The 128460-nt window shown below is 48.9% G+C and overlaps 6 protein-coding genes and 2 long non-coding RNA genes across 32 annotated transcripts; 6 read left to right on the forward strand and 2 right to left on the reverse strand.

Moving 5' to 3' along the window:
• Window positions 1–3479: 3479 nt before the first annotated feature.
• On the forward strand, window positions 3480–24817 carry Ddr1 (discoidin domain receptor tyrosine kinase 1). Of its 10 annotated transcripts, none has more exons than XM_034523769.2 (18): window positions 3480–3628; window positions 12396–12525; window positions 12619–12721; window positions 13161–13389; window positions 14723–14870; window positions 15081–15180; window positions 16269–16455; window positions 16533–16779; window positions 17997–18080; window positions 18171–18322; window positions 19449–19614; window positions 20204–20314; window positions 21208–21452; window positions 21618–21745; window positions 22318–22536; window positions 22958–23192; window positions 23602–23751; window positions 23863–24817. In XM_034523769.2, exons 2-18 carry the CDS (start codon window positions 12438–12440, stop codon window positions 24001–24003), a joined length of 2733 nt encoding a protein of 910 aa, XP_034379660.1. In that variant the 5' UTR covers window positions 3480–3628; window positions 12396–12437; the 3' UTR covers window positions 24004–24817. The 10 variants fall into 10 exon arrangements, with proteins under 10 accessions (XP_034379660.1, XP_034379665.1, XP_034379664.1 ...); XM_034523773.2 differs by lacking the exon at window positions 3480–3628 and adding an exon at window positions 5086–5303; XM_034523770.2 differs by lacking the exon at window positions 3480–3628 and adding an exon at window positions 5310–5401.
• A 5200-nt stretch (window positions 24818–30017) lies between these two features.
• Window positions 30018–35955, forward strand: Gtf2h4 (general transcription factor IIH subunit 4). 2 transcript variants are annotated; one of them, XM_034524962.2, is made up of 14 exons: window positions 30018–30204; window positions 30949–31091; window positions 31714–31818; window positions 32409–32540; window positions 32773–32869; window positions 33032–33120; window positions 33301–33412; window positions 33525–33593; window positions 33753–33836; window positions 34030–34162; window positions 34343–34473; window positions 34988–35035; window positions 35162–35240; window positions 35674–35952. In XM_034524962.2, exons 2-14 carry the CDS (start codon window positions 30952–30954, stop codon window positions 35844–35846), a joined length of 1392 nt encoding a protein of 463 aa, XP_034380853.1. In that variant the 5' UTR covers window positions 30018–30204; window positions 30949–30951; the 3' UTR covers window positions 35847–35952. The 2 variants fall into 2 exon arrangements, with proteins under 2 accessions (XP_034380853.1, XP_034380855.1); XM_034524964.2 differs by having other exon boundaries at window positions 30190–30332; window positions 35674–35955.
• Window positions 35956–36062: 107 nt separating this feature from the next.
• Vars2 (valyl-tRNA synthetase 2, mitochondrial) lies at window positions 36063–46684 on the forward strand. Of its 2 annotated transcripts, none has more exons than XM_034524567.2 (29): window positions 36063–36581; window positions 36732–36813; window positions 36897–36997; window positions 37364–37485; window positions 37586–37652; window positions 37741–37838; window positions 38718–38799; window positions 38935–39054; window positions 39394–39505; window positions 40019–40107; window positions 40432–40522; window positions 40796–40923; window positions 41019–41122; window positions 41381–41462; window positions 42060–42136; window positions 42215–42290; window positions 42503–42608; window positions 42749–42819; window positions 42904–43029; window positions 43135–43239; window positions 43315–43383; window positions 43486–43564; window positions 43656–43783; window positions 43862–44014; window positions 44681–44887; window positions 45682–45793; window positions 45874–46049; window positions 46153–46275; window positions 46359–46684. In XM_034524567.2, the coding sequence occupies exons 1-29, from the start codon at window positions 36381–36383 to the stop codon at window positions 46452–46454; spliced, it is 3183 nt and encodes a 1060-aa protein (XP_034380458.1). In that variant the 5' UTR covers window positions 36063–36380; the 3' UTR covers window positions 46455–46684. The 2 variants fall into 2 exon arrangements, with proteins under 2 accessions (XP_034380458.1, XP_076772914.1); XM_076916799.1 differs by having other exon boundaries at window positions 36430–36588.
• On the reverse strand, window positions 45462–63708 carry Sfta2 (surfactant associated 2). Of its 14 annotated transcripts, XR_013105372.1 has the most exons (16): window positions 63401–63708; window positions 62801–62931; window positions 61863–61955; window positions 60973–61065; window positions 60296–60467; window positions 60093–60195; window positions 58687–58834; window positions 57821–58001; window positions 57484–57624; window positions 56837–57009; window positions 56005–56414; window positions 55713–55762; window positions 52751–52885; window positions 51501–51550; window positions 51195–51368; window positions 45462–50707 (listed from the first exon to the last, which is right to left on the reverse strand). XR_013105372.1 is itself a non-coding variant. In XM_076916801.1 (11 exons), the coding sequence occupies exons 6-11, from the start codon at window positions 60095–60097 to the stop codon at window positions 52796–52798; spliced, it is 738 nt and encodes a 245-aa protein (XP_076772916.1). In that variant the 5' UTR covers window positions 60098–60195; window positions 60296–60467; window positions 60973–61065; window positions 61863–61955; window positions 62801–62931; window positions 63401–63708; the 3' UTR covers window positions 52680–52795. The 14 variants fall into 14 exon arrangements, 7 of the variants coding, with proteins under 7 accessions (XP_076772916.1, XP_076772919.1, XP_034380819.1 ...); XR_013105375.1 differs by lacking the exons at window positions 55713–55762; window positions 56005–56414 and adding an exon at window positions 53031–53119; XR_013105374.1 differs by lacking the exon at window positions 56005–56414.
• Mucl3 (mucin like 3) lies at window positions 59710–66525 on the forward strand. The gene is made up of 3 exons (XM_034523719.2): window positions 59710–59791; window positions 63707–64998; window positions 65364–66525. The coding sequence occupies exons 1-3, from the start codon at window positions 59710–59712 to the stop codon at window positions 65508–65510; spliced, it is 1521 nt and encodes a 506-aa protein (XP_034379610.1). The 3' UTR covers window positions 65511–66525.
• An 11734-nt stretch (window positions 66526–78259) lies between these two features.
• Muc21 (mucin 21, cell surface associated) lies at window positions 78260–81516 on the forward strand. The gene is made up of 2 exons (XM_076916811.1): window positions 78260–80782; window positions 81143–81516. The coding sequence occupies exons 1-2, from the start codon at window positions 78260–78262 to the stop codon at window positions 81305–81307; spliced, it is 2688 nt and encodes an 895-aa protein (XP_076772926.1). The 3' UTR covers window positions 81308–81516.
• Window positions 81517–92468: 10952 nt separating this feature from the next.
• Window positions 92469–94348, forward strand: LOC143435162 (uncharacterized). The gene is made up of 4 exons (XR_013105213.1): window positions 92469–92716; window positions 92816–93177; window positions 93428–93726; window positions 94056–94348. It is a non-coding gene; the product is annotated as an uncharacterized LOC143435162 (long non-coding RNA).
• A 5993-nt stretch (window positions 94349–100341) lies between these two features.
• Window positions 100342–106192, reverse strand: LOC143435167 (uncharacterized). The gene is made up of 2 exons (XR_013105225.1): window positions 105560–106192; window positions 100342–100445 (listed from the first exon to the last, which is right to left on the reverse strand). It is a non-coding gene; the product is annotated as an uncharacterized LOC143435167 (long non-coding RNA).
• Window positions 106193–128460: the final 22268 nt, after the last annotated feature.

The following is a 128460-nucleotide window of genomic DNA, read 5'->3' on the forward strand; positions in this document are numbered from 1 at the left end:
TTCAAGGCTTCCGAGAAAATGAAAACATGCAGGGAATAATTTTCACGGAGATCCACAGAACTACTGTGTGGCCTCAAGGTGACCACTGGCCACTTTAAGAAATTGTTATTTTAAAATTTTTAAATTTATTTTAATTATTATTAGTGATAGTGTTTTGGGTTTTTGAGACAGGGTTTCACTATGTAGCCTTGGCTAGCTTGAAGCTCATTGCTAGACCAGGCTGGCCTAAAACTCAGACGTCCTTTGCCTCTGCCTTCCGACTGCTGGGACTGAAAGGCCTGTACCACTACAACCAGCTAAATTCATTTTTATTTCATGCTCTGAGTGCTTGATTTGTATGTATGTAAGTGCACCATGGAGTGCCTGTGAAGGCCAGAAGACACTATCAGATTCCCTGGAACTGGAGTTACAGGTGGTTGTGAGCTTGTAAATGCTGGAAACTGAACCCAGGTGCCCTACGACAGCAGCCAGTGCCCCTAACTACTGAGCCATCCATCTCTCCAGCCCCTCATTAACCATCTACAGATCTCTGTTCACAAACAAGAAAGGTAGAGACGTGTGCTACTGTTCTTCCTGAGAGATGAAGAGTTGACGGCAGCATGTTTTTCTAAAAAAAAAAAAAAAAAAAAGTATTTATTTATATCTGCGTGTCTGTGTGTCTGTGTGTGTGTGAATGCCCATGGAGGCCTGAAGGGTGTTGGATCTCCTGGAACGGAATTTCAGGTGTTTGTGAGTTGCCCAACATGGGTACTAAGACCCAAAGTGTTCTGGAAGAACAACATTTGCTCCTAAATGCTGTGCCATCTCCCCAGCCCTGCCTCCAGCCTGGGAGACAGGACCTCCTGTCTCCAGAATGGTCTCAAACACAACTGTGAGGCTGGGACGATAGCTCAGTGGTTACGCACTTGTATGAGGTATGAGGATCAGTGTTCAGATATCCAGAACCCACATAAACACCAGGTGGGGATGGCGGCCAGCCAGTAATCCCAGCCTAGGAAGGCAGACCCCTAGAACTCACCTGGTAGTTTAGGCAGGCTTTGATCTGTTGATCCTGGCTCCCAAGCAGCGAGGATCACAAGGCCTGCACCACTAGTGTCTGTCTGTCTGTCTGTCTCTGTTCTCTCTAGGTTCTCTTGAGTGATGAGATTATAGGCTTGCACTGCCAGTCACTCTGTCTGTCTTAGTTCTCTTGGTTCTCTGTCTGTTTGTCTTAGTTCTCTGGGTTCTCTCTAGGTTCTCTTTAGTGATGAGATTACAGGCCTGCACCACCAGTCTCTGTCTGTCTGTCTGTCTGTCTGTCTGAGTTCTCCTGGTTCTCTCTAGGTAATGAGAGAGAGGGCCATGCCTGGTAAAAGCGAGCATATTTTAAAATTCACCATCACAATAAGGAATGGTAGTATACAGGGGAGGCAGAGGCAGGCAGATGCCTTTGAGTTCTAGGCCAGCCTGGTCTACATTGTGAATTCCGGGACAGTCAAGCCTGGAATGTCACAGGCAGGTAGCTGACCCTAATGGGCCACTTAGCAAATGACAGCCAAAGAGAAAATGACAGGTTTTTTTGTTTTGGAGAACAAATGGAAACAGCCTGCCCGCCCCCCCCCCCACCCCCCCAGCACTGACAGTCATCCTTTCAGACCCATCCTTTGGTATTTGTGGCATGGGGCTCCTCCCCCACCCTCCTGCTCTGCCAGCTTCTCCACTCCCCCACCCCTCACCCTCCCCTGGCCTTTCACTTTTTTCTGCCTGTGTTCCATCTTGGTCACCTGCGAGGCAGCACCCCCCCAGTGGTTTTGTGGTTCATTGCTGTCACTAGGAAATCCATGGAAGCCAGATGAAATATATCTGTATCAATACAGATTACCAAGTGCCCCAGAACTCAAGAGGCTTAAGAGTGCTTACAGGAAGCCATGCTAGATCCCTACCCCCACTTTTGGAAATTTGAGATGAAGAATCCAGAAGCTCTGGGTGGGAAGTGTCAACTTGTCTTGGATTTAGGGCAAGTTCCAACATCTCTGGACCTGGATGGTTGTTTTTATGAAGAGCCCTGCCTACTCTCCTCCAAGGGTTCGAGGAGAAACACAACAGAGATGGCTGGAGAAAAGACCTACCACGAGTATGCTTTCCATCGGCTGCCACTATTTACCCAATACATTCCTGACTGGCGTGGGAGATGAGCCTTCAGGGCTGCAGAACAAAACCGGGACTAACCATTTTCTTCCCTCCACCATTGCTTTGAACTTCGCATCTCTGAGAAATGGGGGGTGGGGGGACTGGCAGGGGGAACCCAACCCTAATCTTGTCATTTTGCAGCTCAAAGCCCAAGGCCCTTCTTCTTCATCTTTAGAACAGGCCCGAGCTAGTCACAAGAGAATCCGAGCTGTCTTGCTGGCGTTCCTTCCTGGAACACCATCTACAAATGTTAACCTCACCTAGATCTACTTGAAGTTTGCTCTTCCGTGAGACTTTGCTCAGTCTCCTCCCAAGCCACCGAGGAGGGCGTTTCTAAACTCTCCGTTGACTCCCACTGCTTCCAGCTCTATTAACTGCACGCGGAGTCCGCCTTCTGTGACTACAGAATTCTCTTGTCTGTAGGGGAAGCGCTCGAAGAGAACACAGTCCTCCCACAGACCTCTCAGAGCTCTATCACAGTTCTGCCTCGTGCAAAGTCTTAATAACTCTCTGTGAAATGGATTAGGAGGCGGGACTCAAGAGATCCGCAGTGACACATTAGAAAGCCACCAGGGAAGCCGCTGCTAGCAGAGCTGCCACCCACACAAACTCCGGGGCCCCTCATCCTAGTGGGCGGGAACTGGACCGTGGAGACTCAGCCAAGGGAAGGCAGATGGGATGGGAGTCAACACTTCAATCCTTTAAGAGGGCGGAGTCTGGCTTCAGCTGCCCCCACCCCACCCCCAACCCCATCAGTCAACGTCCTTTGAAAGCTTTGGGGTTCGGAGTTTTCAAACCACAGACTGGAGAGTGTCCTTTATTAAAGGTGCTTTTTGGCTTCAGGTGCCTCGGTGAGCCATTGCTACAGCTGAGAGAGCTCACAGTTTTATACATTAGAGATAGCCAGTTTAAAAACTGAGATTCTTCTCAGGGAACAAAAAGTCCCAGGAAAGGGGGTGTATTATTTGGGACTCAGAAGAAGGTCCCCAACGGACCACCCTCAGTCAGTTCCAAAGCCCTCTGCTTCCAACTTTAGTCCACATAGCCCACCTTGTCCTCTGTTAGGCAAGATGAACTCAGTTCTGAGCTCTTGGCGGCAGCCAGCTAACAACGCTGCTTTCGACCGGACCTCCTCCTCAGCGGCTTTTGTCTGGGGTTCTCTTTGTCTGGGGTCTCTTTGTTTGGGAGACCCCTTTGGTCCCGTTCCATAGTTCTCAGCCTCGCCTCCCTTTCTCTGGGTTAGGCTGTTCCCTCCCTCTCTGCGGGGGCTGAGAGGCTCAGCGAGGGGAGCAGAGCTGGGTTGCCATGGTCACCTTGAAGCCAGCCGCAGCTGGCCAGGGCAGCTGCTCTTGGGCCCCCGAGGCTGGAGCTTGGACAAAGCCGGGAGGCTTCATCGGCCTCAGACCTGGATCCCCAAAGGCTTGTGCCTAAGGAGACTGAAACTCAGGAGAACCTGGAGGTGAGCGAAGTTAGAGCTCACCTGGAGAGCCGGAGCAGGCCTTGAGGCTGGGCTGCCTTTGTGGGGGAGGGACCAGGTAGAACTGTCTGGAAGTGTGGTGGGAGGGGAGAAGGATGGAGGCCCAGTATGGAAACAGGTTGACCAGAATGAGGGCGGGGCCTTGGTGGCCTTCAGCCTGGAGACAGGTTTAATACAATCTCTGGCCCTTCCATCTGTCTTGAGGTTGTCCTTCCTTCCTTCCTAAGTCTGCCTAACCCGCCCCCGTGTTTCCTCCCTCCCTCCCTCCCTCCCTTCCTTACTTTCTTACTTCCTCTTTCTTTCTTTCCTTCTTTCTTTCTATCCCTCCCTCCATGTCTCAGTCTGTACCTTTCTGCTTCCATATCAGTTTCTTTCCAACCTCTGTTTTTTGTTTGTTTTTCTATTCCAGTTGCCTTCTCAGCCTTTGCTTTTTGTTGTTGTTGTTGTTGAATCTGCTCTCCTCCCTCCATCCAATCCTTTCCTTCCTCCCACCAAATTTCCCTCTCCTCCAGAGTCCCTTTGTGTCCCAACCTTTACTTTGGCACCACCTCTCTGAGCTCCAGACTTGTGCCCCTCTCCCATGTTCTGTCTCTATGTGGCCATCAGCCAGGAGACTCTTGGTACCCTGGTCCTCCATCCTTCCCCAGACTATGCACAGCTAATCGGTCTCCTTTCTCTCTCTCTCTCTCTCTCTCTCTCTCTCTCTCTCTCTCTCTCTCTCTCTCTCTCTCTCTCTCTCTCTTTCTGTCCCAGATTTAAGCCATCTTCTCTTTTGCCATCATACCCCAGGCCTCATTTTCCCATTTGAACTCAGTGGTTTTAAAGTATGACCCTATGGCCAGGGTCTTTTCCAGCTCCTTTACCCTGCCCCCCACCAGAGCCTTCCCACTCTCCCCAGCTGCTGACCCAACCTGCCCCCCTAGAGGCAGCTGCATCTCAGAGCAAGGACTGTAGTTAGTGTGTGGTGGGGGTGGGCCCATCTGGTCCACTCTCCTCTCACTGGTTCTGTCCCGCTTCCCTGCAGTGGCCGGGTGGTCTGCAGGCCTTGGGCTGAGCTCTTATTTCTCCTACATGCCTCTCTTCACATCCCCCCCTCCCCCAGCTGTTTTTGCCTCTTCCTGGGCTTGCAGAAAAAGGGTCCAGAATGGTAGAGTGTGCATGAGGAAGAAGTAGAGAGAACTTTCCAGGTTCTAGGATACAATGGGGGGGGGGGAGGGGCGGACTGAGAGGAGCAGTGGTCTGGGGAGCCACAGATGACTGGGTTCATGGCGCAGCTATGTAGACCCCTGGATGGCTGGGATTTCCCTCCCTGGCCCCTGGGAATCTGGGCTCCAAGCAGCACATTCCAGCCGGCTCCAACTCCTTTTCTGCTGTCACTTGACTCCACTGGGCCCCAGCCCTGCGTCCCTCCTACTCCTCCAGCCCTGGTCTGGGGCGAGGTGGGCATCACCGACTAGGAATTTTTCTTGGGAGAATGAGAAAGGGCAAAGGCTTCAAGATTCTGGCTTCTTCCACACCTCCCATGGACCCATCACTAGGCAGTGTGAGTCTGGGGCGTGGAATGTCCCACAGGGTGTGAGGAGCTGAACCTTCACTAGTCCGGTCCTGGGCTTCCCCAGAGCGGCCCTCCTGGGAGGAGGGGCTGCCGCCAGCACAGGTGAGGTTACTGGGAAACCTTGGCTCCACCCCCAGCCAGGCTCCACACCCCGCCCAGCCTCTGCAGGACCTAGATTTCCTACCGCTGTCTGCAGAGGGGTAGGTGATTTGGGGGGGGGTGCGGGGGGTCCTCTAAGGTCTCGATGGAAAGGTCGGAGGCAATTCTCCCAGTGACCATGGGAGCTATTAGCAGCTGGAACGTCCCTGGGTTTGTAAACTGGAGACCCAGTCTGCCTTGGCTTCTTCTCCCTAGGGGCAGTTTATCTTCCTGGTAGGTTTTTGTGTAACTTGTCTTGGTTTGGACTTCGTGTTTTTCTTGGAACTCTTTGGAAAGGCTTTTGGGTGTGAGTTTTGAATCAGTTGGGGTGTGTTGCGACCGGGTGGTGAGACCGGAGACTTTACAGTGACCGGAGACTTGGCGGATATGGGGTGGTTTGGAGAGAGGTAGGACTAACAGGTGGTGCTGAATGCGGACGGACCAACTCCCTCACAAGCTCTCCTCCCTGCCTCCATCTCTCCCGTCCATGGCTCAGCAGCTCTCTTCCTTCATTGTCTCCTTGTATCCCCGGGTCTTGCGTTCCTGTGCTTTGGACAGCGTCTTATTTTTTCAGGGACCCTATCTGTCTTCCTCCTCCACCCCCACCTCGTCTTGGCTCCATTTTGCGCCTCTACTTGCCAGAAACCAGACTCTGCGGCTTCCACCAGGGACCGAGCTGGCTGGGACTGAGAGAGGCTTGTCTGAGAAAGACTCCAGAGTTAGCCTGGATGGAGCAGGGATCCCAGGGGGATCCGGAGCTTGGGGGGTTGGATCTCAGGGTTCCTGAGAAGACCGGAGGGAACTGCGGAGCTGGGGAGAGGTTCTGGAAGAAGGGAACAGAAAAAAAAGTTGAGACTAAAAGAGTGTGACTGGCTCTCAGACTCGGGGCGCGTGGGGCGGGGGGAGTAATCAAGGCTGGGATCCGGAGGAGGAGTGTGTGCCAAAGGGTGACAAATGGGGTGGGGTGTGAACCAAGAGGGTCTGGCTAGACAGGTGAGCCCGGCTCCCTTCCCCCAACCGGGCTCCAGCTCTCGCTCCGGTGCTGGGCCTGTGGGAACCCGTTTCTTCCTGCTTGCCCTGGGGCTGCTTCTCCGTGCTTCTCTCCCTCTCTCCAGGAACCGAGCCCAGAAAAAGGGGAGGAGGGAAGGCGCCAACTCCCCCCACCCCTGGGCCACCGCGCCGGGTCCCTGGTGTGTGTGTGGTGGTGGGGGCTCAGCCGGGCCCCTACTGTTGCTGCTGTACCCCAGCATCTGAGAGGCGGGGGATGGGCGTGCGGATCACCTAGGGGAGACTACGCGCTGGGGGCACATGTGGGGCGGGCACGGCACTAGGAGAGGAGTGAGGGGCGGCGCCGGGCGTGGGAGCGCGGGCGCCGGGGCGGGAGTACGGACGAGGGACTGGCGTGGGGAGGCGGCGCCTGGGCGCGATCCGGCCCGGCGCTTGCTCCTCTCCCCGGAACAGGCCCCCGACAGCTGCTCGCGGGAGCCACCTCCCGACTCCCGAGCCCCGCTGGCGCCTGCGCTCCCCTCCCGCGCCTCGCCGCCGAGGAGGCCCCAAGCCGGGGCCGGACGCCCCTGTCTGCCCAGGAGAGCCATGAAAGGTAGGGACCGAGTCGGGGGACGAGCAAGAGGCAGGGGACCCGGGTTGGGGAACCTCAGTTATGCTCCCCATCCAAAGCAGAGGACCCTGACTTTCCGAGAAAGTATTCAGAAAAGACAGGGAGGACCGCTCTTTTCTTGGGTGAGGGGAGAACCGAGCCCCAAGGGGACAGGTGTGCATATGTAGCCCACTGAGTCATCCTCTCGGTGCTTCCCCCGCCCCCCACCTCCGGTGCCATGCTTTACGGACATGCTCTGTTAAGCTGCCCAGGCCAGAGGGAGCCAGCCTGACGCCCAATCTACCAGACCAGCCACGCTCGGTGGTTGCCGGGTTGTGCCAAGAGACGGGATTACCGCCCAATGAGCAACGCTCCCAGGGTCCCTTTCTGACCGGGCATTCCTTTTCAGCAACCTCTTTCCCAATCACCGTTTGGCTGGCCTACAACTGACTGGCTGAGAAGGATGGAGGTGTGTCCAGACCCGTGTGGCACTGTAGGGACAGGTCACACATAGTAGAATGCTTGAGAAAGTGGAGAAATGGCCCTTGTTTTTCTTGCTGTTCTTCCCACCGGAGTCCTACCTGTCCCTGTCTGCTCTTGGCTTCTTCCCTCTGGCTCAGTCACCCTGGATGTTTGGGGATGCCTTGGTTCTCTAGGGATCCTGTACCTCAGGGCCTTCGTGTGTCTCACATTGTCTTCTGATTACAGGAACTTAGTATTCACTAAATGGTGAGATCTGACTTTATAGATTACCTCAGGGTGTGTGGCACATACCTGTAATCAGCCTCTGGGAGATGTGATTAGGTCAGCCTTCCTTGGCATCATAGTTGAACTTGAGACCTTGTCTCAAAAAAACAACCAGCTATCTTGCTGTAGGAGTACATGTCTTTAGTCCCAGTACTTGGGTGGCAGAGGCAGGAGGATCTCTCAGAGTTCCAGGCTAGCCAGAACTACATAGTGAGACAACAAAACCCAAGCAACTAACCAGTCGTTTCCCCCCCCCCCCCCAAGCAACACAAAGCAATCAAACACACATAGAAAATGCCAAGATCTGTACAGAGTGGTGCTTGCTTCGGCAGCATAGACACTAAGGTTAGCATGACCCTGCGCAAGGATGACGCGCAAATTCGTGAAACATTCCATATTTTTTAAATGATGGAAGATGGAATTTAATGTAGGAGTTGCCTTTAAAGTTTTTTCTTACTTGAGATCCAGGTGATACTTAATAAAATTAAAAAGGCCCTGCGGGAGAATACAGGGTCCAGGAGCGTCAACAAAATCTAATCCCAGAGACTGAAGAATCTCTTACACAGACTGCTCATCTCTCTGACTTTGCAGAAAAGGTGAGGCTCCAGGTGCTGAAGTGAGTTCACACTGCTTTTCCAGGATGTGAATGTCTTGGTGCAAAATAGAACTCTGTTCTTTGACTCCAAACAGGAGAGCGGAATACAAGAAAGAAAAAGAAAAAAAGAAAAAAAGATCTGTCTGGAGTGGATAGGAATTGTGTGTGAGCTGGTCTCGGTGGGATGCAGGCATGCTGAAGAGGCAGGAGGGTCAGAAATTAAAAAAAAAGAAAGAAAGAAAGAAAAAGGCAAGTGTATGTGAGAGAGTGTAAGACACTACAGGTGTGTGAATGTTGTACATTTAGTGTTCACAGCGGGTTTAAGTCTCACTCCGCCCCTGTGTGTATGTGTGTATCTAGAACTGGGTTTGGGAGATGGGTTTAGGAGAGGAGAATGAAAGGCCCGGGGCAGAGTGTTTGTGACTTGGTTTGTGACTGGTTGAAGAAGGGCCAGGTGGGGTGCCATTGAGGTGGATCTCCTGAGCCTATCTGATTGACTGTGGGATTCATGACTTAGGGGACAAAGAGAAAGGGGTTGCCCCAGACCTTGTCAGCATGTCTCTGCAGCTCCTGCCCTTGGCCCTGTGCCTTGCTCTGAGGCTGCTCTATTTACCTCTGGCTTTGTGTTCTGCTCTGTCTCCCTCCCTCCCCTCCCTTCCACGCCTCCTGTCCCTGCCTGGCTTTGTATCTCAGCCCCAGGCTCCTCTCAGCACTGTCTCTGATGAGTCATCTGGGATAGGCATGAAGGTTACTCAGGGGAACAAGGGCTCTGCTGTTTCTACAGCGGTGGGGGTGGAGAGTAGCACCCAGGAATTCCCTGCCAGACTTCTCAGTCCCAGCGGCTTGCTCCCCTGCACCATGGGGCGGTATCCCCCAGGGACTGGTCGTGATGCCTCTCAGTTCTAGGCTCTCCTTTGATAGCCAGGTGCCCTCTGGCAACCCAGTCAGCCCCCTCAGCTGCTGCTTCAGTGATGGGGGTCTCAGCTGCCTCTTACATTCCTGCCCTAGAGCATTGTGGGAGCAGCTGGAGGAGGACAAAGGACTGGGGGAGTCTACCCCCAACTCCTCCTACCTCCTGGGGTGACCTGGCTTCCCCCATAGTTTAAGCCTGCCCTCATCTCCAAGGCAACCAGCCTTCTCAGCCTGCAGCTCTCCTGCTATGTTCAGTAAGTTGGAACTTGGGGTAAGGGGATGTTAGAGGCAGGGCAAGGAGAGCTGGGCAGAGCTGGTGGTGGCAAGGGTGTGGGAGAGGCAGTGTCCCTTGGGATTCCAGGACCTTTAGAATTCAGTACAGGTCTCAGGCACTGCCAGGTGTCAGGAGAGTCTTTCTGTCTCCAGGACAGAGGCCAGCAGACCTCTGCATTTATATGGAGACTTCAGCTGGGGTGGTTTTGGGGAGGGTAAACTGCCTGCACCCCAGAAGAAACAGAGAAAGCATCCCAATCTTCAGGGATACAACCACCTGGGAAGTCTGACCCAGTGGATCCAGGTGGGGTTCCGACACTCAGCCAAGTTCTGGGATGTCCAACCGCTGGTCTAGCTACCACAGTGGCCATATGGAACCACAGAGAACAGAGATTGGAGACTGATGGAGTCTTGTCCTTAGGTTGCAGGTCTGAGGGGCTCAGGCTTAGCTGATGCTCAATCCTCTTGTGTTTTCCTCAGTAAACCAACTAAACTCTAGGACACCTTTATGTTTTGGAAACCAGAGTGGGTTTTTATGTTGGTTTGTATGTCACATGGCTTTACATAAATGAATGGTACTGCCCCTGAGTTTTATAGAACTAACACAGCTAACTTGTCTTTCTCTTTGTGTGTGTGTGTGTGTGCTCCCCTCTCTTGCCCTCTCTGTTCGTGTTCGTTGCACAGTCTCTCTAGACATGTGCATGAGACTGTGAGCAAATGTGGGTTTGTTTGCCCTTTGCTTTCATGGGGCGGAATAATTCCCGTACTTCTGAGTCTTGCTTTTCCTGTTCATCAGTGGTGTGACCAACACATGCCAGGTCAGATTCATACACTTTTTAAAATGTAAAGCAATTTTTTATTTATATATATATTTTTTGTTTTATGTTTATGAGTGTTTTGCTTGAGTGTATGTCTGTGTAAGGTGTGTGTGTGTGTGTGTTTGTGTGTGTGTGTGCCTGATACCCATGGAACTTAGAAGTCATTGTATTCCCTAGAACTGGAGTTGTGGATGGTTGTGAGCCACGGAGTGGATGCTAGGAACTGAATCTCTGTAAGAGCAGTAAATGCTCTTAACTGTGGAGCCAACTCTCCAGCCCTCCTTTCTTTCCTCTTTTTTTTTTTTTTTTTTTTTTTTTTTGTTGGCTTTGGGTTTCTGGGTACCATGTATGTCAGGCTGTCTTCAACTTTAGAATGGGGGCTGTGGCTGGCGTTGAACACCTGATCTGTCACATCTGATGTGTTAGAATTACTAGTGTATGCCACCATGCCCCACCTTTCTTTCAAATTTATGCATTATTATTATTTTATATGTATGAGTGTTTTGGCTTATATGTGAGTCTGTGCTACACAAGCATGCATGGTGCCCTTGGAGGCCAGAAGACAGTTAACTGCTGAGCCATCTCCCCAGTGTGTGTGTGTGTGTGTGTGTGTGTGTCAGAGGATAGCTTCCGAGAGCCAATTCTTGCTGGTAGTGGTGACACACATCTTTAATTCCAGCACTCAGCAGAAGCAGCTATATCTCTGTGAGTTCAAGGCCAGCCTGGTCTACACAGTTCCAGGACAGCCAGGGCTATATAAAGAGACATGTCCCAAAAACAAACAAACAAATAAAAAAAGTTTCTTTTCACCACCCATGAGTCCCAGGGATAGAACTCAGGTCCTCAACCTTAGAGGCAAGTGCCTTTTATTCACTGAGTCATCTCTCTGGCCCCAAATTGTTTTTATTTTTATAGCTACATAGAAGATTTCCACCCCATTCCACATGGTGGCTCCCCTTTTGTCCCTCTTCCCATGAAGATATAACCTTTAAAAATACTTTGTTGGAGCTGGAGAGATGGCTCAGTGATTAAGAGCACTGACTGCTCTTGCAGAGGACCCAGCACCCAGTTGCCTCACAACCATCGGTAACGCAAGTTTTAGGAGTTCTGGCTCCCTCTTCTGGCCTCCTCAGGAACTGCATGCATGTGATGCACAACCATAAATGCAGGAAAACATTAATGTGAATAAAAATTTAAAAACAAATCACGATGATTACATTTTATTTCTATATGCATTGGAGTTCTGCTTACATGTATGCATGTGTGGGACTGGAGTTACAGACAGTTGTGAGCTGCCATGTGGGTGCTGGGAATTGAACCAGGAATCCTCTGAAAGAGCAGCTAATGCTTTTAACCTCTGAACCACCTCTGCAGCTGCAGTTTAAAAAAAAATCTTTAAAAAAATACTTTGTCAAGGTCAGCATTTGGGATACTGAGGATATTGAGCTGCCAAGTTCAAGACCGGTCTAGGCTACATAGTAAGTTTGAGGTCAGCTTGGGCTGTCTCAAAAAAAAAAAAAAAAAAAATTCTATATCCTATATCAGTCTGTATTTTTCTGATTCTAAAGAACTTGACTATTTTTTTTTAAAAATATGTATTTTAAACAAGCTGGCTTTGTTCTTCTGTGGAGTGCGTACTCAGGGTCTTAGGCCATTTCTATATTGGATTGTTTATATCATGTGCTCTTAGTTTATTATAACTGTTAGGCCCCTTGCCTGTTCTATGTGTTGTGTACATTTTTTTTGAAGCCACTGTTTTGTTTTTATTTATTTTTGCTTTTATTTTATTGGTTGAAGGGGGATGGGGGGGCCTCTAGGCATGTCACTTAACAAGCGGATCTCTATCTGGGTTCTCCCTGTGTTAAATATGGATTGGAACATCTACCTTACAAAGTGGCCGACGATAAAGTTACGCTGTCTTGTTTGCAGACTCAGCCGGTGCCTGGTGTGTAGGAGGCAGTCTAAAATAGAACCATTCTCCAAACACTGACTTCTTATTTTTATTTTTGGCCATTTTACTGTTCTTATCCCCAAAGCAGCCCTCCCGTCTGTCTCCTGATGTTGGCTGTACCTTGACCCTTTTGTGAGTTGATTCTCCTGTTTATCTCTTGTAGAGATGCTGTCCCCTCCTCCATAGGCCAGAGGGATCAGGAGCGATGGGGACAGGGACCCTCTCGTCTTTACTGCTGCTGCTACTCTTGGTGACAATTGGAGATGCTGACATGAAGGGACATTTTGACCCTGGTGAGGAGACTGAATCTTGGGTTCCTGAGGAATAGAGCTTGGGAGTCAGAAAGTTGGGGGGACTCTGACCCATCCTGTGCCTGTGCCCTTCAGCCAAGTGCCGCTATGCCCTGGGCATGCAGGACCGCACCATTCCAGACAGCGATATCTCTGTGTCCAGCTCCTGGTCGGACTCTACCGCTGCCCGCCACAGCAGGTACTTGACACTGTGGGTCACCTTGAGGGAGCTCTTTTATGTATCCCCTCTGTGCTCTTCCAGCCCCTCTTTTTAGAAGGCCCAGGCCAGTGAAACATATGCAGCATGGTGGGAGCAGGTTTTAAATAGATCCAATGTCCAGGCTGGCAATGAGATTCAGTTAGGGTACTCACCAAATATAAAGCTCTGTATTCAATTCCCAGTATCCCATAAATGGGTGGGGTGGCTATATTCCTATCACTCAGGAGTTAGAGGCAGGAAGAATAGAAGTTCAGGTTACACAGTGAGGCCAGCCTGAGCTACAAAGTTACACAGTAAGGCCAGCCTGAGCTACAAAGTTACACAGTAAGACCAGACTAGCCTGAGCTACAAGGTTACTCAGTGAGGCCAGCCTGAGCTACAAGGGTGAATTCCTCCCTAACCTCCTTTGTTTCTCCAGGCTGGAAAGCAGTGATGGAGATGGGGCTTGGTGCCCTGCAGGGCCTGTGTTCCCCAAAGAAGAGGAGTACCTGCAGGTGGACCTTCGGAGGCTACACCTGGTGGCTCTGGTGGGCACCCAGGGCCGCCATGCTGGGGGTCTGGGCAAAGAGTTCTCCCGAAGCTACCGATTGCGTTACTCCCGAGACGGCCGTCGCTGGATGGACTGGAAGGACCGCTGGGGTCAGGAGGTGAGGCTGGAAGGGGAGGCACCTGGGAATGTAAGCCCTCTTGCCACACTCCATACAGCATCTGTCACTGCCCAAGCTCCAACATCTCCAGACTGCCTCAACCTGGCTGCCTCTTGTCTTCCTGTGGGGTTCTCAAACTTATCCTTACCTCTCCAAAGGACCTCAGTTCCCCTCCTACCCCAGATCTGTTCCTTTTTCTTGTTCTCAAGTGGGGAAACTTATTTCCCCCATTCCTATGTTTAGTAGCTCAGACCACAAACTAAGATGTGTTGGGGGCTCACTCTTCTCAGATTCTCTCTGTACCTACCTTTGTGGCGTTTCCTCCCCTTCTGCGCCCAGCTTTAAGCCATGTGCTCTTCCATCTAGCTGAGATGAAGTCTAAACCACTCAGCATGTTCTCCTATACAGCAAACCTTTCCCTCCAGGCTACAGACAGCACACATTAGCTGAAGTAATCAGACTGCCATACCCAGCTGTCAGCCGAGCACTGGCTGGCTGTATTAGAAAAACCAAAAACTCCAATGGCTGAGTGCAACACACTTCAATGAGTCTGGTTCCAACGCCAGCGGCTCTTTCATTCTCCTCTGGTCTCTGCAGGCCCTGTATTTGCATGTACAAACCTACATACAAGTACATACATGTGTGTATGCAATAAAAGCTTACTGCTTTTATTGGTGATTGTGGGACATACCAAGGTCCCTCCCCACAGACAGGGCCGCATACTTGCTGTTCTCTAGGCAAACCCTTCCCTCAGACACCCGCTGGCCTCCTCTTTCTCCATCCAGTTTTCCTTGGAGATATCACCTCCTGCAGATCTTGTTCTGGACACCCACCTCACTGCTCCGCCCCACACACGGCCTCTTGTTCCCTCACAGCTGTCCTGTGGCGGTGGGGGCTGACTTCATCACTGAGATCATGTCTGGTCCAGAGTGGGCACTCGGTCAGCTGTTGAATGAACAGAGGGAGTGGGGTGAAGCAGGTGGGGGTGCTGAGACAGGATTCTGGGTGCCGAGAGTCTGGGTTAAGGGTCTGGATACAGTGGCGTGTTCGGCTTGGGGACACATGGAACCAGGCAGGGGCCGGAGGGGGCTCGGAGCTGAGGTACAACTGAGGTCAGACCTCCAGAGCTTTGAGAGGCACCAGTGGTCACTGCTACAGAACTCTCTTTTAAAAATACCCAGCAGCACTCCACAGTACTGTGCGCTCGCTCGGTGTCACCTTTGCCAGCCTCTCAGCGGCCCTCGCAGGCTGAGCCAGGGAGCAGCCGAAACCTGGGAGGACGGCTCTGACCTAGAGCCCTACCTACCCATCCACATTTTTCCCTGGCCCGCAGGTGATTTCGGGTAACGAGGATCCTGGGGGAGTGGTGCTGAAGGACCTCGGGCCCCCCATGGTGGCCCGGCTGGTCCGCTTCTACCCCAGGGCTGACCGGGTCATGAGTGTCTGTCTTCGGGTGGAGCTCTATGGCTGTCTCTGGCGGGGTGAGTAGGTCAGCCTGTCAAGAATCCTTCCCAGTCTTGGAAGCATAGGCTATAGGGTGTGGAGAAGGGCATCAGAGAGCCTTTCCTGTCAGGAAGGTGTCAGTGAGAGAGGAGAGGGGACTAGACAGTGTAGCTTTCTCCACGCTAGTAAGAAAGGGCTGAAATCACTCAGGCCTGATGCCTCTAACTCCCTTCTTTCCACCCACCCAGATGGACTCCTGTCGTATACAGCCCCCGTGGGGCAGACCATGCAGTTATCTGAGATGGTTCATCTCAATGATTCCACTTATGACGGATATACTGCTGGAGGGTAAGAGGGATGGCCTTGCAGAACACGGAGCTTAGGATGGGAGAAGGCTAGTGTGTGTGTGCACGCATATGCATGTATGTGTATGTGCATGTATGTTATGTGTATATGTGTATTGTGCATATGCATGTGTATGTGCATACACACAGAGAAGGCTAGTGTGTGTGTGCACGCATATGCATGTATGTGTATGTTGCGTGTATGTGTGTATGTATATTGTGTATGTGCATGTGTGTGCATGTGTGTGCATACACATGTATGTCTATGAGCATCTGGTGCATATATGCATGTATGTGTATGCATGTGTGTGCTCACACATATGTATGTATGTGTATGTACATGTGCATGCACTGTGCGTGTATGTGTATGCATACTCATATGCATGTATGTGTGTGCATGTGTGCAAGTGCATATGCATGCATGTGTGTGCATGTGTGTGTATTCATGTGCATGTGTTTGTGTGTGTTTGCATGTGAGATGAGGTAGAGCAGCGAGTAGCCTGGTCAGTGAACTGGAAGGTACTGGGAAGAATGCCAGTTACGTAGGGCCTGAAAGGACAGGCCAGGACCAAAGGATAGTGAGCTAACTGCTAGCCCAAAGGACACTTTGTGTGAATTAGAAGGAGGTACCCCATGGTCAGTCAAGGACCACCTTGTAAGAAAACCTGCAGGACATCCAGAACTCCTGTAATCCTAGTACTTTGGAGGCAGAGGCAGTAGCATCAGGAACATCAGTAAATTTTTGCTACCCAGTGAGTTCTAGGCCAGCCTGGACTCCCTGAGACACTATCTAAAAACAAAACGAATCTCCACCCCAGCTAAGAATATCTGTTGGGAATGGTCACAGTAAACACTCTGCAGACTGAACCTTAGTGGTTGCATTTCAATGTGTTGTGACCCACAGAGTACCTTGTGATAGTTTGGGGTGTGATGCATAGAGAGGAGAGCATTGCATGGCACTGGTGCAGGCTGGGAAGGAATTGTTGGTGAGAATCAGACTTCCAGGCCGCTGCTGGTTATATGTGCGTGCAGAAAACATGCATGGTCCCTACCACCTTCCCTCAACATTCCTTTCCCATTGTCTCCCTTTAGGCTGCAGTATGGCGGTCTGGGCCAGCTGGCAGATGGCGTGGTGGGTCTGGATGATTTCAGGCAGAGCCAGGAGCTGCGAGTCTGGCCAGGCTATGACTATGTGGGATGGAGCAACCAGAGCTTCCCCAATGGCTACGTGGAGATGGAGTTTGAGTTTGACCGGCTGCGGACCTTCCAGACCATGCAGGTGAGTCAGCGCTGCCCTCGGAGGGAAGGGGACTGTGGGGTTTTCCTGGCCTTAACTCAGTGTCCTTTTCCCCTCAGGTCCACTGTAACAACATGCACACTCTGGGAGCCCGCCTGCCAGGCGGGGTGGAATGCCGGTTTAAAAGGGGCCCTGCCATGGCCTGGGAAGGAGAGCCTGTTCGCCACGCCCTGGGGGGCAGCCTTGGAGACCCCAGAGCCCGGGTCATCTCAGTGCCCTTGAATGGTCACGTGGGCCGCTTCTTGCAGTGCAGATTCCTCTTTGCGGGACCCTGGTTACTCTTCAGTGAGATTTCTTTCATCTCTGGTAAGCCTCTGAGTGTGTCAGCCCTAGCCCTACTGAGGTTTGCCTGTCATCTGACAGATAACCCTGTGGTGTCCTGGTTTTCTGACACCCAGGAGATTCTCAAACTAAGGCAGAATAATCAGATCCCAGTCTTTTGTATAGTCTTTGTTTTGTTTGTTTGTTTTGATGTTTTATAGACTCTTTTTTATTTTATTGTGTTTTCAAGACAAGGTCTCAACATATGGCCCTGGCTGGCCTGTAACTCATAGACACACACCTGCCTCTGCTTTCTTTCTTTCTTTCTTTCTTTTTTTTTTTGGTTTTTCGAGACAGGGTTTCTCTGTGTAGCCCTGTGCTTCTGCTTTCTGCTTTCTGAGTGCCGGAATTAAAAGCATGTGCCACCACATCCAGGCAGATTATTCTTTTTTTTTTTTGGTTTTTCGAGACAGGGTTTCTCTGTATAGCCCTGGCTGTCCTGGAACTCACTCTGTAGACCAGGTTGGCCTTGAACTCAGAAATCCGCCTGCCTCTGCCTCCCAAGTGCTGGGATTAAAGGCGTGCGCCACCACCGCCCAGCCAGATTATTCTTAAGATTTAAAATTTTTCTATTGTTTTGAGACGGGTCTTATTACATAACCTAGACCAGCCCAAAATTCAATGATTTCCTCCAGTGTCTCAGCCTCCTAAACATTAGGATTATAGGTGTGTAGGGTCCCTTCTCACCAAATCTCTCTGTGGTTCCTGTAGAAGTCCCCCTGTTTCTGATTGATCTTGAGTGAAGAAAGTCTGGTTAAGCCTGAAAGACTTCTATTCTGGGACTGCAGAGATGGCTCAGTGGTTAAGAGCACTGACTGCTCTGCCAGATGTCCCGAGTTCAATTCCCAGCAACCACATGGTGGCTCACAACCATCTGTAATGGGATCTGATGCACTTTTTTAGTGTGTGTCTGAAGACAGCGACAGTGTACTCATATAAACAAAAAAACAAACAAACTTTTTTTAAAAAAGGCTTCTATTCTGCCTAGATGGGGAACAGCCCCTTTTCTAAGCCTGCAGGTCCCCAAGGCCCCTCACTGATTTCTCCACTTCTGTTAGCCAGGACTCCCCAGGTGCGGTACCAGTGGACTGCTCTGGGTGGTTACTAACCACCTGCCTGTCTCAGTTCCCTAGGTCTACACAGCTGTGTCCCCTTGGGTCCCCACTCTCACTCTCTCTTCCACGTTTCTTCCTTCTCCCCAGATGTGGTGAACGACTCTTCTGACACCTTCCCACCAGCCCCCTGGTGGCCGCCTGGCCCGCCCCCCACCAACTTCAGCAGCTTGGGTGAGCAGTCCTTGGCCTCAGCTCCTCCTGGGCCTCCCCCTCTGGTGGGGTAGGACACCTGCTGTGGTGCTGACCATTCTCTTCTATCAGAGCTGGAGCCCCGGGGTCAACAGCCGGTGGCCAAGGCGGAGGGGAGCCCAACCGCCATCCTCATCGGCTGCCTGGTGGCCATCATCCTGCTGCTGCTCCTCGTCATCGCGCTGATGCTCTGGAGGCTGCACTGGCGCCGGCTGCTCAGCAAGGTGGGCGGGGCTGCGCATGTGTGTGTGTACACGTGCACATGTACACATGCATGCATGCAGATGACACGTGTGTGAGTGCATGTGTGTGTGCATGTGAGTGTGTGCATATGTGCGTGAGCGTGTGTGACTGTATACAAGTGTAAGTGTGCATATGTGTGTGTGTATTGTATCTATGTGTCTGTGAGTGACTGCTCAGCAAGGTGGGCAGGACAGTATATGCATAGTACGTGAGTGTGTGTGTGTGTTTGCATGCATGCACTCCAGCTACATGTGTGAGTGTGTGTACATCCGTATTTAATGTAAGTATTCATGTGTATATATTGTATGTATATGTGTGAGTGTTGTATATGTGTGTATGCATGCGTGTGAGTGTTGTATGTTTATATGCATTTGTGTGTGTGCATGCATGTGTGTGCGTGTGTGTGTGAATGTGCGTGAGTGTTCTATATATGAGTATATATGTTTGTGTGCATGAGTATGTGAGTGTGAGAGTGGGTGCATGATTCCTGCAGAATCCTACAGATCCAGTAGGATCTGTAGGGCATGGACTAATCTCAGAAACAGACCACTGTCAAGAGTGACATGTGTGTGACAGTAACACCACATGAGTTGGCTCCTGACACTATGGGTCTGGTTGGGCGAGAGGACTGGCAGTTACCAGAGGCAGAGCTAGAGAGCAAGAGCTAGAGAGTCCTTAAACTGTCCTTTGAAAGAGGCAGGGCCTTCCAGTGCCGGGTATAGCAGGTGGGCGAGCAGCCCTCCCTCAGCGAGGATCCTGGAGGACAGATCCACCCCTCACATTCTGCCCCTCAGCCAGCTGCATCTTCCTCCCCTGCGGTTCTTCTCTAACCAAGCCCAGCCAGCCTGTTGGGAGCAAAAGCCAGAGAGGAGTGGAGTGAAGGGGGCAACCATCAGGTCGCTCGCTCTCCATATGCCCTGGACTTCCATGTGTCCATTGTGGCTGATAATTAGGGTCTGGTCAGATTGGGGTTGGGTCCTATGGGGTGACCTCAGAGAAGTGGGGCCGTAGGAGCTACAGCTAGGACTGTCATAAGGAGAGAACAGAGCAACCCAGGAAGCTTTGCTGAGTTGTGGCTCAGACAATATTGTCTAATCCCGTAACTAGGCTGAGCGCCGGGTGTTGGAGGAGGAGCTGACGGTTCACCTTTCTGTCCCTGGGGACACCATCCTCATCAACAATCGCCCAGGCCCCCGAGAGCCACCCCCTTACCAGGAGCCCCGGCCTCGGGGGACTCCACCCCACTCTGCACCCTGCGTCCCCAATGGCTCTGGTAAGGCCTGCCTTGTTCCACAAGCGCCACCATGTCTGTCTTCCGCCTGTGTCCTTACCGTCGTAGCCCTCCTTCTCCCGTACTGTCTCTACCAGTTCCAATTCATTTTTCTCATTTCTGTCCATCTCTGTATAGTCTCCTCCCACTCCGTAAAGTCTTCCCTGAGGCTTTCACATCTGTTACCCAGAATGCCAATGGGTCCATCCTGTCACTGTGTGGTAGATTTCTGTTGTGCCCCTCTCCTGTCTCCTTACCCTCCATGTTTATTCTTTCCATCTGCTCATCCATTTATCCTTCTCTGTCCATCCATCCATCCATCCACTCACTTAACAACCCCCTCACCCTACCATCCATCTATATTCATAAACCCATTTGTCTATCCAGCGGTCAGACATCAGTTCCGGCGCCCATCTGTCATCTGCCCATCCATTCAGCTTTCCATTACTCCAGAGGGACCTTGCTTTATTCTACTTCTGACTCCCAGACTTCCGTTCCCATATGCCCAGTCTTGCCTTATTCCAGGTCTTCCTGTCTGTCTAGCCTTGAGTCTCATCCCTTCCCCGTGTCTCCCCCCTCCTTCTCCCGACAGCGTTGCTGCTCTCCAATCCGGCCTACCGCCTCCTTCTGGCCACTTACGCCCGTCCCCCTCGAGGCCCGGGCCCCCCCACACCCGCCTGGGCCAAACCCACCAACACCCAGGGTAAGCCCCTCTACTGCTGGGCTCTGCGGGCTCCCCCTGAACGCTACTGGGCAGGCAAAGGCCACACACCTGGCGCTCTCTGCTTCCTCACTGTGGCTCTTCTGATCTCCCGAGCTCCCGGCTGGAAGCTCTGCCACCCCTGGAGCCAAGGGGAAGGCTGCTGGTCTTAGCTCTGTCCCCGCCTCTCATGCTGCTCTCCAGAGCTAGAGAGGACCCTGCTGTGGTGCTCGCTCTTCTGTAACCCCTCCTTTATTCTCCCCTCTCTCTAGAGCTTCGAGGAGGAGGGCCTCACCCTGGGCGCTTGCCCTCTCTCCCCTGTGTCCTCTCTCCGCAGTCCCAGAGGTGAAGGCTTATGCCGCCCCTCCTGTCCATCCTCCTTCCTCTGTGTTGCTTTCTCCTTGTGGCCCCTCCCCCAGGGCCCTGAGGCGACAACCTCTGCCTCCCTCCTGTCTATAAACATCTTGTCTTGGGGGCCTGTGAAAACCCTCTCTCTTCTCTGTGTACCCTGTCTCTGCCTGTCTTTGAGCTTGGTGTGTTTGGGATTGGGAGGAACTGAGGCAGGGAGGGGCTGCTGGTCAGTGGGACAAGGGTTTGGAACATGGAGGAGACTCTTTGCTTGGACCTCCTTCAGATGCTGGACGGAGGAGTCCTTCTTTCAGCCTGGACATACCTAGTGTTCAGGGTTATACCAGGAGACTTCAGAGGGCAATATTTTCTGGTACTTTCTGCTTAACTATCTGTGTTGCCTCAAAAGCCTTTGGGTGCATAGCACTGTTCTTGAGCTTGCCTTCCCTGGTTTGAGGCTGGCAGCTGGGACACAGGGGACATAGGTGGACCTCTGGGAGACATGGTGCTCAGGGCTCATCCTGTCCTCTCTCTCCTTACCCCTCCAGCCTGCAGTGGGGACTACATGGAGCCTGAGAAGCCAGGCGCTCCGCTTCTACCCCCACCTTCCCAGAACAGCGTCCCCCATTATGCCGAGGCTGACATTGTCACCCTGCAGGGCGTCACTGGGGGCAACACCTACGCTGTGCCCGCACTGCCCCCAGGGGCGGTTGGGGATGGGCCCCCCAGAGTGGATTTCCCTCGGTCACGGCTCCGCTTCAAGGAGAAGCTTGGCGAGGGCCAATTTGGAGAGGTGAGGAGGATGCCTGCCCAGTTTTGATGGTGTCTGGCCACAGTAGAGATTTGTTGCCATGGCTGCATGCATCTTTGGCCGGCAACTTGCCATTTGTGCTGATACACCATTTGACTCTGTGACCTTGGAGGTCCTTCTGACCTAGTGATGACCTTCATTCTCCAGGTACACCTGTGTGAAGTAGAGGACCCTCAAGATCTGGTCAGCAGTGACTTCCCTATCAGTGTGCACAAGGGACACCCCTTGCTGGTAGCAGTGAAGATCCTCCGGCCAGACGCCACCAAAAATGCCAGGTGAGACTCAGGGCAGCAGTATTGATCACACAGGCCAGGTGAATGGGAGATCACTCCTAGATTGAGAGCGATTGCCAATTAACAGCTACCAAGAGAGGAAGAATTAATCTTGTCTACAGAGCAGCTCCCTGAATGGGTTATCCAATTCTAAGTGGTCTGCCTTAAAACCTTTCCATACAAGCAACACTAAATGGACCGGGCAGAGGGCAGTTATGGATTTAATTCATGCATATACAAGTAACGGTAATAACTAAAGAATGAGGCCACAAGGATTTGAAAGAGAGCGAGCCACCTCGAGGGGACATGAGAGGGGTTGGAGGGATGAAGGGAAATGATGTAATTATACTTTAATTAAATAAAAAATAATTTAAAAGAAATTCCAAGTAAGGACCAGGGATGATGATTTTTTTAGAAAAGGGGGGAGGGGAATCCTTGAAGATGGGGGAGGAGCCTTGAAGATGGGGGTGGGGCTTGAAGATGAAGGACCAGAGCCTGGTGTCTAGGGGGAGGGCCTTGGGGGAGGGCAGGAGAGTCCACTGCCACGGCACTTCCGCAGCCTTCTGCTTCTCCAGGAATGACTTCCTGAAGGAGGTAAAGATCATGTCTCGGCTGAAGGACCCAAACATCATCCGGCTCCTGGGTGTGTGTGTGCAGGATGACCCCCTCTGCATGATCACGGACTACATGGAGAACGGTGACCTGAACCAGTTCCTCAGTGCACACCAGCTGGAGAACAAGGCCACTCAGGGGCTTCCTGGGGACAGAGAGCCTGACCAGGGGCCCACAATCAGGTATCCACTCCCTGAGGCAGAGCACCCCAAGTGGGTCTGCTGACTCTCACTCAAGCTAGGAAGGAGGGAGGGGATCGTGGGGTGGGGGGCAGACAGGTCAAGGTCCCAGAGGGACCTCGTTTGAAGAACTTGTGTCAGTGGTAATTCACAAACTTGGCCAGAATGGCGGAGACCTTATGAGGAGCAGGTGCAGGGGCTCGGGCCTCCATGAGTCCTCTCCTGTCCCAGCGAAACAAAACATGAGGTTCTTGGGCTTGGGACGGTAGAGTAGAACCTGACCCATTCTGAGCCTTTTCCCTATCTAGAGCAGCAGTGACCTAATGAGTGGATGAGTGTGGGCTCCCTTCTATCCCCCAGACAGGAGTATGTAAAGTGGGCGGGGTCTGGCCTGCCCGTGACCTTCTACTCTCCCTGTACTCAGCTACCCTATGCTGTTACACGTGGGGGCCCAGATCGCCTCGGGCATGCGTTATCTGGCCACGCTCAACTTTGTGCATCGGGACCTGGCCACCCGGAACTGCTTGGTTGGGGAGAATTTCACCATCAAAATTGCTGACTTTGGCATGAGCCGGAATCTCTACGCTGGGGATTATTACCGTGTACAGGGCAGGGCAGTACTGCCCATCAGGTGGATGGCCTGGGAGTGCATCCTCATGGTGAGCTGCCAAAAGAGGCAGGCCAGGAGGGGGAGGACACTGGCTGCCACACTGCTGGGTCTGTGGCTCCTCAGCCTCTTGCCTTTCTGGGGCTACACTCTCCTCATTTGGAAGTTGAGGGTACCTCTGGATCAAGAAACTGGGAAGGAACAGTAATGTGTGGGGAAAAAAACACTAAGGGTGTGGGTTCTGGGATAGAGGGGTTAGGTTACGATGGAGGCTCAGTACCAGTGTGAGAAGGCAGGCAGAGGAAGAGAGGGCCAGAGCACGGGGCAGCAGGAGGTAGGAACAGAGGAGCAGACAAAAGGGGTCAGGCAGGAGAAGGGGACAGCTAGGGTGAGGATGGGTGAACCTCAAATCTACCCCGTCTGAGATTTTTCTCTGCTTTTCTTGCCTTTTTGCGTGGCAGGGGAAGTTCACAACAGCCAGTGACGTATGGGCCTTCGGAGTGACCCTGTGGGAGGTGCTGATGCTCTGCAGGTCCCAGCCATTTGGACAGCTTACAGATGAGCAGGTCATCGAGAATGCCGGAGAGTTCTTCAGGGACCAGGGCCGGCAGGTCAGAGCTGAGGGAAGGGATGTGGCCCAGAGAGGGGCAGAGCATGAGGTTGCAGGAACGAAAGGCCATCTGTCCCTGCCTATCTGTCACTCACACTTCTTTCCCTCGCAGGTATACTTGTCCAGGCCACCCGCCTGCCCGCAGACCTTGTATGAACTGATGCTCAGGTGTTGGAGTCGGGAGCCCGAACAGCGGCCACCCTTTGCCCAGCTTCACCGGTTCCTAGCAGATGACGCGCTCAACACAGTGTAAACTCAGGACCCGGCAAGCCCTTTCCCACTGGGAGCCATCCAGGGGAAGCTGGACACTAAAACCGGAGAAGCCTATGGCACCCCACCCCATCTCCTGACTTGCCCATTCCCAAGAGGCAGTGTCTCTGCAGGTGGGCTGGGCCTGCCCAGGGAGCTGAAGCCTCTGTTTCCGGAATCACACAGACCCCCTTCCGGTTCTTCCTTCCATCTGCCAAGCACCACCCACCCAGCTGGCCCTGTGGTTGGGATCCTGCCTGACTTCTTCCAGCTATCCCCTGGGGAAGGACGGGGGCAAATGCTGGGCACACACTGGACAAGGCCCACTGGACAACACTGGTTCCTGGGAGGTGACGGCACCCCCCAGCTTTCTTCTTGTCACACACTGGACTCCGCCAGCTGAGAATTGGGGGGATGAAGGGGGCAAGGAAGGCCAACCCCTACAGTGGTCCTCAGCCCTGGCTTCCTTCTGTTTCACCCCCTGACACACTGGACCGGGGGGTGATCCCCGCCGTGATCTTCAGTCACACACCCCTCCTTCCCACCTGCCATGCTGCAGCTAGAACTTCGCAAAGCCTCTATGTTTCTGTGGAGTAAATATTTAGGATGGGGAACAGAGGGAGCAATAGCCTGAGGCTGGGGGTGGGGATTTCTTTTGTAGCTACCACATTGGTTTTTCTATAATCACGTGGGGTTTGTACATTTTTGGGGGGAGAGACACAGATTTTTACACTAATATATGGACCTAGCTTGAGGCAATTTTAATCCCCTGCACTAGGCAGGTAATAATAAAAGTTGAGTTTTTTTTTTTTTCCACAGCTGTGGGTGCATTTCCTGGGGTTTGGGTAATATCTGCCTCCTGCCCGTGGTCCAGTGTGGGTCTAGCATCACGTAATCCAGACTCGTTGCCAGTTAGGCCATGAGAGCCTCTTGGGTGCTCTACAAGGGCAGTGTCCTCCGGTGGCAGGTCAGAGGCACTGAGGAAGCGGCTGGGAATTCTGTTCTGAGTCATCATAAAGGGCAGGCTAGTTATTTATTAAAGATGAAGGTGGGGGTTGTTGTTGGTTTTTTTTTTTTTTTTTTTTTCTCTCCTTATTCGAATTCTAGGATTGAGGGCTGGGAGACCCAGGTGATCTCTGGGTTAGGTTTTGAAAGTATGAGACACCTGGGTGAAAGCCACACCAATGAGCCTGGGTTGTTTCAGGCCAGCAGGAGCAAGCTGCAGCCAGTGTGAAGGCCTCAAAGAGTTCACTTTGGGTGGTAAGAAAAAAAAATCCCTTGTTGGGCCAGAAGAAAACAGCTCCAACTTCGTAGCTGTTCCTGTGAAATAAGGACCCTGGGGTTTTGGCTGACAATATTCACAAAGTGAGCCCAAGAGATAATGAGGACAGTAAAGATAATTCTATCTCAGATTGAATTAATGGGCTCTCAGGGGCCAGGCCACAAATAGGTCAGACTACTGCCTTCAGATTAAGACCGACGTTGATGGGTTAGAGTTCAGAGGTCAGACGTTAGAATAATAAGCAGTGAGAGCCCTGGCAGGAAGCCACAGTCCCCAGAGCTCTGCCCAGACTTGCTCTAAGCACTAGAACTATGTTAACTCCAGGTTCTTGTGAAGTTCAGTGTGAGCAGGTCCAAACCCACCCCTCTCCCACAGTGGCGGCGGCGGTGGCATCCACTCTGCAGCACCAGTATCATCCTGGATCCTTCTCGATGCCCAGTCCAGCATGAAGCTCACAGGTCTGCCTGCCAGATCTCCATTCTTTCTCCACATCTCCACTTGCCTTGGCACATACTGCAATGCTGCAGTCTCCTAGCTAGTCAGCCAGGACTGTTCCTGACCCCTTCTGGTTTGTCTTCCTTTCTGCGACCACAGAAACCTTGCTTGAGACTGGGTCTTATAAAGCCCAGACAGCATAATCTTGAAGTGATTCTCCTGCCTTCACCTCCCAGGTGTTGGAATTTAGGCACACAATGTCACACCTGGTCCTCTGTATTTTTTACTTTAAAAAAATTCTTACATTCATTTTGTGTGCGTGCACGTATGTGAAGCTGGGTGTGCGCGTGTGCCCCAGCATGTGTGTGTGTAGGTGAGAAAACAACCTGCAGAAGTTGGTTGCCTAGTTCCATCGTGTGTGTCCTGGGTATAAGACTCAGCCATGGTGGCAACCGCCTTTACAACTGAGACATCCAGCCACTGCCTTTTTTATTACAGTTTTTATTACAGCCTGGCAGTGGTGACGCACACCTTTAATCCCAGCACTTGGGAGGCAGAGGCAAGCAGATCTCTGAGTTCAAGGCCAGCCTGGTCTACAGAGTGAGTTCCAGGACAGCCAGGGCTATAACAGAGAAACCCTGTCTCAAAAAATTTTTTTATTATATTTTTCTTATTTTATATGTATGTATGCATGTAGGTATGTATATAAGATGCGGGGGGGGGGGGGGACCTTGGACATGCTAAGCAAACACTCTGCCACTGAGCTATACTCCCAGTCTCCCTCCAACCCCCACTTGGGATCTTTATTTTTGTTTGTTTGTTGTTTTTCAGACAGGGTCTCACTGTGTAGCCTAGGCTGGCCTGCCTCCCTGTGTAGACCAGGTTGCCAATAAAGTCAGAGATCTGCCTTCCTCTGCTCTATGTATGCAGGAATTAAAGTTGTATGCCCAATTGTTTGCTTTGGGATAGGACCTCACTCCTAGCAGTCCTCCTGCCTCAGTCTCCTGAATGCTTAAATTAGAAGTGTGTTCTACCAACTCCACTTCTGGTTGACCTTTTAGGAACAAAACCTTGTCTGAGGCTGGCTGGCTCCTATGTCCTGTGCAGTACCATTCTCCTGTGTGCACCACAGTCCTTTCTGTTTCCTCTAAGGGCCGCAGACCTTCCTGGCATACGTATGGCCTTTATAGCATGCTTTTGTCCCTGCAATCGTATTCCCGGGGGTCTGCTTTGTTAGCTGCTGCTAGCTCTCCTCTGGTCAGGTCAAATCCCCACTGATGTTTTTCAGCCCAGCATGCTTTACTCAACTGTTTGTGCTATTTCACATGTATTGTGTATGTGTCTTTACATAGGTTTCCTCCACTACTAGATTATAAGCTGCAAAATGGCTAATTTTTGGAACACAGGGCTCAGATCATTGGGGGGAAAAGACATCAAACGTCTAACGAGCTAACATAAAAGTATCTATGGAATTTAAAAAGTTATGTACTGGAGAGGTTGCTCAGTGGTTAAGAACACTGGCTGCTTTTCAAGAGGACCCAGGTTTGGATCCTAACACCCATGAGGCAGCTCACAACCATCCGTTACTCCAGTTCCGGGAGGGGAAACTGGACCCCTTAGGTACCAGGTATGTAGTTCACATATATACCTGCAGACAAAATATTCATATATAAAATAAAAATAAGGATTGGAGAGATGCCTCAGTGGTTACAACTGCTCTCCCAGCAACAACACATCGGGTCACAACCATCTGTAATGGAATCTGATGCCCTCTTCTGGTGTGTCTGAAGACAGCTACAGTGTACTCACATAAATAATAAATAAATAAATAAATAAATAATGTAAAATAACATTAAAAATTAAGCAAAAAACTAAAATAAGTAAAAATTAAAATAAATTAATTAAAAACTAATAATAATTAAAAAAAAAAAAAAGAAATGGAAGTTAGGGCTGGGTGTGGTGGTGGCACCTGTAATCCCAGGACAGGAGACAAGGCAGCAAGATCATACTTGGTTTGGCTTGGTGTTGTTTTTCACAGCGTTTCTCTGTATAGCACTGGCCATCCTGGAGCTTGCTGCCTGTTGAGTGCTGGGATTAACGGTGTGCGAAGATCATGCTTTTAAAGTTATCCTCAGTTACATTGTTCAAGGCCAACCTGGGCTACAGACCTGTCTCAAAAAAAAAAAAAAAAAAAAAAAAAAAAAAAAAAAACAAACAAACCCTAAAAACTAAAAAATTCCCTACCCCCATTATAGAAATAACTGGTAATGTTTTACTGAGAATCTGCTATATACCTAATATTATAATTGTTCTATTTAATAGCACATATAAACCACTACCATTACAGAGAGAAGAAAACCATTAGGTTATGCAACTTGCCTGAGTAGCACAGGCAATAAAGACTTAAGTTGGTAGGAAATGGTCTGTTTATTAGATACCCGCCAGGGCTTGAGAGATTTATGACGGGGTGCCTAGTCAGGCTGTTTCTTCATGGTGTCTCCAAGATCCCAGCCTGAGGAATGTTGCTTTATTAGACGATGCTGTTTCCTCTGTTGAATCCTGCCAAGCAAGGTCAAGTTGAAGCCCCCGTGGCTTTTAGCTTATTCATTGTGGCAGGGTGTCCCAATCACCCAGAGCTCCCTGATATGGACAGTTTCCCTAGCCAGCTGCTCTACAGGGAGGTGGCTATTCCCACCCAACCCTTTATGTGGGTTCTGGAGATCTGAACCCTGGTCCTCACACCTACATAGAAAATGCTTCTGTCACTAAGCCATCTAGGAGAACTTTCAGGGTTTTTAAAATTTATTTTATTTTTTAAGATTTATTTATTTTATTTACATGAGTACACTGTAGCTGTCTTCAGACACACCAGAAGAGGGCATTGGATCCCATCACAGATGGTTGTGAGACACCATGTGGTTGCTGGGAATTGAACTCACACCTTTGGAAGAGTCAGTGCTCTTAACTGCTGAGCCATCTTTCCAACCCCGACCTTTCAGTTTTATATAAAAGCTTCTGTTTTTGTTTGTTTGTTTGTTTTCCAAGACAGGGTTTCTCTGTATAGCCCTAGCTGTCCTGGAACTCACTCTGTAGACCAGTCTGGCCTTGAACTCAGAAATCCTCCTGCCTCTGCCTCCCAAGTGCTGGGATTAAAGGCATACGCCACCACTGCCTGGCGATTTTCTTTAAAATACATAATAAAGCATACTTGAGTTCTTACATGGCCCTACCATTTTTGCCCTTGGTAAATGTGTCTCGTCTCAGCACTGGGACTTTCTTGTGCAGATTTCTTATTCTTGTTGGGCTTGATAGTCTGTGATGTAAGAATAACAGAATTTGCCCCCATAAGAATTGGAGAATCAGCTGGGCAGTGGTGGCACATGCCTTTAATCCCAGCATTTGGGAGGCAGAGGCAGGTGGATTTCTGAGTTTGAGACCAGCCTGGTTTACAGAGTGAGTTCCAGGACAGCCAGGGCTACTCAGAGAAACCCTGTCTCGAAAAAACAAAACCAAAACAAAGAAAGAAAGAACTGGAGAACCTATAGATGACCTTAGTTGATGTCATTCCCATCCCCTTTCCTTGTCTTGCCTCGGATAAATTCATAAATCAAATCAGGGCAAATGATATCTTTCTTTTAAAAATTGTAGTGCAATCTTCTAACTCCCGGGGAGTTGGAAGGGCTGAGGAGGAAGAGATTAAGATTGATTAAGCGGGTGGGGATGGTGGAGAGATGGCTCAGCCGTTAAATACACTGGCTATTCTTCCAAAGGGCCAAGTTCAATTCCAAGAACCCACATGGCAGCTCACAGCTGTCTATAGTTCCAGTTCTAGGGGAATCTGACCCCATACAGACATTTTGATTAATTGAACATGTAGTAGCCAAATAAGGGCGACTATGTTGATCCTCGCCTCATAAAAATGCTCTGCACTGTGCATTATCTCAGTTTTGTGGGGAACAGCAGCGGTCAAGAAACGCAGTTTTGAGGTCGAAATCTAACATACGACCACTGAGTTGCTTTAGCGCGTCTCCAGTAGGAGGTCCTGGAGCTCCCCGAGACTGGGTGCCTCCTCCTGTCTAGGCCTGACAGAGATGCGCCTTAGCTGCAAAGTGGGAGAGAGGAGCGGAACCAAATGGTCTGGCTTCGCGTGTTCCTAGGGTCTCCCAATGAAAAGCCACCTTCTCTCGGCCGGCCTTCTTGCGGTGCCTTTCGGGAATTGTAGTCAGATCCTCCTCACAATGCTCCAATGTAGGCTAGAAGAGGACTACAATTCCCAATATGCCATGCGACAGGCGCGTGCATTGCCTATTCTAACCCCCTTTAATCTTGGCACTTTTCTCTGCGCTCTCTTCCCTTTGAGCTGCTTTTTGGCTGGGTCCTGTCTGTGAAGTTCTTCGTGTTTCTCCCACCTTTTAGAATTCTCATCCTTTATTTCCAGGCGCCAATGCGAGACATTAGCTCTGATTAGGCGACGACTGGTGACCCGGGGTGCGCGAGGGGGATCCGAGTGGTGAAGGGGTATGGGACGGGTATGAGAGAGAGTTGAGCGAGAAGTGGAGTGAAAGGAAAACCGGAGAGAAGTGAGGATCTCGGAGGCGTGGGTCTCAGTGAGAAGGGTAAGGCTGGCTGGGGAGGGGGGAAGGATCGAAAGAAATTTAGGTTGGTAAGCATGGAGGCAGTTTATAGCGGTGGACCCCAGATGAGAGCTAAGGACTTGACAGATTTGGACTGATCTGACCAAGAGGGTGGACAAGAGAGAAGCCTAGGCTCAAACAAGCATCCTTGTCACTGCTTAGGTGAACTTGAGACGTCATTGATATGCAAAACACTTTTGCAAGTATGAAACAATAAGTAATTCAGTCACTTCTCCACACCGGTGAGGATCTGGATTTGGTCCTCAGGACTATACACAAAAATGAGAATAATTCCACTCCCTGGAGACTATAGGAAGGCTGAACTTCCGGGCAGGTGTCGGATGAAAAGCCTGGTGGCCACTTGGGAGCACTTGGGAAGTGGAGGCAGATGGATCAGGGGTTCAAATCCATCCTTGGCTACATAGCAAGTTCAAGGCCATCCTGAGCTGCATGATGAAGAAGCAGAGCACGAGGGGTTTGGGAGAAATAGGTGATAAGTGGCACCAGACAGGAAAAGTACACAGAGCGAATCTGATAGATCCGGAGTCAGTGAAAGAGGCCTGGGTCATGCGGGAGTTCTGACATTTGTCCCTCTCAGGTGATGGAGATCACCCCTTCGAGGGGTGGGCTGAACCGAGCACACCTGCAATGCAGGAATCTACAGGAGTTCTTAGGAGGCCTGAGCCCTGGGGTTCTGGACCGATTGTATGGGCACCCTGCCACTTGTCTAGCTGTCTTCAGGTGAGGAGCCTTCAAACCAAGGGGGATGTTTGGAGAATATAACGGGGGTGGGGGGTGGGGGGGGAGCTGCATACTGAAATTAGTTATCACGGGGAGAGGCTTAGCCCAGTGTGACTTTACTCCAAAGTGTGTCAATCCAAAACAGAGGTTGGGGCAGTGGGACTGGTAAGGATGTGGGAGATAGCATGAGACATCTGAGAGGCAGATGTTAGGGCTCGAGAGATGGCTCAGTGGTTAAGGGCACTTCGTGAGAGGCAGATGTTGCAGGGTATCTAATCACATTGTGAGCTCCAAGATTATGAACCAGAAAAACCTTGTATTGTGGCTCAACCCTAAGCACACACCTTTTAGCCAAGGGCTAAAAAGTCAACCTAGGTCAAGACATGGAGCAACCAAGTAAACAGAAATTAGCAATACTGAGCTGAAGGATATTTAAGACGGTATGGAGAAGGAGAGGGAGCTTTTTCCTTCTGGGATGTGGTTAGAGGAGGAAAGTCAGCTGGGTGCTTTCTCTGCCTCTCTGAGCAGTTGGGAATTTTGTGTTTTAAAACAACGGGTAGATGAGGGCAGAGATGCAGGTGTGTGGTAGCTTCTGATAACCCTTGGCCTCTGAACCTTACAGGGAGCTCCCTTCTTTGGCTAAGAACTGGGTGATGAGGATGCTCTTTCTGGAGCAGCCGCTACCACAGGCTGCGGTGGCCCTGTGGGTGAAGAAGGAGTTCAGCAAGTGAGTCCTGTGCGCAGCTGGTGTGAGCTTCCTGACAGCAACATTTCTCAAATGGCACTGGGTGCACACAGAGAGGAGCTAGGGGATCGAAAATACGGCCTTTCAACAGACCCTGCCCTACTCAAGGAAAACCCTCCAGAATACACTTGCAGTGGTTTCCCTTGTGGAGGGTTGTGATCACCCTAACTAGCTGTATATTAACTAGAACAAAACAAACCAAACAAACAAAAGGACAGAGAAAGAAAGGAAACAAAGCAGCCCTCCCCCAAGTTGGGAGGTAGAGACAGGAAACCAGAAGTTCAAGGGTTACATTGTAAGTCTGATACATTGTAAGTTTGAGGCTGTCCCAGGCTTCACAGGGCCCTTTCTGAAACAAAACAAATGGGAGTGGTGGAGGAATTGACTTAAAAAACAAAACAGAGAAACAAAAAACAATTAAAACCAACTAGGTTCTCCTTAGTTGCAGTGCAGGTATCTGAGGTGAGAAACAGCTTTACTCTGCGACACTGTTACAAGGCCCACCCATTCAGAGGAGATATGGAACTCCCTTTCTATTGGTGACATCCCTACCTAACTCTGCTTCTCTCCAGGGCTCAGGAGGAAAGTACGGGGCTGCTAAGTGGCCTCCGTATCTGGCATACCCAGCTGCTCCCTGGTGGACTCCAGGGCCTCATCTTGAACCCTGTCTTCCGCCAGAACCTCCGAATTGCCCTTCTGGGTGGGTACGTCATTCCTCTCTCTTCCTGAGCTAGGCTGGGGAACTGCTTATTACACTGATGGGGAGAAGCTCCTGAGAAGCCTCCCAGACCCTCTCCCCACCCCCACTCCTTCAAAAGCTGGACCAGGTGTGGATGTAGGGTGCAGAAAATGTCCTTTTTTTTATGGTCCATGGTGTGAAGGTAAAGACCTAGGGAAGTAGACAGGGCCCCTTACTGCTGTCCATCTTGGCCACAGGGGCAAGGCCTGGTCTGATGACACAAGTCAGCTGGGACCAGACAAGCACGCCCGAGATGTCCCCTCATTGGACAAGTATGCCGAGGAGCGCTGGGAGGTGAGGAGTGGGCTTCTGGGGGCCTCTACTGTGCGCCTGTTACCCCTGGGAGCTGAGGAGCTGTCCTCTGTGCTCCTGTTCCTGCAGGGAGGTGAGCAGCAGGCCTCTGTGGGCCTCCGCTGTCCTGGAGACCCCAGTCTCCTGACCCTTTTTCATCTCTAGGTGGTCTTGCACTTCATGGTGGGCTCCCCCAGTGCAGCTGTCAGCCAGGATTTGGCTCAGCTCCTCAGCCAGGCCGGGCTTATGAAAAGGTGAGGCGGGCAGAGCATAGCCGCTCTCTGCTTGGCCATCTCCTTGTGTCTCAAATAAAGTGGGTGTGTGGGGTTAGGAGGGAGTGGAGAGAGTTGGCTGAGAGGAGAGGCCTAAGAGGGTGTAAGCAGACTCTGTAGCCTTTATAAGCTGCTACCATCATCAGCTCGCTCTGTCTCTAGCACTGAACCTGGAGAGCCACCCTGCATCACTTCCGCTGGCTTCCAGTTCCTGCTTCTGGACACGTCTGCCCAGCTCTGGTACTTCATGCTGCAGTATCTGCAGACAGCCCAGGTAAGAGCCAGGGCCTAGGACAGACACCGTGCTCACTCTGCTCAGGACCTACTGAGTACGACCAGCCCACCTTCCTGTCTCACCTCCTGTTGCTCTGCCATTTCCTTCTCAGAGTCGGGGCATGGATCTAGTGGAGATTCTCTCCTTCCTTTTCCAGCTCAGTTTCTCCACTCTTGGCAAGGTGAGTAGGGAGCTGGAGGTCAGGGAGGTAGGGAGAGGTTATGGAGGAAAACGGTAATGACCACAGAACCACCTAAGAAGGCAAGAGAGGGAGGGGACATAGGGGCTGGGTAGTGACCGGTGGGTGTGTCGTAGCCCCATCTGGCCATCTCTTCACCAGGACTACTCTGTGGAGGGTATGAGTGATTCTTTGTTGAACTTCCTGCAACACCTGCGCGAGTTTGGGCTTGTTTTCCAGAGGAAGGTATGGACACCCAGCCACTTGCCTCTGGGATAGTAGGGTGTTTGAGGTGCAGCCAAAAGTCCGAGCCAGGACTGAGTGCTTGGGTCATTTGAGGGGGAAGGTTCAAGGCTGATGGTTTCACGGGAGGGGATGGATGTCCAACAGGAGGGTGGTTACCGGAAAGAGGACCCCATCTTGCCCTGTGATCTTCCAGAGGAAGTCCCGGCGGTACTACCCCACACGCCTGGCCATCAACCTCTCATCTGGTGTCTCCGGGGCTGGGGGCACTGTGCACCAGCCAGGCTTCATTGTCGTGGAAACCAATTACCGACTGTATGCCTATACCGGTGAGTCTGGGTGGGGGTGGATTGGTAGAAAGTGGGGAGGGGAAGGACACAGGAGAAAATGGCTGCATTTACTGGGTGGTTTTTGTGGCTCCCTGGCATTTATTCCTACACCTGAGGGCGGGGCTTGATGAAGGCAGGGCGGGGCAACCTCCTCATTTCTCCTCCTCTTCCCTGGGTCAGAGTCGGAGCTGCAGATCGCTCTCATTGCTCTTTTCTCCGAGATGCTCTATCGATTCCCCAACATGGTGGTGGCACAAGTGACCCGGGAGAGCGTGCAGCAGGCCATTGCTAGTGGCATCACAGCTCAGCAGGTATCCCTGCGTGGACTGGAGGTCGGGAGAGGGGCTGTGCTTGTTCTGGTGGGCAAGGTATTCCTGTCACGGAAGCACAGCCTCAGGTCTGTCAGGGGAGGTGGCGAGTCACCTGGGTACCTGGGAAGTCATGAAGGGAGGCAGTCTAGCTCTGAATCTGTCTCACTCCACTGTTCACGGCTGCCTTATCTTTTTGAGCCTTACTCTGCTCCCAGTAAACAGCAGTCCACCTCATAGGGGTGCTGGAAGACTAGGTGTTAAGATGCTTAGCGTAGAACCTGTCCAGCAGTAAGTGCTCAAAATATGGTAGCTGCTGCTATTTTAAAGAAAAACAAGGCAAGACTATGGAGAGAACAGCTGCATCATAGAAGGGGGTCAGGTGTGACCAGTGGGAGTTGCACCTGGAAGTAAGAGCCAAACAGGCATGGTTCCTGTCAGAGAATATAGGAAGATGCTGTTTCAGTGACATTAGGTGACCGCTCAGATGACTTTCTACATTCTTGTATTTTCCTAGATAATCCATTTCCTAAGGACAAGAGCACATCCAGTGATGCTCAAACAGGTATGGATGGGTACCAAGACTCTGGAGGCTGGCAGCGTGAGCACCTACCAGCGAGAGGATGGATGAGAAGCCAGAGACTGCTTTGGGCATCTGCCTTGGTCCTATAGCCTCACCCTTGTCCTGCAGACTCCTGTGCTGCCCCCCACCATAACAGACCAGATTCGGCTGTGGGAGCTGGAAAGGGACAGACTCCGGTTCACTGAAGGTGAGTGTCTTCTGATGACCTAACCTCGGGCATTGGCTAAAGAGGTAAGGCTGGCAATTTCGCCATGATAAATGCAAAAGGGTTTGTGCATTTCATATTTGTTTCCCTACAGGGAAGGAGAGGAAAGCTGATCTTTTGATATATTAGTAGCAGGAAATATGTCCCAAATCGGTGCAGTTTGGATTAAGCTAGGTGGAGGGATAAGAGGCAGGGTAATTCAGTCTTCTCTCTAGGTGGGTTGCATGGTTTTTGTGGATCTGTTGTTTTTTCGAATGTCTGGATGTCACGGGTGTTAAGGTGAACGAACAGTCGAGTATCCGTAGAGAATTAGTCCTAAGAACTGTGGCCTGCAGCCCCTGCCTGCATGCTACTTGGAGGGGCCAAGACCACTGCAGCCCCTCACCTCCTGCCTGTACCCCCACCCCCACCCCAGGCGTCCTGTATAACCAGTTCCTGTCACAAGTGGACTTTGAACTACTGCTGGCCCACGCGCGCGAGCTGGGCGTGCTCGTGTTCGAGAACTCGGCCAAGCGGCTTATGGTGGTGACGCCGGCGGGGCACAGCGACGTCAAGCGCTTCTGGAAGCGGCAGAAGCACAGCTCCTGAGGCAGCGGGGTCCGGCCCCGGGCGGGCGGGCAGCTTTCTAACTCAGGTGTATTTTGTTTACACACCGGGACATTTCTTGTTTAATAAAATTATGGAAAAAAGCTACGCGGCTCCTGACGCCTGCTGCCGTTTTCCCGTCCAACGCGGTGCTAACCACTTCTACGTAGCCTGAGACACGAGTCTTCTACGCATGCGCCCGCGTGGCTCCGCCCACTTATGCGCGCGCACCTCGCCTGTGCGCTCTGAGTTCGCCGCGGCGTTCAGGATAGAGTCGCATGGCCCAGGTTCAGGGGCTGTCCCTGGTTTCCGAACCCCAACCTTCCTGTCCGCGTCTGTGCCCGGTGACGGGCAGAGCTCCTGCCTTACCCAGAAGCCCTGGTTTCTGTGACTCCAGAGTGCTGTCCACACCGCGCGCCCCGCCCCTAGGCGGAAGGACGTAGTGAGAGGGTCCTGCAGATGGGAGTGAAGGGTTGTGACCTTCTGCACCCCATGACCTCCTATTAGCAGACCTCCATCCCTTCTCAAACACTCCCCATGCCTCACTTACCTCTGGCCTCTTTCCGGCCACCGGTCTGGGGGCTGAGGCCCTCATGGGGTCTCTCCAGGTCCCAGGCACGATGTACACAGCCGGAGCCCCACGGCTCCCCTGTCTCTCGGAGAAACCGCGAAGCCAAACAGAAGCGCCTGCGGGAGAAGCAGGCGGCCCTGGAGGCTGGGCTGGCTGAGAAGAGCAAGGTCAGGGGTCAGTCCTTGGGTCTCCCAAGACTTGGGAAGGGGCTGAAGGAGACTGGTGCTGGGATCCATGACTGTGGTGTACTGGGAATGGCAACCCCCGTCCCCCCCACACACATACATACACACACACCTCTGTTTGCCTTCCTGCAGATACCTGCAGCGCCCACTAAGGCCTGGAGTCACAAGGAAGTAGTATTGTATGAAATCCCCACCGGGCCAGGTGAAAAGAAAGGTAAAGTGTACAGAATGTTTTGTGATGTTGCTCTTTGGTCTGCTAACATGCATTTGAGTCGTGGGTCTCTTGTGCTTCCACAGATGTTTCTGGGCCCCTGCCTTCTGCTTACAGCCCCCAGTATGTTGAAGCGGCCTGGTACCAGTGGTGGGTGCGAGAGGGCTTCTTCAAACCAGAGTATCAGGTCAGTGCGTGGTAGAGGGACAGAGTGAGTGGCCCTTGAACTTGGTGGGCACAGGCTAGCTTCACAACTGACCCTTATTTATTTATTTATTTATTTATTTATTTTTGGCCCCTGGCTTTCTTTTTGCTTTCCCCGTGTTGGAGGATTTCCCTTGTATTATTATTATTATTTTATATTTTGAGACAGTCCTGGCCGTCCTGGAACTCTATAGATGAGGCTGGCCTCAAACCCAGAGATCCACCTGCCTCTGCATGTGTGCTACTACACCTGGCCTTCTTGTTCTTTTTGCCCCAAGGCACCAGAGGGTGCTGTTCCCCCAGGCAACATCCAGTTCTCCCTCGCCTCTGACTTCCTCATTCCTTCCAGGCAAGGCTGCCCCAAGCTACAGGGGAGACCTTTTCCATGTGCATCCCACCTCCCAATGTCACCGGCTCCTTGCACATCGGCCATGCGCTCACAGTGGCGATCCAGGATGCACTTGTGCGCTGGTGAGAGGTTATGGGCCCATTGCAGCTCCTGACGGGAAGGTTGGAATTGCTGGGCTGAGGATAAGTGAGCTCAGGGGTCCCCATGGTGTCTCTGTGGCAGGCACCGGATGCGTGGGGATCGAGTGCTGTGGATCCCCGGGTCAGATCATGCAGGAATTGCTACACAGGTGGGTCTTGTGCCGCCTCTTCTCTGCTTAATTGAAATTGCTGTCTTTGTGTGAAGCCACTGACTAGCTTTCGTTTACACCCAATCAGGCTGTGGTGGAGAAACAGCTGTGGAAGGAGCGGAGAGTGCGGAGACATGAGCTGACTCGAGAAGACTTCCTCAGGGCCGTGTGGCAGTGGAAACAGGAGTATGATGGCAGGGTGTGGGTGACTGGCCGAGTCTTTGCTTGTCCACACTACTTCTGACTTGTAGCATTCGGTTCTTCCTGCCTCATGCAGAGGGACTGACAGATGGGGTGTCTGAGCCAAGAGTATGTGTGTGTGTCAGAATGTACGTTTGTCTGTATACTTTGCTCATGTTAGAAAATGCACACATTTGTATGCATATAAATGAATATATACAAATGTGTGTGTTTCTTAACCTCCTTGTTTTGTTTTCCCTTGGACTTTATCACTTCTACGCCCCTGGGCCCTATATCTGTGGTCACATATCTCTCTCTTTGTCTCTCTCTCTCTCTCTCTCTCTCTCTCACACACACACACACACACACACACACACACACACACTTTTCACAATGTGGCTGCTCCTGCTAGGTGTGTACAAGCCGTGGCCGATGGGCCTCTTGCATCCCAGCATAGCTGTGAATTGTAAACTTAAAACATTTTTGAGGACTTTTTGTGGATTTCTGTTTTTTTACTGCATAATTCTCAAATGTGAACTTTCTACATGGCAGGGACATGTTTTGGTGTTATTCAAAATGTATGTATGTATGTGCATGCATGTATGTGCTCACAACCCATGGGCTACACCTTAGACACCACTAGTTGTAGCCCAAGACAGTCATCCATTCTGTGTGTCTCAGAGAAGCCAAAGGTTTAGATACCCCTGCAGAGACCTTTCTGTGTCATTTAAAGCCATAGGAAGCCCCACCCCGGGTGTGTGGTTATCTCCATCAGCGGGGTCAGTGCCACCTATGGTTATTTCCTCTGGTACCTGGCATTGGTGAGCACCCACGGTTAGTGCTGGGAGGTGCTCTGGTCATATTTACTGATAGGAATCTCTGCAGGAAAGGAGGGGAAATCTATGAGCAGCTGTGTGCTCTGGGCGCCTCTCTGGACTGGGATCGAGAGTGTTTCACCATGGATGCCGTGAGTTCACATCACAGTCCCTGTGGGTTTGGGGAGGGTGCTAGAGACCATGTGGGAAGTGTTGGCAGAGGGATGAGGGAGTCCCTGGGTTCAGCTGAGGGAGGACGTCAGGTTCAGACACTCAGATCATTCCAGGGCTCCTCAGCAGCTGTGACGGAAGCTTTCGTACGGCTCTACGACTCAGGATTGTTGTACCGGAACCACCAGCTCGTCAACTGGTCATGTACTTTGAGATCGGCCATCTCAGACATTGAGGTGAGGGAGAGGAAGAAAGACAGGCCGACAGAGCGAGGTCCTTGCCACCTCTGGCAGTGTCTGTGTTTGATTTTCTCATGCTCTAACCACTCTGCTTCTTCACCTGCTAATCAGAGGGTGGCATGCTGACCTGTAGGGACAGTGTAAGAGTCAGAATTCTTGTAGTGCTCAGCAGAGTGAGCAGCCATGGCTTGTGAGCTCCGTGGCTTTACTGTGGAAGATGGCGGCTCCTGGGCCCTCTGGGTGGGAGGGCAGGGAAGCAGGATGGAGAGCTGTAGGAATCCTGGATGTGAGCACCACAGAGAGACTGCTCTCTTTCCTGCCTCCTCAACCCTCCAGGTGGAAAGCCGGCCCCTGCCTGGCCGCACGGTGCTGCAGCTGCCCGGCTGCCCGAGCCCTGTGACTTTTGGGCTCCTTGCTTCTGTTGCTTTCCCTGTGGATGGAGAGCCTGGTGAGTGAGGTCCTGAGAGTTGCCCTCTTCCCTTTGCTTCCATTTTTCTCGAGTGTGTGAGGTTTCTGGGACGCCTGGTAGGTTTGCAGTGTAGTGGGTACTTATTCTGGGGGTAGGAAAAGTCACGTGACCCTCTTCTTTGGGAGCCTAGTGTGACTCTGTGAGGTCTTCCACTAAGAGGTGAAAGATCAGTTCTGAGCTACAGTGTGCCTGTGATCACAGCATTTGGGGGCAGAGGTGGGAGGATTCCAAGTTCAAGTTCAAGGCTCGCCTGGTCTACATAGCAAGTTCCAAGCCAGCCATGGCTACATGAGGCCTCTTCTTCATAAAACAATGCAGAAGATTAGTTCTAAAGTGTAGTTTGTAAGTGCTCCAGATAGTTCAGAGCAGGGAAAGCGGCAGGCTGCTCCCCCTCCTCCTCCTCCTTCCTGCTCCAGCTCTCCCTGCTTCCCCTGTGTGGGAGAGAGGGTGCCGGGTGACGGCCAGCATCAGCACTTGAATGCTTGTCTCCAGACACAGAGATTGTAGTGGGAACTACCAGGCCAGAGACCCTGCCTGGAGACGTGGCTGTGGCTGTTCACCCAGATGACCTGAGATACACGGTGAGTAGGGTATACCTGCACCGGGCCCTCCCACCCCACAGTGCCCCTTCTTGTTAGACGCTTCAGAGAGCCCTCCTCTCAGTTCTGTGGTGGCTCTAACTAACCACAGCCTCCAGACCGAATGCAGCTGCTGCCCTTCTGTGTATCAGCCACACTAATTGGCTTATGCTTCCTATGGCTGCCTTCTTGGCTCACTCAAAAGTCTGATCTGGGTCTTGCTCTAACCCCTGCCTTGTGCTCTCTACCTCTTGCTCTAGAGTTGTCATGGCCCAAACCCTCTGGCCCATTCTCCTGCCTGTTCCTAACTGCTCATCTTCTCTTTAGCATTTACATGGGCAACAGCTCCGTCATCCTTTGACAGGACAGCTTCTCCCCCTCATCACAGACACCACTGTTCAGCCACATGTGGGCACAGGTGTGTGGAAGTCAGGTCCAGGGAGGGAGGGAAGGGAATAGGAGGAGGAAAACATGAGAACTGGTGGTGGGGATGATGGAGGCAGAGGGGATGAGGGTGGGATGTGGTGGGGATGATGGAGGCAGAGGGGATGAGGGTGGGATGTGGTGGGGGTGATGGAGGCAGAGGGGATGAGGGTGGGATGTGGTGGGGATGATGGAGGCAGAGGGGATGAGGGTGGGATGTGGTTTCTTGAAGGCCAAGGCCAAGTCTCAGAGCAGCTGTTCCCCCCAGGGGCAGTGAAGGTGACTCCTGCTCACAGTCCAGCAGATGCTGAGATGGGGACCCGGCATGGCTTGACCCCACTGAGTGTCATTGCTGAGGATGGGACCATGACGTCCCTCTGTGGAGACTGGCTGCAGGTGGGTCGAGCCTTGGTGTCACCCTCTCTCCTATAGGTGCCCTGCCCTGCCTCCACATCTAGTCTGAAGCCTCTGGTATTGTCACTTTCCCCTAGGGTCTTCACCGATTCGTGGCCCGGGAAAAGATCATGTGCACACTGAGGGAGCGGGGCCTGTTCCGGGGCCTACAGGAGCACCCCATGGTACTGCCCATCTGCAGGTAACCCTGCCTTAATCCTTCCTTAGGCCCATCCCGAATAGGAATGGACAACGCTTACAAGGGACGGCAGAGTGGGCTCTGGGCCCTGATCAGAGTGGAGGTTCCGTTTGAGTTGGGGTTCTGTGACCCACACTGGCCTGGGACTCCTCAGCCTGTGACATGTTGGGATCATAAAGGGTGCCACTAGGCTGGGCTTCTGTGAGACTTTGTCACAGCTGTTCCTTAGCGCGTGAGGCCTCTCACCTGCTGTCCTTGCAGCCGTTCCGGGGACGTGGTGGAGTACCTGCTGAAGAGCCAGTGGTTTGTCCGCTGCCAGGAAATGGGGGACCGAGCTGCCAAGGCAAGGGCCTCGAGTGGGAGCTTCTGAGGACTGTGAGAAAGCTCAGAGAGGAGAACCTCCTGTCAGAAGGGCTCTGGTGGTGGCGGGAAGGGGGCCTGCAGGCTGGCTTGTGCCCTTTTTCTAGCCCAGAATCTCTGTGCACAGCATGCAAGGTCCTTCTGAGGTTTTTGATGTTTTGGGGGGTAGGTAATGAGATGGCTTAGCAGGCAAAGGCACTAGCCGCCCAGCCTAGCCTTGGTTCAGTCCCCCAGACCCACGTGGCGGAGGGAGAGAACCGAATCCCCAAGTTGTCCTATGACCTCCACACTTGTGTGCATGTACATCATCCATGCACACAAATAATATACATACATCGCAAATTTTAAAACTTTAAAACTATTTGTGTGTGCTATGTGAAGACGAGAAGGTGAACTCAGGTTGTCACCGTGTAAGCCAAGCTCTTGCCTGCTAGGCTGTCTCACTGGCCACCCTTCTGAGTTGTTTGGTTGGTTTTGAGACAGAGTCACTGTACAGACCTGGCTGGCCTGGAACTCCCAGGGATCCTCCTGCCTCTGTCTGGGATTAAAGGCATATGCCATCTTTAAAATTTTTTAACAGGCCGTTGAGTCGGGGGCTCTGGAGCTCTGGCCCTCCTTCCACCAGAAGACCTGGCAACACTGGTTTGCCCACATTGGGTAAGGAGGGGCCTTCCATGAAGGTGGGAGGGGGACCCAGTGGTCACGTTGAGGTGTCAGTGGTGTCCTCTTTGACAGGGACTGGTGTGTCTCCCGGCAGCTGTGGTGGGGCCATCAGATTCCAGCCTACCAGGTCATCGGGGAGAATGCAGAGGTCAGTGAGAACCAACTGAGTGTGGTAGAGAGAGCCTTAGTCAGGTCAGATAGTGGCCGGGGTAGGGGGTGCTCTGTGTGGAGCCTTCTGTGTGACAGTTCCCCTGAGTGTCTTTCTTTCCTCTTGAGGAGCCTGCCACTCAGCACTCAGGAGACAATGGGAAAACTGAGTCTCACACCCATCCCCTCCTTGTCTCTCCTCAATTTTTTCAGGATGACAGGAAGGAATGTTGGGTGGTCGGACGGTCAGAGGCTGAGGCCAGAGCGGTAGCAGCAAAACAGACAGGGAGACCAGAAGCAGAGCTGACCCTGGAGAGGGGTGAGAAGCTGGCAGGGCAGATCTTTGAGGGCTGCTGGAATCGGGGCAGACAGTGAGCCCCTGTGGGTGGGATCGGCAGCAGGGCCTGGAGGCCTCGGGTACTAAGGCTCTGGCCGCCCCCTTCCCTGTTTTGTCTCCAGACCCTGACGTCCTGGACACTTGGTTCTCTTCAGCTCTTTTCCCCTTTTCTGCCCTGGGTTGGCCCCGAGAGGTGAGGTGGGTTGGAAGGGAGAGCATGAAGGCGGGCACAGACTGGCCATGGCAGGCCTGCCCCTTACTGCTCGTCTCGTCCTAGACGCCAGATCTTGCTCGCTTTTATCCCCTCACACTTTTGGAAACGGGCAGTGACCTCCTGATGTTCTGGGTGGGCCGAATGGCCATGCTGGGGACCCAGCTCACTGGGCAGCTCCCCTTCAGCAAGGTAATGTACTCTAGTGCCCACCATCCCCAGACACCTGTCCCCGAGCGTGCCTTCTGATTCACTTCCTACCCTAAGTCCTTTCCACTGACCCCTCCATGTCTCCAGGTGCTTCTTCACTCCATGGTTCGGGACAGGCAGGGCCGGAAGATGAGCAAGTCCCTGGGGAATGTGCTAGACCCACGGGACATCATTAGTGGGCAGGAGCTGCAGGTAAGGACACAGGCTTTAGCTGGGGATGAAGAGATCTGTGGTGAGCAAAGGGAGTCTGACCTCTCTCTTCTCCAGGTGCTACAGGCCAAGCTGAGAGACGGCAACTTGGACCCGGGAGAGCTCGCTGTTGCAGCTGCAGCACAGGTGAGACCCGTGGTCCTTGTCCAGGCCTCTTTCTTGACTTGACTGCTAGCTTCCTCCTCAGCCTCTATGGCACTGGCCACACCTGTCTTCCCTTGGCTGCAGAAAAAGGACTTTCCTTACGGGATCCCCGAGTGTGGGACGGATGCCCTGAGATTTGCACTATGCTCCCATGGAATCCTGGGTAAGCCTTGGTGTGCGGTATGGCAGAGGGTGTCTCTGTGGACAGCCCCACTGCCTGAGGTTGAGCAGACTCCTTGTTCTTCCCCGCCAAGGGGGCGACCTGCACCTGTCTGTCTCTGAGGTCCTGAACTACCGCCATTTCTGCAACAAGCTCTGGAATGCCCTGCGCTTTATCCTCCGTGCCCTGGGGGATAACTTTGTGCCCCAGCCAGCAGAGAAGGTAGGAGGAAGGGCAAGCCTGGAGGGGTGGCAGGGACGAGGTCCAGCCGTCCAGGTCCTCATGGCCTCCGGCTTGCAGGTAACTCCCTCCTCTCCCATGGACGCCTGGATTCTGAGCCGCTTGGCCTTTACGGCCAATGAATGTGAGAGAGGCTTCCTCAGCCGGGAGCTTTCGCTTGTCACCCACACCCTGTACCACTTCTGGCTCCACAATCTCTGTGATGTCTACCTGGTGAGTGGTAAGCTGGTGGTTCCTCCTGGAACTGAGTAGTGGTGTGGTGGTCCAGAGCTCTGCGGTATACCCAGTGCTCCCTCACCAGGGAAACCCTGTTCCTCCTTCACCGGCCTGGGCTCTGTAGTATATAGCCCAGAGCCGTTGGCAGCCTATCCTAGTGAGGGAGAAGGCTGGAAGTCTAGAAAACTCAGGGAAAGAGGGCAAGGGGGTTTCTTCAGCCCCAATTGCTGCTACATTTACAGTGTGAGCAGCTCTATACTGGGGGGACAATTGGTATGGTGGGTTTCAGATGAGGGTCTTTAAGCCGTGTCCATGACAGTCACTAGAGTGACTTGTCCACCTCAGTTTCCCACTCAGGGTCATCCAGGATAGGCAGTGGTGGCTGTGGCGCTGATACCCCATTTCTTAGCCATCTTCTAGGGCAGAGGGCATGGCTTTGTGGTAGACCTGCCCGGGCAGGGTGCTCAAAGGCTCTGAGTTCTGTCCTTGGCACTGCAGACAAAAACACTGCCCCCTTCTTCTCCCCAATCTCTGGGAATCACTGGGCCTGTTCACGCACATGTCTGGGGCTAGCATGGCGTCAGTGATGTTCAGTAACTTAACATATACCCCAACCCAGGGTTGTGGCATGGCTGTAGTGTTACCTGTCAGCTCCCTCCTTAGGAAGCGGTGAAGCCAGTGTTGTCGAGTGCGTCCTGTCCCCCAGGACCCCCACAGGTCCTGTTCTCCTGTGCAGATGTTGGTCTGCGCCTGCTCGCCCCACTGATGCCCTTCCTGGCAGAAGAGCTTTGGCAGAGGCTGCCCCCCAGACAAGGCGGCCCCCTTGCCCCCAGCATCTGTGTGGCCCCCTACCCCAGTGCCCACAGCCTGGTAAGTCATGGGCAGGGATCTGGGAAGCAGGGCAGTCTTCCCATGGCTGAAGGTTGTAAGATTACTGTGTTAGCCGTGAAGCTTTTCACATGGGATTCCAACTCAGGTTGCCATGCGTCTACCTGCTGAGCCATTTCCCCACCCCCACTTTTCTATGTAACCCTGGCTGTCCTGGACTCATCCCACGCATGTACCTCTGCCTCCCAAGTGCTGGGATTAAGGCCTGTGTCACCCTGCCCAGCCCAGATGTTTTTGATACTGTGTCACTGAATTGCTGTTTTCAGCCTCAAGAATTATTGTGAGTTTGAGGCCAGCCGTAGTCCACATATTAAAGTCCCAGGACAGCCTAGGGCTATGTAGACCCTGACTCAAAAAGAGAGAAGAAGAAAGCCTAGGGCTGGAGAGGTGGCTCAGCAGTTAAGAGAATTTCTTGTTACAGAAGACCTGTAACACATCCACATCGGCGGCTCATAGCTGTCTGTAATCCCAATTCCAGGGGATCCGGCAGGCACACATGCTACATGTGAATGCTTGCTTACAGAATAGCCATACAAAGTAAAATTGTTCTAGAGTGTGTTTTTGATAGAGTTTATGTTTCTAGCTCAGTTAGGATTGGTTGGTACCTTCAGAGTGAGTACAGACATCAGCCACTGGTTGTGTAAACACCTCACATGCTGCCCTGCTCCTGGAGGTGGAGCAGTGTGCACGCTGCTGAGGAGGTGAGGAGGGGGAGCGGGGGTACAGCCAGGAGAGTCAATGCGAGTTTCTCTGCTGACTCTGGGTTTCTTCATCAGGAGTCCTGGCGGCAGCCGGAGCTGGAACGCTGCTTCTCCAGAGTCCAGGAGGTTGTGCAGGCACTGCGGTCACTCCGAGCCACCTACCAGCTCACAAAAGCCCGACCCCAAGGTGAGGCTGGTCCTGGCGGATGGGAACATGGCCGGAGCTGATGCTCACACTGACCGAGTCACCATCCCTGTCTCCATCAGTGCTGCTGCAGTGCTCAGATCCGGGAGAACAAGGACTATTCCAGCCCTTCCTGGAGCCGCTAGGTGTCCTGAGCCACTGCGGGGCTGTAGGAATCCTGCCCCCAGGGGCAGCAGCTCCCTCAGGGTGGGCACTGGCCCCACTGGGTGACACCATGAAGATCTACATGGAGCTGCAGGTGACTAGTGGGGTTGGAGGGACCCCTGAGGAGGAGGGGTGGGAGGGAAGGGCCTTTGGTTGGAGGCTGGGCGGGCATCTTTGACTTCTCTCCTGTTGTGCAGGGCCTGGTGGACCCCCAGAGCCAGCTACCTCGGCTAGCTGCCCGAAGGCAGAAGTTACAGAAGCAGCTTGATGACCTATTGAACCGGACCATGTCGGAGGGTCTTTCAGAGAGGCAGCAGAAGGTAAAGCTGAGGACGCCTGAATTCCTAGCAGGGTGTGGGTGGGGGGGCCAGCTTATCCTTTCTCATCTTTTCTCCTTGTCTAGATTTCCTCCCTCCATCTGGAACTGTCAAAGCTGGACCAGGCAGCCTCCCACCTACAGCGACTGATGGAGGAGGCTCCCTGTGCCAGGGAGCTCTGAAACTGATGGAGGAGGCTCCCCGTGGCAGGGAGCGCTGAGCTCTGCTCACAGCCCGGCCAGCGATCCTCCCTCTTCAGACCTGTTTTCAAGGACAGATCTGCCTGCTGTTGGTGCAGTGGGACCTCAGAGGTGACACGGCCCACCTTCCTCATTCCGTAGGAGGGAGCAGATTGGAAAGTCCCTACAGTTCTGGAACGAGGAGGAGATGGAGATAAAAGGATAAACCCCAAGCACCCCGAGTGTGATCCTTTACCGCCCTGTGCCTTGCCCTCTCCATTGCTCCAGGACGAGGGGGGCTGCCTAACAGTGCACGTTTTAGCTTTGTTTTGGACACAGAGGTGCCAGAGAATGGAGTAATTTCCCAACTCATCAAAAGGAGCTTAGCCTAGCTGATCAGCATAACTCTTTCTGTGCAGTAGCAAAATTTCAAACATGGTGGTGACTTTGACAAGCGCTCCTGTTGCGTGCAGAAGTACTGGGTTTGGGCTCCATGTCTCTGCCCCTTCAGTCTTTTTATCCTGACACAGTAACTACATACAAGATCCACTTTAGCTACTACCTTGTGTCTGCACTCTTCCTGCAGGGAAGGCTGCCTGATTCCTCCCTCTGGAGTGAGACGGCCAGTTTAAAAGTCATCAAATGGCCAGGGAGAAAAGGGTGGACGAGGGAACCAAACTTCTGGGATAGTAATGGGCCAAGTTAATCTTAGGAAGATGCAGTTAAGCACAGACTTCTGGGAGGGGCAAAGTGTCCCACACAGAAGGATCAGAGAAGAACTGAAATGGAACATTCTGGTCACTCAAGTACCAAGGGAGGCCACTGTGTGGGGAGGAGCACGCAAAGCGAGGCCCAGAGGAAGTGAAAAGCAAGCCGTGTGGTGGGGAACCATGCTGGTTACACTGACTGCCTGCGTAATAAAAACATCTGTTATTACAGAGGTTAGCATCGAAAGAAACATGGTCTGAAACGGAAGCTCTTTCCTCAAAGATATTAACACTTCTTACTTCTGTATTGTTGGATAGAGCATCATCACGTGGCCAGTCCAGCTGCAAAGGGAAGCAGGCAGCAGGCAGGCAGGCAGGCCGGTGTTCCTTAGAAGCCATGTTTCCAGCTAAAATGTACATGGCTCTTTACCAGCCCTATGAAACTTCACAAGCCTGGCCTACAGTATCAGCAAGAGTTGACGGCCATCCTCTCTCCTCCAGGGTTACCTTTGGTCCCCATTTCCTATTTGGTCCCCAGAACAGCAGGCTCTAGACCTTTTGGGGTAGACAGCTGGTTAATCAAGCTCCACACCTGAGACCAGTGTCAGTAAAACAGGTTGCACACAGTTCATGGGTCTTTTGAGACTGCAAAGTTCCAGACACATGCTGGGCTTGCATGCAGCCCAGTGTGTTTGCCGTCCACTCTGCCCACTTATCAAGAGAAACTCTGGCTGTTGCCATGAGGCCAAGGGTTTGAGGTAGAAAACCATTGTAAGGAGGCCTCCTGGTGGGGCAGGGTTGTCTTAACTGGGAGGAGTCAATAGCTCCTAGCTTAGCAGGACATTATGGACACTGTAAGGACACTCTTGGCCACTAGGATCATAACATCGCCCAACCCCCGGAGCTGCCCTGACCATAGCGACCAGGCCAGAGGCAGGCCAAGGGATAGTATCTGAGGTGGAAAAGTAATGGTGAATAGGGTAGTCAGACTAACAAATACGCCTACTCTAACCACTGGGAGCTGGACTGGAACCCAAGAAGACAGTGATTGCATGTGCATAACCATCTGACTTCAAAGCCCCAGCACTAACCCCTCGTTCTCTCAACCCCTCAGGAGTGAGCAGTCCCTGCTACACACTGAGGTGCCCCTATGGCTTCTGGGGGCTGCCCTGAAAGTGCCTTCTTTATTGACAACCCCTAGCAGAATCAGAAGTGCTTAGCAAACCCGCAACAGCTTACCCAACTTCACCAGCAAGGAACTGACCTACCTACCTACCTCTCAGCCAAGCCAGGATCTGCTCAGCCTCGGACTAACTTGGTTTTTACATAATGATACTTCCCACCAGAGGTCCCTTTTTAGGGTGTGTGTGGGGGGTGTCTGCCAGTTTATATTAAAGTCAGGTCATTGTTAGAAAAATGCCAGGTTTTTCTTTCTTAGACCCATGATCAGAGAGATCTCTGCGAGTAAGGACACAGTCTAGGTGAGCCTCTGCCAATGATGCCCATCTGTAAACAAGATACGGGAACTCTCGAGCACCCTCAGAGATTCTACTGATCTCAGATGGGTACCTGTATCTTCTTTCTTATTGGGACCAAGAAAGCAAAGGGGAGCTTACTCAGACTAATGAATTCCCTTGCCTATATAAAATCCACCACTCAAAGTCAGAGGGTTGGAGAGATGGCCCAGTGGTTAAGAGCACTGACTGCTCTTCCAGAGGTCCTGAGTTCAATTCCCAGCAACCACGTGGTGGCTCACAACCACCTGTAATGGAGTTTGATGCCTTCTCCTGGTGTGTCTGAAAACAGCTACAGTGTACTCACAAGTAATTCTTTAACTAAACAAAACAGGAATAGAGGTTCCATTTAAACTTCCCCCTCAAATTTATAATCTGAAAGCAAAACAGCACCCAGGCTGAATTGTTTACCACAAGTGCCTGTGATTGAGAGAATACAGAAGGTTCTTTTCTCCTCTGCTAGTTTATGTCATAGCAACTGGCAACTAAAAACAAACAAAAGTGGGCACCAAGGGGGCAGAAATCCACACAGGAGAGAGAGAGAGAGAGAGAGAGAGAGAGAGAGAGAGAGAGAGAGAGAGAGAGAGAGAGACAGAGAGAGACAGAGAGAGACAGAGAGAGAGAGAGAGAGAGAGAGAGAGACAGAGAGACAGAGAGACAGAGAGACAGAACACGTGAGCCTGGAGATGCTGAGTGGAAAGGTCTGTGAAGACCCAGTGGCCCGTTCAACTCTAGCCCCTCCCTGTTCACAGGGAGACTTACTGGCAGCACTTGTCCAGCACCTGACCCTGGGCTGCTGCAAACTCAGACTGCGGTTAGAACCTTTTACAGGTCTAGGCAAGCCTTCAAAGCTGGAGCCCCACCATAGCCACATAAGCTTTGTTATGTTTCCTCTGTTTTTATCCACACTCCCCCATAAGCCTTCAGATCCTTAAAACTCTGTGTCCCAGCCAAGGCAGACGAGAGATCCGCACACACAAGAGGGTGGGGGTAGGGGTGCCTGGAGTCGGGAGATCCTGGGTTAGAGGAAGGGGTATGGGAGGAGAGGTCATTTGTCCTGTTACCTCAGCAGTGGCCATATGGGTTCTGAACAGTTGAAGCCCCTCAGGGTACCAACATCCAACAAAGCCTTCTGACCACCCCCTCCCCACTCCCCTGACCCTGCTCACCTCTAGCAGCCTCCACCAGGTTTTCAGGCACCTTCTACCTCCAACTCAAATCAAGTTTGGCATCACTTCCCTCCCTCTTTATCAGAAAACTTCAAGACTACTTTGGATTTTCCTAAGTTACAGCAGCTTAGGAACCAGTAAAGAGAGGTTGTTGACATGGCTCAGCTCTTCAGAGAACCCAAGCTCCATTCCCAACACCCAGGTCAGGTGGCTCACAATTGCCCGTAATTAGCGTAATTAGCACCAATGCCTTTGGCTTTAGGTGAATGCAAACACACATGCGCAGATAAAGTTAAGCCCTTGCCCCCAGAACTGCCTATCTTCAGTTGCTTACCCTCAGCAATTCACAGCTGCCCCCAGAACTGCCTATGTTCAGTTGCTTACTCTCAGCAATTCACAGCTCAAGGGCGGAGAACCAGGCAGAGGAAGCTAAGGATGGCGCTAAGGACCCGCCCCAAGGCCCTTTCTTGGGTGTAGTGATTTTCTGACCCTTCTTCCCCAGTGCCTTGGGGCCTGGTTTGTTCTTTTTGCGTAGGAGTGATGGTTTAACCCTCCACTCTGGTTCTCAAGAGAGAAATCTCAATCTAGCCACAAGAACTCCAAGCCTGTTCTTATTACTCCTAGCGGGGGTGGAACTGACTGGGGCTCCCATCAGCTTGACTTGGTCAGGGTGTCCCTTTGCTCGGAAGGGGCCCTTGGAGAGCTAAAGAGAGCAACTTCCAAGTCCGTCTGGCAATTTTCAGTTAAGTATACTACCTTGGATAGAAGTCTTCTCAAGTCCTGGATAAGATGTCCCATGAAATATAACGGGGTTTTGCTGGTCACGGAGGGGCTGCTGAGTTTTTCCCCCTGAGAGAACAGAACATCTAGGAGAGAAGACCAAGCTGTAGAACAAGAAAAGTAACAACCCCTAGGAAGACGTCGGCTAACAGGGAGCTGCCTTGGGTATTTTACATGGTCCCTGGGTCTTCCTCGTTCAGCTATTGGCAGTTCAGAAGCCCCGCCCCCATGCCTTCCTGCCATTTCTCGAAATGTCTTCTGCGAAGAAGATGCACCTATCTCAGGGAGACTGCATTTTATTTTCTATGTCTAACTCTGTCTCATACAACTATGGTGGACCCCAAGGCATTAGCTCCACCGTACTACTCTAGGAAAATAACCTGGAAGCTGCACCCTGATAACCCCATAAAGCCCTTCAAGCTGGGCTGAAGAATTGACCTCTGTTCACTCCTCAAGCCTCAGCTCCCAACGCATCTGTAATCTGCACACCTGACCAATGAAAGCCACCTCCCTAGTGGTACAGTCCAAAAACAAGTAATAGAGCACGGGGGTCCATTGAGGACCTGTGGATACCTCTCCCTGATGCTCCGTGTTCCAGGACAGTTAGGAAGAACTGGCAAGGCAAAGTTCTCCTTCTGCTTCCTTTTTTTCTATGTTTTCTCATCTTCAGAGATTCTCTCTGCTGGAGTGTTGTGTGCTTCCATGAGAGTCAGCTCTTAGATGGGGGTGATGGTGTCTGGGTGGGGGCTGAGAAGGACAAGAGCCATCATCTCAATGCTCCCAAGGGGTCCCTCAGGTCTAGGCTACAAGATTCACTCAGTGGGAAGCCAAAATCATTTGTTTTTTTGACACAGGGTCTCACTGTGTCCTGGGACTCACTCTTTAGACCAGGAGAACTCAGAGATCTGCTTGCCTCTGCCTCTGGAACGCTGGAATTAAAGGAATATGCCCCTAAGCCGAGCTCAGGAGTCAGGTAAAAATAGGAAGAGGAGGGCTGGAGAGATGGTTCAGTGGTTAAGAGCGTTGACTGCTCTTCTAGAAGTCCTGAGTTCAATTCCAGCAACCACATGGTGGCTCACGACCATCTGTAATGGGATCCGATGCCCTCTTCTGGTGTGTGTCTGAAGACAGTGACAGTGTACTCATATACATAAAATAAATAGATAAATAAATAAAATCCTTTAAAAAAAAAAAAAAAAAAGGAAGAGGACTCTGGATTTCCTAGAGCATTTGAACTGGTTAGACTGGGTCCTTTCTCTGCATCAGTCTGTCCCTCGTGTGCTCACCTGTCATGTGTCCCAAATGACAGGCCCCATGGCACATCTCTCCCGAGTTTACCCACATTCTTCTCAGAAGAGTCAGAGGATGCCGGCATTGCCACCATCCTCGTCTCATGGTTGAATAGAAGCTTGGAGAGGATCAACCCTTTGTCTAGAACACCTGCAATCACAGGTGGATCATACGTGTGTCCACATGGACAGGTGCCATACAGTCCTCCATGGCACAGGGGGGACCTACTGGCCACTTCTCAGCTGAACCCCTCACTTCCCTCTGAGCTCTCTCTACCTGGTTTTTCACCTGACCAGCCATGCAGGCCACATAGGACCCTGGGGCTGCAATTAAAATCCTGCTTAAACCAAGGCACTGTACGGTACCTAGTTTCTTGGCTGCTGTTGGACCTCAGGAGAACAACCTTCTTTAAGCTTTCTAAGAGAAGAGAATACAGAGCATTCAGGAGTGCTACAACAGCACATGGAAAAAGCCAGGAGTGTAGAGACCTACAGCAGCATAAGCGTTCAAAAGAGCTCAGCTGGAGGGGCAGGCGTGCACTCGTGTGTGTGTGTGTGTGTGTGTGTGTGTGTGCTGCATGTGCACATGTCTGTCTGTCTGTCTGCCAATCTGAATGGAGTGACTTCACTTATATTCCAGACCTCTGTGGCGTAAAGGGAGTCAGTTGTCACCCCTGCTCAGGGAACAGGAGGAATCAGTCCGAGATCCTGGCAGGCAGCTCCCTTTTCCTGTCTGCCCTGTGCTCACAGACCCACTGGACACACTGAGTGAATCACTGTATTCCACATGTTTATTAGCCTGCAGCAGGGCAAGGGCCTGCTAGATCAAGGCATGCTCACTCCCCAAAAGCTGAATGCTCCAGGCCCACACAGCTTCAGCTGCTCTCAGGCTCCGCAGGTGAGGTGGTGCAGTGGTGGCCCTTTATGATGAAGGGTGACATTGGTCCCTGATGGGAGGCGGAGGAGGAGGCAGATCTGGGGAACAAAAAAAAAACCAATTCAAGGATGAGGTCTAAGATGGTATCTCACTCCCTGCTTGACTCAGCCAGCCCCCAGCAGAGACCTGCAGGCACCCAGAGAAGCACGTAGCACCGCCCCCACCCTGCTTCCTAAAAACTACCTTTTGGAGCATGTCCAGAGCGCTGGAGTCCTGGGAGGCCTTGGCCTGAAAAGCCTCGGTCAGCTTTACTTGCAAAGTCACCTTTGGCCCTGGGAACCCCAAAACTCAGCTCAGACCCTATAGTCAGGGTCATGTTACCCCCTCCCTTGGGGGTAGGGGGTACACATGTCCCATATCCCTTCCAGACTCAGAAACAAGGAGTCGCCTCTCCTTCTCTCCCCTGTCCATGTCAGGGATCTTGGTGTCCAGTCTTCAGCCTCACCTGCATGTGAGCTGCTAAGGAGGGCCAGGAAGAAGAAGAGGCTCGTCAAAGACTCCATTGTGGCTACCTCACTTCTCCAACGCCAGAAGAGATGTGGAAATAGGCTCTCTTTACCCTGGGTCCTTGGTACCAGTGTTGGGGTCACCAAGAGAACATGGCAACTGGATTTTCTAGTTTTCCCAGAGCAGTTCTCATGACTCTGGAGTGGTCTCATGACCACTCACTAAATCATAGGCAATTTGGAGGGTCCCCCCCCCACCCTCCAGGAGAAGGTGCTTGAAAAAGAGGCAGGAACAAAGAGGGGGGCCTCCTGAAGGTATCTGGGCCCCACCTAAGCCTGTGTCCTTCAGTGGCTCTTGAGGGATTAATGATTAACTGCTCTTGGCTGTCATCATTCCTGCCAGGGAAGGGTTCTGGAATGTGGGCCCCAAGGGAGGGGTAGATGAGGCCCAGCTCCTTCCGCAGCCTCAGTGGCTTTCCAGGCAGTGAGGAGCTCTCATCACTTTCATCTTTGAGAACTTTCATCTTTGAGAGATCTTATTTTTATTTTATGTGGGTGCCTGCTTGTATGTATGAGTACCACATGTGTACAGTGGTCACAGAGGTCAGAAGAAAGCATCAGATCCCCTGGAAACAAATGGTTATGAGCTACTGTATGGGTGCTGGGTGCTAGGAATTAAACCTGTGTCCTTTGGAAGATCAACAAGAGCTCTTAACCACCTGAGCCATCTCTACAGCTCCAATGCCAGACCTTTTACACGCCTGTTAGAGATGAACTCAGGCCTCACGCTTGAATGCCAAACACTTTGCGCTCAATCATAATTCTTCTTGTTTATTCTTCTCTATGAAGCCTTTGCTGTCCTAGAACTTGCTCTGTAGACCAGGCTGGCTCAGAACTCCCAGAAATCCTCCTGCCTCTGTTTTTGGAATGCTGGGATTAAAGGTGTGGGCCAACACCACCTGGCTTCAACCATATTCCTAAGTGGTACCTATGTGTGGTAGGTGCTGACCGCCACTGCCATCTGGTGATGTGGCCACAAATTCACAGAAGCAGCTGAGCCATGGGGGAAAATGGGAGTGCTAGCCTCTACCTCACATGAGTACATACATGTGAGGCACACGCATGTGAGGCACACACATGTGAAGCACATATATGTGAGGCACACACATGTGAGGCACACGCATGTGAGGCACACACATGTGAAGCACATATATGTGAGGCACCACATGTGAGGCACACGCATGTGAAGCACACACATGTGAGGCACACACATGTGAGGCACACGCATGTGAAACACACATGTAAAGCACACACATGTGAGGCACACGCATGTGAAGCACACATGTAAAGCACACACATGTGAGGCACACACATGTGAGGCACACACATGTGAAACACACATGTAAAGCACACACATGTGAGGCACACGCATGTGAGGCACACACATGTGAGGCACACACATGTGAGGCACACACATGTGAGGCACACACATGTGAGGCACACATGTGAGGCACACGCATGTGAAGCACACACATGTGAGGCACACGCATGTGAGGCACACACATGTGAGGCACACACGTGAAGCACATACATGTGAGGCACACACATGTGAAGCACACACATGTGAGGCACACACATGTGAAACACACACATGTGAAGCACACACATGTGAGGCACACACATGTGAAGCACACGCATGTGAGGCACACGCATGTGAAGCACATATATGTGAGGCACCACATGTGAGGCACACACATGTGAGGCACACACACGTGAAGCACACACATGTGAGGCACACACATGTGAGGCACACACGTGAAGCACATACATGTGAGGCACACACATGTGAAGCACACACATGTGAGGCACACACATGTGAAACACATGCATGTGAGGCACACGCATGTGAAGCACATATATGTGAGGCACACACATGTGAAACACACATGTAAAGCACACACATGTGAGGCACACGCATGTGAGGCACACGCATGTGAGGCACACACATGTGAGGCACACGCATGTGAGGCACACGCATGTGAGGCACACGCATGTGAGGCACACACGTGAAGCACACGCATGTGAAGCACTAATAGTGCTGAGCAAGCAGTCTACTATTAATCCCTGCTGCTCTTGCTCAGCCTTGGATCATCACAGGGGGCATGAGTACCCCATGGCAAGAGCCAAGAGCCGGATGGCTGGCCCCCAGGCCTCATGATCAGCTCATCCTATCCGTTTTTTATCTCTCAGACTTGCCAGTTCTGAGGGAGATGAGTTTGGGGTGCAGCTGTAACCCCTTACATTGCCACCATTGGGCTGCCGGCCAGCAATGCTCATGAGGTGTGGGGCTGAAATGGCTGATAGCTTCTTCTTCTTTGTCCCCAAATGGCTCCTTCCCAGCCTCCTGTGTCTCACTCACCCTCAGTGGGACCACGTTCAGCAGATGGCTTCTTGGGGTCTGCGGTTTTCCTGACCCACAGAATAGTGAGAAGTGAGCTGTCAATCACCGAGTGGGACTGACACTACCTCTAGTCCCCTACTGCAGGAAGGGACCCAATGTCTCTGAGCACCTTTTTCTCACGCATAGAGGGAAGGCTCAGGACACACTCATTTCTAGTGCTACCAGACCCAGTTTGACGTAGGAATCCCAAGAGGGAAGAGAAAAAGCCACAGAAGCAGGGCTGTTTAAAGCGATGAGAAGTGAAGCTCACACAGGCACAGTCAGCTGTTGGCCACAGGATCTCCATCTTGTGGGGACAGTTCTCTTCATTTGTGCCCTACACTGTCCTGGGTGGGCAAAGGAAGACTTGGAAAAAAAATCCCCACAATCCTGGAGAACCAGCTCTCCTTTCTCTCGCCTGCAGCAGCCAAGGCAGAAATGCCGATGGCAGTGGGTACTGTGGTGGCAGCGGTAGCCATGAGGGTTGCCACGGTAACGGCAGTTGACACAGCTTGTGTGTCAATGTTGTGATGCTGACTCAACAGACATCTTTCAAGTTATTCCAGTAGCGGCTGCAGCCACGCCTGGCATCACAGGGTGACGGGTCCCATTCCAAAACTCCCTTGACCTGTATCTCTTATAGACCTGGTACCTAGGGTAGCAGTGACTGTCATTGCCAATCTGAGGAAGGAACAATGGTCATTCTTACTGGCTCAGCCAGGCAGAAGACAAAGCAAAACAAACAATATGAGACAGAAAAACAAACAGAGGAGTTGGTTCTTAGCTCAGCCATAGGTGCGGTTCCTAGCAAGCACAAAGTCCTGGGTTCCGTTCCCAGTGTGAGGCAGTGGGACAGTGGGGTGAAGACCCATGACCAGAAGATACTCTTTGGGGATGAGAGGACCATCTCTAATCTGTCACAGAGGGGTCCATTAGAACCTTCATCCCTCACCCTCAAATCACTTCTTCCCTAAATATCAACCAAGCTCTTTAGTCCACAACATTTCCCTGCTGAAGGAGCCCCTTTCCTTTGCTGCATGCTGACCACCAAGGATTGCCCCCCACCCAACTTCCTCCCTTCATGGCAGGTGAGGATGTCTCACCTGCTCTGTGATGCCCCTTGGGCCACTCCAGAAGGATGTTGGCAGTCTTCTTCCACTGGTCTCCCAGGTACTGTAGACTTCATGGCTAAGCAGACACTGCTCAAAGTCTGGTCTCTGCTCCTTACCTGGTGTAACTTGGGAAAATCCCTGGTGCCAGGCTCTCCTGCCCTCATCTGGAAAGAACAAACCGGGATGGTTGACCTCATCTGTTCTCACAGGTGAGATGTCTTAATACACACATAGGTTCAGCCACCAGGGGTCAGGAGGACCCTGTGACTGGCAACCTCTGCCTCCAGCACAGAGAAAACCACCTCTTGTGGCTGGAAGACTTCATCTTGAGCCAAGCATAGTGGTACATACCCATTATCCCGCACATGGGAGGGGCACAAGGAAAGGTCGTAGTTCAAGGTCATCCTCAGCTACATAGCAAAAATCAAGTTCAGTTTGGAGTACAGGACATCTTGTTTTAAAACAGAGAGAAAAACAGAGAGACAGAGAGATAGACATAGAGTCAGAGAGAAAGACAGAGAGAGACAAGAGACAGAGATAGACAGACACACAGACGATGAAATTTAGCCAAGTAAAACAAAACAAAACTTATTAAGAAAATAAATTAAGGATAGGGCTGGAGAGGTTGAGAATGCTACCTGCTCCCCCAAAAGGACCAGGTTTTAATTCCCAGCAGCCACATCTGTAACTCCAGTCCCAAGGCTCAAACTCTCTATTCTGGCCCTTGCTGGAACTGCACAAAGGTGGTGTACAGACACACAAGCAGGCAAAGATCCCACCTGCATAAGAAAACAAAAACCAAAAACCTTAAAAGAACAACAGTGAGTTATTTTTAAAAGCTGAGAGGCTACCAGCCTCCACCTATCCCAGGTTCCTTCTCTCTAGACATCTGAATCTTCTGTGAGTGTGCCAAAAAGTGGAAAGAGGGTGTATGTTTAAAAGTACTGGTTGAAGCTTATTCCAAGAACTCCTTACCCTCAGCACTACTGACGGACATATCAGTTCTTTGACTCGGAAGGTGTGGGCTGGAGAGATTGTTGGGCTCAAAGGTTAAGAGCACTGACTGTTCTTCCAGAGATCCTGAGTTCAATTCCCAGCAACCCCATGGTGGCTCACAACCATCTGTAGTGGGATCTGATGCCCTCTTCTGGTGTGTCTGAAGAGAGCAACAGTGTATTCAAAAGCATTAAATAAATAAATGAATAAATAAATCTTTAAAAAAAAAAAAAAAAAGGTTGTGAGTTACTCTCAAGCCCAGATGGAGCCTGCCTCAGTTTCCTCCTTATCCTGCAGGCTGCACTGTCTACAGCCTGCCAGTTCTGAGGCATCAATCTTCTGAGCCATCGGTCTTCCGCCCAGCCACGGAGGCTCATTAATCTCCCATTAATTGAGCTAATGGGCAGTTGGTCTCCTCTCCTCCTCCTGATGCAGCCCTGCCTAAGGGCGTAGGCACTTGTCATGACAGACTGTGAGTCCTTGTGCGTCCCGTTGCCATAGCCCTGCATTCCCTGAAGATCTCCTCATCTCCTCTGCTACCCAGTTCCCTCAGGAAACAGCAGCCCTCCTTCCAACCCACCCAGGAGACTCACATTTCTTAGGGGGTTGGGGTGTGAGCCCATGGCCTTGTGCATGTTAGCCACAAGCTGACACTGGCAAAGGACCACTGATCAACTCTCTACTGTCCCAGATACTGGGACTATGGATGTGAGGGGGACAAAGATATTGTATAGGGGTCTACATTCTATAGGAAGCCAGATTCTATAGGAGGTCCACATTCTCATAGGAGGTCTGCATTCTCTAAGGGTCCACATTCTATAGGGGGTGTTCACAGTGTAGGATACCTTCAAATAAACCAGTTTTAGGGAGAGAAGGGGGCTCCTCTCTCTCTCCAAGATCTTCAGTGAAGCTGGTGTCCAAGTGGGTGAAATCTCAGGTCCAGGTTCAAAGCAGATATGGAGGTAATTCCCCCTTGAGTCCCACAACTGAGACCTTTCAATGAAAATGGAAGGCAAAGCTTCTAGACATAGGAGGCCCATATTCTATAGAAGTTCCACATTCTATAGGGGTTTACATTCTATAGGGCTCCATATTCTATAAGAGGTCCACATTCTATAGGACTCCACATTCTGTAGGACTCCACATTCTCAGCAGGGGGAGATGCAGCTTGAGACCGAGGCAGCTGCTATACTGGGATGGTAGGGAAGGGAGAGAAAGGACAAATGTCCAATAGACTGGAAATGTGATGTCAGTCCCAGGGTTCCCTGGCTGTCTTGTCCCTGTTGTCACAGCCTCAGCTGCCCTCACAGCCTGTCCTACCATCTTATACATCTGAAAGCACCTGTCGGTGTACAGCGGGCCCCGTGAGGGCTGCTTCAGTCCCTGCCCTTTCACCTGTTCCTAGGAACAGCTCCACCCAGGGCAGAAAGTGTGACCATGTGTGAGTAAGGGGCGTGGAGCTGCCTGACGCCAGAGACACAGGAGGGTGAGTGTACACCTCCTCCCAGAGCCCAGACCTGTCCAGTACTCTGTCCAATCCTTCTAGAACATGGACATTGGCTCAGAGCCTGCAGGCCACCCAGTACTAGCCCTTTCTTCTGCAGGGCTGGATCAGGAGGCTGGTCAGGTACCCCACCCAGATCCTTTCCACATTCCCAGATCCCACCCCTTTGGTGGAACCCAGGTACCTACTAGCTCCATGACATAGCTGCGGTCTCCCATTATCAGGGCGCCCCTGCGGGGTGGGGCAGCTCCATTTGCTTAAGGCTTAGTTCAGAGTAGCCCCAGCCCCCGTGACGTCAAATCTGACCCCTTATAAGATGAAGGGTCCCTGGCCTGTGGTCCCTGAGCAGCCTCCCAGCTCTGACATGGCTCAGCTGACCAGTGTCTTCTACTCTATTTCTGGCTTCTTCATCTGCCTCCTCTTCCTTCCAGCATCTTGGGAGGCAGGTAGGTAAAGGGGGTCACTGTTATATGAGGGGGGCTACAAATCATCAGGGGTATTGATCAGTACTGATCAGTCTGGATGACACAGAAATTAATGAGGTAAGAGACATGGATGGCCACGGAGGGTTGCCCTGTGTATTCATGATATACAGGAGAGGAATCTCAATCCCGCTCTGTTTCTTTTGAGACATGGTCTGAGAGGCTATACCTGCCCGGAGCTTCAAGCTATGCTTGCATAAAGACACTATGTGGGCTGCTAGCTCTAGAGTGCAGGGGAAGGGGCTAGCACACACTGGGCACTTACGACATGTCAGGAGCTCACTGATGCCCAAGGTCCTCATCTCCCACCATCTCCTTAATATCCCACAGAGGCTCATGGGTATCCATCTTCCAGTGAGGGAGTTATACTGGGAGAGGTAAAGAGAGCATGCCCAAAGTCACACCACTGCAAGGGGCAAGCTCTGTGGGACAAGTGCACGGGTGGGCTTCAGAAGGCTCTTTGCTGACCTGCCTCCTCCATTTGACTCAGCCAACTTTCTCACTTGCCAATGGTAAGGCGGGAAGAATGCTGACCGCCAGTGCCAGCAGCTGGGGTGCTTGGCACCAGGCATGGTTCTGGGGGTTTTGCCCATGCTTTTTCATTTAGTCCTCGTGGCAGCTCATGAGGTGCTGTCCCTATCTGATAGGTTAGATAAGAAAAGTTTGCCATGACAGATGTTAGGGGAGGAGGCGGCATTGCTGAGTCGGTTCACTTAGTTAACAGACAGTGCTGAGACAGCTCCAGGGAGCAGAGATGCCAAAGGCAGGGGCACCGTGAGGGGGCCCGAGGCGTCTACAGGAGGGTCTTCATCATGTAGACAAAAAAAGCAGAGTTCCTACATCTCTAACAGATGTGAAATTCCAAACCAGAGATCGGGGGCGGGCAGTAATTCTGGAAGCTTTTGGGGCATGGTATGTGGCATATTCTTCTAATAAGGTTCAGTTAGGAGTGAAACTAGGTGGAGGCTCCTACCCCGAGCTCAGGGTCTTACTGGGGTCCCATGGAATGGCAAGGGCAGGAGCTAAGACTCTTTCAGTGCCTCTGACAGCCCTCTACAGGGGACTCTGCTGGCAACCTGACCTGATGTCCATCCTCCTACCCAGAGAACTGAGGCTAGTCTCAACTTCCCCATCTCTGAGCTTACCTGCTCCTCTGTCCCTGTGTCAGCGGAGGTCCATCTGGTGTCAAGCGGCTGCACAAGCAGAACAGTTCTGTAGGTGCGCAGGGGGAAAAGCTCCTGCATTAGGACAGAGAACAAAGTTCATAGTCACCTGGAGACTGTATCAGGACAGAAGGCAGGATGCAGCAGTAGTAAGGGGTGTGGTCAGGGAGGGCTCTTGGAGCATCACAGAGGCAGAGGCAGGGGCATGATGCAGGGTACACAGGTACATCTGAGTGAGATTGTAACACATGAGGAAGACAGAGTATGGGCACATGTCTGGGTTCAGCAGAGAGAGAAGTCAAGGGAGGGAGAGGTCACCCAGGATGGGTGAAGCCCCTGGAACATTGTCCTGGTGTGGCTCAGCGTCTGTCCACGATACCTGCTCATCCCTGGACGCAGGTAAGTGCAGAGCTCCAGATACTGCACACAGCATTAAGTCACGGCAAGGAAGCTCAGGCAGGGGCTAGGGATGTAGCTACGGGGGCACAGTTCTTGCCAGTGTGCTTGAAGCTCCCAGCACCATGGTGGTGCACACCTGTGATCCTAACACCAGGGAGGTAGTTGCAGAGGATCAAAACTTCAAGGTTGGGCTGAAGAGATGGCTTAGTGGTTAAGAGCTCTTCCAGAGATCCTGAGTTCAATTCCCAGCAAGCACATGATGGCTCACAACCATCTGTAATGGGATTTGATGCCCTCTTCTGATGTGTCTGAAAACAGCTACAGTGTACTCATATACATAAAATAAATAAATTTAAAAAAAAAAAGTTCAAGGTCATCCTGGTTTATATAGCAACTTCAGGTCCATCTTGGGCTCTGTGAGAACTAATTAATCAATTAGTTAATAATAATAAAAAAAGGCAATTGATATCCACCCTAGATTTAGTGGCCAGCCATCTTCCTTCTGCTCGTTCATCTTGAGACATCACTTAGTTAACACAGGAGATGTCGTTCCTAGGTTTTCCAGCCTTTGGGAGTCACAGATATATTTATTGTTAGTTTTTTTCTTTTTTCTTTTCTTCTTAATGTGCATAGTGGAAGGCAGTGAGCATTCTAAAGTCTTTTCAACCATCTCAAATTACTGTTTCTTCTAACCCAACTTCCACCCATGAAAGGTTCCATCAACTCCCGGCAGTGCCAAGCTGGGGATGAAGCATTTAACTCCTTTGTGGGCAGTCTAGATCTATACTCTGGCACCTGGACGATGGTGCTCCCAACAACTGACAGGAAACTGCTGTCCAGGAAAGAGGAGAACGGAGTGACAGGGAGCCTTTCCCCTGGCACCTGAAAACTCAGTTCCCTCTGGGGCACGGGCTTCTCTATTCTCCTCAAGCCCTAGTCCGCTCTTCCCATGGTTCTCTCTAGGACCGAGTTCCCAGCCCCCATTTTCATCAATGGAAAGATGGGTGGCTCTCAGTTTCCCATGACCAGGAATGGGTCCAGATTCTGGACAGTCTCAGTTACAAGTCTCCACTCCCTGGCAACCTCTTGGCTTTCATCCTTCAGGACAGATTCGGAAACGCATCCCCTGTCCTAATCCAGGTGTTTTTTCTTTCATTGAATTAAGGCCCATATCTGTCCACTGATAAGGGTGTTTTCCTTCACACCCTGTCCCTAAACAGAACCCCTCCCACAGTCCAGCTGCCTGGCTCACCACTGTCAGGACCTGCAAGGAGAGACCCTTTTCTGCCAAAAGAAGTCACCCTCATCTATTCCCAGACATGTCTACAAAAAAGGGGACCCAAAAATGGGGTAGAAGACACAGGCTGAACTACTGTATCCTTCTCCCTCTACTTAGACCAAATTCCGTCACCAGGATGGACGTTTCCATCTTTCTCCCCAATGCTCTTCCATCTTATCTTCTTCCTATAACCTCTCTGTTTGAGAAGTTCCACCAGGAGTTTGTCTCGGAGTTTCTCACATCGTGTAGCGTTTGGGTCAGACCTGGGATGTTACAGAAAGACAAAAGGTTCTGATATGGATTCAATTCCTCTCAGTTCTTCCAAGCAATGGGAGTTCTAGTCTATGAGTTTATAAACCCTAAAGGAATGCCCCCCAAAAGAATACCAGTCAACCCTGGCTCTGAAAAACTTCTGGTTGGTTAGGTGTGATGAGTGATTAGCAGGTGAGAGTAAAAATAGTTTTGATTGAGCCGGGCTGTGGTGGCACACGCCTTTAATCCCAGCACTTGGGAGGCAGAGGCAGGCGGATTTCTGAGTTCGAGACCAGCCTGGTCTACAGAGTGAGTTCCAGGACAGCCAGGACTACACAGAGAAACCCTGTCTAGAAACGCCCCCCCCCCCAAAAAAAAATGGTTTTGATTGACAGTGTCAGCCAATGGGCGGACTGCAGGAGTCTAAGCACTGCCCAGAGGAGACTGTATTGACCAATGAGAGATGACGCTAGATCTTACCTTCTTAGAACCAGGAAAGATGCCAGAAGACTGAGAGGAAATTTGAGGAATGGATGTGGGAAGGAGAGAGGCTTCTTCTTCTTCTTCTTCTTCTTCTTCTTCTTCTTCTTCTTCTTCTTCTTCTTCTTCTTCTTCTTTTTTTCCCTGAAGGTACAGTTTTAGCAAAAGTTTAGCAGCTAGAGAGAATGAGGTTAAGCAGCGTGATATTTTAATGAGCCTTCCTGAGGGACAGCTGTGCATCCAGGGATGCCTAGTACAGAGGCAGGCAAGAAATTAGGGAAATTTCTTATCTCTCTCTCTCCACAGGTGCTAACACATTTCAGGAGCTTCAAAAGACTGGTGAACCTACAATATTCGATCATCTACCCCCTCTTACTCCGGGTCTTACTCACAGAGCCCCTTCTGACCACAAAAACTCAGGGCAACATCCTCCAGACCTCCCTGAGTCTACAGCACCCCAGAAGCCCAAAAAACAGTGCAACACTGCACGCCTTGTCAAACCAGTGCACAAAACTATAGACAGCAACAAAGCCACAGACTACGGAAACACCACTGTCCATCATGAAACGCCTCCGGCTTCGGGGAAGAATCTCAGCAGCCAAGGAAAACACCCAATAGCCCGGAATGAACGCTCGGCTGATGACTCCGGATCCAGTAAATCAGAGAATAGGTCAGATGGAAGCCATTCGACCTCAGCACCCAGGAGAAGCACAACCTGTAGGTCTTCAACACGGCGAACCAGAGCAACAGGGAAATCAAGTACACCAGTGAGTCCCATCAAGACCAGCACCAGGTTAAGGACCACCTCACAGAAGCCCACAACTTCCCATGACTCAGAGTCCATTAGAAAAAGTTCTTCCCCAGTGAAGTCCACAGAAATCCCAAAGACCTCATACAAGACTCCAAAGACCCCAACGGCATCAGGAGCTGAACATCACACAACTACATTTTCCTCAGACAAGTCAGTCCAGATAGCTACAGAACACATCAAAGAGGCCACATCAGCTAGGGAGAAGACCACAAGATCCCAGTCAACATCCACTGAGTATGGGGGAAAGACTGGGGCGACTAGTGAGAGAACCTCGCAAACCCAGGTGCATCCTGCAGGACATCAAACTGCATCGGTCAGTGAAAATGTGACACAGGTCTCAGCAAAGTCCACAAAACACCCAGAAGAGGCCACATCAACCACCGAGAAAGCCCCAGAAGCCCCAGAGAGTCCCACAGTATTCCAGAGGAAAACCACAGTAGCCACTAAGACCATAACAACCACAGAAACCCCAGAGAAAACATCAGTAATCCTGGAGACCACACAACCGGTCAAGGCCACAGAAGACAAGTCTACTGTTCCCTCTCCTCATTCCCATAAAACCGAGACCATACACCAGGGGATCACTGGCTCTTTGACATCCACAATGGACCTGAGACCCATCACTTCAGAAGCTCACCACCCCCAGCAGAACACCCACAGCTTACCTGGAGGCCTCCACGCTGGTGGGGAGAGAGGGGAGAATAATTCGTTCCCTGCATGGGCTATAGTTGTTGTGATCCTCATGGCTGTGATTATTCTGCTGATTTTCCTTGGCCTGATCTTTTTGGTAAGGGCAGTGGGGGTCGGGGGAGGGGCAGGAAGATACAAGAAATGGGGATTGAAGAATGATTTGCAGTTAGAATAATGAGCTGGTGTGAAATATGGGTCTGAGAGAGAAAATTTGGGAGTTGGCAATAGTCTTGGGCGTGAAGGTGATGATATAAAGACAAGGTGACCAGGGCAGAAGTGGGTTGTAGGTAGAATCTGGGACTCTGTAAATGACCCAGGCTTGGAATATGGACCCAAACTTGGATAGAATCTTGGAAAAGGAGAAGAAGGACAAAGGTACAGAATTAGGGAGAAAAGCCCTGAGGGTAGTTGAGAAAATGGAGCTGCTGGCAGTGGTCTTACTCCTCTCTCTGTCACCTGAAGGTCTCCTTTGCATCACGAGCACGCCATGTACTGACCCAGAACCCAGAGGATGCCGAGCTCGAGGATAGAGGGGGCCGCAATTCCTACCCAGTCTACCTGATGGAGCAGCAGAACTTGAAACCAAACCAGATCCCTTCCCCACCATGACCTTGAGACCTGCATCCCCAGATCTTCCAGGCTTTGCCCCTTTCCTGGAAGATGAATTAGACTACAAGTTCCTGAACTTAGAAAGAGCAGCAAAAACTGACAGACAAAAGCTGTAGCCTCCATGGGCCATGTTCTTAACTGACTAGCTGAGGAACAAGGCTGTACGGGCAACAGACGAACATTTGGAGAAGAAAGAAGAATGTAAGTGCTCTCCGTAGAAACTGGTGTAAGAATAGCGTTGAAGGACAGCAGGGGCGGGGCCAGTACAGGAGAGGGCGTGGCTTAGTGAGGTATAGGCACCGCAAAAGACAGCATTCCAAGAGTGAAGTAGGACCCTGGAAGGCAGATGTCCAGGTTTAAAAACTGATTTATTCTGTCTACCCCCACCTAAGATGCACACACTTCTGAATTCCCGAGATACTAGATATGTTCAAATTGTTTTTATTTTTTAAAAAGGGCCCCCAAATAAAGATTGAAAAGTATTTTCTTCTCTACTTTCTCTACTGCCCGGAGAGAGAAAGAGATCACATCCCTACCCTGCAAAAGATTACAAACTCCTTCACTCACGCACGGCGCTTCCCTTTTCCTCACGAGTCCCTTGGTTTTCCTGGATGTCTGTGGTGGGTTTTCTGTTCGTGGGTGGGTACACACAGGAGTTTATGTTTGCCTGCCGTCTCATCCACTAAGCCTCATCCCCAGCCTTTCCTGGTGGTGCATCTACCCAGCACTTGGCATTTCTCCATCTTTCACCGAAAGTGCGTGCTGGCTTCAACTTGCGGGAGTCACCGTTGTCACCCAACCACCCAGCCTATCCCTTCTCGTCACTCTCCACCACGCTCTGACTTTCCTTCCCACAGGCAGTTTATTTCGGTGTGCTTGGGGGATTTTCTTTCCAACTCATCCCGTTCCTTTTACCTGGTACTCAAGGTGAGGAAGGGGTAGAGGAAAAAGGAAATGGATGGAGGACAGGCGCCCTCTGCTGGGCTTCTGTAATAAAGCATGATGTATTTCTAAAGTGTGGAGTGTTGTGGACTCAGTGAACTGTCCCTGGCTCTGCGGTCTTATGGGTAACCCTGGACAGAAGAGTTTGGAGGGCAGGGCTGGAGTTCTTTGAAGGGCCAAAGAGAGCAGAGACAGAAATTCTATTGTTTCTAAAATGTGCGTTTCTGGGTTAAATGTCCGTTTTTAGGCAAAAGCTCAAATCAGTTCATTGTGGGTTTATTTGCATGGGGCCAAAATGAGGAGGGTGGGGAATTTGGAATTGATAAGAAAACTCTGTGTGAGTGTGTGTGTGCGTGCGCGCACGCACAGGCCTACACATATATAGTTGCCACAGAGGCCAGAGGCCAGTAGAGGGCATCAGATTCTCCCGGTGCTGGACTTACAGGTGGTCCTGAGCTACACAGTATGGGTGTTGGAACCCAAACTCAGGTCTCTGAAGAGCAGTGCATGTTCTTAATTGTTGGGCCATCTCTCCGGCCCCATATGCTGCATTATTAAACATCCATTATATATAGTCTGTTCACACACACACACACACACACACACACACACACAAAACCACATAGAGCAACATCCCCGCCCGAGACACAAATTCAGGAACACTAGAAAACTTCCACCAGAGTCATCACAGGAAGTGCAGGGCAGACAGGAAGTGCTGTGCAGAGTAAATGTCCTAGATAATTAAATCAGTATTTCTAAGCAGCTGTGTCTCTCTGTTAAGATACCAAAACTGTGAGTCCCACAGAACCTCACCCATCATCCACAGAGACTTGATGTCCACTGACCCTGGAGAAAGGTGCCTGACAAGGCATTCCAGTGATCCACAGGCCTTCCGGCTAGACTCCAATCTTAACCAGGCAGCAGGGTCACGGGTCACTATCTGCCACTTTTTCTCTCCCCATTTCAAGAGATTAGGGAGTCTCTCAAGGTCAGTAATTCCTGCCCTTGACATGGATGATCCTGAATTATCTGGGTTGCTTCTGGCCAGGGGGACAGGCTCTGCCGAGGGCAGGTTAGAAGCTGGTCTTCAGAAAAGAAGTATCTTAGGGACCCCAGACTTAGGTCCCTGGTAACATCCATGCCAGGCAGGGACTTCTGGGAGAAAAGGAGAAGGGTGTGTGCTTTTCAGTTGTCTGAGCCAGTGTGATTCAGCATAGGTGTCCTCACTGAGTACCCTGGGAGGGAAGCTAAAGCCCTTACCCCACCCCCGACCCTGAATTCCTCTAACTAGACAACAATAATAACAGTAACAATAACAACAACAGCCTTTCCTCTAGAGTCTAACCATCTGAGTGTAGCTCCCCTAGGGACTTTTGTCTCTCTTCACTAATTATTACCCTGAAACCCACAGGGAAGTCCTTCAATGGGGCTGGGCCCACATGAAGCACCACAGGGAAGTCCTTCAGTAGGGCTGGGCCCACTTGAGGCATAGCTACCTGATGATCAGGTCTGGAGGGAATGCACTTCATTTCTGCATGCCTGTGTCCTTGTGCCTCTTGGAGGTCACCGCAAGAAGTTGGAGTGCTCAAACCCAGAGGGTAGGTCCCAGAGCCTAGGCTGGTTATCAAAGTGCAGCTCTTCCTTCTCCTGAGGCTCCACCTGGTGGGTGAATCAGAACAGAGTTGCATCTGGACTCCCTTCTACAGGGCCTTCGTAAAACCACTCGATCACCTTGTTGACTGCCATGCTGTCCTTGCCGTCCATATCCTCCACGATAACCTTGGCACACGCCCGCCACGCTTCCACTACACGATGTAAGACCAGCTTCAACAGCTTCCATCTCAACCACATCCTCCACCACAATGTCTGTGCCAATGACGGTCTCCAGCACACTTCCTGAGGCCACCATTGTCTGAAAGAACCATAGGGTCCCCACCACTCTCGATACCGCCGATTCCTCCTCTGCAGCATCTGTTCCATTTCAGGCTCTGAGGATACTAAAGCTTTTTACTAGAGACCCCGGACAATGGCGGTGTCCTCCACAGAAACTGATAGGCCACCACCACTTCTGTTACCATGACTCCTGGAAGAGACTCCATGCATAATCTCAACAGCTCCAAATACCTCTAGTCTGGGTGTAGCCCCGTGGCAGCATTAGCAACTTTGTCTTCAGATCAGAAGGACCAGATAGCCCTTCTACTGACTGAATACCTCTCCCAAAGACAGTATTGTTTCCCATATAATAGGGCCAGTATCAATAAGCACACTGTATTTAGTCAGGGTTCTCACAGAATGTATGGAATCTCTCTCGATATATTAAGGGAATCTGTTGGGATGATTTACAGTCTGCAGTCCAGCTAACCCAACAATGGGCAGCTGTGGATGGGAAGTCCAAGAGTCGAGTCGTTGCTCAGTCCCATGAGGCTGGGTGTTTGGGCTGATCTTCTGTGCAAACTGGAATCCTGAAGATGTAGGTTCCGACAGATGTACTGGCAAGTGAGTGCAAGCAGGGGAAGAAGAGAATCTTCCTTCTTCCATTGTCCTTATGTAGATCCAGCAGAAGGTGTGGCTCTAATTAAATCAAGATCGGGATCAAAAGCCTGTCTTTCAGCCTCAAGATCTGGATCATAGGTGTGCCCTCCATCTCTGGATTGTAGTTTGTTCCAGATATAGACAACACAAATAGCCATCACACATACACCCCACAAACAGGGTCAGACCAGCTGGGTAGTTCACCCTGTCCTATAGTTCTCTAGTTTTAGTTGCTATGCGTGTTGTAAGACTGCGTTTCTGCTCGGTAAGTGAGCATGTGTGGAAAAAGAGAAAAAGCACCGTTTTAGTATCCAAATAAATTTTTGGTGACATTTATATGAGATTAATTTTCTTACAAGTTTTTATTACATCCATTTACTGACTGCAGGAGATGGGAAGCATGCATGCCACGGCTGGCACACAGAGGTCGGAGGAAAACTTGGAGAAGTACATTCTTTCCTTCTACCATGTGAGTCCTGGGGGTTAAAATCCGATCCTCAGACTCGGCAGCTGGTACCTTCGCCCACCGAGCTGTCTTGCATGCTCTAGAGTGAACAGGGCTGTGCTTCAGGTAGGTGCAGCATTAGACTGTGACATAGACTCGGTTGCCTTCAGAACCATACAGCCTCACATAGGCCAACCTTCCAGTTCCTGCCTCGACTTCCCTCTGTGATTGGCTGTAACCTGGAGTTGTAAACCGAATAAACTCTTTCCTCCCCTAAGTTGCTTTTGGTCCGGGTGTTTTATCGTAGCAACAGAATGAAACTATACTACTTAACGGAGCAGAGGGTCCTCTCTGAAAATATCCTGAAGGAAACAAGATGGCTGGTAAATCTCCAGGGAATGTGGAGTTGGCAGGAGATCGAACAGTGCTCAAGGTAAAAGGGAAACTGAGCCGGCCATGGTGATGCACACCTATAAAGCTAGCACTCACGGGGCTGCAGCTGGAGGGACAGGAGTTTGAGAGCAGCCTGGGCTACACGGAGTGACCCTAGATAAACAAACAAGCCCAGGTTGACATAAAACACTAAAGAACAGCCGGGTGGTGGCGCAAGCCTTTAATCCCAGCATTTGGGAGGCGGAGCCAGGTGGATTTCTGAGTTCGAGGCCAGCCTGGTCTACAGAGTGAGTTCCAGGACAGCCAGGGCTACACAGAGAAACCCTGTCTCGAAAAAACAAAACAAAACAAAAAACAAACAAACAAAAAACCACTAAAGAACAAGGAAGCAAAAAGAAACCCATAGAATTTGAGCGTAAGTTATTTCAACCTTCATGGACCAGTCCAGGTGACCTGTCCAGGAGTGGATCCTCACTTAAATCTAGAACCTTTCCTGTAAATATAAACCAAAATGAAATTCATCCCTCCTAGAAGGAAATACAAGTAAAATTGCCTGTCTCTTGGCATGGTACAAGGAAGAATAAGATACATATGCCTCGAGAAACAAACAGTAAACCCAACAGTATTTAATATGGCTTTCAGGTAGAGTCTCACACTGAAGGTCACTCAAAAGATCTCAGTCCCATGACACTGGAGGCTCAGCCTCCTAGAGTCGAGCGGTCTTATCACTTGGAATTTGTTTATTTATTGTTACTTATTTCTTTTAAAAAGGGTCTCACTACGTAGCACTGGCTGGCCTGGAACTCGCTACATTTACAAGGCTGATCTTAAACTCACAAAGATCTGCCTGTGTCTGCCTCGCAAGAGCCATGCCTGGTTCTTAGGTGACTTGGGCTAGACCAAAGCCTCTCACCCCGCTGGCATCAATATTCTGGTAGCACCAGGAATGTTCTTGTTTCTGCGCATGCCCATTTACTGTGCAGAAACTCAGTATTTATTTTTGTTTTATGTGTGTCTTGCCTGCAAATATATCATATGAACGAAGTACCCCAGGATCCAGATGAGGATACTGGCTCCCCTGGAACTGGGGTTGTAACTGTCTGTCTGTAAAAGCCATCTTGTGGGTGTTAGGATCCTAACCTGGGTCCTTTGGAAGAACAGACAGTGTTCTTAATTTCTGAGTCATCTCATCAGCCTCTACAAAGAGTATTTTAAAAATAATAAAAAAAAATAAATAAATAAAAGCAAAAGACTCGGCTGGGTTAAAAGCATTTGCTTTTCTTCCAGAGAAAACAAGTTCAGTACCCAGTACCCACAGAGGTGACTAGGCCCCAGGGATCCAGTACCCTTTTCTGTACCACCCCACACCAATAAATGTTGTTCTTTTATACAGGGTCTCTTTCTGTAGTCCTGGCTGTCCTGGAACTTGGTTTGTAAAAGCGGTTGGCTTTAAACTCACTGATATCCTCCTGCCTCTGCTTCCTGAGTGCTAGGATTAAAGAGGTATACCACTGTGCCTGACATAAAATTGTTTGTTTGTTTGTTTGTTTGTTTAAAGGGGAAAATGGGACCAGGTGTGGTGGTTCATGCCTTAACTCCCAGCACTCAGGAGGCAGAGCAGGTGGGGGTCTCTGTAAATTCAAGGTTATCATGGTGACTTTCAGGATAGCTAGGACTACATACACAGTGAGGTCCTATCTCAAAACAAAACAAACAAACCTCCTCAATCTTATAACCCAACTAAAAGAATCCTCAAATGGCCATGCCTGCGTGTGCTTGGGAAAACATGTATGTGTTCTCTGAGGAAGGCCATTCCTTCAGCTCGGCTTTCAGATAAAGTCTACAGGTGATACTCTCAGGGAGATCCACACAGTGTCAGATAATCTTAAATGCAAAAAGACACCAGGAGAGAAAGCCAAGGAGGAAACAAACAAAACCAAGCTGGCTCAGGTCCATAAAAACTTTCACTATTAGAAACATTAAATGCAAAATATGAAGTAAGGTTTTTTTTAAAGATTTTATTTATTTAATGTACGTAGCTGTCTTCAGATACACCAGAATTTTTTACAGATGGTTGTAAGCCACCATGTGGTTACTGGGAATTGAACTCAGGACCTCTTGAAGAGTAGTCAGTGCTCTTAACCACTGAGTCATCTCTTCAGCCCCTAGAATATGAAGTAAATGGGTTTAAATGTGTGTCATGCCTTCATAGCTTCCCAAAACATCCATGGTCAGCTTTAGGGGTGTTTTTTTCTTTTCCTTTCTTTTCTTTTCTTCTCTTTCTTTCTTTTTTTTTTTTTTTTTTTTTTTTTTTTTTTGAGGGATGGGGGTTAGATGTGTTTGTTAAGATAAGGTTTCATGTAGCCTAAGTTGGGTTCAAACTTACTATGTAGCTGAGGCTGGTTTTGAACCCTGTATTCTCTGCTTCTCCTCCCAGTCCTGGTAGTCCAGGCACATGCCATGACACCTAGTTAGGGTAAGCAAGTTGTCTGCCTCAGTTTCCCCTGAGTCTGCATGCAGCTGTGTGACAATGCTCGGCTGATGACACGTAAGCCAGTAATGTTGTCTCTCATGAAGGAAAAAGAATAAAGTAGAATTAAAGGCAGGGGCTGTAGCTCTGTGATGGTGGTAGGTCTGCCTAGCATACCGAAGGCTCAGGGTTTCGTCCCAAGCACCACACAGACACAAAAGGAAAAACAATGCTGGGTGTAATGGTGTATATGTGACTAGCACGGGGGGGGGGGGGAGATTAAGGTGGGGATCAGGGTCTGTAGTTTGAGGCCAACCTGGGCCACACGGCAAGCCTCTATCTCAGAAAGCAAACTCCCAGACCACAGAAGACAGAATGAGAAAGTGCTTACGGCATTAGTGCGTGACCTGGAAGATGAGTCATGGGGATTAATAAAGTGTTCCAAGCTTCCTGCTTTGAGGATGAGTAGACATTAGTTACATTTAGATTCTGATCAGTACATACAGTACGACTTTTGGAAAGTAGCTAAATCAAAACTCTGAATTTACATCCAAGATCTCCCCACCCCCACCCCACCCCCCATTCCAGCTAAGTCTGGATTGGGCTGGCAATGTCTGTTTCTTAGAGAGCTATCAGTTTTTCAGTTGTAGAATAAGGGAAGACTGGAACCTCACCTGTTACTGCAGCCTCTTGCCTTAGACTCAGGAGTGGCCCAGCATGGCCACAACGGAGACCTACCTCTGTGTCTTACGCAGCATGCCACATTCCTTCCTGTCTCAGACCGATTCGTTCCAAACTGCTTCACATCTCCAGATAGTGGCCAGCTTTCTCACAACAGGTCTTATTCACGAAGAATGTCCGCTCACCTGCACACTGACTGGCAGAAATGTTGCCTCTTGCATGAAACCTCTCCTCTCTCACAGGCTGACTGACCAGTGGCATTTCACCATCCTAGCAAGTGGTACTCCTTCCCCATCCCTCAAACCCCTCTGCTCATTTGGATCTGTCTGGTCACACTCATTTAGCTGGCCACATGTGCTCTGAGCTGGCAATATCCAAGTGCCCAGACCAAACTCAACACTCATAGAGGATTCAGACCATTCCTCTTCCATTAGACGCAGACTCCCAAGGCAGACCCTATGACTTACCCTGGTATAAACTAGAGAGATGCTTTGTTTGGAAGGGTGAGAAGGGTCCTAGGTGGGAAAGCTGTAATGGAGGGAACACCCATGTTTGAGAGTCAAAAGGCCTAAGGGGAGGTGACTGGCACTTTGAGGGGGGTTGATGTTTTCCTCATGATTGGGGCTTTCTTGGTCTGGAGAGAACAGGGAGAGAACAGAGAACCTAGTATATTCCTAAAAACCCTTTCTTCATATTTTACCATGTGATCCATTCTGCTCACATGTGTTTCTGCCATGACATCATCACCCACCATGACATCATCCATCATGACATTGACCATCATGTTCCAATAAACAGCCTTCATCAGAGCCAAGCATCAGGGGCTGCCCAATCTTGGATTTTAAGCCTCCTAAACTATGAGCTAAATATTAACCTCTCTCTCTCTTTTTTTTTTTTCTAAAGCTTCAGGCATTCCCCTGATTAACAGTAATTGTCAACTTGACACAGCCTAGCATCATCTGAGAGAAGTCTAGATGGAGGAATTACCTGGAGAATATTGGCCTATGGGCATATCTGTAGGAGGCCATCTTGAGTGCTGATACAGAAGGGTCCAGCCCACTGTGGGCAGCACTATCCCTAGGCAGGTGGTTTTTCACTGTATAAGAAAGCTAGCAGAGCATGAGCTGGCAAGGGAGCCAGAGAGTGAGAGATAAAAACAGCCTTTCTCCATAGTTTCTGCCTCAAGCTCCTTGTATCTCTTCTGACTTCTCTCAGTGGTGGTCTGTGACCTGGACGTGTAAGCCAAAATAATAAATCTTTCCCTCCCTAAGCTGCTTTTGGTCAGACTATTTTGTTGCAGCAACAGAGACCAAACTAAGACGAGTCCTTTGTGAGAACAACAGAAAAATGGACAAAGACAAAACCCAAAGATGGCTCTGCTGACTCTGGGTCTTCTCTCTTCCTCGGTTGATTCTGTGTGAGCTGATGAGTGTGCCGCACACCTACTATCCAGGATCCCGAGGCCCTACTATCCAAGGGCCCCTTTAGAGTCTCGTGTTTTAGTTTGCTTTGATGACGTAGGGTCCTGCCCTTCAGCTGAGATCCTTGGGGCCTCTTCTCTGCTAACGTCAAACCACAGAATTTCTTGACCAGGAAACAAATGAGCTAGAACAGGTTTCTGACCCCGTCCCTGCCTCAGGGGCGGGTCCCTTGCCTCTGACAGTCTTGATCTTCTTTCCTTTTTCTCTTCCTGTTTCAACCCAGCACAGTGCGATCATGTCATTCTTTGTCTTAGTACCATCCCCTTGACCCCCAGGTCATTGCCTTCCCAGGCTCAGTACTGTTTCCTTACATGCTCACACTTGGCAGTCTGTCAAGATAAGTGCCCAGCCTCTCCCTGGCCCACGGGAACCTATTAAGGTCTCAGTCGCACTTCAGTGATGAGAACAAGGTGACAGCCTAGTGCTGAGGACACTTGACATCTCAGGCATCTGACCACCACCTCCCCAGGTGCAAGCTCTTAGAAGAACTGAGCTCTTGGGAGCTCATCTTTACTTCCTCTTTCTCAAGAACTCCCTAGAACTTGGCCACGTTTTGGGGTCCAAGTATCTTTGCCTGCCAGCCACAGGGAGGCAGAGGAAGATGCAGAGGGAGAGCAAGCTCTGCTGCTGGCTGCTTTTGCAGTTCCTGCTTTTAGAAAGTGGTGAGTGACATTTACCTAAATGCGGATGGTCTGGCTGCTTCTGAGGAGGTGGGAGACGTTGGGACAAGCTCCTGTTCTCCCCAGAGAGAGCCATCATTTCATCTCTTCAGGGGAATGGTGTATAACTGCCCAGGAGCCAGCAATGGATATCGTGATCTCTGGTCTCACATTGCCTACAACCTAAGTCATGGCTCCACTTATTAAGCACTCTGTGTGGGACTGGCTTTCCCAGGCATTGGGTTGTATGGGATAACCTGTGTGATGTGGGCTAGATGTTTAAATAGTAAGAAAACTTGACTTTTTTTTTTAAAGATTTATTTATTTTGATTCATATGGGTACACTTTAGCTGTCTTCAGACACACCAGAAAAGGGCATCTGATCCCATTACAGATGGTTGTGAGCCGCCATGTGGTTTCTGGATTTGAACTCAGGACCTCTAGAAGAGCAGTCAGTGCTCGTAACCACTGAGCCATCTCTCCAGCCTGACTTGACTGTTTTTTAAGTGTCATTTCTCTCCTGTCTGTAACCCTAATTCCAAATCACCCTAAGTTGATCTTAGACCAAGAAGAATAGGATCTAACACTCTAGCTGGGGTAGCACAGGCCCATAATTCCAGCTACTGGGGAACCTGAGGTGGGAAGGTAGCAAGGCTTATCTCGGTTATGGAGCAAGTTCAACGGTAGCCTTGTTCATGTGGTAAGACTCTGTCTTGAGATGACGTAGCATAGAATAAAACAAGAGGCCAGAGGTGGCTCGTGGGCAGAGTGCTTACTCAGCATTCGGGAGGCCCTAGGTTTGGAAAGATAAAAAAAAAAAAAAAAAAAATCAAATCAAATCAAATCAAACAAATAGAGCCGGGCGTGGTCCCTCGTGCCTGAGGTCTCAGCAGCCAGCCAGCCAGCCAGCACTACCTAGCAGGACTCTGTCTGAAAATTTTTAAAATGGACAGAGGATAATAAGTGATCGATTGGCAAGTTAATTTTAAAGACAACACTGATCATAAAATTAAAGGAAGGCTCTCTGTGTCAGGTGGTTGTAAAGGAGACACTGTCTCAAGTAGACGGGAAGACCCTTCTGGACTCTACAAAAGAGCAAAAGTGACGACTCCAGTGGGTTTTAGCCTTACTGGGCTTTTTCCAGGAAACTTCTGATATGTTATGATAAAGGCTGGGCTACCTATTGTGTGTAAGAAACTCTCCAGTGCTTCTCAGCACGGGGACCTGTTATCTCAGCACACAGGAAGCTGAGGCAGGAAGATCAAGAGTAAGTTAAAAAAAAAAAAAAAAAAAAAAAAAAAAAAAAAAAAAAAAACAACCTGGTACAGATGAGCCCTCTCAAAAACCAAAAAGCCTTGACTGGTTTTTACTTCGGTTCTGACTTCAATGAACACTCCACGCTCTGCCTGCACAGAGGCAGGAAGTGGAATCCTGGGGAATTCATCATCTTAAATAAAAAAATCAAGCTGACTACATGCACCAGGTATGTACAGAGCTGAAGAGAGCAGAGGGGGCTATTGGATTCCCTGGAGCTGGAGTTACAGGAGTTGTGAGTTGCCTGGTGTGGGTGCTGGGAACCAAACTTGTGTCCCCTGAAAGCAGCAAGTACTCTTAACCATCAAGCCACCTTTCCAGTCCCTCCTCCAAACTATATTTTAATTCATTCATTTTATTCCTCAAGACATTCCCAGTCAAATCCACCCCTTTCGCTTGCCTGGTCCACTTTGGGTCATCCTTAGCTGCCCTGCAAGAAGGGACCATGACCTGGAACTGTGAGCCAAATAAATCCTTCCTCCCTTAAGGCTGCTTTTGTTGAAGATTTTATAACAGCAATAGAATACAGTAGATATTTACTTACACACACACACACACATGCACACACACAGGCACACACCCCATATATATAAAACACTTATCTGGTTACCTGGTAATTCTCCACACCCCCTCTCTGTCTGTCTGATTCTCTCTGTACATGTGTGTGCATGTATATGTGTGTGTATATATGTGTATGTCTATGTGTGTGTGTATGTGTGTGTGTATGTGTGCGTGTATATGTGTGCGTGTATATGTGTGTATGTGTGCATGTATATGTGTGCATGTGTATGTGTGCGTGTATATGTGTGTGTGTATATGTGTGTGTGTATATGTGTTTATGTGTGCATGTATATGTATGTGTATATATGTGTATGTCTATGTGTGTGTGTATGTGTGTGTGTGTATATGTGTGTATGTGTGCATGTATATGTGTGTGTGTATATGTGTGCATGTATATGTGTGTGTATGCATGAACGTCTGCACACTCATGCTGAGGTTCAGATACAGGTGTTTGCCTGTGCTTGGCAAATGCTTACCCCTATGGTGAAGCCCGGCCCTCCAATTCCTTTATGGTATTTTTTTAAAACTGAGATTTTTTTAAAACATGAGAATATAGAATGTTTATCAGATAACTCAGTCTTGCCTTTTGATATTATCATTGCTTTTATTTTGTTTAGCTTCTTGCTGGTTTTTTGTTGTTGTTTGCTTGGAGATAGTCTGATGATGTAGGCTGGGCTTGTCTAAATATACTACGGGGTTGGAGAGATGGCTCAGTAGTTTGGAACATGGGCTGCTCTTCACAGGACTAAAGTTCCATTCTTAGAACCCACACGGTGGCCAACACCCCTCTGTAATTCCAGACCCAGGGATTCCAGCTCATTCTTCTGACTTCCATGGGCACAAGGAAACAGTCAATATCTCTCATTCTTGATTAGGCGATTGATAATGATGGTGTCCACGGAGACTCAGGAGCACTGAATAAAATCACCCATGCAATGAATTTGACAAAGGAGGAGGCAGAAAGCAATGATGTCAGTCTGTTGTTACCTTTCATGGTCTTTCTTATTCAGAAAAACAAACAAACAAACTTCTGTTATACCACAGGGTATGTACACACTACCTCCAGCGTATCCCCTGACTCAGCTTCCAGCTCAACCAGCACTGGGTCCAGCACAGCGTCAGATACTTCCTATGTGCCAAACACCACTGAGAACAGCACAGCCTCAGATCCTGCATTCACCTCAAACCCCACTGAGAAGAGCACAGGCTCAGACTCTGTTTCAACTTCACCCACCACTGGGAACATAACAGCCTCAGACCCTGCATCCACCATGAACTCCTCTGGGAACAGCACAGCCTCTGACCCTGCATCCACCTCACCTACCACTGGGACCAGCACAGCCTCAGACCCTGCATCCACCTCACCCACAACTGGGAACAGCACAGCCTCAGACCCTGCATCCACCTCACCCACAACTGGGAACAGCACAGCCTCAGACCCTGCATCCACCCTGAACCCCTCTGGGAACAGCACAGCCTCAGACCCTGCATCCACCATGAACCCCTCTGGGACCAGCACAGCCTCAGACTCTGCATCCACCTCACCTACCACTGGGACCAGCACAGCCTCAGACCCTGCATCCACCTCACCCACAACTGGGAACAGCACAGCCTCAGACCCTGCATCCACCCTGAACCCCTCTGGGAACAGCACAGCCTCAGACCCTGCATCCACCTCACCCACCACTGGGAACAGCACAGCCTCAGACCCTGCATCCACCCTGAACCCCTCTGTGAACAACACAGCCTCAGACTCTGCATCCACCCTGAACCCCTCTGTGAACAGCACAGCCTCAGACCCTGCATCCACCTCACCTACCACTGGGACCAGCACAGCCTCAGACCCTGCATCCACCCTGAACCCCTCTGGGAACAGCACAGCCTCAGACTCCACATCTACCCTGAACCCCTCTGGGAACAGCACAGCCTCAGACTCTACATCCACCCTGAACCCCTCTGTGAACAGCACAGCCTCAGACCCTGCATCCACCCCAAACCCCTCTGAGAACAGCACAGCTTCAGACCCTGCATCCACCATGAACCCTTTTGGGAACAGCACAGCCTCAGACCCTGCATCCACCATGAACCCCTCTGGGAACAGCACAGCCTCAGACCCTGCATCCACCATGAACCCCTCTGGGAACAGCACAGCCTCAGACCCTGCATCCACCATGAACCCCTCTGGGAACAGCACAGCCTCAGACCCTGCATCCACCTCACCCACCACTGGGAACAGCACAGCCTCAGACCCTGCATCCACCTCACCCACAACTGGGAACAGCACAGCCTCAGACCCTGCATCCACCTCACCCACAACTGGGAACAGCACAGCCTCAGACCCTGCATCCACTCCGAACCCCTCTGGGAACAGCACAGCCTCAGACCCTGCATCCACCCCGAACCCCTCTGGGAACAGCACAGCCTCAGACTCTACATCCACCCCGAACCCCTCTGTGAACAACACAGCCTCCTACCCTGCATCCACTTCACCTACAACTGGGAACAGCACAGCCTCAGACCCTGAGTCCACCCTGAACCCCTCTGGGAACAGCACAGCCTCAGACCCTGCATCCACCTTACCCACAACTGGGAACAGCACAGCCTCAGACCCTGCATCCACCTCACCCACCACCGGGAACAGCACAGCCTCAGACCCTGCGTCCACCCTGAACCCCTCTGGGAACAGCACAGCTTCAAACCCTGCATCCACCATGAACCCTTTTGGGAACAGCACAGCCTCAGACCCTGCATCCACTTCACCCACCACTGGGAACAGCACAGCCTCAGACCCTGCATCCACCTTACCCACAACTGGGAACAGCACAGCCTCAGACCCTGCATCCACCTCACCCACCACTGGGAACAGCACAGCCTCAGACCCTGCATCCACCTCACCCACAACTGGGAACAGCACAGCCTCAGACCCTGCATCCACCTCACCCACAACTGGGAACAGCACAACCTCAGACCCTGCATCCACCTTGAACCCCTCTGGGAACAGCACAGCCTCAGACCCTGCATCCACCTCACCCACCACTGGGAACAGCACAGCCTCAGACCCTGCATCCACCTCACCCACAACTGGGAACAGCACAGCCTCAGACCCTGCATCCATCTCACCCACAACTGGGAACAGCACAGCCTCAGACCCTGCATCCACCTCACCCACAACTGGGAACAGCACAGCCTCAGACCCTGCATCCACCTCACCCACAACTGGGAACAGCACAACCTCAGACCCTGCATCCACCATGAACCCCTCTGAGAACAGCACAACCTCAGACCCTGCATCCACCATGAACCCCTCTGAGAACAGCACAACCTCAGACCCTGCATCCACCATGAACCCCTCTGAGAACAGCACAACCTCAGACTCCATATGCACCCTGAACCCCTCTGTGAACAACACAGCCTCAGACCCTGCATCCACCTCACCCACCACTGGGAACAGCACAACCTCAGACTCCACATCCACCCTGAACCCCTCTGTGAACAACACAGCCTCTGACCCTGCACCCATCTCACCCACCACTGGGAACAGCACAGCCTCAAACTCTGCATCCACACCAAACCCATCTGGGTCCATCACAGCTTCCAGCTCTGGCTTGAGCCCCACCCACAATAACTCTACGCCAACAGTTTCCACTGACGCCCACACCACCTCTGGCCACACTGGGACTCCAGTGATAGAGGTGAAGCCCAGTGGGTCCCTGAAACCCTGGGAAGTTTTTCTCATCACCCTGGCCTCTGTTGTCATGGTCATGGGACTCTCTGCTGGACTCTTTATTTGTGTGGTGAGTACCTGATATGTAACAAGCTGCTTAGGGAAAACGGGGGGGGGGGGGGGTGTCGGAGGGGGGTAAATCACAGCAGCCCTAGGGAAGTAGATGGGAAGAAGTGGAGATCAGGAGAGTTACAAGCAGAAACAGGAAATTATAATCAGAAGAGTGTATCCACGTCTTGTGGAATTCACTGAGTCTGAGGAAAGCGTTCGAATAGGAGTGGAGGCCAGGGGGAGTTTTACAGAAGGGGATGGTTTGAACATGAAAGAAGGGTTGTTGGGAAGAGAGGGCATTTGTATAGTTACAAAGTTGCCCACGGTAAGTGCCTGGGAGGAGGAGACAGCGCTCTTAAGCTGTGAACTCTTTTTCTAGAAAAGATACCTGTCTCTGAGAAATGCTGCTGAAGTAACAGTCTACAATCCCCACAACTCCCGTCTTGGTCCTGGAAGATCCAATACGACTCCGACTCCGGGAAGCCCTACCAGTTCCTGGAGGAGACCAGTAATCTCTGAGGTCATAGAGATGAATGGGATGTAACGTAACGACTGCCCGTGAAGCCCAGGACCGCATCCTTCTGAGACACTGCTTCTTCTGTATACCTCTCTAGGAGTCCGTTTCCCGCTTTGTTCCGGTCCTGGACATCCTTGAGAAAGATACATGCTTCTCCTCTGTCTTTACCAGACACACGGAGAATAATGCATTGTTTGGTCATTTCACAAAGAAATAAAACATCCAACATGTCTGAAGAGAGAATCTAGAGCTCTGAAGGGAAATTTTCTGGTTATATGGGAGAGCACTCGTACAAGAATCTGTGTGGCCTTCTCAATCTCCACAAGAAAATACAGAGGCCTCATTCAAGATCCACGTGTGGCCATTTTCTTAGTCTTCCTGCCCCAAGCAGGATCCAGTATCCTGGAGTCTTAGTTTTTTTTTTTTTTTTTTTTTTTTTTTTTTTTTTTTTTTCATTGCTGTGATAAGGTACTATGACCAAGGAAGCTTATAGAAGACAGAATTTATTGGGGGCTTATAGTTTAAGAGGGTTAGAGTCCATGCACAGAATGGCAGAGAGCATGGCAACAGATAGGCAGGCTTGTTGTTGGAGCGGTAGCTAAGATCCCACGTCTTGAGACTCAGCTGTGAGACTGAGAGAAATTCTGGGAATGACTCGAACTTTTGAAACATTAAAGCACATTCTCAGTGACATAGCTCCTTCAACAAGACCACACTTCCTCCCACAAGACCATGCCTCCTCCAACAAGGCCACACTTCTCCCACAAGGCCACACCTCTTCCCACAAGACCACACCCCCATATGAGGCCATATGCCTCCCACAAGGCTACATCTCCTGCCATACCTTTTCCCACAACTCTACATCCCCCAATCCTTCCCAAAGTTTAACCAACTAGGGACCAAGTAGTCAATCCATGAGCCTATGGGAGCCATGCTTATTCAAACTAACACAGCTAGAAATTTGGGGAAACTGGGTTGGCAAAAGTGACAAGGGAGGGACTCGGGGAAGGGTCTACAGCAGCACTGCTCTAGAATCAGATTCTTGTATGCAGAAACCAGAGTGGAAGAGGAGTGAGCCCCCTCTTTTGCATCACTTCGGTGGTCCAGGGTAGAAGGTTGCGTGCCCTTCTAGGTCTGGAGGACAGGGGGCAGCCGTTTGCAGAGATAAAGTCACTCTGAATCCAGAGAATGACAAAAAGTTCTCACCTGGGGCAGGTAAGAACCAGCTGTGTTAATGGGCTCAATCCTGCTCAAAGCAAGAGAAACAACTCTCTGCTCCCACTACTCAGAAGGGACAACAAAACTGTTAGTTATGTTCTACCCACAAGGCTGTGCTGTGCCAAATATAGGTGGGGACAATGTCATCATCATACCACTTTTTAAGGATCCAACAACTAGAAGCAGGAGCTGTGGTGACCATCCTGCAAAAAGGTACCTCCTGCTGACAGGAACCTGGAAAGGGTTATATAAAAAATATGAAGGAGCCAGGCGCACGCCTTTAATCCCAGCACTGGGGAGGCAGAGGCAGGTGGATTTCTGAGTTCGAGGCCAGCCTGATCTACAGAGTGAGTTCCAGGACAGCTAGGGCTACACAGAAAAACCCTGTCTCGAAAAACCAAAAAAAAAAAAAAAAAAATTATATATATATATATATATATATATATATATATATATATATATATATGAAGGAGCCAGGCATGGTAGTCATGCCTTTAATCCCAGCACTCAGGATGCAGAGGCAGGTGGATCTCTGGGAGTTCAAGGCCAGCCTGTTGTATATTGTGAGTCCCAGGACAATCAGGATGAGCCCATCAACACAGAGACACTGTCTGAAAAGACAACAAAAACCAAAGCTGCTTCCCCAACACACACACACACACACACACACACACACACACACACACACACTGACCAAAAGCCACTTGGGGAAGGGATGGCTTATTTCATCTTCGATTTGCAATCCATAGAGGGAAACCAAGACAAGAATTCAAGGCAGGAACTGAAGCAGAGGTTTTGAAGTGATGTTGTTTACTGGCTTGCTCAGCTAAACATTCATATACAGTCCAGACCCATCTGCCCAGGGACGACAGCACCCACATCAAGTGGCAATCATGGAAATGCCCTACGGACTTGCCCCTAGGCCAACCTGAAAGCGATAACCCCTAAACTGAAGTTCCCTCTTCCTGAGTGTGGGAAATTGATGGCTGAGACTAGCCACCACACCAATTACGAGAAATACGCCAAATCACGGGGTAAACTGGTAAACTAGATAAAGTGGAAATTGTACCTCAATGAAAATATCAAAATATTACAAGGCACATCATGTAAATAATCATTTTCATATACGAAGCTAAATAATGAGTCCCTGGAAGAAGAAAGACCAAGGAGGAGGGATCTCCAGTGATTTAGGCACATGACGGTGATGTCAGGACTCATTTTCTTAACAACTAGAGTGTGCACCCAGAGCCTGTTAACATCACTATTCAGGATGCATCCCAGGGTTACCAACATGTAGCTATGTATGATGTAAGGATGTATGATGTAGGTATTTATGATGTAAATATGTATGATGTATGTATGGTATAGGTATGTATGATGTAAATATGATGTATGTATGATGTAGGTATGTATGATGTAAACATGTGTGATGCATGTATGTATGTAGTATGTATGTATGAAGTATGTATGTATGTATGTATGTGGGGGATTGCCATGGTGGATGTGTGGCTGTCAGGGAATACCTGTGGGAGTCTGTTCTCCCTGTCCACCTTGTAGGCCAGGCTTGGCAAAAGGTCCCTTTACTTGCTGAGCCATCTTGTGATTCCATAAGCTATTTCTTTATCCTGACAATATCCAAGGCTGCCAAGACCATCTGACCTAAGCAAAAACTTTAAAGAGTAAAGAGGGTCCCTCCTAGCCTCCCCTTTTATGGTCCTGTGCAGTCTGGACCCTTCCAAATGCCTCTGACTGTGCTCTCCCTCAGACCTACAACAAACCTCCTCAACCATGCCTAGGAACAAGCAACTCATTCGTTTTGTTTTTGTTTTGGTTTTTCATTCAAAACTGACCTTTCTTACTGAAAAACAAGTTCTAAGCCCTCAACCCTGCATGTGCCTTTCTTCACAATCATGGACTCTCCAAAAAGGCATACAGAAACTGGCCTCTGACTTGACCATTTTTCCAGGTCAAACTGCTTCAGAGTTATTAATTGTGGTTTGTCTCTTCTGATGACAGTTCTCCAACTGGGCGTCCTCAGCCTCTGTGGTTTTATAGTCTAGATACATTGTAACAATGATCATGCCAGAATTTCTATCCAGGATGCGGTGGGAACAGGTGAACCCATCTGTCCATCAATGGAAGAGGAGTGTATTAGTCAGTGTTCTGTTACTGTAACAAAATACCTGATGATCTACTTACAAAGAGAAGTTTATTTTTACTCACAGGTAGGTTTTAGATGTTTCAGGCCATGATGAACTGACCCTGTAGCTCTAGGTCTGTGTGAGGTAGGAAGAAAAGAAGAGGTAAGGACGAAGCTCTCGTCTAAGTTCTGTCTCCAGTGACTGTAAAACCTCCAACTAGGCTCCATCTCTAAGTTTCTACTACCTCCCAATAGTGCTACACTGGTTTAGTTCTGTCTGTCTGTCTGTCTGTCTGTCTGTCTGCGTTTTCATGTTTGCCCCTGGATGGCTTTGAATGCATGACAATTCAACTGCTTCTTCAATCTGACCCTGCTCTAGATCACTGGGTTCTAACTCAGGCATATGATGTAACTGTGTGTTACACTGACACCGGCAGACTGTTACCATGACAGAACACATCACCTCTCCTCAGGAGGCTCCTCTGGTCCCTCCCTGTTCTCTTCATTCTTACCACCCTGAGAAGTAGCTGCTGTTTTAACTAAATCATCACTAGCTGACTTTTCCATGTACTCGCTCTCTGCAGAGCTGGAGTCACACAGTGGCCACTCCTAGAGACCCCTTGGAAGGTGTGCAATTGAAGCTTCAGTACTTAGTGAATTTAGATGTTATTTCCCACCTATAGTGACGCCCTCTCTGCCACCACTGGAAATGAGTGCCCAAGTATCACGCCAGATCAATGACAGCAAATAAAAGTGACTTGTATGGACTGCATTAAAGCTCCCCGTGGTTTGAGAAACCTAAAATTAGGGCTTCAGGTGGTTAGAACCATGGCCAAGGCTGAGGAGCCAGTGTGAAAGACCGACCCAGGAGCTCGGGTGATTATGAGCTTCTTCCTCACTCCCTCTGGGAGAAGACATCTGTCTGCTTTACAAAACCCTAGAAACTGGACTCAGTCACCCACCTTCTCCACCCTCAAAGAGTTCAGGGCCAGTGGGACATGCCAGTCACACAGCCATGCCCTCCAAATCCCCAGCTCCTCTCATACAAAACATTCATGCTTTAAGTATATTTACAATTTTGTGTTAGGTGAACTCATAGATAATCCAGGGCACACGTGGCCCCAGGCCATGGACTAGACACCTGAATCCTTGAAAAGTTCTGAGAAGAGTTAGATATCTTTATGACAATAGAGAAGGCCTAGAGATTTAAACACAACACAGCAAGAACTAATGATAACAAAAATGCTGAGCCGGGCGGTGGTGGCGCACACCTTTAATGTCAGCACTTGGGAGGCTGAGGCAGGCGGATTTCTGAGTTCGAGGCCAGCCTGGTCTACAGAGTGAGTTCCAGGACAGCCAGGAATACACAGAGAAACTCTGTCTTGAAAAACCAAAAAAAAAAAAAAAAAAAAAAAAAAAAAATTGCTGAACAAATATCAGGAATTCTGTGTCTGAACACACGTGTAAGAGTGTAAAGGAACCCTGTGTGGTGGAATACACCTTCACACTTCACACAAGCTCAGGAGGCTGTGGTGAGGGGCTCACCATGAGTTCCAGGACAGCCAGGGCCATACAGATCATGCTGAGAAAGAGAGAGACAGAGATAGAGACAGCGACAGAAGAGACAGAGAGACAGAGAGACAGAGACGGGCCAAAAGGCCAAGACAGGAGATGTTGCAAGAGGCACATTTGACAAAAGAGTCAAAGCCTGGATATCCAGGAACCACAATCAATAAAAAAATGGCAGCTGGGTGTGGTGGCACACAGCTTTAATCCCAGCAGAGGCAGGCAGATATCTTGTGAGATAGAGGCCAGCCTGGTCTACAGAGCGAGTTGCAGGACAGACAAGGTTACATAGAAACCCTGTGTGGAAAAGAAAGAAGATCGTAGAGATGGCTCAATAGTCAGGTCAGGCTGCTGCTCGTATAAAGAACCAGAGTTTATCAGACAGAGACAACTCTCCGTGTGACTGGTTTTGGAAAAAGAGGTTGGGATCGTAGTTGTCATAGTAGATGCTGCTGAAGTTCAAGTGGCTTCCTCAAGCCTCTCACTTGCATACTGGGAACTTCAGGGAGTCCAGATTTTGCAGGTTATACTACCTGCCTCACAAACGGCACTCAGATGCTGTGAGTGTGAGCTCTTGTACGTGAGGATGCGATGCCCACTCAGATGCTTCCAGAAGATATGGATGGAGGTTTTCCTTGACTCTAGACTGTGGGAGTCTGTGCTGGGCTTCCTCTGGTAGGCTGCATAGTCTCCTTGCAGCATCCAATCCACCCCAGGTACTAGAGGCAGGTGAACCCATGAAAAGAGGAAGTCAACTAGAAAATGGCCCAGTTGGTAAAGCACCTGGCAAGATCCGAGGTTAAGAACACGTACTGTTGTTCTTCCAGAAGACCTGAGTTCGGATTTTAGAACACAGGTTGGGTGGTTCACAATCGCCTATTAATGCCAGCTCCGAGGATCTGATGCCCTCTTCTGGCCTCCTCGAGCACATGGCATGCACTCATTCAGACAATAAACATAAATTAATTTTAAAAAAAGAGATGGTTGTGGCACATGCCTGTAATCTCAGAAACGGTGAGATGGGGGTAGATGCAGGTGTCCCCTGAAGCTCACTAGCCAGTTACCATGATCTACTTGGTGAAGTCCCAGGCCAGTGAGAGATCTTGTCTAGAAAAAACATGTTACCTGAAGACTAACACCTGATGCTGGCCTGTGACCTTCACATGCATACCCACACAAGTTCACATGTGCACATACCACACACACACACACACACATACCACATACATACCACATGCACATACACACACCACACACATCACACCATACACACACCACATGCACATACACACACAACACATACGCCACACCACACACACCACACACACATACTCCACTATAACACACCACACATACCACATACACACACCACACACCATACACACACCACATACACTCACACACCAAACCATACCACACACACACACACACACATTACACATACCACATACACACACCATACATCCACATACACACACCATACACACACCACACATAGCACATACACACCACATGTACACACATACACACACCATATACACCACACACCATATACACACCACACACATACCATATACACACATCACACACACTATACACATACACACACAACACATACACATACTACACATACACATACTCCGTCCACACACACACCAGACAAACACACATACACACACGCACACACATAAACAAAGAGCCTCAAATGACCTAATGTCTTTTTCCTTAAAACAAAGCTAGAAATGATTTTTAACATTTATTTAATGACTATGTTGGTGTGTGCCTGCATGTGTGTGTACTACCTATGTGCAGGAGCCCTTGAGTGTCAGAGAGATTGTCAGATCCCCTGGGTCTGGAGTTACAGGTGGCTCTGTGTTACCTGATGTAGGTGCTGAGAACAGAAGTAAGGTCCTTTGAAAAAGAAGCAAGTGTCATAGCCATTGGGTCGTCTCTCCAGGCTCCAGAGTTGGAGGTTATTAAATGGTTTAAATATATACCTAAGCATGGGCACTAAGAAAGAGTTGCCCAGGGAAAGAACACTATACACCCAAGATCTGGTTGCGGCTTCTCAAGACACACATTGCTTCCGTTCCTTCTTCCTCCTCCCCATTGCCGACGCTGTGATAAATGGCTGGGCCGCTCTTTGCAAGCTTGGATGAAGAATCAGGTCACATAGACACACAGACCCAAACAACCAAGCATACACCACACACACATGTACCACACACACACATAACTACACAAAAACATACATCACACACACGACACATACAAACATCACACACTCCACTGCGTGCATATGTGCACACACACACCACACACATACCACACACTACACATATGCACATACCAACCACATACACACCACGCACTACATACACATACACCATACATCACACACCACACACACCAATCACACACATACCACACACTCTACACACAAACACCACACACTCCACTCCATACATATATACAGTAACCCCACACTAAACACCACACACACACACACACACACACACACACACACACACACACACACTGTTGGGGCTTTCCACATTCCCAGGTCTATGAGCAGGTCTGAGGTTGCCCAACCAACTACACATTTTCACTTCTACAGACCAATGAGAGTTTAAAGATTTGTTTTCATTTTATATGTGAGTGTTTTTCCTGCATGTGTGTGTGTGTACCCTGTATGTGTGTGGTACCTAAAGAGGCCAAAAGAGGGTATTAGATTGCCCAAAACTGGAGTTAAAACAGTGTGAGCTACTACAGGGGTGCTGGGAACTGAACCTGGGTCCTCTGCAAGCTGGGCACAGGTTCTTAACCCTTCCAAACTCCCAGATGAGATTTAAGTAACTGATTATGTATCTGATTCCCAAGAACACTGTGACCAATTCACTATGGCCAAGGATCCGTAAGTGCAGACTTGGTCATGCTGAGGTTTCTGTGGAGGAAAATCCTAACCATGAGGCCATTGTCTCCTGGCAACCCTGCATGCTCCTGAAATCAACAAAGGACGGATTCAGCCAGTGACATTTCTATGGTGCTGGGGATGGAACCTGGGGTTTTGTGCATGTTAGATAGGAACTCTACCACTGAGCCATATCCCTAAACCTGCACACTGAAATCAAGAAGGTGGCATGTTCCCTCATAGTACCTGGCAGAGAGTTGCCCAGAGCTTGTCAAAGATGTCTGTGTTGTCCCTTCTAAAGCCCTAATGAAGGAAGCTTCAATTGACCCTTCTGGAAGAACACCCTGGAGTCAGTCTCACAAGTTAAATCAACTCCAAGATAGCTTAGTACAGGAACACACCTTTAATTCCTGCAGGTGGGAAGCAGAGGCAGGCAGATCTCTGTGAGTTCAAGGCCAGCCAGGTCTATAGAGTTCTAGGACTGTCAGAACTACATAATAAGACTCTTTAAAAGAAAAAATAAAGGGGCTGGAGAGATGGCTCAGTGGTTAAGAGTGCTCACTGCCATAGAAGAGGATCAGGGTTTGATTCCCAGTACCCACATGGTGGGGCACAGTCATCTGTAACTCCAGTTTCAGGAGACCCAATGTCTTCTTCTGGCCTCCAGGGATACCAGGCTCTTATGTGGTACACAGACATACACACCTGCAGACAAAACACTCATAAAACACATACATAATACATACATACATACATACATACATAAAATACATACATAAAATAAGTAAATCTTATTAAAAATAAATATTTTAATAAATAAACAAACAAATACATGGGGCAGGGCTGGAGAGAACGGTTTAGCAGTTACGAGCACTTGCTGTTTTTATAGAAGACCCACGTTCAGTTCCCAGCACCCACATGGTGGCTTACAACCACCTGTAGGCACACACATGATGCACACATGATGCACACACACAAACACAAAAAAAATTTAAGGGTTTCTCAGTGAAACCAGACCTGGCTGTCCTGGACTTGCTTTGTAGACCAGGCTGGCCTCTAACTCAGAGATCTGCCTGCCTCTGCCTCCCAAGTGCTGGGTTTAAAGGTGTGTGCCACTTCTATCTGACTATCCCCACAGTTTCTAATGTGTGGAAGACAGGAGAGCCATCATGAGAAGGCTGTTTGAAGACATTGCAAGACTGGCACCAAGGTGGCATACAGACACAGCCTTCAAAGTCAGGGGATAAACTCAGATAATACAGTGACCAAGGAGAAACTTACAAACTTTCCAGATGTTTACGAACATGAGGATATGCAGACCCCTGACAGTGCAGTTCTTAAAAGCACCTTTTGTTCTAGAGATAGCCTGCCCCTCCCCCCACCCTCATCAGCCATTCATTCTCCTGGACCCCTGGCCCTCTCTTGTCTCTCTCCACACCTGATCCAGAACTCCCCATGCCCCTTCTCATTTCCTCCCCCTACTCAGTTCCGCCCCTTCATCTGCCTCCTATAACTATTTTATTCCCCTTTCTAACTGAGATCCAAGCATCTTCGCTTGGACCTTCCTTCTTGTTTAGGTTCTTCGGGTCTATGGAGTGTAGCATGAGTATCTTGTACTTTATGAGTAATACCCACTTATCAGTGAGTACATACCATGCAAGCCCTTTTGGGTCTGGGTTACCTCACCCAGGATGATATTTTCTAGTGCCATCCATTTGCCTGCAAAATTCATGATGTCCATGTTTTCAATAGCTGAGTAGTATTCCATTGTGCAAATGAACCACATTTTCTGTATCCATTCTTCGGTTGAAGGGCATCTGGGTTGTTTCCAGTTTCTGGCTATTTTGAATAAAGCAGCTTTGAACATAGTAGAGCATTTGTCCTTGTGGTATGGTGGAGCGTCTTTTGGGTACATGCACAGGACTAGTACATGCAACAGGTTTGTTGACTCTGGCTGTTTTGTAAGGTTTATTCATGAGTGTGAGTGGTTTGCCTGCCTGCATGCATGTATATATGTATGCATGTATACCACATGCATGCCTGATGCTCAGATCCCCTGGAACTGGAGTTACAGATAGTTGTGATCTGCCATGTAGGTGCAGGGAATGGAACCCCAGGTCCTCTGCAAAAACAGGTTAACTGCTGAGCCATCTGTCCAGCCTCTTTGATTGGTTTTGAAGAAAAAAAAAGTGTGAGAAATTTTATTCATAGCACGGGGTTGCTGACCACACTCACCCATCCCTCCCTGGAACATTCCATTTCAAATTAACCTACAATTGTCCCCCACTTTCTTTCTTTTTCTTTTTTTCCCAGTACAGGATCTCACATAGCCCATACTGGCTTCAAACTCACTATGTAGCTGAGGATGGCCTTGAACTTCTGATCTTCCTGGGTCAACTTCCTCAACACCAGGATTACATGTGTACATCGCCACACCTAGTTTTTATGCAGTTCTGGGGCTCAGACCTGGGTTTTAGGAATGGTAGGCAAGAACCAACAGGGCCAGGTATACCCAGCTCAACTTCCAAGCCCTTCCCCAGGTTTATAGAATCTTGATCCCTGTCCCATCTCTACTGGGCACCCCCTTTTCTACCTACTTCTAGAACTTGTGCATTCGTCGTTTTTATATCTTTGAATGTCAGCTCCAAAAGAACTTGTATTTTTCTATCTTGCTCCCTAAAGCTTAATGGCAGCAGATAGTAGTCACTCATGAAATATCAGTTATGTGACTGTTAGCATCCTTCCGTCTCATGGCCTGTGCACACATGCTGGTTCATGCATGCACTTAAATGCTCTAAGGTCCTTACTCTGCCAAGAAGCCAGATTCCTGGCCAGCACAGCCACAGCTTGCTCGATCACGCACGATATGAAGTTAAAACTCCCACAGTATAGCTAGCCCTTTCACAGTGAAGTCTGTGTTGTTCTCTGCAACCTGATCCATCATCTGTCTCCCATTCTGCTTCTAGACTCAAGCCCTTCTGCCCAGGAGTCTGACCGATTCCCTTTATAATAAACCAATCCCTGATACAGATGCATTGGAGTTGAGAGGGATAGTAAAGTCAGCATCTAGTTGCACATCATAGGCAGGGTCTGTTCCTGCTGTCTCTGGCAGCAGTTGTGTGGCTGAGAGCTACAGATTTCGTGGTCCTCCAGCTTCATGTGGCTTTAATTCTGTCTAAACTCCTCCTGCCATGGTTCTGACTTATTCTCTAAGCCCCAGCCTCCTCACCTACTTTCTCCCTAACTCTGACCCTAACCCTAATTGCAGACACCGCTGTGAGCTTTTGAACTCTTCCTTTACACAAACCTTTGTGTTCTTTATGTTAGTCAGATGACAGTAAGGAAAGAATACATGCAGAGTGTTCGAGCAGGGCACCCGCCTCCCAGGGGATCATGGGTAACATTTGGGAGGCCAAAGGTTTGGTCCTACAGGGGAGGAAAATCAGAAGAGGGCAGAAAGCAGGCATGAGGTGGAAGAGAAAGAGACTGTGCCTTGACTGTAACTGACTAACCGTGGTAACCGGAGGACAATAAACTTCAGGCTACACCTGCTGGATTTTGCTGGACTGTGTGCCAAGGCCACTGAAGGCTCCTTGGGCTGGTGAGTCCTAAACTTTTGTGTGCATAAGTATTACCTGATAGCAATAAAGTACATGGTTCTGTTTCCCTCAACCTGCTTCCTTTTGGCTGTCTTCTTTAGAAGGACACAATGCCACTTGGAAGGTTGCATTGTGCAGCCTGGACCCTCCACTTTGCCTGAAACATTGTGAAAGACCAGAAAATCAACAGCACTGTTCCCCCACCCTGACCACAAGTCACTGTGCTCTGCACACCGGTGTACAGTAGTTACAGCTGAGAGCTGGCTCCAGTCAGACTTCTTTGAATTAAGCCTGCCCCACCACTGTCTGCCAGGAACCGGTTGCTTTATTTTGCTTACCTTCAGTCTCCTTGCCTCTAAAAATCGGAAGATAACAGGTCCTACCTCATGGAGAGACTGTATGTATTCATGGCACCGATTCCTACATGGGCTGCACTTTGCACAATGCTTGGAACATAGACTCAGTAAGCGACGGCTATCATTATTGTTGTTATAAGTAGTATATTATACTAATGTAATAAATAATATAATAAAATATTATTAGTATGTTAGTGTAATATACTAATAGTGATAGTAATAATATTGTCACTATAAGTAATATAATATACTAATATAAGTATATTATCTGAACTAAGCTAACTCTGCAATGGAAATTACCAGCCACTCTCTCTCCCCACCCTCATGCCACCCTCATCCCCCAACCCCCCGCTCCAGGCTCCTGTCAGAGGCACCACAAGCTCTGTCCCTGGAGCAACCTCGGCGAATCTCTGGAGCCACAGCAACTGGGACAGTTAAGACTGTGGCAGCTCCTGAATCCAGTGGATACAACACAGTGACCGCAGCCTTCAACATCAACATCACAGCAGCTACAACCCGTGTCACCAGCACAAGGTCACCCACTGCACGAAGCGAAAGGAGAGCCTAACGGGCCGCTGAGGCCATGGAATGTCACCCTAACAGCAATGGTGTCTGTGGCCGTGGCTGTGGCTCTGATTCTTGCTGCAGGCTCTCTTGTGAGTATCAGAGTGGGAACTCTTTTTCCTAACCAGGAGCACAGGCAAGTGAAGCCAGAGGCCTGGAGAGCAGTGGCTGTAACAAGAGGAGGGACTGAGGAAGAGTTACACAGAAGTGGCGGGCTAAGTGTTGGAAAAGCTAGGTGCTATTCAGAAGATGCTAAAGAGGGGAATCAGGGTAGAAGACATGTTGAGGAGTGAGCTTCCATAGGGCTAAGGGTGCAGGGGATGGAGGGATAGAAAGGGAGACACGCCTCTGGAGGGCTTCAGCCCCTGAGGGACTGCCCTTGCCTGGGAAGCCTCACACCAAACCTGAACCATCCCCACAGCCCCAGCCACGAGCTACACCCTCAAGGCTATCACCAGCCAAGTGCCAGTGGACCTGGCTTCAGGGACTAGAGTCCTCCTGCAACCATGGAGTTGACTGGGGGACACTGTACCTGAGTATCCCAAAAGGCAAAAGTCAGCTCACCATTCTCCGCTGGAGGAGGGAACTGACATGCGGTTACCCAGAGAAGCAGCTTCCCCTGTCTCCACTACAACCAAGCAGCCTCCCTCTGGCTTGGCTTCCCATCAGCAAAAATACCTCTGTGACTGTGTGCTTAAATAAAATAAACGAATCTAATCCCCACAGGAGTGTGGATGTTAGCACATCGCTGAAGGAAGGTGCCACACCCCAGTGTTGCAGTTTGCTCTGTGTTGCTGTGATAAATTCTGTACTGAAAGCAACTTGGGGGGGTGGGGTAAGACAGCGTTCGGTTGAGAGAGGATTTATTTGTCTTACATTTTTGGGGCAGAAGCTCAGCAGGAACCTCGATGCAGGAACCATGAGGGATGTTGCTTGCTGGCTCACCTCAGCTCACTCTCTCCTGCTCAGCTTTCTGACATAGCCAGGACTACCTGCCCACACCCACATCCCAGCTATCCACAGTGGGCTGGGCCATTCTGCATAAATTAGTTATCAAGGGAACCTCCCACAGATGTGCCCACAGGCCAACCTGATCTAGGCAATTCCTCAATTGAGGTTCCCCTCACAGGTGTGTCAAGTTGACAGTTAAGTCCCCGTGATGCCCCGGGACACCCTTCCCAGAATTCTCCCAGTCCTCAAATCCCTTGAGTGAAGTTGGAGAGAGCAGGTATGGACTTCAGGTTTGTGCTGTCCAGTGAGTGAGTCACAGTCTCTGTGAGACAGACCGTGGGGGCGGGGTGGGGTGGGTGAATGGATGTGGCCTGCTGCCCTGGTTCAGGCTTCATTCTCTCTCAGCAGTCAGTTCCAGGCCTGAGTGCAGGTAACAACACCTGTCTCTAACCAGCCTTGTCCTGCAGAGAGAACTGCACCTTCAGGCCTGGCCTGTGCTCTCCCTCTCGGGTCTGGTGCTCAGCAGGCCCTAAGAAGCGGGCCTCTGACAAGGACACCATGAGGTCTATCCATGCAAGGGATAGTGCTCTTCCTGAGGGCCTCCTGGGCAGCTTACTTGGCCACAGACCTTCCAAGCCTCCTCTGCCCCTGGGTTCTCTCAGCCTGGGACTTGACCAGAATCTCAGGACCCAAGTTGTTTCTCTGAGTAAAGTGCTTGTTACACAATCATGAAAACCTGAAACTAAAACTCCTACACTAAAAATTTTTAAAAAGCTGGGCATCACATGCATCTGTCCTGGGGGGTTAGAGGTGGATTCCTGGGCTTGCTGGCTAGCCAGACAACCAATTGGCGAGCTCCAAGATCAATGAGAGACCATGTCTTAAAAGTAAGGTGGAGAGGCTGGAGAGATCAGCGGTTAAGAGCACCGGCTGCTCTTCCAAAGGACCCAGGTTCAATTTCCAGCACCCACATGGCAGCTCAAAGCTATCTGTAACTCCAGTTCCAGGATCCAACACTCTCACACAGACATATGTGCAGATGAAACACCAATGCACATTAAAAAAATGAAATGAAGAAAAAAAAAGTAAGTGAAACCAATACATGAAGACAGTAGATGTCACCTCTGGCTCAAACGCACATGTGTACACACATGTGCTTACACATATATACACACATATACACATGTGCTTACACACAAATGCTCGCACACGGGCTCACACATACATGTATACACACATGTGCTTATACATACACACGCACATATATACACATGCTCACACACATAGGTTCACACGTGCTTACACAGACATACATATATACACATATGCTCTACACACGAGTACTCACAAACAAATATACACACATGCTCACACACATACATGTGCTCACACACATATACATACATGTGCTACACACATATGCTCACACACATGTGCTATATATACATATATCCCCATGCTACACACACATGTGCTCACACACATGCTCTCACACACACATGCTCACACATATATACACACACCTACACATTTGCCTGCACATATATATACACACACATATACATACTGCTCCATACACACATGTGCTCATACACACACATACAGTAACATACATGTGCTACCACACATGAGAGCCTATATGTGTGTGCACAAAAGTGTCTTTTAAAGAGCTAGGAGTATAACTTAGTGATAGAATGCTTGTCTAACATGCAGACTTAATCTCTAGTTCTGAAGGAAGGAAGGAAGCCAGGAGGAAGAAAGAAAAAAAGAGAAAAAAATTCACCTGGGCCTGGTAGCACATACCTTTAATCCCAACACTCCAGAGTCAGAGACAGACGGATCTCTGTGAGTTCCAGGATAGTCAGCGCTACAAAGAGATTCTCTGTCTCAAAAATAAAGACAAACAAATACACACACAAAAGCAAATAAAGAACTTAGGTAAAACTGATTTATGGTGACTGGGGTCTCCTAAGAATGGGGATTTTTAGAAAAGGGAGTTTTCTTAGTACCAGAAATATATTATATGTTGGCTGTGCTCTTACTGGCACAGCTAAAAATCTGTCAAAAAATGGGCTAAAGAGATGGCTCAGTGGTTAATGCTTGCTGCTCATGCAGAGGGCCCAGCAATCCATAGCCGATCATAACCCTCTGTAACTCCAGTCCCAGGGACTCTGATGCCCTCTCCTGACCTGCAAGCAACACAGGCACACGGTACCCTCACATACATGTAAAACTTCCTCACATACATGTAAAACGTCCATACACATAAAATAAAGGGCTGGAGAGACGGCTCAGTGGTTAAGAGCACTGACTGCTCTTCCAGAGGTCCTGAGTTCAATTCCCAGCAACCACATGGTGGCTCACAACCATCTGTAACGGGATCTGATGCACTCACTCTTCTGGTGTGTGTCTGAAGACAGCTACAGTGTATTCATATAAATAAGAATAAATACATCTTTTTTAAAATTAAGAACAATGTAAGGGGTTTCCTAGAATGATAACCTGAAGTAGTGATTTATCTCTCGGCTATCTGATTTGTCGCTCGTCTCTCTCTCAGTCCTCATCCTTTATCTTAAGACCCCTCCCTTCCTTCGCCCTTGCACTGAATGTACAAAGAGCCTGCTTGGAACCTGAGAAGGTCTCAAGAAGATGGGGAGACGGGCAGGCAGGGCGGGGGCGGGCTCCAGGGATGACCTCTGCCGGGTCAGTGTGTGGGGAAAGAGACAGGTTTACAGACAGATGACTGGAAGGCTGTCCCCGAGGCTTTTCAATTGTCCTGCCCCAGAGGGGGATCACAAAAAGTTATGGGGCAGAGACAAGAGAAGTGCCGGGCAGACTGCGGCTACAAGCCGGGGCATGGCTAACAACCAACGGTGGAAGAATTGATTGTGGCGCTAGAAAACTCCGCGCAGGAAAAGCACTGGGGTCAGCACGGGGCTAGGGATGCCACACGGAGGAGTCAGGAGTTGAGCCAGCCAGCAGGGCAGTGTAAAGTTTACCGGACAAAAACCAAAGCAAAACAAAAACCAAGAACAGGCTGACCACCTGAGCAAGGAGAGAATGAAGGGCAGAGTCAGGCCAGAGAGCTCTGCCAAGCCCCAGCAAACAAACCCGCACAGCCGGGCTCCCCAACGTGAATGGGAAGGAAGCAAGGAAAATGTGGATTTCACGACATCTCTGGCCAGTGCTTTTTAAAAACGCTTTCATTTATTCTTTAATAATTGCATACATGTATTTACTGCACCTTGAACATACCATATCCAGCTCCTCTGCCCCCAGCCTATCCTCTCCTATCCCCTCACACCCCAAAACAGCGCCTCAGCCTCACCCCCACACCCCTCACACCCCAGCACACCCCAGCACACCTCTCACACTCCTCACACCCCAGCACACCCCAGCACACCCCAGCACACCCCAGCACATCCCAGCACACCCCTCACACTCCTCACACCCCAGCACACCCCTCACACCCCAGCATACTCCTCACTACCAGCGTATCCCACCCCCCTCGTACTTTCACGGCCTCTTTATTTTTCCAGTGACTCACTGAATCAGTGGGCACTGCCTGAAGGGACATGGATGATCTACCATTGGCCACACTCCTTTCATCAGCAGCCAGCAGCTGTCTACAGCTCCTCAGATGGGGTGAGATCTCTTGAGTCTCTCTCCATTCATGCTGGGCTGTCTACCATCTTGATCGTGTGCAGGTCTTGTGTGAGAACTCAGAGCCTCAACCAGAACCACAGAGCAGAAGAGCAAACTAGGAGGGCAAAGTCATAAACAAAGCCCACCCCCAGAGACACTTCCTCCGCCAACGTCAGTCTCCTAAACCTACTCAACAGCGCCACCAACTGGGGACAAAGTGTTTAAATACCAGAGCCTGTGAGGGACCTTCCTACTCAAACCACCACAGGATGCATTTGAGGAGGGAGTATTGGGAAGGAGTAGAAAGGAGGTAGGAGAAGGTTTGGGATGTGAGAGAGAACTTTGTTGAGACACGGGGGGAAAAAAGAAAGAAAAAACTGTATGAAAGATGAGGGGGAAGGAGAGGGAATGAGAGGCTGAAGAGAAGGCAGAAAGGGCAAAGGGCAAAGACAAAGGGAAGCGGCAGTCAGAAAGAGAACATAAAAATACAAACACAAGGTAGGTGCGCTGAACACAGTAATCCTAGTGCTGAGGGGCTGAGGCAGGAGGTTTGTGAGTCTGAGTGAGGTAAGCATAAGCTACATAGTGAGAGTCAGGGGAATGCAGGGATATAATTCAGTTGAGGGCTTATGTAGCACACAAGCAGCCTGGGTTTGGTTGCCAGCACCGCATAAAGTAGGCACAGGGATGGTATTGTGATCTCATCACCTGGATGGTAGAAGCAGGAGGGTCAGAAGTTCAAGGTCATCCTCAGCTACAAGGTGAGTGTGAGGCTAGCCTGAGCTACATGAGACACTGCCTTAAGAAACAAACACCAGAGAGAGATGGCTCAGCACTTAAGAGCATTTGTTGCTGTTGCAGAGGACCTAGATTTGGTTCCCAGCACCCATGTCACCCATAACCACTGGAAACTCTATCTTCAGGGGCTCTGACACCCTCATGGAGTTTATGGGCTCTTGCACACATGTGGTACATACACTCAGGCAAGTGCACATAAATATATATGTATATATATAATATACAAATATATCTTTATATATTTATAATAAGTATATAAATATGCTTATATATTTATATATTTATAATTTTTTAAAAATAAAGTATGACCCAGTGATACCTAGATCAGCCTGAGAGAGGCATATGAAGGTCTAGAAATTTCCATAAGAAGACAAAGAACTACCAATAAAGCAGAAGTGGAAACACCTTGGATAGTCTATTCATGTCAGGAACCATTTGAAAATTTTAAAAGCCAGGCTGTGTAGGTTTTTTTTTTAATTAATTAATTTTTTATTTATATGAGTATACTACAACTGTCTCAGACACACACTGGAAGAGTGAATCAGGTCCCATTACAGATGGTTGTGAGCCACCATGTGGTGGCTGGGAATTAAACTCAGGATCTCTGGCAGAGCAGTCAGTGCTCTTAACCGCTGAGCCATTTCTCCAGCCTGGCTGCAGAGGTCCTAGGAGCTCTACACTGCAGCTGCAGTCCGTGGCAGCCCCCAGTAGGGCACTCCAGGTATTTTCCCCATCTTGGAGGCCTCCATGTTTCTGTAGACTTGACACCTGTGGCTTCCTTTCCTGCCTCTGGTGTAAAGATCAAGCCTTCCTGAGTTCTGGGCTCCTTGAGGAAGGGCTGCTTGTCTCGTGGTCTGAACCTAAGAAGCAGCTGCTCACTGTGATTTTTAACAAGTGGCAGCTTGTGAGCTGAGCCAGCCCGTGCAGGTCGTTAAAGCCTCCTTAACTGATGACTGAGGCCACTGTGCACTGACCTCTGCCCCGAGAGGCAGAGCCACAGCCCCCAAAATATTTACGCGTGTGAGTAAAGCAAACGGTGACGAGCACATGGTTAAGATGCTCAGGCGATGACACCTCGAAACTAGCGCATTCAGAAGGGTGACTGGTGGGAAGAATTTGGGAGGGAAGTGGCCACAGATACTTGATTCATGCATCAGTCACACGCAGTACTTACTGGCAGAGGCTGGGAGCACAGCTCAGCAGTAGAGTTCCTACTTGGCGTTGAGGAAGCCTTGGTGAAATCCCCAGCACCCACAAAAAATGCTGGTAGAGGGTGTATTCATGACCTACCACAAAACACCTGATGAAAGAACTTGGGCAAGTTAGGTTTATTTAGACTCAGAATGCAAGGGTATAGTCCATTGGGGTAGCTGAGGCAGCAGGAACTTGAAGAGATTAGTCACATTGTATTCAGCATCTGGAAACAGAGAGAAAAGAATAAAAGATGAATGCAGCTGTCCTCTCCTCCCTCTCCTCCCTCTCCTCCCTCTCCTCCCTCTCCTCCCTCTCCTCCCTCTCCTCCCTCTCCTCCCTCTCCTCCCTCTCCTCCCTCTCCTCCCTCTCCTCCCTCTCCTCCCCTTCCCCTCCCCTCTCCCTCCCCCTCCCCCTTCCCCTCCCCCTCCCCCTCCCCCTCCCCCTCCCCCTCCCCCTCCCCCTCTGTGTGTGTGTGTGTATATACACATGTGCATGCATACCTAGTGCCCTTAGAGGCCAGAAGAGAGCATCAGATCCCCTGGAACTGGAGTTACCGATGGCTATGAGCCACCATGTTGGGGCTAGGAACTGACTGAAGTCCTCTGCAAGAGCAACAAGTTCTTATAACGGCTGAGACGGCCCCTCCAGCCCTCCCGTTTCTCTTCTTTATTCAGTTCAGGATCCCAGCACTTGGGATGGTGCCACCATGTTTAAAGTGGGTCTTTCCACTTCTATTTTAACCAAACCTAGAGACTTCCTCAAGGATGTGCCACGTTTGTCTCCTGGATCCTGGTGTGTCAACCACCCCAGAGCGGGATCTTCACTTTCTCTAGCTTCCCACCCTCCAAACCAGAACCAATGCGGGTCATGGATGGCTCCCAAACACCAGGTCCTCCTCATCTCTCGTAGACAACACAAACAAAAGAAAGTGCACGGTATGGAAGATAAGAGGTACACCTACACCCCCATATCTCCAAACTTGAAATTTTTGGTTTTTTAGATAGGGTTTCTCTGTGTAGCCCTGACTGTCCTTAGAACTAGCTGTGTAGTAGGCCAGGCTCACCTCGAACTCACAGAGCACCACCAGCTTCTACCTCCCAAGTATTGGGATTAAAGGCATTCATTACCAAGCACCCAGCTGTTATTTGGGGGGGAGGGGGAGGGTTGGTTGGTGATTGGGTTTTTGTTGTTGTTGGTTTTTGTCTTTTACTGTTTTGTTTTGTTTTCTTGAGTCTCACATCTCCAGGATGGCCTCAAACTCAGTATGTAGCTTGTATGACCTTGAAATTCCCATAGAGGAGTGTTGCAAGGATTCTTTCACTGGAAAGACCTAAGCAATGGCTACACATCCTTGTAAGATCCCAGTGACAAACTCAAGAACAATTTCTGCAGAGTTCACCTCAGGGAATTAATGAATATGTTGAAGTTACTCACAGAGCATGGTGAGGGGTTACTTACAGGAACATGGGGACCCTAATGCTGCCACACTGTAAAGTCCACTCAGTGATGGCTTCTCCCAACAGCAGAAATATAGCTCCTCCCAGTTAATCTACTCTAGCACTCACAAGACCCCAAATGCATACAAGAGCAAAGCAGCCAAAATGCCGGGCAAAGGCCCAGTGACTAGCTCTACTCCTTCCTTCTCTGAAGGAAAGTCAACAGTCCACAGGGCCCTCTGAGGTGAACTGAAAATTTCTGGTCTCTTTGGAGACTAAGTCGTGTCATGTGATGTTTTCTGGAAACTGTCTTAGGAGAGAATGTTTTTGCTGAAGCAGACACATGGGAGGATGTAATCCAACAGACAGCGGTCAAGTGGTATCGGTTCGCCTTGCCATTCTTTGCTGGTCATCCTTTGTAGTGACTTTATAGAGAGAAATGCACCAAAAAACTTCTGGTGGTGTTCCAGCAGCTTCTTACAGTTTCTGGCTGACTCAGGACGATTGGCAAAGCCCCGAGGTTTCTTCTGGATCGAACTGCCATTGCCGATTCATGAATGGTGTTTGCAAGTGGATCGAGCTACTACAGCTGCTGATTCCTGTAAACTGAACTGCTGATATCCTGACAACACAGATGGAATTTGTTCCAAAGAGTGATTTCTAAACAGGTCCACACCCTCCTTTGCCCTATTAATCTTTCCTTTCTACTACCTCTGGTGGTGGTGAGCTAGATGGGAGGTTAAAGCATTTAAGAACCCTTATTAAAAGTAAATTTAAAAAAATATAAGCCTACACTGGGGGGCCTGTTGGAAGCACAGTTGACTGGTTGAAGATGGTCACTGATTTGCTCAGGGGACCTTGCTCTACAACAAGGAGCTGCCATGGTTTCATGAGATGGGTCTAATCTGAGCCATCCCATAGGATGAGAAAGCAGAAGTCAGGGGTTGACCTCTGACTACAAGAACACCTTCACCTCTGTGGATCCAGGACTGAGGCGGAAGAGATTTACTTCCTGCTCTTGCAAAGGACCCGGGGTTCCATTCCTGGCACACTCATGGTGGCTCATAACATGTGATTTTATCCTTTTAAAATTAACTAATACTTATACCAATAAAGGCACATGGGGTGGGAGCTATGGTAAAAACCTGCTACCTCGCCAAGGTAATCTTATTTTAACTATTTATAAAACATCTATTTACAAGCCTGATTCTACAACTAAACTGCTAGCTCTTTAGAAATCTCTTTTTTTCTGTGTTATTTTACCACAGCACACCAGTATATCTTTGTTTTGAGCTCCTCCAAACTCACAAGGACCCCTTAGCTCTCTTTCCTCAAACCCTGTTTTGTCTGTGTCCTGCCAGCTGCTTCTCTGCAAGCCCAGAGAGAAAATCCCTTTCTCTTACCTGAAGCTTCTTCCATGATGTTGGGAGCCAACTTTTAGCAGAAAGCGGCTATCAGCTTTGCAGCCATCTTGAGCCATATACCCTGACGTGAGACTTGTTTTTCAACAGCCTACAACAGCTGAAGCACACTCTGATATCCAACATATTTTGTTTTGCTGTTTACTGCCCCCAGCTGCAAGGTGCACGTGGTATCCACGCCTGCAAGGCATACAGTTCACGTGCTATCTACACCATACATGCCTGTAAGGCACACATGGTATCCAAGCCTACAAGGCACACGGTGCACGTGGTATCCACACTATACATGCCTGTAAGGCTTACGTCATATCAACACCTGCAAGGCACATGGTATCCACGCGCTTACAAGGCACGTGGCAAAAGCGTATAAATACCCCAGATTTCCCTTCAATAAATGAGACTTGAGACTTGATCAGAACCTCTGTCTTGTCTCCATTCTTCGCTTCTCTTACCCTTTATTTTCTATTCTCTCTTTCTCTCTCTAGACCCTGACCTGAAGACCGGAGCAACAACTTGGGCTGGGAAACAGTGGCTGCCAAGCGTGGAGTAGAGAGGGCCACAACACCATGAAGCTCTTCCAAGTCAGACACAAGAGACCCCAAAGAGAGTGCCCCAGAAGAGCACCCTCAAAAAGTCCAATTGCTATAAAAGAAGTCTCTAGCTCCTCCCTTACACCCTTTGCAGGCTGAACCATGTAACCATCATGGTGTAGGGCTCCAAGCCAAGTCAGTAGAGGCTGAACCATCTCACCTTTATGGTGGGGTGGTTCAAGGCCATCTCTGACTATAAGACCTCTCTCAAGCAATTTGTCTTAAAATAGACAGGAACTTTCCATTCTTATTTATCAAGCCTTTAGAGGTACACCCAAACTCTATCTCTTCAGGATCTTTCTAAGCTTGTATATCTTGCTAACAATTAGATTTCTGTGAACCATAATCAAATATCCTGCAATGACCATCTTCAACGACAGTTTCAGGGGATACAGCGCCCTCTTCTGGCTTCTATGGGTAATGCACACATGCTGCACATACATAATGCCAGCAAGTCACACAAAATAAATTAAAAAAAAAAAAAAAAATATATATATATATATATATATATATATACACAATACATGTTAAATATATTTTTTATATTTATTTATATAAATATCTATACTAGAGGTAACAACAATGTTTTGTCTATATATGTGTATTTGTATATAAATATATATTATGCTGTATATATAAATGTATAATATATACAATATAATATATAAACAAATACATATATATCTAGTCACCTTACTGTGTAATAGAGCAAAGGGCTTCTTTTTTTAAACTGTAACTTAGCACCCACCAATCTATTTTTCCCCTCTCTCTTTTCTTCCCTCTCCCTGTCACAGTTTAAACTTTATGTGGAGGCTGGAGAGAAGGCTCAACACTTGTTGCTCGAGCAAAGGACCCAGATTACGTTCCCAATGACCAGGTGATGGCTCACAGTTGTCTATAACTCCAGCCACCTCTGCAGGCACTGAACACACAGGTAGCACACAGACATTCATGTAAGTGAAGCACTCATACACATAATACACCTTTTAAAAATCTTTAACTTTATGTGCATGCAGAGACTATGTGGAGTTCAGAGGACAGTTTGTGGTTCAGCTCTCTCTCTACCCTGTGGGCTCCAGGAATGAATCTCAGCTCACCAGGTTTGGTGGCGGACACCTTTACCTACTGAGCCACCTTGCTGGCTCCACCATTTAAACTGTGAGTCCTGTGGCAGCTGCAAAGACTCCTATTAGTTTCATTTGGGTTTTGCGTTTCTCAGTGGGAACAGGAAAGCGCTCATATTTACGGGGATTTTAAGGACTATTAATGTGGGCAAAACAAAGGAGAGCTAGCTGGTGAGTCCCGGCCTCTCTTTCTCTTCCATGCTTGAAGAGGCTGAGCTCTGTGTGAGGTGGCATTGTGCTCGGCTGAAAAACATCTCATTTCCCAGTCTCCCTTGCGCTCTACGGTGGTGGGACACTGCTCTGTTAGTGTGGTGTTTGTCGAAGTTGCTGTGGTTCCAGAGGGGAAAGAATAAAGAACACACCTCTATAACCTCCCTTGACCCCGAGGCCTTTCACAGGGGCTCACTGGAGCGACAAAGATTCCAGTTAGCTTCCGACCACAGTCGCTGGTTTGTGTACAAAACACATGGTTAGTTACCCATACGTGTATATGCCAGGCCTTTTGCGCATGCGTCCAGCCATCTAATAAAGTCTCTGTGTCAAATTAAGGAGTGGAACCAAGTCCGGGTGGGCTCAGCTGACACACACCATCACGATGCATCCTCAATTGCGGAGAACAGACATGTTCACCCCAGAGCCATACCTGCTTAGGTGAGTCACTTGCGGCTACTGGCGCACATTCCAATCAGCCCCGCATCCATGGCAACAAGGATGCTATGACACCTTTGTAAACACAGCTGCAGTTAGGACTTTCTCTACTGTTTACCTGGTACAGATCCTCCTTTGGTGTCTTACACCTCAGTGGAGCCGGCCAGGAGTTAGACTTGAGTTTCCATAAATGTATTTGTTCACTGCCTGCATCCCGCTTCCAGTACGCCAGTCCCATGAGAACAGAATGCTGACAGAACAAGCATGGGACGGCGCAGGTTCTCAGCGATTTTGCATCCATCCATCCTAGGCGCACAATGAGGGTTACAGTGGGGCCAAGTCTTACTGTTGATGTCATGGTTACGAGGCAGCTCCACCTCCTTCCTGAGTGGATATATATAATGGTGCACTTTGTATCAGGGTCATCTTAGAGGCAATGGACGATGGACGTACACCTGCTTTCTTCTGGCAGTGTTGGGAACACGCAAAAGAAACTTATTCTAAGTACAACCACTTCGTTTTCAGACTCCATTTAATCAAGGAAAAAACTAAATTTAAGGTCCCACGTCCTAGGGGAGCTGGGTACTTCCCCATAGCTGAATAGCTTCTGTGGTAAACAGTTGAGTGAATCCAGACAACTCAGGGACAACTCATAAGGAGACAGTTGTCTGAGTCCAGCCATCTCAACGACAAGTTGTCCATCTTGCTAGCAGGGAGATGGAACATCTCCCCCACTTCTCCAAGTGTTTTCTCAATTATCTGTTAACAGATATAAAATGTAAAAATTGCTGTTATCTAAACCAAGATGCATAATTTTAAAAAGTATAAAACCTATTGCCTATTATTCCCTAATCAGCTATGTGCAGCTGCCCTGCTTCTTTGTTCCCTCATCACTCTGAGCTCCACACCTAATATTGTCTAGGAGAATGAATTAAGGACCCTGAAGCCAGGTGCCCTGGATACGGCCCAGTCTCCAATGGGTACTCCCTTCTTTAACCCATAATGCCAAAACACAATTGAATAACACTGCATCTTCCCCCACCCAGCTCCTCCTGGCTTTGTGTTTCCCTCTGTGATGGTTTGAATTTGCTCGGCCTATGGAGTAGCACTATTAGGAGGTGTGGCCCTGTTGCAGTAGGTGTGTCACTGTGGGTGTGGGCTTAAGACCCTCATCCTAGCTGCCTGGAAGCCAGTCTTCTCCTAGCAGCCTTCAGATGAAGATGTTAGAGCTCTCAACTCCTCCTGCACCATGCCTGCCTAGATGCTGCTATGTTCCTGCCTTGATAATAATAGACTGAACCTCTGAACCTGTAAGCCAGCCCCAATTAAATGTTGTCCTTCATAAGTCTTGCCTTGGTTGTGGTGTCTGTTCACAGCAGTAAAACTCTAACTAAGACACTATCCTTTTAAAATGTTGTACAATCTCCTTCCAGGGACAAGTTTCAGATCCCGAACAGCTGCCTCCCTAAGCTCTCAGAAAATAAAGCTTTTGTTTTTAAGCTTCTGTCTCTCACTCTCACGTGAGTTTTATCAGCTTCCACCATGAACAAAGCAGTACTTCTCCATTGGTCTTCTGTTTTGGTCTTACTTAAAAACACAAAGAAATGAAGACTTCCTTAAATGATCGTTCAAATGTGGTAGAAATTCTTTATTTTTTATTACATATACTTACTTATTCATTTTTTTTATTTAATTTTTTCTTTCAAGACAGGGTTTCTCTGTGTAACAGCTCTGGCTGTCCTGGAACTCACTACGTAGCCTGGAACTCACAGAGCTCTACCTATGTCTCTTGAATGCTGGGATTAAAGATGTGTGCTACCACACCCAGCATTATTAATCTGTTTTGTGTGTAGGTGTTTAGAGGGCAGGAGTGTGGAGGTCAAAGGTCAGGAGTCAGTTCTCTCTTTCTGCCACATGGGTCCTGGAGATCCAACCGGGATGGCCCTGCTGAGTCATCCTACTCGGACAGCTTTTTAGGAGATTGTTGACAGCAGGCTCACAGAAGTGAATGACCAAGTCCCTGCCATCAAACACAGGACAACCAACCAGGATAACACGAAAGGGCTATAGCCAAGGAATGTCAGAGGGATGTGTTAGGGGAACCTCCTCCAGCCTGTGAAAGTGCACGAGAGATCCCAGGACACAGGGCAACTGACCCCAAGTAGGGTGATGTCTTACTGTTGATGATGTCATGGTTACAAAGCAGCTCTACCTTCTTCCTAGGTGGATAGACATAATGGTGCATTTTTGTACCAACGTCATCTTAGTGTCGATGGACAGGCCATTTCTAAGGCTCTCTGTGGGTGCCACGTCCATGAGCCTGCTCTTTCTCCTCCCCAACCTGAGTTCTCATGAGACAGGAAATACAATGACTGCTAGTCACAGTGGCTCCTGCTTGGGAGGCTGAAGCAGGAGGGTTGCCATGAGTTTAAAACCAGCCAAGGCTACACAGTGAGTTCCAGGCCAACCTGGGCTATATAGTGAGGCCCTATTAAATAATAATAAATAATAATAATAAAAAGAAAAACATGAAGTTGGGTGTGGTAGCACGTGTGTTAATTTCAGAATTCAGGAAAAAGAGATGGGACGATCTCAAGTTGGAGACCAGGCTGGACCTCATTATAAGACCCTGTCCAAAAGAGACAAAGGGAGGAGTCAAGAGGAAGATAAGACTGAGGCTCAAAAATGATTTAAAATTGTCCCCGAATCTCACACTGAAGGGGAAGAGCATTTAGCTCCTGTCCGATGGCTCCAACATCATTTTCTGCTTCACTTGGACTGAATCTCAGGAAGTGGACAGCTTCCACCACCTCACAGATCCACAAAGTCATGAAAACCTCACCCCCTGCCTCAAAGAGTCTCGGTCTCCCTTTAAATCTTTTTGGATTTTGAGTCAAAACAAAAACAAACAAACAAAAACAAACATACAAAAACAAATAAAACAAACAAAAAAAAGATGGTTTCTGGGAGGCTCCAGTTCTCTCTCTCTCTCTCTCTCTCTCTCTCTCTCTCTCCCTCCCTCCCTCCCTCCCCACCCCCTCTCTCTCTTCACACCACCCAAGTCTACAACAAACAATAAAAAAACATGACGGTATCAATTTTGACACATTATACATTGGCCTTTGCTCCCTAGAATTCTGTTTTTTGTTTTGTTTTTAGATAGAGGGTTTCCTGTTGCGGTAAATCTTTTGCCCATAGGGAGTCCAGAGAATAACGACACAAGTCAATAAGTATCAAATGAATGCTGCATGCCTAGATTGGGCAGATTTACCATTAAACTACACTATTTCCCCGGCTATGAGAGCTCTTATCAACTTGCGGTTTCCTAGGTCAAGGTCTTCTTCGTCTTCTCTCTCTCCACCAACTGCCCTCTAGCTTCGACCAACTGCCAACTCCGCGCCGCCTTCTCTCTTCGTCTTCCTCGTCTTCTCCTTTTCCTGCCTCTGGCTCCTCCCACTCCTCTTCCACTGCCCAATCACTAGCTGTAGCCTTTATTTAACAAATTTGATTGGACAGAAGGTTTATAAGATTCACTCCTCCTTCACAGCCCCTCCCAGGAGTGGAGTTACCATGACAACAAGAGGCTAGGGCTATCCACCACATTTCCCCCTTTTTGTCCAATAATAAAAAAATTTTTTTCTTTTCACATATTAATTGAACACTAACTATATTACCATGTTGTGATTGTTAAAGTACAAGATAAACCTAACACCCAGTCCATCATTTTTGTTAACTAAATAGAACCTTTGCCATCTCTCTCAATTAATAAACTTAGTTCTGAACCTGGCTTATGTCCTGTCTTCAAAATGAATAGCATCTGAAAACCATCCTCTCAAAGTAAATAGCCTGGGTTGGCTGTGAGATTATAAATCTTCAACCCCATCAGAAATCCAGAATGACTCAGTTAATTAAAGATATGGGAAGCACAAAGCGTGGCTTCTAAAACTCAGCCAATTTAAATAGACCACTGAACATCTAGACAGTTCCTTATTTCAAAAGATTGGAGCATCTGGTCTTCAGCCTTCTGGCCCAGGATCATCTGACAGACCTAGTAATGCAGAATTACTAAGGGCTGATTACTCTGTCTTGGCAGATATAATCAGTCGACCATTCTGCAAGTGTGTTTTCTTTTTTTGCACACTATTTCGTCTGTAGATGAAAAGAGGCAATTCTTGCCTAGTGGCTGTCATACCACAACTGGTGTAACTCCAAAGATGCTCAATTTCTTCTTAGAATCCAAGACTGGGAAGCTGTCAGGATCAGATAGGTCTCCAATAAAATAAATGTTTATGTAAGAATGTTTGTAATGTCAATTCTATGGATTTCTAACGTTTTTGAAAATCAACTATGTAAGGCAATCTGAACAGTTGTCTGTTAATTCCTTTCCACTAATTTTTTTTTTTGATTAAAAAGGACTGGGTCTAAGCCTTGTATTTCTAAATAAGATATATAGGTACAATGCCTACATGAGAGTAATATATTAATATAAATTCCATATCAATGTAAGAGATTATAATTTCAACCTTGTAATTATTATAAAGATTTATTACCAATGTAAGATATACCTTTTTTTTTTAAACTGGGTCTAAGCCTTGTATTTCTGTATGAGTTATACAGGCACAATGCCTATATAAGAGTAAAATATTAATCCCACTTAATTTCTGAGATTTAGCTCTCTAATTCCCTTCCTGTCTGAAGCTACATTTGTAAAGTATTCCTTAAATTACAACACATGTATAATTTACAAAGTAACCAGAACCACCCACCCCAACATAAGGAACTGGGGCGATGATCTCCTTTTGTCTGCTTCCAGCTGAATTGGGGCGAAGAATTCCCATCTGGGGGCCCAAAGGGAAACAGGAAAATTGGCTTAGTCAAAGGAGAGCTAGCTGGCATCATTTGCCTTGAAGTCACTGTGTACTGAGAAAGTTCATAGCAAAGCTGACACCATAACTGTTACAGTCAGAAAGGTTGGACAGGCAAGCTAGATGTTCTGGAAAAGTTCTGGAAGCAAGTCCTTAAAAGAAGCGGCTTCGATGCAGTTGCAGTAGAATCAAGCACGAAGCTGGAATAGGAGGTCCTAGAGACTCAGAATCCCCGAGTATAAATCATGCTAGGGCTGAGTTTCTCTTCTTTCATCCTGTAACATATAAAACTTAAAAGCAACAGGTAGTTTTATAAAAACATTCACGTGGAACATGTAGGGCACACAGCTTTGTCAATGAAGATCAATAAAGAAAGGCCACTGCCCTCTTCAGGTTAGTTTGATTACTTAATCAAACTATATATAACTTATATACATGCCCTCATAAAGGATGGCATGTATTAGGTCATGAGAAATTATTACCCAATTAAATGTTCTTGGCTTTGTATTGACATTTTAGTCCCAGCCAGTTAAGTCCATATAAGAGACATAACACCATATATACATCACCCATTTGGTTGGTTGAGTTAGTCTCCCTTTTCTTCTGTGTCGACTAGTGTTTCAGGGGGTCTCCCTTTGTCATTTCTGATCTTTATCATTTTGGAAGGAACCCACAGCTTTTCTTTTCCTGTGGAAACATAAACATAACCTCTCCCCCAGCGTAATACATTTCCCACTTTCCATTCTGACGTCATACTAACCTTAATATAAACAGATTGATTTAGTTCAGTAGTTTTATCCACCATCCAATGTTTCTCAGCGACTGTGGTGTTTTGTTCATTAATATTCAAAAACTTTAAGTTTAATAAAGCAATATATAATCCATCTTTGGGGGTTCTTATTGATTCCTTTTGCCTATTAAGCATCTCTTTTAAAGTTTGATTAGATCTCTCCATTTTTAGGCACTCTTCCTTCTTCTGCTCAAGAGCAATTTCTAAGGTCTTGAGCCGTGAGTCCTTTTTTAGTCCTGAGGAAACCAGGGAAGAAGCAAGCTCTTTGAGATCCAAGAGAGAAGTCTCCTTCTCTGAGAGGTCTCCTTGCAATAGGCTGACTTTTTCTTTCAAGTCTTTAAGATCTTTTTGTAGATTTCAATCTCCTCTTGCTTCTCTCGCTCATCTCTGTCCCGCTGCTCCTTTAAACATTCAATTGTCTGCTCTTTGTCTGCAAGAGTTTCCCTGTATAACTCAGGTTGTGCCAGAACTCATTCTGTAGACCAGGCTGGCCTCAAACTCAGAAATCCACCTGCCTCTGCCTCCCGAGTGCTGGGATTAAAGGCATGCGCCACCACCGCCCGGCCGATTTCTGAGTTTTAAAATATTTCCCACACCTTAGGCAACAGCGTCAAAGAACTTGAAGACTGGACCCCAGGCTGGATCCAACAGCTTAGGGCCCCCTACCTAGAGTCTGGGGACAGCATGCCCAAACCAAGTTGCCTCCAAGGTATCTTAAATTTTATTTTTCCACCAAGGAGAGTTTGACCATCTATTAGTTTCTTCTCGATGTGACAAGACACCTGGAGAGTTAATCTCTCTTTAATCGACTTAAAGGTAAGGAGGCCTCATCAGAGCTGGAGGGTTGTGTCTCCCTTGAGGCAGCTGGTCAGAGGAGTCAGGGGTTGGAGAGATGAACGCTAGTGCCCGGGTCACTTACTTCTCATTCCTTCAGTCTGGGACCAGCCTTGGGATGGCAACCCTCATGCAAGGAGGTTGTTGCCCCACATGCAGGGAGGATGTTGCCTCCTCAGTAAACCTTTCTGGAAGCACTCTAATAGGCACACCTGGGGCATGTTCCCATGAAGATTCAAATCTAGTCAAATTGGTGATAAAGACTGTCTTAGGGTTTTACTGCTGTGAACAGACACCATGACCAAGGCAACTCTTATAAGGACATTTAACTGGGGCTGGCATGAAGTTCGTCATTTCCTACCCTGGATTTCTGCGCAAAGGAGAAGGCAAAGAAGATGCAGGTCCTGCCTTCCCGTGAAGAGGCCGAAGCAGACCAGACTCCTCAGTATAGACTACATTAAATTATCTTCACATATTTATTTATTTTATGTGTATGAACTTTTGCCTGCCTGTGTGCATGTGCCCTACGTGTGTATCAGGTCCCCTTCGAGAGCAGAAGAGGGTATTGATCCCTCAGAATTTGAGTTACTGATGGTTGTGAGCCTCCATGTGGGTACTGGGGATTGAGGTTCAGTCCTCTGCTAGAGCAAGAAGTGTCCTAAACCACTGAGCCACCTCTCCAGCTGGGATTATGTTGGGAGCCGACTTTAGTAGAAAGCGGTTAGATCAACTTTGCAGCCATCTGGAACCATATACCCTGATGAAAGACTTGGTTTTCAAAAGCCTATAACAGCTGAGCACACTCTGTTAAATATACTGTTTATCCCACATAGCTTGTTTTGCTGTTTAGTGACCCCAGCAGTATGGTGCACGTGGTAAAGTGTTTTCACCTGTGTTCTCCTGCTTGTGTTGATAAATACCCCAGATTTCCTTTGAATAAAAGAGATGGGAGGAGACAGGACGAGAATTAAGACCTGATCACACACCCTGTCTTGTCTCCATTCTTGTCTCTGTCGCTTGCCCCTCCATCCCCACTCTCTCTCTCTTGACCAGAGCACTTGGCCCCAAAGTGTTGAGGCAGAGTGTGGGCTTCAACAGGATTAAAGGTGTGCACCACCACTGCCCGGCATGGACCGTATTGTTAATATTGAGTTTTTTGTTTTGTTTTGTTTTGTTTTTTTAATGTGGACCATTAAAAAGTCCGTTGAAGCACCCCACTAAGAGGTACATCTGCTCCACTGAGCAGGAGGTTTCCTGTCACTGGGACAACAGACAGGATCTTTCCGGTTACCATTAGTACTCACTCCGGGTGTTGAGCTGCCTGCTGCTACTCTCTGTTGCATGAATGACAGCACCACAGAGCGGCAAACAATTTAAAAGAGCAGCTAACTATCAAGTCCTAGGAGCGGCATGGTTGATGAAAACGGAAGGTAAAGGGTTCACTTGACGTGGATGACAAGGTCTGAATATATGCTCAGCATGCAAAAATAAATAATAGAAGAAAACATGCCACGACAGTCAACTATGGAAATAGTATCCATGGCAACAAAGGCGGACCTGGAGAAGCAATCAAGACTGCCTTCCTGCAAACCCTAGACGAAGCGTGTTCATCTGCCCCCTAGTGGCAATAACTGGGTAGTGGCCCAGGGATCAGCACCTCTCCTAAGAGTTGATCTATTCTCAAGAACTAACTCAGGGGAAGTTGGTATTCATTGACGTCCCCAAGCTCCCTGTCACACCCCAGCTCCCTTCTCAGTGGCGCTTGATGGCATGAAGGCAGAGCACACAACCACTAACACCAACCAACTCCCACTGACTATAAGGACCCCATCAGCTACGTAACACCATTCTTGCATGCACCACTAAAGAAAAAGCATCAATTTGGCTGGAACATGACGCTAGTGCTAGGACATATCCACGTTTGAAAGATGTTGAATGTGAAAATAATTATGTTTTATAACCCACAGAATGTGATAAGTGGCTTGGTGAGTCACTCAACCCCGGGGCCTCGCTTTCTCCCATAAAACGGTTACGCCCTTCTGCTGCTTGCTCACGCTGTGTTCCTCAGGAGCACTAACTCTGGGGCAAACACTGACTTCAGGACGGAGGGTGAGGGACAGCGGGTACGGCAGAGATTTATGGAGTTTTCCTCCTCCAGGCTGAGGGATTTTTTTAAAACTTTTTTTTCACAAACTTTAAAATTGCATTTGTGTGTGTGTGTGTAGGCATGTGTATGCCATGGTGGAAACCATAGGGCAATCTGCAGGAGTTGGTTCTCTCCTTCCAAATGGGGGTCCTTAGGATTGAACTTGGGTCTTTAGGCTTGGCAGCAAGTGCCTTTGTCCACTGAGCGACCTCACTGGCGGCAGCAGGATTTCTTATTTTGTTTTTCTTTGTATTGTTTAGTTTGTTTTCTGTGTGGTTGTGTGGTTGTGTGTGTGTGTGTGTGTGTGTGTGTGTGTGTGTGTTTTGAGACAGGGTGGAATGCATCTCATGCCGACCTTGAACTTGCCAAGGATGACCTTGAACTCCCGATCCTCCCGCCTCTGCCTAACAAGGGTCTGGATTTCAGGTGCACAGCAGGACCCTTGTTTTGACTGTAAGGCTTCTGATGACCCTTGGCACATTAACAACCAGAGTCAGAGGTTCTATGGCACAGTGCAGAGTAAAAACAGAGTCCAGATAAGGTCAGAACACCAGGGTTCTGCTGCAGCCTCCCTCACAGTGATGGGCACGCCCAGCTCCAGTTAAGTTTATCAGTTCATCAATGGTCATGTCTTGCCTGCTCTGCCCAGCCTACAGCTTAGTAAGACAAGGTTGTAATTTTCTCCCAGTGAGGCCCTTCAAATAAAATACAGCGGTAGACAAAAGACCAAACAAGATGCTGGAGAGATGGCTCAGCAGTACAGAGCACTGGCTGCTCTTCCAGAGGACTTGGGTTAACTTGAGACCCTGTCATAAAAACAAACAAACAAACTAACTAAATCAAAACAAATTACCTGTGACTACGGTTTCCATGGTAACCAGGAGCCTATCCTTTTTTGTCCTCGGATCAAGAACTTTCCAGAATTTTTCTTGATAACTATAGGCGTTAACCAGTATTGTTTTCTATATATGAACATCTAATCCATAATAAGATATTTATACTAATTTAAACATTTAGAAGAGGTCTTCAAGCTCCTTGGAGGACAACTGTCAGCTGAACAGACCTGAGCAGAAGGCAGGATGATTTTCTGCCTTGGGGTCAGGGTTTTGGAGAAGCTGAGGTGCGGGGATCTCTAGTCCCCATATTTTCAGGACAAAAAGTGTGTTTCTGGTTAAGCGAGCGAGAGCCATGCTAGAAAGAACCCTAATCCTGTCTGACACGGCCCCCTGGGTGTGAACAAGCCCAGGCAGAGAGAAGCTGTGCCCTTCCCTTCGTTCCAGGGCCTGTAAGGGAAGAGAGCAGGAAGGAGGGAAGGCCTCCCTCACAGCAGGGATTTGGAGCCAAATCACCAGCGAAGCCTTAGGGAATGGGGCTCAGAGGAGCCCAAGTTAGGGGCAGGATCTGCTACTTTCTCTTGTTTTGTTTTGAGACAAAGTCTCTCTATGTCATTGTGATGGTTTGTATATGCTTGGCCCAGGGAGAGGCCCTATTAGGAGGTGTGGCCCTATTGGAGTAGGTGTGTCACTGTGGGTGTGGGCTTTAAGACCCTCACCCTAGCTGCTTGGAAGTCAGTATTCTGCTAGCAGCCTTCAGATGAAGATGTAGAACTCTCAGCTCCTGCTGTTCCATGCCTGCCTGGATGTTGCCATGCTTCCTGCTTTGATGATCATGGACTGAACCTCTGAACCTGTAAGCTGGCCCCAATTAAATGTTGTCCTTTATAAGACTTGCCTTGGTTGTGGAGTCTGTTCACAGCAGTAAAACCCTAAGACAATCATCCAGGCTGGGCTCAAAACCTACAATCCCCTGCCTTAGTTTTCACATGCTAGGATAACAAGTGTGCCAGGAAGGAGCTTTAAGAGCTGGAGATGTAGCTCAGCTGGCAGAGTGCTTGCCTAGCATGCCCAGGGCCTGGGTTCAATCCCCAGCACTGCATAACCTGGTGTGCTAGCACAGGATTGTAATCCCAGCTCCTAGGAGGGGAGGCAGAAGGAGCAGGAGTTAACGCCAGCCTTGGATGCATCTGACTTCAAGGATAGCCTGGACTACATGACACCCTGACTCAAAAAAATAAATAAATAAATAAATAAATATTTAACATATAGAAGAGACATAAAAAAAGAAAGAATAAAGGCTTACAAATCTTAAGATTTGTATGTAAATCCACGCTGACGGCTGACGCCCTCCTAATGTGTTTGCTTTGGGATCTAAAGACTCAGGGTCAGGAGCTAAGAAAAAGCTCAGCAGTTAAGAATGCATACTGTTCTTGCAGAGGATCTGCGTTCAGCTCCCAGCACCCATATTGGGTGGCTCCCAACCATCTGTAACTCCAGCTCCAGGGAATATGATGCCCTCTTCTGGCCTCCAAGGATACTGCACTCTCATGCACATATGTACCCTCATGCAGACACACATGTCTACTTTTAAAAAATATATGTTTTTTAAAAATCCTCAGAGGCATGGGGACTGAGGAGATGGCTCAGTGGTTAAGAGCACTGGCTGCTCTTCCAGAGGATCTTGGTTCGATTCCCATTATCCACGTGGTGGTTCAACACCATCTATAACTCTCATTCCAGGGGATCCAGTGCCCTTTACTGACCCTGGAGGGCACCAGGCACACAAGCAGTACACAGATATACATGTAAGCAAAACACCATGTGTATAAAAATTAATTATTAAAAAAAACCCTGAGGGGATGTTGAGATAATTTGTTGGCTAAAAGTACTTGTCAGACAAGCCAGAGGATCTAAGTTCAATCCTCAGGGCCCATGACGAAATTCAGGTGTGGTGGCACACGTCTGTAATCCCAGCACTCCTTCAGCAAGCTGGGAGGTTCCAACAGGAATGGTACAAACCCAAAATGTTGTCCTCTGACCTCCATACACACGGACACTCACCTGCAGTCTCTCTCTATCACACACACACACACACACACACACACACACACACACTTGCAGTCATAGACACACATACACATACTCACCTACAGGCTCACACACACACAGAGACACACATACTCACCTGCAGTCTCACACACACACACACACACACACACACACACATAAACATACTCACCTACAGGCTCACACACACACACACACACACACACACATACACATACTCACCTACAGGCTCACACACACACACATACACTCACCTGCAGTCACACACACACGCTCCCTCACCTGCAGTCACACACACACACACACACACACATGCACACAGACACACACACTCACCTGCAGTCTCACACACTTACTTACACACACACACACACACACTCACTCACCTGCAGTCACACACAGAGTAATAATTAGTAATTTGAAGCTAGGTTATTTTTTGTAAGCGTTAGTAGCAGGTGCACAAGTCAACCTACTCATGCCAGCACTTGGTATCTAATGATTGGTCAGACACTAAGAAACTAAAATGAAGCCCCCACCTCCCACATTCCACCCTGTGAGTGGTTTGCTCACTGAAGGTTGAGGCCTGCCATGAAGATCCTGCTAGCCATAGTGAAGATTACTTAAGATTAAGTCAAAGCCTGTTTCCAACTTCCCCAACCCCAGCCTTCTTGGCTCTTCCCAGGCAGCCCTGAGAACTTGACAGCTGGACCTGTCCCAGGAAAATTAATGCAGAAATACCTTCTGGGGAATGACCCGGCCAAGTGATACCTGCAGAGCCTTCAGTGAGGCGTTCCAACACGGGGACTGGGCTACTGTTTGCTTCAAACACACCCCTCCCGACAGCTCCTCTGAGGAGGAACTCGAGACCCAGGGTTGACGGGTTTTTTTCCCATTTTACAAGCCTCATCAACACAGGCAAAGGCCTGCAGCTGAGCAGGCTCCGTTGACCCCACTGGCAGCAGCTGGTCCCTAACGGCAGGTGCCTGGACTTCCTGTGATAGCTTTGCCATAGCCTCCTATGCGAACCTGGGACCACACACAGACCACGGCTCAAAGTGCCAGCTGCAAGGCAGGCAGGGTGCCACACACCTGTAGTCCCAGGCTAGGAGGTAGAGGCAGGACAGTCAGGAGTTCAAGACCATAAGCTCTACAGTGGGCAAGAGGCCCGTCTGGGCTACATGAGATCCTGTTGCAAAACCCCTAAATCTGGGGGTGGTGAGATGTCCCAGCTGGTAAGGGCACTTGCTCTCTGCCAAGCCTGGTGACTAGGTTCCATCTCTGGGACCCATGTGGTGGGAAGAGAGAACTGATTCCCACAGGTTGTCTTGGACAAACACACACATACATACATGCATGCATGCATACACACACAAATGCTTTTTTTTTTTTTTTTTTAAATCTGAGACTTGAGAGATGGCTCAGATGTTAAGAACACTTCCAGAGGAGAGGACCAGTGTTTGGGTTTGGCTGCTAACACCCATTTGGTGGCTCACAACTGTCAGTAACTCCAGTTCCAGGGGATCTGACGCCCTCTTCGGCTCTCCCAGGACACTAGGCACCTAAGTGATCCACATCCATTCATGCAAAGTTTTCACACATACATAAAAAAAAATTATTATTTAGGGCTGGAGAGATGGCTCTGCAGCTAAGAAAATGGACTGCTGAGGTCCTGAGGCCCTGAGTTCAATTCCCAGCAACCACATGGTGGCTCACAACCATCTGTAATGGGATCTGATGCCCTCTTCTGGTGTGTCTGAAGACAGCTACAGTGTACTCACATACATTAAATAAATAAATAAATAAATAAATAAATATTTAAAAACAAATACCAAATCCAAAAATCAATCAATCAAACAAACAAACAAAATGATGTCCACCAAGGATTCAAGGTATAGTCAGGAAACAAGAGACCCGAGCGGGGAACATTTGGCCCACTTACTGCATGCAAGGCCCGAGGCCCTCAGACCCCGTCTGTGGCCGAGAGAATGCATGTCCTTAGCATACAGCTGGGACCGAGCCCCCTGAATGTTGGGGCTCTGGACCACAGCCACCGGAAAGCAAGCGTTCTTTCCTCTACTGGCGTCCCTCTAGCGCCCTCTGCTGGCCAAAGCTTAATATTGAGCTTCCCGGGCTGGTGATCTCTGGAGAACCGAACATTCTCTGGATGCCATTCCCCAAGGCTCTGTCTGCACCTGGTCATTCAACCCTTCTAAACATTGTTGCAAGTTCCCAAGGCTCTCCAGGTAACCCCCTGCTGATTAATACACCTAAGCAATGTCTATACCAGGAGACTAAACACAGCTGGGTAATTACACACTGTTATGGAATGAAACAAAAAATAGGGGCTGGAGAGGTGGCTCAGCAGATAGGAACAACACACTGCTCTTGGAAAAGACAGGAGTTTGCGTCCCAACACCCATACTGCGGCTCACAACCCTCGGTAACTCCAGTTCCAAGGGACCCAACATCCTCTCCTGGATTCCATGAACACTAGGCACGCACACAGTGTACAGGCAAATGTGCAAGCAAAACACGCATGCACATAAAAATTTAAAAAGAAGAAACAGAAGAATAAAAACAATGCAGGGCCTCCTGTCCTGGTGCATGCGTAGTCCAGCTTCTGGGTCAGGCTTGTAGACATTAACATTTTAAAGTGTCTATAGCATGCTAATATGGTAAAAGTTTAAAACTGTTCATTCAAGTCTTTTAGGAATTGATATACATTAAGGCACTAAAGAATTGAACTGATTTTCTTTTAAATCAAGGCTGGAGAGATGGCTCAGTGGTTAAGAGTACTTGGTACTTTTGCCAGGAGGATCCAAGTTTAAACAATTCTCGACACCCCCCCACACACACACACACACATAGAGCAACTCACAAACACCTGGAACAGCTCTGGCTCCAAGGGATTTGGTGCCCTCTTGTGGCCATCAGCCGCACCTGCATTTGTGTGCACAGACATACACAAAATTTAAAAATAAATCTTTTAAAATTAAATAAATACATACATTTTCAAGAACTCAATCTGGAAGTATCTCCACCACCGTGAAGACTTGCTGTTGCCTTGGCTGTGGTGTCTGGACATTCCCACATTCTTGGATTTTTGCAAATGTGTCCCCTTGGGAGCTCTGAGCCTCTCTGGCTTCCTGTCCAGTCTGGCGCTGTAGCTTGGTTCATTCACACTTTACACTCCTGTCCAAACCTGAGTGAGGTGCAGTCTACAGGTTTTGGATCACCACGTATTCTTCAGAGCCCTGCCTTCTCCACAGTTTTGTTTGGTTCTCTCCTGATTTCTCCTTCCAGAAACCCAAGACTGGACCAGCCTTCTGCTAATGGAGTTGCTGTGCTTTGTGCTCTGGGGGCCAGTGAGACTCAATGTGTTACGTGTCCTCTCAGTATTGGCCAGAGTGCAACTAAAAGGTTCTGCTCTTGAGATTTGAGACTCTCTAATGACTTAGGTTCAAGTTGCTGGAGCTCTTTACTCAGACCTCAGCAGGACACTGAGTGTCTGGCAGGTGTCTAGCAGGTGTCTGGCAGGTGTCTGGCAGATGTCTAGCAGGTGTCTGGCAGGTATCTAGCAGATGTCTGGCAGGTGTCTGGCAAGTGTGTCTGGCAAGCACCACTTCCTCCTCATCTGCATTATTCTACAAAGTCAACATTGCTTCTTTTGGTTTTAGACTTTATATTGACTTTTTTATTTATGTGCATGAGAGGCAGACATGTGCACATGACTGCAGGTTCCTGTGTAGGCCAGAAGGGGGTGCTGTATCCCTTGGAGTTGGAGTTATAGGTGGTTGTGAGCTGTCTAACATAGGTGTGGCAAACCAAACTTAGGCCTTTTGGAAGAGCAGTAAGCACTCTTTGCCACAGAGCCAACTCTGTTGCATTTTCTAGACTGCCAGATTAGGATTAGTCTTCAAATATGAGAAAACATAAATGGGGTTCCTAAGCCCAGAACTCCTCCATCAGACATCTGCCAGACACCTGCCAGACACCTGCTAGACACCTGCCAGACACCTGCCAGTCATCTGCCAGACACCTGCCAGACATCTGCCAGACATCTGCCAAACACACCTGTTGTGGTAAATCTCTCACCCATGGGAAGTCCATAGAAGAAAAGACACAAGTCAATAAGTATCAAATGAATGCTGCATGCCTAGATTGGGCAGATTTACCATTAAATTACACTATTCCCCGGCTATAAGAGCTCTTAACAACTTGCGGTTTCCTAGGTCAAGGCCTTCTTCGTCTTCTCTCTCTCCACCAACTGCCCTCTGCTTTGACCAACTCCCAACTCCGTCGCTTCTCCTCTCAACGGCTCCCTGGTCTTCCTCTTTTCCTGCCTCTGGCTCCTCCCACTCCTCTTCTACTGCCCAATCACTATTACTTATTGACTTGTGTCTTTTCTTCTATGGACTTCCCATGGGCGAGAGATTTACCGCAACACACACCTACCAGACACCTGCCAGACACCTGCTAGACACCTGCCAGACACTCAGTGTCCTGCTGAGGTCTGAGTGAAACATGAGAGGCAGATACCCTGTCTGAGGCTGCTCCAGAAGGCAGGTGTCTTGACTGTTAGTGAATAACCCCTGTCAGGAGGGGCATACTCTTCAGCTGAGAGAAATTCTAGAAGAAATCTGTTCCTGTCAATTCTCTTGGCAGTATAGGAAATAGATTGGTCCTGAAGGCAGGATATGGATGGCACACTATTTGGGACAGTTACAAAGACCAAGGTTGGAATGTGGTTGTTTGGTTTTGGTTTTTCAAGACATGATTTCTTTGTGTAGTCCTGGTTGTCCTGGAATTCACTCTGTAGACCAGGCTGGCCTTGAACTCAGAGATCCATCTGCCCCTGCCCCTGCCCCTGCCCCTGCCCCTGCCCCTGCCCCTGCCCCTGCCCCTGCCCCTGCCCCTGCCCCTGCCCCTGCCCCTGCCCCTGCCCCTGCCCCTGCCCCTGCCCCTGCCCCTGCCCCTGCCCCTGCCCCTGCCCCTGCCCCTGCCTCCCAAGTGCTGGGATTAAAGGTCTGTGTGATTATGGCTGTTACTACCACCACAATCACCACCTGGAAGAATGTGTTTTATTTAATTATTTATTCAACCTGATTCTTCATTTTTTTTTCTGTTACTCAAATTCCATACCTAGTGATGGGTGAGCCCATCACTGTCTCTTATAAAATGTTGGGAGCCGACTTTAGCAGAAAGCGGCTAGATCAACTTTGCAGCCATCTGGAACCATATACCCTGATGAAAGACTTGGTTGTCAAAAGCCTATAACAGCTGAAGCACACTCTGATAAATATATTGTTTATCCCACATAGCTTGTTTTGCTGTTTAGTGACCTCAGCTGTATGGTGCACGTGGTAAAGTGTTTTCACCTGTGTTCTCCTACTTGTGTATATAAATACCTCAGAATTCCCTTCAATAAGAGAGACTTGAGAAAATAGAAGAGACTGAATCACACCCTGTCTTGTCTCCATTCTTCGTGTCTCTTGCCCCAAGAGCCACACTCTCTCTTGACCAGAGCACTTAGCACCAAAGTGTTGAGGCAAAAGTGTTGAGGCAGAATGTGGGCCTCAACATTAGTGGCGCCCGAACAGGGACTCCAGTAAGCGGGATACAGTGGAAGACACCCTGCACTGGAGAACCAGTGGACTGACAGAGTCTCAATGTTAGAGCTCCAGTAAGCGGGATACAGTGAAGGACACCATGGGAATTGGAAGCGGTCATCCTCACTCCTGCGCTGGAGAACCAGTCGACTGACGGAGCTGGCTGAATTCCGAAGTGAAACAAAGGTGATTGCATAGTAACAAAAACGGGGCAAGAAATAAGTAAATAGAAACAGATGAAAAAGGATTTAAAGATGCAAGGAGTAAATTGCAGGCTGCTCTGAGTCAAGAGAGCCAAATAGATAGATAAAGGTTATAGTAACAAAAACGGGGCAAGAAAAAAAATAAGCAGAAACAGATGAAAAAAGTTTTAAAGATGCAAGGAGTAAATTGCAGGCTGCTCTGAGTCAAGAGAGCCAAACAGATAAATAGATAAAGGTTATAGTAACGAAAATGGGGCAAGAAATAAGTGAGTAAAAACAGATGAAAAAGGCTTTAAAGACGCAAGGAATAAATAGAAGGCTGCTCTAGACAGAGAGCTAAGCAGAATGATAATGTTAATTGATTTAACTTTCAAAGTGGGTGTGATTCTGAGTTGTATAATATTTTTCTGGATAAAAACTCAATGTAAAGGTTTTTCTGGTTACTGGCTTAAGGAAAGGCTAATTTGGAAAAAAAGGTTTTTCTATGAGTTTTCTGAAGAGATCATTAAGGTAGTAGTTATGTCTTCCAGAATTATATGGATCAGACATGACAGAGGTAGGCCTCCAGAACACTAGATTTCAGAGAATCAAAATAATTATCTTGATACTAAACCTTGTTTTGAGATTTGTATATTGCAGAATACACAGCTTTGGAGAATGAATCTTATCACCTGCATGTTCACTGATGCCCTGGACTTCCAGCTGGATGCAGTTAAGACAGACTTCAGATGCTTATCAATTTACCCTTCCCCTCATCCCTCTTCTAATATCTCAACGCCCATGTTCAGCTTGAAGAAGTTAATGAAGAGTCGGTGCCCCAATTCCCTGGACTTGGGGACTGAGGTGGTTAATATTAGACTGTCTTTATCTGTATAATTGTTACTAAGCTGATGCAAAATTCAAGGATTTCATTGGTATAAATTTGTGGGTACAAGGCTTAGACCTTTCACTTCTCCAACAGGGGAAGTTGTGTGTTGCCTTAAAGAGTGTTGCTTTTATATCAACGGTTTAGATATTAAGTCTCTTGTCTCTCGGGTTCATGCTGTTCAAACTGATGGCTTTGGTTCGGCAACAGATAACAAATGAAACCCATACAGGTCCGCTATTACAGGCTGGAAGTAGGGGACTCTGAAACCTCTGTCATCAAGATTGACGAGGATTAACCCCTAATTTACGTGCTAAGCCGGTTAGCCAATGACGGGTAAGAGAGCATATCGAGACCCTTGCCCCTAAAATAAGGGAGGCCTCACCATCTTAAGTGAGGCTGGGGTCCTTTGTTCCAACCTAGGACAGGCACGGTTTCCGTAAGTTTTCCCAGCCTTCCCTTTTGAAAAAAAAAAAAAAAAATTAAAAAGGGGGACCTGTTGGGAGCCAACTTTAGTAGAAAGCGGCTAGATCAACTTTGCAGCCATCTGGAACCATATACCCTGATGAAAGACTTGGTTGTCAAAAGCCTATAACAGCTGAAGCACACTCTGATATATTGTTTATCCCACATAGCTTGTTTTGCTGTTTAGTGACCTCAGCTGTATGGTGCACGTGGTAAAGTGTTTTCACCTGTGTTCTCCTACTTGTGTATATAAATACCTCAGAATTCCCTTCAATAAGGGAGACTTGAGAAAATAGAAGAGACTGAATCACACCCTGTCTTGTCTCCATTCTTCGTGTCTCTTGCCCCAAGAGCCACACTCTCTCTTGACCAGAGCACTTAGCACCAAAGTGTTGAGGCAAAAGTGTTGAGGCAGAATGTGAGCCTCAACAATAAAAGCCGGCAATCCAGGCTGCCTTCAGCTCCCTGACTCTGACTTTCTGTACAGCAGGCTCTCACCCTCCTTACCCAGAGAGCTGCTGCTTTAGGCTCAGAGGTAGAACACATGCCTGGTATGGGGCCAAGGCTCCAGGTTCCATCCTGAGCAGAGGGTGGGGAAGATGGTCATTATCTGGAGAAACTCCAGATATTCCCTTTGCTTGCTAAGCAGGAGACTGGACAAGTAGAGAAAAAAGTTAGAGCCTAAGGAATCCCCCGAGACAAATACCAACTGAAATACAGTCTGTTTCCAGAACTTTTCTAAGATACAGTGGGACATTACTATGCATCCTATGCCAAGCTGGCCTTGAACTCACAGAGATCCACCTGCCTCTGTATCCTGGGCGCTGGGATTAATGGTGTGGACCATCATACTCAGCCAATTCTATAACTCTTTAAGAGGGATAAAACTAAACATAATATGAGAAAATTGTTTCAAGGTTGGCAGATGTTAAAACTATTGCTGAAGCTATATAGCACCATATTTACTAACGTTGGGTAAGTTTACTATAATTCAAATATATTATATATAATTTAAGCATATATATATAACTTAAGCTAATATATAATTTAAGATATATATATATATATATATATATATATATATATATATATATATATATGTATAATTTTATTGGTGTGTCTTCAGTGGAAAAGAATATGAGACTGAGGGATCCCTAAAACAAATGCCAACAAAATACAATCTGTTTTTGTGCAGAGCCTTGGCTGGGATGGGAGAGGCGACATGTCTCACACTTTAAACGGTACTACAGCGCCACCTAGGGGTAGAGCGGCGGCCATTCCTTGGCAATATGAAGATAGTATGCTGTTGGGCTCAAAGGTTTTCAAACCGTGGATCTTGTAACTCAGTGTGAGAACCAAGAACATTTCCAATAATAAAAGGGTTCTGAATGTACAACTCTCTCAAATAAATTCAACATCAAAGATGTAACAAATCTGGGGTATTTCTAGCCTGTGCTTCCTGCTGCAGCTCCGTGGCAGCCTTGATTCTGAACACACCAGGCACATGCACCCTGCAAACACCCCCACCACCACCCCACCCCCCCACCCCTGCAAACGCTGCCCGAAAGACCGAGGCTCAATTCTAGGCTTTTTAAAGTGACCAACCGCAGCGTTTTTACTGTGTAGACGTTTTCTGCTCTTACAGAAACATGATAATTAAATGATGGAAAACAAAGATTTAATATTTCCTTATCATTCCTCAGCATATAAATTTCAAATTAGTACATTTCCAGACGATGTTAGACAAATCCAACCACATTCATCTAACATGCAAAATTGCTATTTCCTCTTAATAAATAAACAAGGAGTGAAAGTACATATACCAACAATTATTTTAAGATACATTTGTGAAGTCAAGTGGTGGTGGCACAGGTTTTTAATCCCAGCACTTAGGAGGCAGAGGCAGAAGGATCTCTGTGAGTTCAGGGCCAGCCTGGTGTACAGAGTGAGTTCCAGAACAGCCAGAGCTACATAGAGAGACCCTCGCTTGAAAACAAATACACACAGAGAGAGAGAGAGAGAGAGAGAGAGAGAGAGAGAGAGAGAGAGAGGTGTTCCTATCAATAAATGTCTGATTTTTAAAGACCTGTTTTAGTACTTAGAAACTCAGGATGACAGAAACATTTCTCAGGTGGGCGTATAAGATGGCTGGCCCTGAACTCACAGGAGACACAGGGAACATAAAGAAGATAATTCAATCTGAACTCTCTCTTGGTTAAACTACCACAAAGGGAAATTCTTTTATTTCTTTCTCTGATATGACACCACTGATGGTCACTTAGACTTAATCACTAATGCATTGTAACATGTTGCATACGGTGGTATGAGAAAATCGACTCCCACAACTGACCCACACTCCATGGCACATGCTTGCACATATAACAACATCATCCATCCATTACTGCACAGATACAGATATAATCAATGCAATTTTAAGTTTTTAAAATGCTAGGTCGTGCTGGGCAGTGGTGGTGCACGCCTTTAATCCCAGCACTTGGGAGGCAGAGACAGGCGGATTTCTGAGTTCAAGGCCAGCCTGGTCTACAGAGTGAGTTCCAGGACAGCCAGGACACAGAGAAACCCTGTCTCGAAAAACAAAAAAACAAAACAAAACAAAACAAAACAAAAAGCTAGGTCATTAAAATCTATGAAAAAAACCCATTATAGTATGTTCACCCACTGCCATGGCTGCTATTCAGCCACTGAGTGGAATGCGTTCTGATGACATGGCACAGATGGATGTATCTCATGTGATACTTTGCTAAACACAATATGCAAATGTCACTAAAAGACAACCTCTGCATAATTCCACTGATACTAAATATTTAAGAGCAGAAGCTCAAAGAGTCGGAGAGTAGATTAGCAATCGCTAAGGACCGGGACCAGGGGGTAAATGTTATAGTTCAGTGGGTGTAGAGCTTGTTTGGGGTGATGGAAAATTTTGTAAACAGTCAATGGTGACAGCTGCTTGACACTTTGGGATGTAACCCATGCCACTGAATTATACATGTAAAAGTGCCCCGGCCCGTGGGGATTCGACGAGACCTTAGGGAAGGAGGCGAATGAATGAAAGGACAAGAGACACAAAGAATGAGAGCAAGTCTGAGGTTCTGATCAAGCTCTGAAACTTTAATTTTGGGGGCAGGTTATAAAGACACAGCAAACCGGGAAGTTTGGGTGAGGGTCATTGTTTAGGGCTATCTTACTATGGAATCCTTACTGTCTAAGACCTTCCCATTGTCATAATCTTATCACCCTAGACCATCCCACTGTCATAATCAGCTCCAAGGAAATGCCAGATGTTCTTTAGGTTCCTGGGACCTGAGACCTGTGAATGTCCTTTCTTAACCTTGTACTGACTAGACTTTCTAAAACACCAGGTAATTTCCTGGGCTTGGCTCCCGGCATCTGCTCCCTTTTAACAATTTTAAAGGAGGCTGGCAGGCGAATGCGGACATTAAGAAATCTCATTGGCAGATAATGGGCATTGACCAGAGGGGGAAAGCATTGACCTGATCCTCCCAGTATGGTTTGTAATAGTGTCTTTTTGGGGAGGAGAGGGTTATTTGTCTTATGGGCCATGTAGGATATTGAGGGTCCTAGTTGGCTCCTTTGTGAGCGGCTTTTACATCAATGAGACCATGGCAGGGCCTCTCCATCTGTGCTAGACTCCTAACCACAAGTGCAGGGCTCCAAAGGCCAATTGAAACTGCTTTTTATTTTTACTTTTTCTTCTCTCTCTCTCTCTCTCTCTCTCTCTCTCTCTCTCTCTCTCTCGTTAAAAATTAAATCAAGGTCTGAACAACCAGCAGATAAAGTTTTAACCATTTTCTTTTAAACATGAAACAACATTCAAGCAACGAAACAAAAACACAGACATAAACTGACAGACAAAGACAGATTGGTGCACCAAGGACAAAAAACAGACATAGAGAGCAGTACTGAGGGTCTCTCCCGCAGGAGCCAAAGAAAAAGCAGGACAGTCTCCTGATCTTCTCCTGCTCCCAGGAGGGCTCTAAAATCGCCTTCTTCTTTTCTTTTGTTAACACGGCCCGGAGAGTGGACAACTGCATTAGCCCTTTCTCTCCCTCATCTCCAAGGTTTAATGTTTTTATCTCCTTAGGAGGTGTAGCATTTTTTTCATCAACAGTCTCCTCTTGGGGAAACATTGACAAACATCACCAATGAAATCTTTTCTATTTGGGAAAAGGGAAAAATTCTATTCTATCTCTATTTCTATCTTCTATTCTAACTTTCTATTCTAACTCTATTCTGACTAACCTAACTCACTATTCTAACTAACTCTATTCTATTTGTCTTTTCTATTTGGGAAAAGGGA

The sequence above is a fragment of the Arvicanthis niloticus genome, chromosome 20 (assembly GCF_011762505.2).
Source record: "Arvicanthis niloticus isolate mArvNil1 chromosome 20, mArvNil1.pat.X, whole genome shotgun sequence".
Classification (NCBI taxonomy): domain Eukaryota; kingdom Metazoa; phylum Chordata; class Mammalia; order Rodentia; family Muridae; genus Arvicanthis; species Arvicanthis niloticus.

Bases quoted from the DNA above. Each gene is read 5' to 3' on its own strand.
- Ddr1 (XM_034523769.2), top strand. From the start codon at position 12,438: ATGGGGACAGGGACCCTCTCGTCTTTACTGCTGCTGCTACTCTTGGTG. The intron at 14,871-15,080 runs GTGAGTAGGTCA...CCACCCACCCAG, and splicing joins CTATGGCTGTCTCTGGCGGG to ATGGACTCCTGTCGTATACA. The intron at 21,453-21,617 runs GTGAGGAGGATG...TTCATTCTCCAG, and splicing joins GCGAGGGCCAATTTGGAGAG to GTACACCTGTGTGAAGTAGA.
- Gtf2h4 (XM_034524962.2), top strand. From the start codon at position 30,952: ATGGAGATCACCCCTTCGAGGGGTGGGCTGAACCGAGCACACCTGCAA. The intron at 33,121-33,300 runs GTGAGGCGGGCA...CTCTGTCTCTAG, and splicing joins CAGGCCGGGCTTATGAAAAG to CACTGAACCTGGAGAGCCAC. The intron at 33,594-33,752 runs GTGAGTAGGGAG...TCTCTTCACCAG, and splicing joins GTTTCTCCACTCTTGGCAAG to GACTACTCTGTGGAGGGTAT.
- Vars2 (XM_034524567.2), top strand. From the start codon at position 36,381: ATGCCTCACTTACCTCTGGCCTCTTTCCGGCCACCGGTCTGGGGGCTG. The intron at 37,839-38,717 runs GTATGATGGCAG...GAATCTCTGCAG, and splicing joins GTGTGGCAGTGGAAACAGGA to GAAAGGAGGGGAAATCTATG. The intron at 38,800-38,934 runs GTGAGTTCACAT...AGATCATTCCAG, and splicing joins AGTGTTTCACCATGGATGCC to GGCTCCTCAGCAGCTGTGAC.
- Mucl3 (XM_034523719.2), top strand. From the start codon at position 59,710: ATGGCTCAGCTGACCAGTGTCTTCTACTCTATTTCTGGCTTCTTCATC. The intron at 59,792-63,706 runs GTAGGTAAAGGG...CTCTCTCCACAG, and splicing joins TCCAGCATCTTGGGAGGCAG to GTGCTAACACATTTCAGGAG. The intron at 64,999-65,363 runs GTAAGGGCAGTG...TGTCACCTGAAG, and splicing joins TCCTTGGCCTGATCTTTTTG to GTCTCCTTTGCATCACGAGC.
- Sfta2 (XM_076916800.1), bottom strand. The intron at 57,625-57,820 runs GTAAGGAGTTCT...TTTCTTATGCAG, and splicing joins GTCCGTCAGTAGTGCTGAGG to GTGGGATCTTTGCCTGCTTG. The intron at 56,415-56,836 runs GTGAGACATCCT...TTCCTTCCTCAG, and splicing joins CAAGGGGCATCACAGAGCAG to ATTGGCAATGACAGTCACTG.
- Muc21 (XM_076916811.1), top strand. From the start codon at position 78,260: ATGAACTCCTCTGGGAACAGCACAGCCTCTGACCCTGCATCCACCTCA. The intron at 80,783-81,142 runs GTGAGTACCTGA...CTCTTTTTCTAG, and splicing joins CTGGACTCTTTATTTGTGTG to AAAAGATACCTGTCTCTGAG.